At 46.1% G+C, this 108,657-nt stretch overlaps 17 protein-coding genes and 1 long non-coding RNA gene across 18 annotated transcripts; 12 read left to right on the top strand and 6 right to left on the bottom strand.

Annotated features, from left to right (window-relative positions):
• Window positions 1–12,889: 12,889 nt before the first annotated feature.
• Window positions 12,890–13,417, bottom strand: LOC135680392 (probable calcium-binding protein CML46). The gene has a single exon (XM_065194273.1). The coding sequence runs from the start codon at window positions 13,415–13,417 to the stop codon at window positions 12,890–12,892; it is 528 nt and encodes a 175-aa protein (XP_065050345.1).
• Window positions 13,418–13,631: 214 nt separating this feature from the next.
• LOC135680391 (granule-bound starch synthase 2, chloroplastic/amyloplastic-like) lies at window positions 13,632–18,455 on the bottom strand. Its single transcript, XM_065194272.1, has 7 exons — window positions 18,131–18,455; window positions 17,861–17,925; window positions 17,550–17,627; window positions 17,353–17,463; window positions 17,166–17,210; window positions 15,486–15,659; window positions 13,632–14,716 (listed from the first exon to the last, which is right to left on the bottom strand). The coding sequence occupies exons 1-7, from the start codon at window positions 18,453–18,455 to the stop codon at window positions 13,760–13,762; spliced, it is 1,755 nt and encodes a 584-aa protein (XP_065050344.1). The 3' UTR covers window positions 13,632–13,759.
• A 166-nt stretch (window positions 18,456–18,621) lies between these two features.
• On the top strand, window positions 18,622–19,622 carry LOC135588176 (granule-bound starch synthase 2, chloroplastic/amyloplastic-like). The gene has a single exon (XM_065080167.1). The coding sequence runs from the start codon at window positions 18,688–18,690 to the stop codon at window positions 19,591–19,593; it is 906 nt and encodes a 301-aa protein (XP_064936239.1). The 5' UTR covers window positions 18,622–18,687; the 3' UTR covers window positions 19,594–19,622.
• Window positions 19,623–19,951: 329 nt separating this feature from the next.
• LOC135680390 (probable calcium-binding protein CML46) lies at window positions 19,952–20,494 on the top strand. Its single transcript, XM_065194271.1, has one exon. It carries the CDS (start codon window positions 19,952–19,954, stop codon window positions 20,492–20,494), a length of 543 nt encoding a protein of 180 aa, XP_065050343.1.
• Window positions 20,495–28,587: 8,093 nt separating this feature from the next.
• LOC135588175 (soluble starch synthase 2-2, chloroplastic/amyloplastic-like) lies at window positions 28,588–34,629 on the top strand. The gene is made up of 8 exons (XM_065080166.1): window positions 28,588–29,294; window positions 29,646–30,126; window positions 30,332–30,396; window positions 30,630–30,707; window positions 30,794–30,904; window positions 31,047–31,091; window positions 32,662–32,835; window positions 33,605–34,629. Exons 1-8 carry the CDS (start codon window positions 28,923–28,925, stop codon window positions 34,559–34,561), a joined length of 2,283 nt encoding a protein of 760 aa, XP_064936238.1. The 5' UTR covers window positions 28,588–28,922; the 3' UTR covers window positions 34,562–34,629.
• An 8,997-nt stretch (window positions 34,630–43,626) lies between these two features.
• LOC135680389 (probable calcium-binding protein CML46) lies at window positions 43,627–44,151 on the bottom strand. The gene has a single exon (XM_065194270.1). The coding sequence runs from the start codon at window positions 44,149–44,151 to the stop codon at window positions 43,627–43,629; it is 525 nt and encodes a 174-aa protein (XP_065050342.1).
• Window positions 44,152–44,365: 214 nt separating this feature from the next.
• On the bottom strand, window positions 44,366–47,151 carry LOC135588173 (granule-bound starch synthase 2, chloroplastic/amyloplastic-like). The gene has a single exon (XM_065080164.1). It carries the CDS (start codon window positions 45,397–45,399, stop codon window positions 44,494–44,496), a length of 906 nt encoding a protein of 301 aa, XP_064936236.1. The 5' UTR covers window positions 45,400–47,151; the 3' UTR covers window positions 44,366–44,493.
• A 1,528-nt stretch (window positions 47,152–48,679) lies between these two features.
• On the top strand, window positions 48,680–50,520 carry LOC135588174 (granule-bound starch synthase 2, chloroplastic/amyloplastic-like). The gene has a single exon (XM_065080165.1). The coding sequence runs from the start codon at window positions 49,586–49,588 to the stop codon at window positions 50,489–50,491; it is 906 nt and encodes a 301-aa protein (XP_064936237.1). The 5' UTR covers window positions 48,680–49,585; the 3' UTR covers window positions 50,492–50,520.
• A 329-nt stretch (window positions 50,521–50,849) lies between these two features.
• Window positions 50,850–51,392, top strand: LOC135680388 (probable calcium-binding protein CML46). Its single transcript, XM_065194269.1, has one exon. The coding sequence runs from the start codon at window positions 50,850–50,852 to the stop codon at window positions 51,390–51,392; it is 543 nt and encodes a 180-aa protein (XP_065050341.1).
• A 9,100-nt stretch (window positions 51,393–60,492) lies between these two features.
• Window positions 60,493–60,892, top strand: LOC135588171 (uncharacterized). The gene is made up of 2 exons (XR_010476135.1): window positions 60,493–60,576; window positions 60,694–60,892. It is a non-coding gene; the product is annotated as an uncharacterized LOC135588171 (long non-coding RNA).
• A 34-nt stretch (window positions 60,893–60,926) lies between these two features.
• LOC135680387 (granule-bound starch synthase 2, chloroplastic/amyloplastic-like) lies at window positions 60,927–65,419 on the top strand. Its single transcript, XM_065194268.1, has 7 exons — window positions 60,927–60,975; window positions 61,181–61,245; window positions 61,479–61,556; window positions 61,643–61,753; window positions 61,896–61,940; window positions 63,449–63,622; window positions 64,392–65,419. Exons 1-7 carry the CDS (start codon window positions 60,927–60,929, stop codon window positions 65,346–65,348), a joined length of 1,479 nt encoding a protein of 492 aa, XP_065050340.1. The 3' UTR covers window positions 65,349–65,419.
• A 117-nt stretch (window positions 65,420–65,536) lies between these two features.
• LOC135589173 (probable calcium-binding protein CML46) lies at window positions 65,537–66,337 on the top strand. The gene has a single exon (XM_065081466.1). The coding sequence runs from the start codon at window positions 65,707–65,709 to the stop codon at window positions 66,247–66,249; it is 543 nt and encodes a 180-aa protein (XP_064937538.1). The 5' UTR covers window positions 65,537–65,706; the 3' UTR covers window positions 66,250–66,337.
• A 16,559-nt stretch (window positions 66,338–82,896) lies between these two features.
• Window positions 82,897–83,424, bottom strand: LOC135680386 (probable calcium-binding protein CML46). Its single transcript, XM_065194267.1, has one exon. The coding sequence runs from the start codon at window positions 83,422–83,424 to the stop codon at window positions 82,897–82,899; it is 528 nt and encodes a 175-aa protein (XP_065050339.1).
• A 214-nt stretch (window positions 83,425–83,638) lies between these two features.
• LOC135680385 (granule-bound starch synthase 2, chloroplastic/amyloplastic-like) lies at window positions 83,639–88,460 on the bottom strand. The gene is made up of 7 exons (XM_065194265.1): window positions 88,136–88,460; window positions 87,866–87,930; window positions 87,555–87,632; window positions 87,358–87,468; window positions 87,171–87,215; window positions 85,493–85,666; window positions 83,639–84,723 (listed from the first exon to the last, which is right to left on the bottom strand). The coding sequence occupies exons 1-7, from the start codon at window positions 88,458–88,460 to the stop codon at window positions 83,767–83,769; spliced, it is 1,755 nt and encodes a 584-aa protein (XP_065050337.1). The 3' UTR covers window positions 83,639–83,766.
• A 166-nt stretch (window positions 88,461–88,626) lies between these two features.
• On the top strand, window positions 88,627–89,627 carry LOC135588170 (granule-bound starch synthase 2, chloroplastic/amyloplastic-like). The gene has a single exon (XM_065080163.1). It carries the CDS (start codon window positions 88,693–88,695, stop codon window positions 89,596–89,598), a length of 906 nt encoding a protein of 301 aa, XP_064936235.1. The 5' UTR covers window positions 88,627–88,692; the 3' UTR covers window positions 89,599–89,627.
• Window positions 89,628–89,956: 329 nt separating this feature from the next.
• On the top strand, window positions 89,957–90,499 carry LOC135680384 (probable calcium-binding protein CML46). The gene has a single exon (XM_065194264.1). The coding sequence runs from the start codon at window positions 89,957–89,959 to the stop codon at window positions 90,497–90,499; it is 543 nt and encodes a 180-aa protein (XP_065050336.1).
• An 8,094-nt stretch (window positions 90,500–98,593) lies between these two features.
• LOC135588169 (soluble starch synthase 2-2, chloroplastic/amyloplastic-like) lies at window positions 98,594–104,641 on the top strand. Its single transcript, XM_065080162.1, has 8 exons — window positions 98,594–99,300; window positions 99,652–100,132; window positions 100,338–100,402; window positions 100,636–100,713; window positions 100,800–100,910; window positions 101,053–101,097; window positions 102,674–102,847; window positions 103,617–104,641. Exons 1-8 carry the CDS (start codon window positions 98,929–98,931, stop codon window positions 104,571–104,573), a joined length of 2,283 nt encoding a protein of 760 aa, XP_064936234.1. The 5' UTR covers window positions 98,594–98,928; the 3' UTR covers window positions 104,574–104,641.
• Window positions 104,642–104,761: 120 nt separating this feature from the next.
• On the top strand, window positions 104,762–105,505 carry LOC135589172 (probable calcium-binding protein CML46). Its single transcript, XM_065081465.1, has one exon. The coding sequence runs from the start codon at window positions 104,932–104,934 to the stop codon at window positions 105,472–105,474; it is 543 nt and encodes a 180-aa protein (XP_064937537.1). The 5' UTR covers window positions 104,762–104,931; the 3' UTR covers window positions 105,475–105,505.
• Window positions 105,506–108,657: the final 3,152 nt, after the last annotated feature.

Raw genomic sequence — 108,657 nt, 5'->3', positions numbered from 1 at the left:
GTCCCTCGAGGCCATGGTGATTCGGAGGCCGAACAGGACGGGAATCACAAGGAGTTGTGATCGGCAAGAGTTGTCTACCTTTTAGGCTTAGTGTGATTGGTCGAGTCCCTCGAGGTTACACTAAGACGCTGATTGGATCCTGATCCCCACTAGAAGTCTGCCGGAGACTTCCGTTTCACGTGCTGAGGGTGTCGCGTGACTCGTTAGTAAAATAGTGGGAGCATATTAAGATAGAAGTCCATATCTTGATAGTTTATTTCTTGCAAAATCTGCATGTTATTCATTTTTGCTACATCTTTATTTTCAGAAAATGTCGCTTTCAAATCCCTTACGTGGCATACTTGATGTCAACCGCCTCACTGGTCCAAATTATACGGATTGGCTCCGTAACTTGAGAATTGTTCTCACAGCGGAGAAAATCGTGTACGTCCTTGATACAGTGATGCCTACGCCCGAAGAAAGGGCAAGCGAGGATGAGATCGCTCGCTACGTGAAGTACATTGATGACTCCACTCTTGCTCAGTGCTATATGTTGGGCTCTATGACTCCAGAGTTACAGAGACAACATGAAAAGATGGATGCCAGATCCATTCTCCTACATGTCCGTAAATTGTTTGAGGAACAGGGAAGGACTCAACGATATGAGATATCCAAGAGCCTTTTCCGCGCTAGGATGACTGAGGGGACACCGGTTCAGAACCATGTCCTAAAGATGATTGAGTGGATAGAGAAACTCACAGGTCTAGGAATGGTCCTAGAGGATAACTTGTGTGTGGACATTGTGCTTCAGTCTCTACCAGATTCCTTTTCACAGTTCATAATGAACTTTAATATGAACAAGCTTGAGGTGACTCTTCCAGAGCTCCTCAATATGTTGAGGGAGGCAGAGAGTACTATTAAGAAAGAGAAGCCAGTTCTCTACACTGGTGAGACCAGAAAGAAAAGGAAAGCAGAAAGGTCCCTTAAGAAGGGAAAGGGCAAGGGCAAACAAGGTAAAGCAAAGGTTGCTAAGAAAGACCCAACAAAGGACAAAGGCCAGTGCTTCCACTATGGTAAAGATGGGCACTGGAAGAGGAACTACAAAGAGTACCTTGTAGAAAGGGCGAAATAGAAGCTTGGAGAAGCTTCAGGTATATTCATGATCAATCTCCAATTGGCAGATTTTTGTGATAATGCATTGGTATTGGATACCAATATTGCTTATCACATCTACAATTTATTGTAAATTCTAGCAAAGCCGAGGGGAGATTGATGAGAGGAATATTGCATAAAGGTTTGTTTATGCAAGATACTACTCCACATATCATGAATGTAAGTGTCTAAGAGGAAACGAGATGAGGTGAACAGTGCATACCTATGGCATTGTAGGCTAAGTCACATCCATGAAAGAAGGATTCAAAAGTTGCTAAATGATGGATATCTAGATCCATTCGACTATATGTCTTATGCAACTTGTGAGCCTTGCATTCGTGGAAAATTGACCAACTCTCCATTTAGCGGAACTAGAGAGAGAGCCACTGAGTTGTTGGAACTCATACATAGTGATGTATGTGGACCCATGTCAACTCATGCCATTGGAGGTTACTCCTACTTCATTACATTTACTGATGATTTCTCAAGGTATGGATATGTGTACTTAATGAAGTACAAGTCCGAGGCCTTTGAGAAATTCGGAGAGTATAAGAATGAGGTGGAGAACCAGACTGGAAAGAGTATCAAAACTCTTCGATCAGATCGAGGAGGTGAGTACTAAGTACAGAGTTTACTCAGTTCCTCAAGGACCATGGGATATTATCCCAATGGACACCTCCTTACACACCTCAGCTCAATGGTGTCTCTGAAAGGAGAAATCGTACATTATTAGATATGGTACGGTCCATGATGAGTTTCGCTGACCTACCCATCTCATTCTAGGGATATGCCCTAGAAACCGTAGCTTACCTTCTGAACAGAGTTCCAACTAAGTCGGTGGTGTCTACACCATATGAGATATGGAAAGGGAAGAAGCCTGATCTTAAGGTTGTTAAGATTTGAGGCTGCCCTACCCACATTAAAAGACACAACCCCGATAAGTTAGAATCAAGGACAGAGCGATGTAAATTTGTGGGATACCCCAAGGAAACTTGTGGGTATTACTTCTATCATCTCGAGGACCAAAAGGTCTTTGTAGCTAAGAGAGCAGTGTTCCTTGAGAAGGAACACATTCTTGACGGAGACAGTGGGAGAATGATAGAATTGAGCGAGGTTGGAGAACCAAGCTCAAGCACCACTCTACAGCCCGAGTCTGTTCAGGTATCTAATACACAAGTTTCAACTTTACGCAGGTCTGATAGAGTATCCCATCCTCCTGAGAGATATGTGGGACATATTAGAGCAGAGGATGTAGAGGATATTGATCCTCAGACCTACGAGGAGGCTATTATGAGTATAGACTCCGGGAAGTGGAAAGAAGCCATGAATTCTGAGATGGATTCTATGTACTCCAATAAGGTTTGGAACCTAGTTGATGCACCCGAAGGTATTGTACCCATCGGTTGCAAGTGGATCTTTAAGAAAAAGATCGGAGTAGATGGAAAGGTAGAGACCTATAAAGCAAGGCTAGTGGCTAAGGGGTATCGTCAAAGGCAAGGTGTTGACTACGACGAAACTTTCTCACCCGTAGCAATGCTAAAATCCATCAGAATTCTATTGGCTATTGCAGCACACTATGATTATGAGATCTGGCAGATGGATGTGAAAACCGCATTCCTCAACGGGAACCTGGAGGAGGAGGTGTATATGATGCAACCTGAGGGATTCGTGTCCAAGAACTGCCCAGATAAGGTGTGTAGGTTGCTTAGATCCATTTATGGACTAAAGCAAGCTTCCCGAAGTTGGAACATAAGATTTGATGAGGCAATCAAATCTTATGACTTCGTTAAGAACAAAGATGAGCCTTGTGTATACAGGAAGGTAAGTGGGAGCGCTATCACATTTTTTGTGTTATATGTGGATAACATCCTCATCATTGGGAATGACATAGGAATGCTATCCACAATAAAGGCTTGGTTATCTAGACACTTCTCCATGAAGGACTTAGGAGAAGCATCTTATATCTTGGGGATTAGAATCTATAGAGATAGATCCAAAAGGATGCTTGGCTTGTCCCAGTCCAGGTACATAGAAACTATTGTCAAAAGGTTTGGCATGGAAAATTCCAAAAGAGGTCTCATACCGATGAGACATGGGATATCGCTTTCTACGAGTATGTCCCCAAAGACTCCAGAAGAAAGGGCGAACATGGATATGATACCTTATGCCTCAGCAATAGGGTCTATCATGTATGCCATGCTATGTACTAGGCCTGATATAGCGCATGCTCTGAGTGTCACGAGCAGGTATCAGGCGGATCCAGGCTTGGAGCACTGGAAAGCAGTAAAGTGTATCCTTAAGTACTTGAGAAGGACTAAGGATCTTTTACTAGTATATGGAGGTAATAGCCTTAAGGTTGAAGGCTACACTGACTCAAGTTTTCAGTCTGATGTCGATGATAGCAAGTCGAATTCAGGGTATGTGTACACCTTGAATGGAGGAGCAGTGTGCTGGAAGAGTTCCAAGCAAGATACCACTGCTGACTCAACCACAGAGGCGGAGTACATTGCTGCATCAGATGCAGCAAAGGAGGGAGTCTGGTTGAAGAAGTTCATCACAGATTTGGGAGTCGTGCCGGATAGTGAGGAGCCGATTTCCCTATATTGCGACAACAACGGGGCAATTGCTCAAGCGAAGGAACCTAGGTCTCATCAGAAATCTAAGCATGTTCTGAGGAGGTTCCACCTTATCAGAGAGATCGTGACCCGAGGAGATGCAGCAGTGGAAAGACTTCCATCCGAAGATAACATTGCAGATCCACTAACAAAGCCATTGTCTCAGATTGTCTTTGAGCGTCACAGGGGTCTGATGGGGATCAGACACATAGGTGATTGGCTTTAGGTCAAGTGGGAGATTGCTAGTCATAAGTGCCCAGCAAGCCAATCACGTGAGTGATGGCACGTGTGACTTGATACAGAATCTTTTTGCTTATTATATTTTGGCGTATATCACTTTATAACTATTGCATAAATGCATATGTATTGTGATGTCCTTGGATTTGTGCAATGGGAATCGGATCGTGATGAGATCACGATAATGAGATCGATTCACCTTTAAACACATATCCTAAATAATCCCGGTCATAGGTTACTCGAGAGGGACATCGTGATAACCGGATAGACTGGTGTGCTGTATACCCGTCCATATGATGGATGCAGCTGGTCTCATAGCTGCTCGTGTAGGGACACTAGGGATACAGTACAGGTGCTCATTGGAGAATGAGTTCACTGATTGATCCGCTTACGGAATGCTGGATGGTTGATGATGCCTTATTGTCAGACAACGATTCCGTAGTCCTAGTGGTGTATCTGGTTCTTAGACTTGAGACACCAAGGATGTCCTGTATGAGTGCTCCACTCTTTGATACCAGACTTATAGGTTTGGCTGTTCCCAGATCTAGTACAGCTGGTCATTGGGAGTGGTAGTCGACCTTACGAGGGCTATTGAGTGTCGATAGAGGATCATCCACTCTTGGTATCATGAGAGGAATATCCCATGTGTTCTTGCTCAGACAAATCCCTGGCCAGGGTCATTCAGGTTGAGAGAGAAAGAGTTCTCCGGGAGAATCCGATTAGAGCGAGACTCGAGTAGAAACCGTATGGGTCTGACAGCACCATGCTCGATATACGGTCTCTGGGATATTAGATGGATGAGGGACTATAGGTACATGGTAACTGAGGACAGACAGGTCCAATGGATTGGATTCCCCTGTATCGTCTGGGGACTACGGCGTAGTGGCCTAGTACTTCCGTAGTCGATGAGTCGAGTGAATTATTACAGAGATAATAATTCACTTAGTTAGAAGGAGTTCTGACAGGTATGACTCACGGCCAGCTCGATATTGGGCCTAGAGGGTCACACACATATGGTAGGCATTGCGATGAGTAGAGGTTCGGATATGAGATATCCGACGGAGCCCTTGTCTTATTGGATGCAGATCCAATACCCACTAGGGAAAGGACCCATTAGGGTTTTGACACGGGATCTCTATAAATAGGAGGGATTCACAGCCTCATAGGCTAGAGTCTTTGCTTGCCCTTCCTATTCTCCTCTCCCTCTCCACCTCAGAGTAGGCCTGGAGTTTTGAGGAGCGTCGTCGCAACCCTGCTGTGTGGATCACCGCTAGAGAGGAGGACGCTTGACCTCCTTCACCCTCTCCTGAGGATCTGCAAGGAAACAGGGATATACGATCTCCCTAGGTAACACAATCTCTATACGCAGTTTTGTGTTTTTGCGGATTTTGCGCACCAATCTTCGCACGACGATGAACATCTTTTGGGAATCGGGGAATTTTGTTTTCTTGTTCTTCCGCTGCGCATATGATGTCGCCCCCCTTATGATTTCCCAACAGGCTTGGCCGCACAGGTGAGGTCTCGGGCATTATGCGGCCGAGGAGCACGGCGCAGGCGGGCTAGCCGCGCAGGTGTGTATCGAGAACATGAAGCCAAGGAGCATGACGCAGGCGGGCTGGCCGTGCCGGTGTGGTCTCGGGCATTATGCGGCCGAGGATCACGATGCAGGCGGACAGACCGCGTAGGCGTGGTCGCGATGGTCATGCGGCCGAGTAGCACGACGCAGGCGGGCAGACCGCGCAGGTGTGGTCTCGGGCATTATGCGGCCGAGGAGGTGGCTTCGGGCAGCCTGCAGCCAAGGAGCACGGCGCAGGCAGGCCGACCGCGCAAGTGTGTCTCGGGAACACGGGGCCAAGGAGCACGATGCAGGCGGGCGGGCCGCGCAGGTCTGTCTCGGGAACATGGGGCCAAGGAGCACGACGCAGGCGGGTTGGCCGCGCCGGTGTGTCTCGGGAACATGGATCCAAGGAGCACGACGCAGGTGGGCTGGCCACGCAGGCGTGGTCTCGGGCATTATGTGGCCAAGGAGCACGACGCAGGCAGACAGACCGCGCAGGCGTGGTCGCGAGGGTCATGCAGCCGAGTAGCACGACGCAAGCGTGGTCGCGAGGGTCATGTGGCCGAGTAGCACGACGCAGGCGGGCAGACCGCATGGGTATGGTCGCAAGGGCCATGCGGCTGAGTGGCACGACGAGGGCGGTCAGGCCACGTGAGGTGGAGTCAAGCAGTGCATGGCAAGGGAAGTGGCTTGGGTCGAGAGACACAATTCAAGCGGGCGGGCCGCGCTGAGGTGGACTCGGCAGTGTGTGACCGAGAAGCTCGGTGCAGGCTACGCCGAGGGACACCGCTCAGGCGGGCAGGCCGCTCTAGGGGGAGCTCGGCAGTGTATGGCCGAGGAGCTCGGCGCAGGAAGGCTGCGGCGCAGTATATAATTTTTTGGGTTAAGCGGAGCAATAAAACTTTTTGAAGTTTCAAAAATTGGCTGTCGAAAGAATTATATCTATCCATCAGGAAAAAGAAAATAAAATTGTGCGCACTTGAGGTCCTTCTGTTGTCTTTCTATTAGCACACTGGCTTAGACTTTCATCCTTTATGTGCATGGTTACTTACAGTCAATTATATGTATGTATGCTCTCTTTTAGGTGCATAATGAGAGAAGCAGAGACTACACTATTCAGGACACGGGTGTACCAATGATGTCCCAAGCTCCTGGTTTACCCACCACTTCTGGGTGGCAAGTTTATCCCCAGCCAACATCCACATACGTGGGCAGTGATTTTGGAGCTACAGGACAAGCAACAAATCCTCAGGGTCAAATGTTGACATGGAATTCTAGCACGTCAGGTGGAAGCTTTGTTTCAGAGCCTAACTTGTACCCAGGTCAAACCATTGCAACTGCTCCTGTTTCTCATTACCCAGTTTCAGCAAACACCTCCAGTGCTACTGCTGGGTCACTTCAAGCTTCACAGAACTCATCACCTTATGGTGTTATGTCGAATACAAGGCCTGCTTCTTCACCAACCACTCGACCTTTGTACTACAGTTCATAAGCTGCATCTTCTGACAATTCTCTAGGTCTGTTGCGTCTAGTATATTACTACTTGAATTTATATTTTAAAAGTGTCTAATTAAGAGTAAATGGTAGTTTTGTTTTGGTATCTTAGTAGTTTATCCTGAAATAAGCTATCGAGTTTGACGTGAACCAGTGTGCTTTAAACATTCTTAAATGTTTTATTTTTCATCCATTCTTTTTTTTCACCATGCAGTATTTTCGTCTTGGGCAATTAATCATATGTTATGTATTCCACATCAAGATAGTTTGACAAAATTGAGTTTCGAAGGTTTGTGGAGACATAATTTCTAGACATTTTTCCTTTCAAGTGGGTTCAGAGTTTTTTTTTTCTTTAAACAGTTGCCTTTTATGATAGAATTTTATGATATGCTTTGCATTAGTAATGTATTCCAAAGATCAAGCAGTAAATACAAGCATAAGGCACTTCCGCCTGAACTTTTACAATATCTTCTTTACTTCTGGTTATAAAGCCTTTTGAGTGCTATTGTTTACGGATATAAAATTCAAACATATCTGGAATTCCAGACATTGTTAGATAATGACCCCTTTTCATAATCTTTATAACTTTTTCTAGTGGCATACTAATAGATCATGAAGCAATGTTATTTTTAGTTGTGTGATGAGACATGCTCAGGGAAGTGACCAATTTCTTTAGAACAATATCCAACTGATAGTATGCAATAATTTCATCTCAGTGCTGGTTGAATAAACACTGGCCAAAACATGCCTTGCAGGTATCCAGACTCTCCCATCAGTGAAGTTGCCATGAGATTTATGATACTCTGCACCGGTCTGCTCTTTCTCGGCTTCACTCAAGCTATGGAACTTTGGAACTGCAGAAGATAGCCTACTGCTAGCTCTATAATTCAATTGTACAGGCTTTTGTGGTTTGATGTGGTGACTGGATCTACCTAGAAGAACATGTTATTTCTTGGGTTCTAAATGATTGAAGCCGCACTTCCAGCTTCAGAAAGATGTTTTCCCTTCATGTTCAAAGTCTATGGATGTGTCAATTGTCGATAACATTATCGATTTAAATCTGCGATCCAGATGAGTAGTTGCTTCTCGATTTGGCCTTTGATTCTTCTTGTAAGATTTCGAATAGTCGCAATCTTTTGATGATTTTAGATTTCGAGTCTCAATCATGCTCGAAATTAGGTTTGTTTTAATTGCTTGCGCATTGATAGATGTGACGATGATGACGACAAGAAGAAAAAGGAAGAATAATTAATCAAAGAAGCTGCCCTCCATGATAGAAATTAAGCGAAGAAGATAGAAAAATAGAAATTGTAGAAGAAACTATGAAATGTATAAGATATAATTGCCTAATACATTTTGATAGTGAGTTCTTGACAGCCATTTATACACACTCAGTAGGGAGGTTATACACATTCAGCATGGAGGATTTTTCTCAACTGCTGAGAGATTTTTCAACTGCCTTGAGGAAATCTTATCTGCTTCTCAACTGCTGAGAGATTTCCTCAACTGCTTTGAGGAAATCTTATCTGCTTATCATGCCCCCGCAAGATTGAGCTTCCATCAAGGATGCCGATCTTGGACCGATGAGATGAAAATAGTTTACGGGCGAGAGGCTTTGTGAGTGAGTCGGCTAGTTGATCTGCTGTATGTACATGAGAAACTCGGAGTTGATGTCTGGCAACTTGATCTCGCACAAAATGGAAGTCGATGGCTATGTGTTTCATGCGGGAATGGAACACTGGATTGGCACATAAATAAGTAGCTCCAACATTATCACAATATATTGTAGGAATAACCGTGGAGTTGACGTTAAGTTCCTTGAGCAAATTTGTGACCCAATTGAGTTCAGCAGCGGCGGTGGCGACGGCACGGTATTCAGCTTCAGTTGTAGATCATGCAACCGTCTTTTATTTTTTAGAACTCCAACTGATTGGAGTAGCTCCAAGGAAGATAATGTATCCGGACGTAGATGTTCTATCATCAAAGTTCCCTGCCCAATCAGCATCAGCAAAGGCATGGAGATGGAGTGAAGTATTTTTGCGAAGAAAAATGCCATGATTAAGAGTCCCTTTAAGATACCGCAAAATTCGTTTGACCGCAGACCAATGCGTAGTAGATGGTCGATGCATGAATTGCGATAACTTATTGACGGCAAATGAAATATCTGGACGGGTGAGAGCCAAGTACTGTAAGGAGCCAAGGACTTGTCGATACTGAGTCGAATCTGTAGTAGGACTTCCATCACATAATTTAAGTGATTCACTGGTAGAGAGAGGAGTTGTAACCTCTTTCGCATCCTGCATGTTTGCCTTTGATAATAAATCTTGAATATACTTTCTTTGTGATAGGAAGAGACCTGAAGATGTAAATGTTGCTTCCACTCCCAGAAAGTAGCTTAAAGTTCCTAGATCTTTGAGGGAGAATCGATCGGCCAAGTGCTTTAGAAATGCCTGAGTCTTCAAAGGATCATTTCCTGTGACAATAATATCATCCACATATACTAAAAGATATATTATGCTTCCATTATGCTGACAAATGAATAACGAGGTATCAGACTTTGAATTGATGAAGCCAATTGAGGTCAAAAACGAGCCAAGCTCGTTATACCAAGCCCTTGGAGCTTGACGAAGTCCATAAATAGCTTTTTGAAGTTTGCAGACATGCCTCGGATATTGAGGATGAACGAAACCAGGAGGTTGTTGCATAAAGACATCTTCAGTAAGTGACCCCTGTAAAAAGGCATTGTTAACATCCAATTGTCGTATGTGCCAGCCCTTTGAGATAGCCAAACTCAGGATAAGACGGATTGTTGTGGGTTTAACAACGGGACTAAATGTCTCTGTGAAGTCGACACCAGGTCGTTGATGAAACCCTTTGGCGACTAGACGTGCTTTGTATCTGGCAATGGATCCGTCTGGGTTCCGCTTAATTCGAAAGACCCATTTACACCCGATGATATTTTGTGTGTGATGAAAGGGTACTAAGGTCCATGTAGAGTTATGGAGGAGAGCATCATATTCGTCACACATGGCTTTACGCCAGTGAGAAGATTTTTGAGCTTGAGTGATTGTAGTGGGTTCACTGGCCTCAGTGGAGGAATTTGTTATAGCATGTAAGTCAAGGACTTGACGTGGTTTGAAAATACCACTTTTGGAGCGTGTTGTCATTGGATGTCTAGGGGGGGTGGAAGTGGTAGATTGTGTTGGTGGTATAGCCGAGGGCGAGTCACTGTCATGGACTAGGTCAACCGTCGGCACAACAATGTCACTAGATCTAGGAGAAGGTAAAGCCAGTGGCAATGTTGCCGAGGGTATGACTTCATTAATAGGGGAAACTTGTGAGGAAGGGAGTGGAGGAATGGAGGGAGTGAGAAGCTATTGAACTGGAGTAATAGTAGTATGTGAATCTTGAGAGTAAGGACTGGACGGTGTCATTGGAGGTTCGTGTGATGAGATCGGAGGGATATTCCAGTGATGTATGTTTATCGGAGTAGTTTGCATGGTAGGATTATTTTGAAAAGGAAAGATAGACTCCTCAAAGATAACATGACGTGATATAAAGACCTTTTTAGTTTGGGGTTCATAGCATCGAAAAGCATTATGTTCAAGAGAGTAGCCTATAAAAGTGCAAGGCTTAGATCGTGGTGTTAGCTTATGTGACGCATAGGGACGGAGCCATGGATAACATAAACAGCCAAAAACTCTGAGTTTATGAAGGTTTGGAAGTTTGTGGAATAATTTTTCAAATGGTGACTGGTATTGTAAGACTGGAGTGAGCATACGATTAATGAGATAAACTGCAGTTTGAAAAGCTACTGACCAAAAAGATGGTGGCATGGATGCTTGATGTAGAAGGGAGATACCAGTTTCAACGATATGCCGATGTTTGCGTTCGGCAGAACCAACCAATTGGGGAGTATGTGGGGGTGACTTGAGGTGTTGTATACCACAAGCAGAGAGACAGGATGTGAGGGCTTGATATTCGCCTCCACCATCAGAGTAAACTGTTTTAATGGAAGATTGAAAAAAAATTCTCGACCAACTTTCGAAAGTTAGTAAATACAGTAGAAACATCAGACTTATGATGGAGAGGATATAACCATGTGTACTTAGTAAAATAATCTACAAAAATGATATAAAAACGAAACTTGTCAAAAGAAGGAATTACTTAAATTAGGGAAATCCTTCCTCCTAATTTGTATAAATAGGAGAGGGAACATGTTAATAGATTCAAGCTAAAGCTATTTCATTTCTACAATAATGCTTCTTCAATTATTATTCTTATCTTCTATTATTTCTATCATGGTATCAGAGCAGTTTGCCTAGAGCAAGCCCTCTTCTCCGGAGTCCAACCATCCCTCTCGTGGCGACGCCTTCGCCCCTCAGCCGTAGCCATTCGCTGCAGCCTACTGCAGCACTTGTGGCTGCTAATATCAGATCCTAAAGGAAGCACAGTCACGGCCTTTGTTTCTACCGCCGGCTGCTACTCCCTTGCCAACCGAAGTCTTCCGCTGAAAACTCCGCTGCTCTTCCGGCCACCAAACTCCAATACTGCAAGCTGCAGAGATTTCTTCCACCTCGCTGCAACAATCTCTCCTGCACTCTGAATCGCTGCAGCCTACCAGTGCCTCTGGAAGAAGCAGCAGCCCTCTTCGGCGTTGCATACAGCTACTCTTCTACATCTGACGTCTTCATCATCTACCTCCCGCCATAGCCATCGCTGCCTTTCTTGCTGCAGATTGCTCGCCCATCACTGCAGTTCATCGCGCTGCAGCCTACTCTGTAGCGCATCGATCTGCTTTTCTCCTCCTCCCTTCCTCCTATATCTTTACATCTTCTATAAAGATCACTTGACCCGCCACAAAATATCTGGGATGTTTTCATTTTCGTCTTCCGATATTCCTGTCCCTATTTCTGCAAGGACTCTGAGCACTTCTCAAAGTCTTATCACCATCAATGCTGCAGCACTCATTCCCTTCAAATTATCCAAAGGCGGCAACTACGCATCTTGGCGGGCACAACTTTCTAATCTTTTATTTGGCTATGATCTCTTAGGTTACGTTGATGGCTCTCTCCAGTGTCCACCTGAAATGATCAACATCCCAGGCGAACCCAATCCAGTGCCAAATCCAGCCCACCAACTATGGTTACGTCAAGATCGCCTCATCCTCCAAGCTATTCAAGCTTCCGTTGCTGGATCCATTGCCCCGCTGATATCCTCATGTACGACTGCTGCAGAAGCATGGTGCAAATTACAAACAACTTTGGCAAATCGCTCGCGTACTCGCATGCTCGGACTTCTCTCCAATCTGATGAAAATGAAACAAGAGGGAAGTACTATTGCTGATTATCTACAAAATATCAAAGTTATCATCGATGATTTAGCTTTGATAGGTCATTCTCTCAGCGATAAAGAAGTCCTAATCCATACCCTCAATGGCTTAGGAGGCGAGTACAAAGAACTGACAGCAGCACTTCGGGCACGTGACTCACCAATATCATTCGAAGAACTTTATTATAAGTTGATCGACTATGAGACGTACTTGAAGCGTGATGATAAGTTGCCCGGACCACCTATTACAGCTCTGATACCATGATAGAAATTAAGCGAAGAAGATAGAAAGATAGAAATTGTAGAAGAAACTATGAAATGTATAAGATATAATTGCCTAATACATTTTGATAGTGAGTTCTTGACAGCCATTTATACACACTCAGTAGGGAGGTTATACACATTCAGCATGGAGGATTTTTCTCAACTCCTGAGAGATTTCTCAACTGCCTTGAGGAAATCTTATCTGCTTCTCAACTGCTGAGAGATTTCCTAACTGCTTTGACGAAATCTTATCTGCTTATCACTCCACAACTTTGATGAACTCCTTGAAATCGATCCTCCCGTCGTCGTTCTCGTCGTACGCCGCGATCATCCGTCGGCATGCCTCCAATGCCGCCCCCTCCGGGAAGCCCAGCTTGCAGAGAACACGATGCAGGTCCAGGGGCTCTATGACCCCGTCACCGTCATCATCGAAGACGGAGAACGCCTCCGCCACTTCCTCCAAGCTCGGCTCCTCCCCCTCGAACACGCCACGCAGCTCCTCGAGCTGCTCACCGTCCGCGCCGCAAGGCATGCCCGTAATGATCTCCATCACCGTCTCCACGTCTTCTCTGGTCAACTCGGGCGCCTCGCTACCGTCGGCCGAGTCGCCGGGTCTGACACGATCGACGACCCCCGATGCGCACGGCGCTGGGTGCCGGAAGAGGAACCCCATGGATATCTTATTCTTCAGGACGACCCCCATGGAGATGGTCTTGTTGAAGAGGAGCACGATGGGCTCTGTGAGTGCGAGGGAGTGGTACGGTGCAGTTGGCAATGGTTTCTCCATGGTTTCCAGCGCTGAGGAGGAAGAAGACGCTGCTTCTTGGTCCAACCAATAACATGCATGGCGAATCGATGTGTATTTATGCGTGCAGGTGCGACTGTTTTCCTCTGGCACGTACGCAGCAGAGGCTGTCGACGCGGTGGCTAATCACAGAATCCAACAAAACTGGGCTGTCCTCGACAGCGAGGAAGAGATAGAGAGAGAGAGACGTGTCAAAATGTTGATGCCATCAATCAAACGGACGCACACAATACTTAGACGAATCTTTGCAGGTTCGTTGAAGAGAGATCCGGATTGGATCATCAGATAGCTGAGATAGATACTGTTCGTTCATGTTCTCAAAGATCACCACTGATACTTAGCTGAGACGAGGACTTCCTCGTAATGTTTGGCGGCGTTGTCCCAGCTCAGGTCCTGTGCCATCCCTCGCGTCTGCAGGCCCTTCCAATTCTCCTTCTGGTTCCTGTAGGTGTTGAGGCAGTTCCCCAGCGCATTGATCAGCTTGTTGGCCTCCGCCCGGTCGAACGTCCACCCGAACCCGCTCTCCCTGAAGGGATCGAACGGGATCACCGTGTCGCGAAGCCCGCCGACGGCGTGCACCACCGGGACCGTGCCGTACTTCATGGCGTACAGCTGGTTCAGCCCGCAGGGCTCGAACCGCGATGGCATGAGCAGGACGTCCGCCCCTGCGGTGATCCTGTGCGCCATCTTCACCGAGAACCCCACCCACGCCCTCACCTTGTTGTGGTGCTCCCTGTCGAACTTGCGCAGCATCTCCTCCAGGTCGGCCCGCCCGGTGCCCAGCATCACCAGCTGCAAGTCCTGCCCGACGATCCAAGGTATCGCACCCGCAATGAGGTCGACGCCCTTCTGGTGATCCAGCCGGCCGATGAATCCGATGAGGGGGACGTCCTCGCGGACAGGGAGGCCGAGCTCCTTCTGCAGCGCCGCCTTGCACTGTGGTTTCCCGGCTTGCAGAGTCTCAATGGAATAGTTTCTGTAGCCATCGGATTGCAGGTGAAGATCCAGCTCAGGGTTCCAGTCCACTGTGTCGATCCCGTTGACGATGCCTTGGAACTTCCAGTTGTTCTCGTTTATGATCTCATGGAGTCCCCACCCACCTTCGGATGTTGTGAGCTCCCATGCGTAGCCACGGCTGACGGTGATCACGCGGTCAGCAGTCTTGAGGCCGGCCGCGAAGATGTTGAAGTGGTCACCTCCCATCGGCTCATACAGCTTGAAGAGGTCCATGTGTTGATCGGGCAAGTCGACATGGAAGAAGTCCTCAACTGGACCACGCCCCTGGACAAGACACACAGGTAGAATGCAGACGATAAGGATTCCGAGCTCGTAGTTTCCTAAGTTGTTTAGAATGATGCCATGAAACTTCTATATCAGGATCAGATTCAAGCATTCTTCTCGGTAGAAAAAGAGAAGAGAAGATGAATGATTTTATCTTCATTTTGAGCGAAATGATTTTTCTTTGGTGGTGGTAACTCAGAAATCTTTGCAAGTTTGAAATGAAGCAACTTCAACAAAAATGGGGGAGAAAAGAAATTAAAAGCGGAGATGTTTTGATTGCTCAAAAAGAGTTTAAGAAGACAAACATTCATTTGATGCAAAAGAGAAGGATGTAAAGAAGGTTTCTAATAAAACAGAGTGCTTCAAATGTCATGCAATTATAACAAGGTTTGGGAAAAACCATGATAGACTCATGAAAAATTAAGTACAACATATGATCAATATCTTCAGGTCACACAAAAACAATATGGCCAGGGGCATCATGCAACCTAAACTTCAAGAAATACAATGCAGCTGTAGGAATTCATGCAAGCATAATTGGATCATTGATTCAGTGACGAGAGAAATAGTCAGAAAGTGTTTGGTTTACTGATAAGGTAAGTGAGAGAACTGCAAACTTGCAGATATCGTCTTGGCAAATTTAACAGTCTTTGAGCAGTTCTGAGGATCTCACAGGCTACTGAACTCAGCAAATTGAACTTCTAAATGAAGAGAGAATTTAACAGAAGTTTAACCTAATAGATGCAGCATAAAATGCGAGAGAGCTAACCTGGTGAGATATGTTGTGGATCACCAAGATGGACCTGGCATACTTCATCAAGCCATTGTCGCGGTAGCATGCTTTCAGATACACAGGCAGAAGTGATGTGTGCCAATCGTTCGCAATGAAAATTAAATTTCCGTCTCCATAGCATAAGCCGCCACATGGAACATGCCACGGAACCTGCAATTGTATCAGTCTAAACTCGAAACAATGACATATGTTTAACAAGTTGTGAATGAAAAATACAAGGTATATCCACAGAAAAAGGATACTTACCATAAAACTAAATCTTATTGTTCGAATAGAATTAAGTGTTTGGTTATACACCGACTACAGACTTGCGAAGAAATATAACATGAGTGGTATGCAAATTTATCTGCTTCACAACAAAACTGGTTTGCTTATCATGAAAGCCAGAATACTGATAAATCCTAATAGATTATAATTCACAATAACTTTTGATTTTAGAAGAATTATAAGGCAAAAGAAAAAGAGAAACTAGCCAATGGTTAAAATTCAGGGAATTATATGAAACAACATATTTAGATAACAGAAACAATGATAAATTGGATGCAAAGGTAAGGCCGAGAAATCAGGGAGGATAGAGGCAGTAAGAACTAAGTATGCTAGAGTAGCCTTCAGTTATTTACATCAACCACTCGATTACTCCATCAATTTTCTAAACAACTTAGATGATTAAACAAAAGTATTATGATTTAATATCTGTTAATTGGCAGAGGACCAACATTGGAGAGTAACTACCATTGTGTGTTTAACGTAAGGTAAATCCTTGCACAAAGTTCCACTGACTCTATCATAATAGAAAAAAAACATAAGGTATCAAAGAAAACCATATATGTCAGTGGCCTTGTTCTTAATTTCCTAAGCCTAATAAATGGAAATGAGTTTAACAACTAGGCCTTTTTTCTAATATAAACTTGGCCTATTAAATAATTTCACCTGCACACAGAGATTTACATCTTTTAAAACATCGATCAAGAATCAGAAATGGTATGAAACTCCAAAATTTTTAAACAGTAAATTGTTTTGTTAAGGTTCGTTGATACCAAAGTCACAGTCAGTTCTCCATCGACAATTAGTATGCAGAACCATAGAATTAGATGTATGGTATACTGAGTGTAACATACCGATCTGACTGGATACCTCTATGCTAGTACTGCCCGGTTACATATCGTATTCAATCCAATTTTTAATATATATATATATATATATATATATATATATATATATATATATATATATATATATACACACTGAATGTTTTGATACTATGCTGACCGATACTTACCCCTCTGAACGGGTCCTGCTACTGGTTCTGTAATGAAATTTTAGACCTAAGACAACACTGTACGATGCTAATTTCAGTCATAAGACATCTGCATGAACTAGAAAACAAAGATACAGAACCAGAAAAAAGAAGTGGGAAAAAGGGTTGGGAATTGGCATTTGCAATTAAGTTAAGCACCTCAAGGACTATCAAGTACTAACTCAAAGCAGCACTGAAGCGGCCACCGACATGACTATATTTTTCACACTAGAAATCATGTTGGAAGTCCCTTCCTGCATTAATCTTAGACAAATGCTCACTACGAATTTCTAATACTAACATATTCTGTTATGTACATCATGGATAGTTGAATATGTTGTTTAGGACAAAGGAGATACCTCTACAGCTACCTTGCATAACAATACCATCCGTTTCAAGATTTCCTGCATTAATTAGCGAAAGACAATATAAATAACTTGTAGAGGGTCATTTCTGTATTTTCAGTGCACAAAAAAATGAAGTAACAAAAAGTGAATAAACTGGATTGACTAATTTACAGGTGTTAAAATTGCAAAAAACTTTTACCAGCCGGTCTCCCCCATAAATGTTGTTCTCTAGATGATGGAAAACTGGACTGTCGATAAATACAAAATCCACACAATCAATATAAGCATGAAAATAATTTACTTCCAGATCCTGCATCCCATAATATGACATCAACTGGATAAGTATGTATTTATAGCTAAATCTAAACACCATGACATGAAACAGCAGATACAGACCTGCCCATCAGCTTTGTAATATTTGCGAACACCTATATCTTTGGATTCAGGATAATTGGCATACCTCGGGGAAACAACCTATAATTTACAAAAGAAAGATTGAACTGGCTATGCAACAGCAATATTAAGGAAGCAACTTTTGGACTAACATTATTCTAGTTTGGTAAACCTGCACATTGTAATTGCAGTTTTATGATTTGAATTGCTATTCCAATTTACCTTTCTGTGGAATAGCTAGAGTCACCACCAACATTAACGTGAGATTTGAGGTTCAAACAGAAATTAATCGACAAAAGGGAAAGGAGAAATACCATAACCCGGTGCCCTCTCCTAGCCAAAGCTTTTGGCAGAGTCCCAGCTACATCTCCAAGCCCTCCTGTTGAAGTTAAAAATGATAAATGTCAGTGAATCTTATTTAAATATCATAATAACACTTTATAAACCCAAACAACAGTCATTCACTTCATTACCAATTGTGGAGCATAGACTTGATACAACAAATTTTCAGTACTTGAGAGGTAAGAGTAAAAATACAGCAAAAGATCAATCGGAAAATACGAAAATACTAAAAATATCAATACCTGTCTTTGACCAAGGAGCACATTCCGCGGAAACTACTATTACATTCATGGCATTCGCTCCAGCCAGAGGAGGGGAATCCACATTTTCTACCTCAATATCTGCTTCTGTATCTACACCATCAGATTTTGCTTCCGTATGGTTCTGAGCATTCTCATCTTCAGTACCCCTTTCAGATTCTTGTATAATAAGTGATGATTCGACTGAATCATAAGTAGAATCAAGATCTGCATCTTTTGCTAGTCCATCAGCTTGTAGGATATCACCTTGCTCTTCTGCTTCCTCTAAAGAATTTTCAGTTTTACCGATACATTGAGTCTTAGACATCTTAGATTCATTTCGCTCAAAATGAAGATAAAATCATTCATCTTCTCTTCTCTTTTTCTACCGAGAAGAATGCTTGAATCTGATCCTGACATAGAAGTTTCATGGCATCATTCTAAACAACTTAGGAAACTACGAGTTCGGAATCCTTATCGTCTGCATTCTACCTGTTTGTCTTGTCCAGGGTCGTGGTCCAGTTGAGGACTTCTTCCATGTCGACTTGCCCGATCAACACATGGACCTCTTCAAGCTGTATGAGCCGATGGGAGGTGACCACTTCAACATCTTCGCGGCCGGCCTCAAGACTGCTGACCGCGTGATCACCGTCAGCCGTGGCTACGCATGGGAGCTCACAACATCCGAAGGTGGGTGGGGACTCCATGAGATCATAAACGAGAACAACTGGAAGTTCCAAGGCATCGTCAACGGGATCGACACAGTGGACTGGAACCCTGAGCTGGATCTTCACCTGCAATCCGATGGCTACAGAAACTATTCCATTGAGACTCTGCAAGCCGGGAAACCACAGTGCAAGGCGGCGCTGCAGAAGGAGCTCGGCCTCCCTGTCCGCGAGGACGTCCCCCTCATCGGATTCATCGGCCGGCTGGATCACCAGAAGGGCGTCGACCTCATTGCGGGTGCGATGCCTTGGATCGTCGGGCAGGACGCGCAGCTGGTGATGCTGGGCACCGGACGGGCCGACCTGGAGGAGATGCTGCGCAAGTTCGACAGGGAGCACCACAACAAGGTGAGGGCGTGGGTGGGGTTTTCGGTGAAGATGGCGCACAGGATCACCGCAGGGGCGGACGTCCTGCTCATGCCATCGCGGTTCGAGCCCTGCGGGCTGAACCAGCTGTACGCCATGAAGTACGGCACGGTCCCGGTGGTGCACGCCATCGGCGGGCTTCGCGACACGGTGATCCCGTTCGATCCCTTCAGGGAGAGCGGGTTCGGGTGGACGTTCGACCGGGCGGAGGCCAACAAGCTGATCAATGCGCTGGGGAACTGCCTCAACACCTACAGGAACCAGAAGGAGAATTGGAAGGGCCTGCAGACGCGAGGGATGGCGCAGGACCTGAGCTGGGACAACGCCGCCAAACATTACGAGGAAGTCCTCGTCTCAGCAAAGTATCAGTGGTGATCTTTGAGAACATGAACGAACAGTATCTATCTCAGCTATCTGATGATCCAATCCGGATCTCTCTTCACCGAACCTGCAAAGATTCGCCGAACATGGAACGTCTATAAGTATTGTGTGCGTCCGTTTGATTGATGGCATCAACATTTTGACACGTCTCTCTCTCTCTATCTCTTCCTCGCTGTCGAGGACAGCCCAGTTTTGTTGGATTCTGTGATTAGCCACCGCGTCGACAGCCTCTGCTGCGTACGTGCCAGAGGAAAACAGTCGCACCTGCACGCATAAATACACATCGATTCGCCATGCATGTTATTGGTTGGACCAAGAAGCAGCGTCTTCTTCCTCCTCAGCGCTGGAAACCATGGAGAAACCATTGCCAACTGCACCGTACCACTCCCTCGCACTCACAGAGCCCATCGTGCTCCACTTCAACAAGACCATCTCCATGGGGGTCGTCCTGAAGAATAAGATATCCATGGGGTTCCTCTTCCGGCACCCAGCGCCGTGCGCATCGGGGGTCGTCGATCGTGTCAGACCCGGCGACTCGGCCGACGGTAGCGAGGCGCCCGAGTTGACCAGAGAAGACGTGGAGACGGTGATGGAGATCATTACGGGCATGCCTTGCGGCGCGGACGGTGAGCAGCTCGAGGAGATGCGTGGCGTGTTTGAGGGGGAGGAGCCGAGCTTGGAGGAAGTGGCGGAGGCGTTCTCCGTCTTCGATGATGACGGTGACGGGGTCATAGAGCCCCTGGACCTGCATCGTGTTCTCTGCAAGCTGGGCTTCCCGGAGGGGGCGGCATTGGAGGCATGCCGACGGATGATCGCGGCGTACGACGAGAACGACGACGGGAGGATCGATTTCAAGGAGTTCATCAAAGTTGTGGAGGGCAGCTTCTTTGATTAATTATTCTTCCTTTTTCTTCTTGTCGTCATCAGCGTCACATCTATCAATGCGCAAGCAATTAAAACAAACCAAATTTCGAGCAGGATTGAGACTCGAAATCTAAAATCATCAAAAGATTGCGACTATTCGAAATCTTACAAGAAGAATCAAAGGCCAAATCGAGAAGCAACTACTCATCTGGATCGCAGATTTAAATCGATAATGTTATCGACAATTGACACATCCATAGACTTTGAACATGAAGGGAAAACATCTTTCTGAAGCTGGAAGTGCGGCTTCAATCATTTAGAACCCAAGAAATAACATGTTCTTCTAGGTAGATCCAGTCACCACATCAAACCACAAAAGCCTGTACAATTGAATTATAGAGCTAGCAGTAGGCTATCTTCTGCAGTTCCAAAGTTCCATAGCTTGAGTGAAGCCGAGAAAGAGCAGACCGGTGCAGAGTATCATAAATCTCATGGCAACTTCACTGATGGGAGAGTCTGGATACCTGCAAGGCATGTTTTGGCCAGTGTTTATTCAACCAGCACTGAGATGAAATTATTGCATACTATCAGTTGGATATTGTTCTAAAGAAATTGGTCACTTCCCTGAGCATGTCTCATCACACAACTAAAAATAACATTGCTTCATGATCTATTAGTATGCCACTAGAAAAAGTTATAAAGATTATGAAAAGGGGTCATTATCTAACAATGTCTGGAATTCCAGATATGTTTGAATTTTATATCCGTAAACAATAGCACTCAAAAGGCTTTATAACCAGAAGTAAAGAAGATATTGTAAAAGTTCAGGCGGAAGTGCCTTATGCTTGTATTTACTGCTTGATCTTTGGAATACATTACTAATGCAAAGCATATCATAAAATTCTATCATAAAAGGCAACTGTTTAAAGAAAAAAAAAACTCTGAACCCACTTGAAAGGAAAAATGTCTAGAAATTATGTCTCCACAAACCTTCGAAACTCAATTTTGTCAAACTATCTTGATGTGGAATACATAACATATGATTAATTGCCCAAGACGAAAATACTGCATGGTGAAAAAAAAGAATGGATGAAAAATAAAACATTTAAGAATGTTTAAAGCACACTGGTTCACGTCAAACTCGATAGCTTATTTCAGGATAAACTACTAAGATACCAAAACAAAACTACCATTTACTCTTAATTAGACACTTTTAAAATATAAATTCAAGTAGTAATATACTAGACGCAACAGACCTAGAGAATTGTCAGAAGATGCAGCTTATGAACTGTAGTACAAAGGTCGAGTGGTTGGTGAAGAAGCAGGCCTTGTATTCGACATAACACCATAAGGTGATGAGTTCTGTGAAGCTTGAAGTGACCCAGCAGTAGCACTGGAGGTGTTTGCTGAAACTGGGTAATGAGAAACAGGAGCAGTTGCAATGGTTTGACCTGGGTACAAGTTAGGCTCTGAAACAAAGCTTCCACCTGACGTGCTAGAATTCCATGTCAACATTTGACCCTGAGGATTTGTTGCTTGTCCTGTAGCTCCAAAATCACTGCCCACGTATGTGGATGTTGGCTGGGGATAAACTTGCCACCCAGAAGTGGTGGGTAAACCAGGAGCTTAGGACATCATTGGTACACCCGTGTCCTGAATAGTGTAGTCTCTGCTTCTCTCATTATGCACCTAAAAGAGAGCATACATACATATAATTGACTGTAAGTAACCATGCACATAAAGGATGAAAGTCTAAGCCAGTGTGCTAATAGAAAGACAACAGAAGGACCTCAAGTGCGCCCAATTTTATTTTCTTTTTCCTGATGGATAGATATAATTCTTTCGACAGCCAATTTTTGAAACTTAAAAAAGTTTTATTGCTCCGCTTAACCCAAAAAATAAAAGGCTCGATGCTTAACATAAACAACTTAAAATAATCAAATATTTTCTAAATTAAATAAAAGTCATAAAAAATATCGATCCGAAACAAACAGCTATGTTGAACGACTATGGGACGTGGGACTCGAGACACCGAGTACGCTGTCACGACACAAACAGTTAGTAAATAAGCCTAATCCGAAGTCCAATGAGGTGGCTAACTAAATACGTAGTCCGCATAAAATGGTACGCTTACCGAACGTAGGTTCCGAAGGTGCAGTCAACCATGAGCCACCGTGGTTCAGGAACATCTGAAGTCTAACTACGCGGGTACCGGACTCGTCATTTCCCCAAAGAATGCAGGCTCAGTAGCAGAACAAAATGCACTGACTTTGGGAGATATTGGACGAGTACAAATATTTGTTTTGGTCAAGAAATAAAAAGAGATGAAAGAAAGGTTCTAATTTAAAGATAACTAGAAAATAATCACCGGAGGTCAACGAGCAAATTCGTTGGAGGAAAGTCTTTCACCGTCTTTTCGTGTCTTACATAGGATCATCTAATTTGGAAAATAAATATATATATAAATAAAAGATTAAGTGCAGGGATCCTAAGGAGAAATGATTTAGATTTTTAATAGATAAATCAAAAGAGATGGAAGAAAAATAATAATTTAAAGATAACATAAAATAATCACAGATAAAAGTCTCACCTTCTCAATATTATATTTGGACGATGAAATCTTATCATTAAAAATATTAAAATATATATAATAGAAAATATTATACTTGTACCAAATCAAATATATTATTTTTTCTAAAAATAAAAATATTTTATCCAAAAAGAAATACTATTGGACTTTTGCCCAATTACACTCTCCTAATTTATTTTTACTTGGGGTGCCCAATTTTAATCATTTTAACAAAAATTATCATTCGTCCTTCATCAGTTAGCTATCTATCTTTAGCAGCATCACTCATCGCATTTGCTCCTTGCTCTCACCATTAGTTATACTATGCGTCCTCTCCTCCCTTCCCCTTTCTCCTCTTATTCCTCTATTCTTTCTCTCTATATAATGTCGCTTGCCCCGTTGCCTCACACGCTCCATTCTCATTTTGAGTGGTGTCACTCGTTACCTCCTTTTCGAGAGACAAATAAGGTAAAGAGCATAATAGCAATATCCTTCTTCATATGTGATTTGTTGGATTGGAGAAATATCACAGAGGAACCGGATCGATTGATGGTGGCATAGAAAACGTTAAAGTAGATGAGCTAAATGAGGGTGCATGTAACATTTTCATGATCAACTATGGTACCAATGCAAAGGGCACAAACAAAGGGGGCACATCATGTTAATGACAATTATTATAATCTTATTTTTATCACAAAAAAGAGATTTAGTGTGACATCACCATTCGTGCTACTACAATGGACGATTTGGGTGGGAGAGTAGCACAATAAGAGGGTTGATTATGCCGGTGACAATAATACACAATTGGTTCTTTGGATTGTTCTTCGGGATGGAAGCATAGGGCTATGGGAGACGAGAAAAAGGTAAGGAGGATAAGAGAAATAAGGTAATTAGCGATATTACTTATATGGGAGCAAAGCGTGGAGGAGATAGAGGTGACCAATGATGTGGTTCGCGATAGATTACTAACAGAGAATTAAAAGATATTTTCATTAATGTGGCAAAAAAGAAAAAGGAGCGTGTAAGATAAAAATCAATTAGAAAAAAATATTCGATTAAAACCCAGCAGTAAGGGTTTTTTAGGTAAAATAATTTTTAAAAATAATATTCTTAATTTGAAGAATAATTTTTTAAATAAAAATATTTAATAATACTTTCATAAAAGAAAATTTTAGATTCTTAAACTAATCAACTTTATTTAAAATAAAAAACCACAGATCTAATTCCAAGCATGTTGTCCCGGTGGAAACACTCGCTGCAGCAAGATATGGTAAAAAGTGAGGAAACCTGCCGAAGAAAGGCTGTCATGGAAAGTGTTCGGATATGGCGTGCGGATGATGGTGACACGAATACTAGACGTCTGCGCAAGGGAAGCCGTCCTATCTAAATAATAAAATATCTCCGGCGCTGTATTGCATTCCATCGTTATTTTAATGTGTCCCGAGATCGAGTCGTGAGAGGAAGAGAGGAAGGGCAAAGACGAACAAACCTGGAGATGGATTCCGCTCCCCAACGCCGTCTCCGAGCCATTGCTGGCCATCTCCTCGCCTCCAGCGACCGCGATCCGAACGCTCGTCTCATCGCCAATCCAACCACCGGCGAGTTCGCGCTCGGTACTCGTCTTTTTCGGCTTTTCTTGCGTTCCTTGTTTGGGAAACCCATTGAATCCAAAATATTGAAAATCGAACATACCACCAGATGTTAGAATATTGTTTATGTTATTAAGTCCAACTAATAACCATTTCACAAGGATACAAGGTTTCAAATGTGAAAACGAGATTGTAACATATGTGGTAATTCTCCCAACAAAATAGTTGTATGTAAGTTTTCTCCCATCATTATTGATGCGGTGGGGCATCTGTTTAAGCCGTGGCCTCGGGGCTGTCGCGGCTCGGTTCGGGGGTTCGAATGTCGGGGATCTCGGGTGGCATCCTTCGTGGTCTCCCGTGGCCTGTCTCGACGGTCCGGTCGAGACGTCGAGTCGGGGGAGTGCGTCGTCGCAGCGTCGGGAAGAGTCGACCCCGTCTGGCACCTGCACAAAGGTCGGGCCGAGGCGCTCGGCCCGACCCCTCCGACGGCCAAGTTAGCGATGTGGAGAGGGTTTCAGATGAAGAAGTGTTTGGAGTCTCCTCTGTAGGGGTTGTCCCCCTTGTAGGGGTTGTGTGTGAGTTTGTCTCTAGTCCTCCTTCCCTCTTAGCATACGAGGGTATTTATAGGGAAGCTTATTGTGCCTGATGTGCCCCCTTGCAGGAGCAGGTAGCGTCTGACACTGGCGCTGGCGTGGCGTGCAAGACCGAGCCTGGGCAGAATGTTTAATGTGCCTCGGTCGACGTTCTGGTCCGTTTGACCAGGTACTGAGGCGTGATGCGTCATTTGGGACAGGTGACGTCAGCCCTAGTCTTGTCGCCATTATTTCCCTCATCATATTCCCCACCCCTGAAGGGAGCCACGCATCGGCTGTTGTTGTAAGAGGGGTCCGAGGTGTGGCTTCAGCTTTTAGTGCTCGTTCTCGTAGAGCAGCTGCTGGTTCGTTACCGGGGGCGGAGTCCGGATTTAGAAAATAAGGAAGGCTGGTCGTGCCGCGGTGAGCTCAGGCAGCAGGGGGTCGAGGAGCACGACGTAGGCGGGCAGGTTTGGCCGGCGAGTCGCAAGTCGGAGATCGAATTGGAGCGACTCGGGCCATGGTCTGAGCCGGTGAGTCGCAAGTCGGAGATCGAACTGGAGCGACTCGGGCTATGGTCTGAGCCGGCGAGTCACAAGTCGGAGATCGAACTGGGGCGACTCGGGCTATGGTCTGAGCCGGTGAGTCGCAAGTCAGAGATCGACCTGGAGCGACTCGGGCTATGGTCTGGGCCGGCGAGTTGCAAGTCGGAGATCGAACTGGAGCGACTCGGGCTATGGTCTGAGCCGGCGAGTCGCAAGTCGGAGATTGAATTGGGGCGACTCGGGCTATGGTCTGAGCCGGCGAGTCGCAAGTCGGAGATCGACATGGAGCGACTCGGGCTATGGTCTAGGCCGGCGAGTCGCAAGTCGGAGATCGACCTGGAGCGACTCGGGCTATGGTCTGGGCCGGTGAGTCGCAAGTCGGAGATCGACTTGGAGCGACTCGGGCTATGGTCTGAGCCGGCGAGTCGCAAGTCGGAGATCGAACTGGAGCGACTCGGGCTATGCGCCAAGGAGCACAACGCAGGCGGGCAGGCCGCGCGAGTGTCTTGGGTCCTGGGCAACGTGCGACCGATGAGCACATCTCAATCGGGAAGCCGAGCAGAGGTTGTGGTCTCAGACGACGTGCGGCCGAGGAGCACGACGCAAGCGGGCAGGCCGTGTTGGCGTGTCTCGGGTTATGGGCCGAGCCGGCGAGTCACAAGTCGGAGGTCGAACTGGAGCGACTCGAGCTATGAGCCAACCTGGCGAGTCGCAAGTCGGAGGTCGAACTGGAGCGACTCGGGCTATGAGCCAACCCAGCGAGTCGCAAGTCGGAGGTCAAACTGGAGCGACTCGGGCTATGAGCCGAGGAGCATGACATAGGCGGGTAGACCGCGTGGGCGTGTCTCGGTTGACACGCAGCCGAGGAGCACAACTCCGTCGGGCAAGCTGACCAGAGGTGGTCTCGGGCAACACGTTGCCGAGGAATATGACGCGGGCGAGCAGGCCGCGTAGGCGTGTCTCGAGTTATGGGCCGAGCCGGCGAGTCGCAAGTCGGAGATCGAACTGGAGTGACTCGGGCTATGAGCCAAGCTGGCGAGTCGCAAGTCGGAGGTCGAACTGGAGCGACTCGGGCTATGAGCCGAGGAGCACGACACAGGCGGGCAGGCCGCGTGGGGTGAACTCGGCGGTGTGGCCGAGGGACACCGCTCAGGCGGGCAGACCGCGCTGAGGTGAACTCGGCAGCGTATGGCCGAGAAGCTTGGCGTAGGCGGGCTACGGCCGAGGGACGTGACCCAGATGGGCAAGCCGCCCTGAGATGGACTCGGCAGTGTATGGCCGAGGAGCTCGACGCAAGCAGGCTGGCCGCGCAGGCGTGGTCACGAGGGTCATGCGGCTGAGGTGTTCGGCGCAGGCAGACTGTGGCCGCGCGAAAGCCGCTCAGGAGGGCAGGCCGCACTGAGGTGGGCTCGGCAGTGTGGCCGAGGGACGTGACCCAGGTGGGCAAGCCGCCCTGAGATGGACTCGGCAGTGCATGGCCGAGGAGCTCGGCGCAGGCAGGCATGAGCCAAGAGGCGGTCAGGTAAACATGGAGCCTTCGCTTGGAAGAGACTGAGGCAGGGCGGGCCCGAGCGGGCGGCTCTCGTTGCCGCGGTGGTCGGGTCGTAGGGGGGTTCACCGAGCGGGATAATGGTTCGCACTATACCCGTCAGCGCTCGGACTTGATGAGCGAGGTCCTGGAAGGCCTTGAGCGACACGTGCAAGGGGTCGCTGGGGGCGCACTCGGGTGGAAGCAGACCCGGGTCGTTGGACAGACACTAGTAGCATTCTGCGGTCACGACGGGGTGTTCGTCTCGAAGATCTCCATGCGGGGGACTTTCCCCCGGAGCTCCGATCAGGTGTGACCCCTCAACTGTGAGCTCGTCTAAGCCAGTTGGATGATCCCTCGACTTTCGGGGCCCTCCTTCTAGCACCAAAATGATGCGGCGGGGCATCTGTTTAAGCCGTGGCCTTGGGGTCGTCGCGGCTCGGTTCGGGGGTCCGAATGTCAGGGATCTCGGGTGGCGCTAGACCTTCAAGGGGCCTTCAAGGGGCTAGCCGCACATTACTTATAGACAAAATCCCGCCAAAAACAACGACCCTTCCTCTACTCAGGCATGTCGCATCGGGATGACACAACGTCATTCCGCCATAAATGCAACTTGGCAGGGTAGCCAACAGGCGCGCTACACGTGGCAACCAACGGGCTTGAAGCGCCGGTCTTCTCGAAAACTGGCGATTCACGAAAAGGTTCGTCCCCTGGACTTCCGAATAGACCAAAGGCTACTTGGCCACCCGCATCTCCCACAGCACAGCATAAAAGATCCAATCGAAGTAGCTCCTCGGTCGCAGCAGCCTACGTCATGCTCCTTGGCCTCATGTCGCCCGAGACCACGCCTGCGCGGCCTGCTCGCCCGAGTCCAGCTCCTCGGCCGCAGCCGCCTGCGTCGTGCTCCTCGGCCTCATGTCGCTCGAGACCATGCCCGCACGGCCTGCTCGCCCGAAGACCACGCCTGCGCGGCCTGCTCGCTCGAGTCCAGCTCCTCGGTCGCAGCCGCCTGTGTCGCGCTCCTTGGCCTCAGGTTGCCCGAGACCACGCCTGCGTGGTCTGCTCGCTCGAGTCCAGCTCCTCGACCACAGCCGCCTGCGTCGTGCTCCTCGGCCTCATACCGCCCGAGACCACACCTGTGCGGCCTGCTCGCCCGAGTCCAGCTCCTCGACTGCAGTCGCCTGCGTCGTGCTTCTCGGTCCCATCCCTCTCGTGGACCACACCCGCGCAGCCGGCTCTCATGTGCCCAAAGGCTCCCCTCGCGCGGCCCCGGAGAGATCCTCAATGTCCGGACCCGAACCGAGCCGCGTCGGCCCCGAGGCCACGGCTCTCAAAGTTGTTTCCCACAACATCAACGATATCTTTATATAATATTAATTATTAAAAAAATTAAATCTACTATCGTTAAGTTCTAGAATGACGATCGATATCAACGATTAAGAAGGGCTGATCGATGAAGAGAACTCCAAATAAAGGTCGTAATCACATCATTTCGTTCACAAGATGTCCTCTTGCTTCCGTCCGTCCCACGTGCCTGCCGAACGACATCTACCGCACACAACGTTCGCTCGGGCCCAACTGCACCCACGGGGGGCATGCACGCTTCCCTTGTAACTTCGCTTAAAATCCTCCCACTGCTACTCGCCGATTCCAAAGATGGCGTCTTTCAGCTCTCAGACCTTCCGTCTCGAGGCTTGCAGTGGCGGCGGCAACAGCCCTGTTCGCGTCCAGATTAAGCCGGACGATGGCCGCAGGGCGTCGGTTGTGGCGGCTGTTGTCAGGGAGAACGCTATTTTCCCCAGCGGAGGTGGGTGCCGGGTGAGGTTCGCGACGAGGGGCCGACGAAGTGAGATCTTGGTGGCGGTCGAGAAGGGGAGGGGCCTTCGGGCCACCGGAAAAGGCGGCGATTTTGAGCCGGAGAAGGGGAGGGCCGATGGTGATGATGCCGGTGTCAATGTCGGTGCAGCTCCGGCCACGATTGACAAGAACATGAAGGTTCTGGAGATGGAACACGACTCAATTAAGCAGGTGGCTCTCTGGTCTTTACTTTGTTTCTTCTCATTCTGTTCATCCTCCTCTCTTGGCTTTCAATCATGAGAGAGAGAGAGAGAGAGAGAGAGAGAGAGAGAGTGTACATGGAAATTATATAGAACAAAGATAGAGCAGAGAATATGAACATCAAGTTGTATGACTCTTAATGATCATAAGTAGTGCATAGATTTTGACTAGTTTATCTCATTTCGGAATCTAGTCTGTGTCCTAAATATCAGCTTCTTGACTTTCCTCATTTTGTGCATAAATTTTGACTAGTTTATCTCATTTTGGAATATAGTCTGTGTACTAAATATGCAGCTTCTTGACTTCCTCATTTTGGTTCAGGCTGTGGAAAAAAGGAACATAATCTCATCCTTGGGAAGTGAAGCTGCTGAAGCAGTTCAGAGTACTGATTCTTCTGCTAAAGGTGCTAAAACCATTAATTTGAACCTAAGTTCAACTAGTGTTTCTAACAGTTTGGTCCAGTCTTCTGAATCTAAGATGTCTAAGACTCAATGTATCGGTAAAACTGAAAATTCTTTAGAGGAAGCAGAAGAGCAAGGTGATATCCTACAAGCTGATGGACTAGCAAAAGATGCAGATCTTGATTCTACTTATGATTCAGTCGAATCATCACTTATTATACAAGAATCTGAAAGGGGTACTGAAGATGAGAATGCTCAGAACCATACGGAAGCAAAATCTGATGGTGTAGATACAGAAGCAGATATTGAGGTAGAAAATGTGGATTCCCCTCCTCTGGCTGGAGCGAATGCCATGAATGTAATAGTAGTTTCCGCGGAATGTGCTCCTTGGTCAAAGACAGGTATTGATATTTTTAGTATTTTCGTATTTTCCGATTGATCTTTTGCTGTATTTTTACTCTTACCTCTCAAGTACTGAAAATTTGTTGTATCAAGTCTATGCTCCACAATTGGTAATGAAGTGAATGACTGTTGTTTGGGTTTATAAAGTGTTATTATGATATTTAAATAAGATTCACTGACATTTATCATTTTTAACTTCAACAGGAGGGCTTGGAGATGTAGCTGGGACTCTGCCAAAAGCTTTGGCTAGGAGAGGGCACCGGGTTATGGTATTTCTCCTTTCCCTTTTGTCGATTAATTTCTGTTTGAACCTCAAATCTCACGTTAATGTTGGTGGTGACTCTAGCTATTCCACAGAAAGGTAAATTGGAATAGCAATTCAAATCATAAAACTGCAATTACAATGTGCAGGTTTACCAAACTAGAATAATGTTAGTCCAAAAGTTGCTTCCTTAATATTGCTGTTGCATAGCCAGTTCAATCTTTCTTTTGTAAATTATAGGTTGTTTCCCCAAGGTATGCCAATTATCCTGAATCCAAAGATATAGGTGTTCGCAAATATTACAAAGCTGATGGGCAGGTCTGTATCTGCTGTTTCATGTCATGGTGTTTAGATTTAGCTATAAATACATACTTATCCAGTTGATGTCATATTATGGGATGCAGGATCTGGAAGTAAATTATTTTCATGCTTATATTGATCGTGTGGATTTTGTATTTATCGACAGTCCAGTTTTCCGTCATCTAGAGAACAACATTTATGGGGGAGACCGGCTGGTAAAAGTTTTTTTCAATTTTAACACCTGTAAATTAGTCAATCCAGTTTATTCACTTTTTGTTACTTCATTTTTTTGTGCACTGAAAATACAGAAATGACCTTCTACAAGTTATTTATATTGTCTTTCGTTAATTAATGCAGGAAATCTTGAAACGGATGGTATTGTTATGCAAGGTAGCTGTAGAGGTATCTCCTTTGTCCTAAACAACATATTCAACTATCCATGATGTACATAACAGAATATGTCAGTATTAGAAATTCGTAGTGAGCATTTGTCTAAGATTAATGCAGGAAGGGACTTCCAACATGATTTCTAGTGTGAAAAATATAGTCATGTCGGTGGCCGCTTCAGTGCTGCTTTGAGTTAGTACTTGATAGTCCTTGAGGTGCTTAACTCAATTGCAAATGCCAATTCCCAACCCTTTTTCCCATTTCTTTTTTCTGGTTCTGTATCTTTGTTTCCTAGTTCATGCAGATGTCTTATAACTGAAATTAGCATTGTACAGTGTTGTCTTAGGTCTAAAATTTCATTACAGTACCAGTAGCAGGACCCGTTCAGAGGGGTAGGTATCGGTCAGCACAGTATCAAAACATTCAGTGTGTGTGTGTGTATATATATATATATATATATATATATATATATATATATATATATATATATATATATATATATATATATATATATATATATATATATATATATATATATATATATATATATATATTAAAAATTGGATTGAATACGATATGTAACCGGGCAGTACTAGCATAGAGGTATCCAGTCAGATCGGTATGTTACACTCAGTATATCATACATCTAATTCTATGGTTCTGCATACTAATTGTCGATGGAGAACTGACTGTGACTTTGGTATCAACAAACCTTAACAAAACAATTTACTGTTTAAAAATTTTGGAGTTTCATACAATTTCTGATTCTTGATCGATGTTTTAAAAGATGTAAATCTCTGTGCAGGTGAAATTATTTAATAGGCCAAGTTTATATTAGAAAAAAGGCCTAGTTGTTAAACTCATTTCCATTTATTAGGCTTAGGAAATTAAGAACAAGGCCACTGACATATATGGTTTTCTTTGATACCTTATGTTTTTTTTCTATTATGATAGAGTCAGTGGAACTTTGTGCAAGGATTTACCTTACGTTAAACACACAATGGTAGTTACTCTCCAATGTTAGTCCTCTGCCAATTAACAGATATTAAATCATAATACTTTTGTTTAATCATCTAAGTTGTTTAGAAAATTGATGGAGTAATCGAGTGGTTGATGTAAATAACTGAAGGCTACTCTAGCATACTTAGTTCTTACTGCCTCTATCCTCCCTGATTTCTCGGCCTTACCTTTGCATCCAATTTATCATTGTTTCTGTTATCTGCATATGTTGTTTCATATAATTCCCTGAATTTTAACCATTGGCTAGTTTCTCTTTTTCTTTTGCCTTATAATTCTTCTAAAATCAAAAGTTATTGTGAATTATAATCTATTAGGATTTATCAGTATTCTGGCTTTCATGATAAGCAAACCAGTTTTGTTGTGAAGCAGATAAATTTGCATACCACTCATGTTATATTTCTTCGCAAGTCTGTAGTCGGTGTATAACCAAACACTTAATTCTATTCGAACAATAAGATTTAGTTTTATGGTAAGTATCCTTTTTCTGTGGATATACCTTGTATTTTTCATTCACAACTTGTTAAACATATGTCATTGTTTCGAGTTTAGACTGATACAATTGCAGGTTCCGTGGCATGTTCCATGTGGCGGCTTATGCTATGGAGACGGAAATTTAATTTTCATTGCGAACGATTGGCACACATCACTTCTGCCTGTGTATCTGAAAGCATGCTACCGCGACAATGGCTTGATGAAGTATGCCAGGTCCATCTTGGTGATCCACAACATATCTCACCAGGTTAGCTCTCTCGCATTTTATGCTGCATCTATTAGGTTAAACTTCTGTTAAATTCTCTCTTCATTTAGAAGTTCAATTTGCTGAGTTCAGTAGCCTGTGAGATCCTCAGAACTGCTCAAAGACTGTTAAATTTGCCAAGACGATATCTGCAAGTTTGCAGTTCTCTCACTTACCTTATCAGTAAACCAAACACTTTCTGACTATTTCTCACGTCACTGAATCAATGATCCAATTATGCTTGCATGAATTCCTACAGCTGCATTGTATTTCTTGAAGTTTAGGTTGCATGATGCCCCTGGCCATATTGTTTTTGTGTGACCTGAAGATATTGATCATATGTTGTACTTAATTTTTCATGAGTCTATCATGGTTTTTCCCAAACCTTGTTATAATTGCATGACATTTGAAGCACTCTGTTTTATTAGAAACCTTCTTTACATCCTTCTCTTTTGCATCAAATGAATGTTTGTCTTCTTAAACTCTTTTTGAGCAATCAAAACATCTCCGCTTTTAATTTCTTTTCTCCCCCATTTTTGTTGAAGTTGCTTCATTTCAAACTTGCAAAGATTTCTGAGTTACCACCACCAAAGAAAAATCATTTCGCTCAAAATGAAGATAAAATCATTCATCTTCTCTTCTCTTTTTCTACCGAGAAGAATGCTTGAATCTGATCCTGATATAGAAGTTTCATGGCATCATTCTAAACAACTTAGGAAACTACGAGCTCGGAATCCTTATCGTCTGCATTCTACCTGTGTGTCTTGTCCAGGGGCGTGGTCCAGTTGAGGACTTCTTCCATGTCGACTTGCCCGATCAACACATGGACCTCTTCAAGCTGTATGAGCCGATGGGAGGTGACCACTTCAACATCTTCGCGGCCGGCCTCAAGACTGCTGACCGCGTGATCACCGTCAGCCGTGGCTACGCATGGGAGCTCACAACATCCGAAGGTGGGTGGGGACTCCATGAGATCATAAACGAGAACAACTGGAAGTTCCAAGGCATCGTCAACGGGATCGACACAGTGGACTGGAACCCTGAGCTGGATCTTCACCTGCAATCCGATGGCTACAGAAACTATTCCATTGAGACTCTGCAATCCGGGAAACCACAGTGCAAGGCGGCGCTGCAGAAGGAGCTCGGCCTCCCTGTCCGCGAGGACGTCCCCCTCATCGGATTCATCGGCCGGCTGGATCACCAGAAGGGCGTCGACCTCGTTGCGGGTGCGATGCCTTGGATCGTCGGGCAGGACGCGCAGCTGGTGATGCTGGGCACCGGACGGGCCGACCTGGAGGAGATGCTGCGCAAGTTCGACAGGGAGCACCACAACAAGGTGAGGGCGTGGGTGGGGTTCTCGGTGAAGATGGCGCACAGGATCACCGCAGGGGCGGACGTCCTGCTCATGCCATCGCGGTTCGAGCCCTGCGGGCTGAACCAGCTGTACGCCATGAAGTACGGCACGGTCCCGGTGGTGCACGCCGTTGGCGGGCTTCGTGACACGGTGATCCCGTTCGATCCCTTCAGGGAGAGCGGGTTCGGGTGGACGTTCGACCGGGCGGAGGCCAACAAGCTGATCAATGCGCTGGGGAACTGCCTCAACACCTACAGGAACCAGAAGGAGAATTGGAAGGGCCTGCAGACGCGAGGGATGGCACAGGACCTGAGCTGGGACAACGCCGCCAAACATTACGAGGAAGTCCTCGTCTCAGCAAAGTATCAGTGGTGATCTTTGAGAACATGAACGAACAGTATCTATCTCAGCTATCTGATGATCCAATCCGGATCTCTCTTCCCCGAACCTGCAAAGATTCGCCGAACATGGAACGTCTATAAGTATTGTGTGCGTCCGTTTGATTGATGACATCAACATTTTGACACGTCTCTCTCTCTATATCTCTTCCTCGCTGTCGAGGACAGCCCAGTTTTGTTGGATTCTGTGATTAGCCACCGCGTCGACAGCCTCTGCTGCGTACGTGCCAGAGGAAAACAGTCGCACCTGCACGCATAAATACACATCGATTCGCCATACATGTTATTGGTTGGACCAAGAAGCAGCGTCTTCTTCCTCCTCAGCGCTGGAAACCATGGAGAAACCATTGCCAACTGCACCCTACCACTCCCTCGCACTCACAGAGCCCGTCGTGCACCTCTTCAACAAGACCATCTCCATGGGGGTCGTCCTGAAGAATAAGATATCCATGGGGTTCCTCTTCCGGCACCCAGCGCCGTGCGCATCGGGGGTCGTCGATCGTGTCAGACCCGGCGACTCGGCCGACGCTAGCGAGGCGCCCGAGTTGACCAGAGAAGACGTGGAGACGGTGATGGAGATCATTACGGGCATGCCTTGCGGCGCGGACGGTGAGCGGCTCGAGGCGCTGCGTGGCGTGTTCGAGGGGGAGGAGCCGAGCTTGGAGGAAGTGGCGGAGGCGTTCTCCGTCTTCGACTATGACGGTGACGGGGTCATAGAGCCCCTGGACCTGCATCGTGTTCTCTGCAAGCTGGGCTTCCCGGAGGGGGCGGCATTGGAGGCATGCCGACGGATGATCGCGGCGTACGACGAGAACGACGACGGGAGGATCGATTTCAAGGAGTTCATCAAAGTTGTGGAGGGCAGCTTCTTTGATTAATTATTCTTCCTTTTCTTCTTGTCGTCATCATCGTCACATCTATCATTGCGCAAGCAATTAAAACAAACCTAATTTCAAGCATGATTGAGACTCGAACTCTAAAATCATCAAAAGTGTTATGGTAAATAACTTTTTTAGCCGTGGCCTCGGGTTTGACACAGCTCGTTCTGGGTCCGAATGGCGGGGATCTTGCGCGGCGTGCCTCGGGTCTTTTCGGTGGTCGATCGTGGTGATCTGGATGTCCCGTCAGGGGGAGAGCTCTGTCGTAGCGTCGGGGAAGAGGCAACCTCGCCTCGCACCAGCACACTGGTCAGGTCGGAGGCTCGGCTCGACCCCTCCGACGATCAAGTTAGCGACGTGGAGAGGGTGGTGGAAGAGGGAGTGCTTCTGTGTGAGTTGTCTTCCCCCCTTATTCGTTTAGAACTCTGGGGTATTTTATAGATGAGTTTGACGTTACCTGATGTGGCTGCCTGTAGGAGGCAGGCTGGTAGCGTCTAACATGGGGTTGGCGTGGCGTGAAGAACCAAGCCTGGGTTAGGTGTTAATGCCGACTTCCTCGGGTAGTGCGTTGACCAGGCATGGCTGACGTCATGGCGTGTCACATCGCCATTTTTGCCCTTATCATATTCCCCCCCCCCCCCCCCTCCGAAAAGAGCTATGCGTCGGTTATTGTATAAGAGGAGTCCGATGCATGGCTTCTGTCTTCAGATGGGCTGGCCGTGCGGACGAGGTCTCGGGGAACATGGAGCCGAAGGGCTGAGGAGCACGACGTAGGCAGGCTTGGCCGCATAGGTGAGGTCTCGGGCATTATGCGGCCGAGGAGCACGGCGCAGGCGGGCTAGCCGCGCAGGTGTGTATCGCGAACATGAAGCCAAGGAGCATGACGCAGGCGGGTTGGCCGCGCCGGTGTGGTCTCGGGCATTATGCGGCCGAGGATCACGATGTAGGCGGACAGACCGCGCAGGCGTGGTCGCGATGGTCATGCGGCCGAGTAGCACGACGCAGGCGGGCAGACCGCGCAGGTGTGGTCTCGGGCATTATGCGGCCGAGGAGGTGGCTTCGGGCAGCCTGCAGCCGAGGAGCACGGCGCAGGCGGGCCGACCGCGCAAGTGTGTCTCGGGAACACGGGGCCAAGGAGCACGATGCAGGCGGGCGGGCCGTGCAGGTCTGTCTCGGGAACATGGGGCCAAGGAGCACGACGCAGGCGGGTTGGCCGCGCCGGTGTGTCTCGGGAACATGGATCCAAGGAGCACGACGCAGGTGGGCTAGCCACGCAGGCGTGGTCTCGGGCATTATGTGGCCAAGGAGCACGACGCAGGTAGACAGACTGCGCAGGCGTGGTCGCGAGGGTCATGCAGCCGAGTAGCACGACGCAAGCGTGGTCGCGAGGGTCATGTGGCCGAGTAGCACGACGCAGGCGGGCAGACCGCATGGGTATGGTCGCAAGGGCCATGCGGCTGAGTGGCACGACGAGGGCGGTCAGGCCACGTGAGGTGGAGTCGAGCAGTGCATGGCAAGGGAAGTGGCTTGGGTCGAGAGACACAATTCAAGCGGGCGGGCCGCGCTGAGGTGGACTCGGCAGTGTGTGACCGAGAAGCTCGGTGCAGGCTACGCCGAGGGACACCGCTCAGGCGGGCAGGCCGCTCTAGGGGGAGCTCGGCAGTGTATGGCCGAGGAGCTCGGCGCAGGAAGGCTGCGGCGCAGTATATAATTTTTTGGGTTAAGCGGAGCAATAAAACTTTTTGAAGTTTCAAAAATTGGCTGTCGAAAGAATTATATCTATCCATCAGGAAAAAGAAAATAAAATTGTGCGCACTTGAGGTCCTTCTGTTGTCTTTCTATTAGCACACTGGCTTAGACTTTCATCCTTTATGTGCATGGTTACTTACAGTCAATTATATGTATGTATGCTCTCTTTTAGGTGCATAATGAGAGAAGCAGAGACTACACTATTCAGGACACGGGTGTACCAATGATGTCCCAAGCTCCTGGTTTACCCACCACTTCTGGGTGGCAAGTTTATCCCCAGCCAACATCCACATACGTGGGCAGTGATTTTGGAGCTACAGGACAAGCAACAAATCCTCAGGGTCAAATGTTGACATGGAATTCTAGCACGTCAGGTGGAAGCTTTGTTTCAGAGCCTAACTTGTACCCAGGTCAAACCATTGCAACTGCTCCTGTTTCTCATTACCCAGTTTCAGCAAACACCTCCAGTGCTACTGCTGGGTCACTTCAAGCTTCACAGAACTCATCACCTTATGGTGTTATGTCGAATACAAGGCCTGCTTCTTCACCAACCACTCGACCTTTGTACTACAGTTCATAAGCTGCATCTTCTGACAATTCTCTAGGTCTGTTGCGTCTAGTATATTACTACTTGAATTTATATTTTAAAAGTGTCTAATTAAGAGTAAATGGTAGTTTTGTTTTGGTATCTTAGTAGTTTATCCTGAAATAAGCTATCGAGTTTGACGTGAACCAGTGTGCTTTAAACATTCTTAAATGTTTTATTTTTCATCCATTCTTTTTTTTCACCATGCAGTATTTTCGTCTTGGGCAATTAATCATATGTTATGTATTCCACATCAAGATAGTTTGACAAAATTGAGTTTCGAAGGTTTGTGGAGACATAATTTCTAGACATTTTTCCTTTCAAGTGGGTTCAGAGTTTTTTTTTTCTTTAAACAGTTGCCTTTTATGATAGAATTTTATGATATGCTTTGCATTAGTAATGTATTCCAAAGATCAAGCAGTAAATACAAGCATAAGGCACTTCCGCCTGAACTTTTACAATATCTTCTTTACTTCTGGTTATAAAGCCTTTTGAGTGCTATTGTTTACGGATATAAAATTCAAACATATCTGGAATTCCAGACATTGTTAGATAATGACCCCTTTTCATAATCTTTATAACTTTTTCTAGTGGCATACTAATAGATCATGAAGCAATGTTATTTTTAGTTGTGTGATGAGACATGCTCAGGGAAGTGACCAATTTCTTTAGAACAATATCCAACTGATAGTATGCAATAATTTCATCTCAGTGCTGGTTGAATAAACACTGGCCAAAACATGCCTTGCAGGTATCCAGACTCTCCCATCAGTGAAGTTGCCATGAGATTTATGATACTCTGCACCGGTCTGCTCTTTCTCGGCTTCACTCAAGCTATGGAACTTTGGAACTGCAGAAGATAGCCTACTGCTAGCTCTATAATTCAATTGGGCTTTTGTGGTTTGATGTGGTGACTGGATCTACCTAGAAGAACATGTTATTTCTTGGGTTCTAAATGATTGAAGCCGCACTTCCAGCTTCAGAAAGATGTTTTCCCTTCATGTTCAAAGTCTATGGATGTGTCAATTGTCGATAACATTATCGATTTAAATCTGCGATCCAGATGAGTAGTTGCTTCTCGATTTGGCCTTTGATTCTTCTTGTAAGATTTCGAATAGTCGCAATCTTTTGATGATTTTAGATTTCGAGTCTCAATCATGCTCGAAATTAGGTTTGTTTTAATTGCTTGCGCATTGATAGATGTGACGATGATGACGACAAGAAGAAAAAGGAAGAATAATTAATCAAAGAAGCTGCCCTCCATGATAGAAATTAAGCGAAGAAGATAGAAAAATAGAAATTGTAGAAGAAACTATGAAATGTATAAGATATAATTGCCTAATACATTTTGATAGTGAGTTCTTGACAGCCATTTATACACACTCAGTAGGGAGGTTATACACATTCAGCATGGAGGATTTTTCTCAACTGCTGAGAGATTTCTCAACTGCCTTGAGGAAATCTTATCTGCTTCTCAATTGCTGAGAGATTTCCTCAACTGCTTTGAGGAAATCTTATCTGCTTATCATGCCCCCGCAAGATTGAGCTTCCATCAAGGATGCCGATCTTGGACCGATGAGATGAAAATAGTTTACGGGCGAGAGGCTTTGTGAGTGAGTCGGCTAGTTGATCTGCTGTATGTACATGAGAAACTCGGAGTTGATGTCTGGCAACTTGATCTCGCACAAAATGGAAGTCGATGGCTATGTGTTTCATGCGGGAATGGAACACTGGATTGGCACATAAATAAGTAGCTCCAATATTATCACAATATATTGTAGGAATAACCGTGGAGTTGACGTTAAGTTCCTTGAGCAAATTTGTGACCCAATTGAGTTCAGCAGCGGCGGTGGCGACGGCACGGTATTCAGCTTCAGTTGTAGATCGTGCAACCGTCTTATGTTTTTTAGAACTCCAACTGATTGGAGTAGCTCCAAGGAAGATAATGTATCCGGACGTAGATGTTCTATCATCAAAGTTCCCTGCCCAATCAGCATCAGCAAAGGCATGGAGATGGAGTGAAGTATTTTTGCGAAGAAAAATGCCATGATTAAGAGTCCCTTTAAGATACCGCAAAATTCGTTTGACCGCAGACCAATGCGTAGTAGATGGTCGATGCATGAATTGCGATAACTTATTGACGGCAAATGAAATATCTGGACGGGTGAGAGCCAAGTACTGTAAGGAGCCAAGGACTTGTCGATACTGAGTCGAATCTGTAGTAGGACTTCCATCACATAATTTAAGTGATTCACTGGTAGAGAGAGGAGTTGTAACCTCTTTCGCATCCTGCATGTTTGCCTTTGATAATAAATCTTGAATATACTTTCTTTGTGACAGGAAGAGACCTGAAGATGTAAATGTTGCTTCCACTCCCAGAAAGTAGCTTAAAGTTCCTAGATCTTTGAGGGAGAATCGATCGGCCAAGTGCTTTAGAAATGCCTGAGTCTTCAAAGGATCATTTCCTGTGACAATAATATCATCCACATATACTAAAAGATATATTATGCTTCCATTATGCTGACAAATGAATAACGAGGTATCAGACTTTGAATTGATGAAGCCAATTGAGGTCAAAAACGAGCCAAGCTCGTTATACCAAGCCCTTGGAGCTTGACGAAGTCCGTTTGCAGACATGCCTCGGATATTGAGGATGAACGAAACCAGGAGGTTGTTGCATAAAGACATCTTCAGTAAGTGACCCCTGTAAAAAGGCATTGTTAACATCCAATTGTCGTATGTGCCAGCCCTTTGAGATAGCCAAACTCAGGATAAGACGGATTGTTGTGGGTTTAACAACGGGACTAAATGTCTTTGTGAAGTCGACACCAGGTCGTTGATGAAACCCTTTGGCGACTAGACGTGCTTTGTATCTGGCAATGGATCCGTCTGGGTTCCGCTTAATTCGAAAGACCCATTTACACCCGATGATATTTTGTGTGTGATGAAAGGGTACTAAGGTCCATGTAGAGTTATGGAGGAGAGCATCATATTCGTCACACATGGCTTTACGCCAGTGAGAAGATTTTTGAGCTTGAGTGATTGTAGTGGGTTCACTGGCCTCAGTGGAGGAATTTGTTATAGCATGTAAGTCAAGGACTTGACGTGGTTTGAAAATACCACTTTTGGAGCGTGTTGTCATTGGATGTCTAGGGGGGGTGGAAGTGGTAGATTGTGTTGGTGGTATAGCCGAGGGCGAGTCACTGTCATGGACCAGGTCAACCGTCGGCACAACAATGTCACTAGATCTAGGAGAAGGTAAAGCCAGTGGCAATGTTGCCGAGGGTATGACTTCATTAATAGGGGAAACTTGTGAGGAAGGGAGTGGAGGAATAGAGGGAGTGAGAAGCTGTTGAACTGGAGTAATAGTAGTATGTGAATCTTGAGAGTAAGGACTGGACGGTGTCATTGGAGGTTCGTGTGATGAGATCGGAGGGATATTCCAGTGATGTATGTTTATCGGAGTAGTTTGCATGGTAGGATTATTTTGAAAAGGAAAGATAGACTCCTCAAAGATAACATGACGTGATATAAAGACCTTTTTAGTTTGGGGTTCATAGCATCGAAAAGCATTATGTTCAAGAGAGTAGCCTATAAAAGTGCAAGGCTTAGATCGTGGTGTTAGCTTATGTGACGCATAGGGACGGAGCCATGGATAACATAAACAGCCAAAAACTCTGAGTTTATGAAGGTTTGGAAGTTTGTGGAATAATTTTTCAAATGGTGACTGGTATTGTAAGACTGGAGTGAGCATACGATTAATGAGATAAACTACAGTTTGAAAAGCTACTGACCAAAAAGATGGTGGCATGGATGCTTGATGTAGAAGGGAGAGACCAGTTTCAACGATATGCCGATGTTTGCGTTCGGTAGAACCAACCAATTGGGGAGTATGTGGGGGTGACTTGAGGTGTTGTATACCACAAGCAGAGAGACAGGATGTGAGGGCTTGATATTCGCCTCCACCATCAGAGTAAACTGTTTTAATGGAAGATTGAAAAAAAATTCTCGACCAACTTTCGAAAGTTAGTAAATACAGTAGAAACATCAGACTTATGATGGAGAGGATATAACCATGTGTACTTAGTAAAATAATCTACAAAAATGATATAAAAACGAAACTTGTCAAAAGAAGGAATTACTTAAATTAGGGAAATCCTTCCTCCTAATTTGTATAAATAGGAGAGGGAACATGTTAATAGATTCAAGCTAAAGCTATTTCATTTCTACAATAAAGCTTCTTCAATTATTATTCTTATCTTCTATTATTTCTATCATGGTATCAGAGCAGTTTGCCTAGAGCAAGCCCTCTTCTCCGGAGTCCAACCATCCCTCTCGTGGCGACGCCTTCGCCCCTCAGCCGTAGCCATTCGCTGCAGCCTACTGCAGCACTTGTGGCTGCTAATATCAGATCCTAAAGGAAGCACAGTCACGGCCTTTGTTTCTACCGTCGGCTGCTACTCCCTTGCCAACCGAAGTCTTCCGCTGAAAACTCCGCTGCTCTTCCGGCCACCAAACTCCAATACTGCAAGCTGCAGAGATTTCTTCCACCTCGCGGCAACAATCTCTCCTGCACTCTGAATCGCTGCAGCCTACCAGTGCCTCTGGAAGAAGCAGCAGCCCTCTTCGGCGTTGCATACAGCTACTCTTCTACATCTGACGTCTTCATCATCTACCTCCCGCCACAGCCATCGCTGCCTTTCTTGCTGCAGATTGCTCGCCCATCACTGCAGTTCATCGCGCTGCAGCCTACTCTGCAGCGCATCGATCTGCTTTTCTCCTCCTCCCTTCCTCCTATATCTTTACATCTTCTATAAAGATCACTTGACCCGCCACAAAATATCTGGGATGTCTTCATTTTCCTCTTCCGATATTCCTGTCCCTATTTCTGCAAGGACTCTGAGCACTTCTCAAAGTCTTATCACCATCAATGCTGCAGCACTCATTCCCTTCAAATTATCCAAAGGCGGCAACTACGCATCTTGGCGGGCACAACTTTCTAATCTTTTATTTGGCTATGATCTCTTAGGTTACGTTGATGGCTCTTTCCAGTGTCCACCAGAAATGATCAACATCCCAGGCGAACCCAATCCAGTGCCAAATCCAGCCCACCAACTATGGTTACGTCAAGATCGCCTCATCCTCCAAGCTATTCAAGCTTCCGTTGCTGGATCCATTGCCCCGCTGATATCCTCATGTACGACTGCTGCAGAAGCATGGTGCAAATTACAAACAACTTTGGCAAATCGCTCGCGTACTCGCATGCTCGGACTTCTCTCCAATCTGATGAAAATGAAACAAGAGGGAAGTACTATTGCTGATTATCTACAAAATATCAAAGTTATCATCGATGATTTAGCTTTAATAGGTCATTCTCTCAGCGATGAAGAAGTCCTAATCCATACCCTCAATGGCTTAGGAGGCGAGTACAAAGAACTGACAGCAGCACTTCGGGCACGTGACTCACCAATATCATTCGAAGAACTTTATTATAAGTTGATCGACTATGAGACGTACTTGAAGCGTGATGATAAGTTGCCCGGACCACCTATTACAGCTCTGATACCATGATAGAAATTAAGCGAAAAAGATAGAAAGATAGAAATTGTAGAAGAAACTATGAAATGTATAAGATATAATTGCCTAATACATTTTGATAGTGAGTTCTTGACAGCCATTTATACACACTCAGTAGGGAGGTTATACACATTCAGTATGGAGGATTTTTCTCAACTCCTGAGAGATTTCTCAACTGCCTTGAGGAAATCTTATCTGCTTCTCAACTGCTGAGAGATTTCCTAACTGCTTTGAGGAAATCTTATCTGCTTATCACTCAACTTTGATGAACTCCTTGAAATCGATCCTCCCGTCGTCGTTCTCGTCGTACGCCGCGATCATCCGTCGGCATGCCTCCAATGCCGCCCCCTCCGGGAAGCCCAGCTTGCAGAGAACACGATGCAGGTCCAGGGGCTCTATGACCCCGTCACCGTCATCATCGAAGACGGAGAACGCCTCCGCCACTTCCTCCAAGCTCGGCTCCTCCCCCTCGAACACGCCACGCAGCTCCTCGAGCTGCTCACCGTCCGCGCCGCAAGGCATGCCCATAATGATCTCCATCACCGTCTCCACGTCTTCTCTGGTCAACTCGGGCGCCTCGCTACCGTCGGCCGAGTCGCCGGGTCTGACACGATCGACGACCCCCGATGCGCACGGCGCTGGGTGCCGGAAGAGGAACCCCATGGATATCTTATTCTTCAGGACGACCCCCATGGAGATGGTCTTGTTGAAGAGGAGCACGATGGGCTCTGTGAGTGCGAGGGAGTGGTACGGTGCAGTTGGCAATGGTTTCTCCATGGTTTCCAGCGCTGAGGAGGAAGAAGACGCTGCTTCTTGGTCCAACCAATAACATGCATGGCGAATCGATGTGTATTTATGCGTGCAGGTGCGACTGTTTTCCTCTGGCACGTACGCAGCAGAGGCTGTCGACGCGGTGGCTAATCACAGAATCCAACAAAACTGGGCTGTCCTCGACAGCGAGGAAGAGATAGAGAGAGAGAGACGTGTCAAAATGTTGATGCCATCAATCAAACGGACGCACACAATACTTAGACGAATCTTTGCAGGTTCGTTGAAGAGAGATCCGGATTGGATCATCAGATAGCTGAGATAGATACTGTTCGTTCATGTTCTCAAAGATCACCACTGATACTTAGCTGAGACGAGGACTTCCTCGTAATGTTTGGCGGCGTTGTCCCAGCTCAGGTCCTGTGCCATCCCTCGCGTCTGCAGGCCCTTCCAATTCTCCTTCTGGTTCCTGTAGGTGTTGAGGCAGTTCCCCAGCGCATTGATCAGCTTGTTGGCCTCCGCCCGGTCGAACGTCCACCCGAACCCGCTCTCCCTGAAGGGATCGAACGGGATCACCGTGTCGCGAAGCCCGCCGACGGCGTGCACCACCGGGACCGTGCCGTACTTCATGGCGTACAGCTGGTTCAGCCCGCAGGGCTCGAACCGCGATGGCATGAGCAGGACGTCCGCCCCTGCGGTGATCCTGTGCGCCATCTTCACCGAGAACCCCACCCACGCCCTCACCTTGTTGTGGTGCTCCCTGTCGAACTTGCGCAGCATCTCCTCCAGGTCGGCCCGCCCGGTGCCCAGCATCACCAGCTGCAAGTCCTGCCCGACGATCCAAGGCATCGCACCCGCAATGAGGTCGACGCCCTTCTGGTGATCCAGCCGGCCGATGAATCCGATGAGGGGGACGTCCTCGCGGACAGGGAGGCCGAGCTCCTTCTGCAGCGCCGCCTTGCACTGTGGTTTCCCGGCTTGCAGAGTCTCAATGGAATAGTTTCTGTAGCCATCGGATTGCAGGTGAAGATCCAGCTCAGGGTTCCAGTCCACTGTGTCGATCCCGTTGACGATGCCTTGGAACTTCCAGTTGTTCTCGTTTATGATCTCATGGAGTCCCCACCCACCTTCGGATGTTGTGAGCTCCCATGCGTAGCCACGGCTGACGGTGATCACGCGGTCAGCAGTCTTGAGGCCGGCCGCGAAGATGTTGAAGTGGTCACCTCCCATCGGCTCATACAGCTTGAAGAGGTCCATGTGTTGATCGGGCAAGTCGACATGGAAGAAGTCCTCAACTGGACCACGCCCCTGGACAAGACACACAGGTAGAATGCAGACGATAAGGATTCCGAGCTCGTAGTTTCCTAAGTTGTTTAGAATGATGCCATGAAACTTCTATATCAGGATCAGATTCAAGCATTCTTCTCGGTAGAAAAAGAGAAGAGAAGATGAATGATTTTATCTTCATTTTGAGCGAAATGATTTTTCTTTGGTGGTGGTAACTCAGAAATCTTTGCAAGTTTGAAATGAAGCAACTTCAACAAAAATGGGGGAGAAAAGAAATTAAAAGCGGAGATGTTTTGATTGCTCAAAAAGAGTTTAAGAAGACAAACATTCATTTGATGCAAAAGAGAAGGATGTAAAGAAGGTTTCTAATAAAACAGAGTGCTTCAAATGTCATGCAATTATAACAAGGTTTGGGAAAAACCATGATAGACTCATGAAAAATTAAGTACAACATATGATCAATATCTTCAGGTCACACAAAAACAATATGGCCAGGGGCATCATGCAACCTAAACTTCAAGAAATACAATGCAGCTGTAGGAATTCATGCAAGCATAATTGGATCATTGATTCAGTGACGTGAGAAATAGTCAGAAAGTGTTTGGTTTACTGATAAGGTAAGTGAGAGAACTGCAAACTTGCAGATATCGTCTTGGCAAATTTAACAGTCTTTGAGCAGTTCTGAGGATCTCACAGGCTACTGAACTCAGCAAATTGAACTTCTAAATGAAGAGAGAATTTAACAGAAGTTTAACCTAATAGATGCAGCATAAAATGCGAGAGAGCTAACCTGGTGAGATATGTTGTGGATCACCAAGATGGACCTGGCATACTTCATCAAGCCATTGTCGCGGTAGCATGCTTTCAGATACACAGGCAGAAGTGATGTGTGCCAATCGTTCGCAATGAAAATTAAATTTCCGTCTCCATAGCATAAGCCGCCACATGGAACATGCCACGGAACCTGCAATTGTATCAGTCTAAACTCGAAACAATGACATATGTTTAACAAGTTGTGAATGAAAAATACAAGGTATATCCACAGAAAAAGGATACTTACCATAAAACTAAATCTTATTGTTCGAATAGAATTAAGTGTTTGGTTATACACCGACTACAGACTTGCGAAGAAATATAACATGAGTGGTATGCAAATTTATCTGCTTCACAACAAAACTGGTTTGCTTATCATGAAAGCCAGAATACTGATAAATCCTAATAGATTATAATTCACAATAACTTTTGATTTTAGAAGAATTATAAGGCAAAAGAAAAAGAGAAACTAGCCAATGGTTAAAATTCAGGGAATTATATGAAACAACATATGCAGATAACAGAAACAATGATAAATTGGATGCAAAGGTAAGGCCGAGAAATCAGGGAGGATAGAGGCAGTAAGAACTAAGTATGCTAGAGTAGCCTTCAGTTATTTACATCAACCACTCGATTACTCCATCAATTTTCTAAAAAACTTAGATGATTAAACAAAAGTATTATGATTTAATATCTGTTAATTGGCAGAGCACCAACATTGGAGAGTAACTACCATTGTGTGTTTAACGTAAGGTAAATCCTTGCACAAAGTTCCACTGACTCTATCATAATAGAAAAAAAACATAAGGTATCAAAGAAAACCATATATGTCAGTGGCCTTGTTCTTAATTTCCTAAGCCTAATAAATGGAAATGAGTTTAACAACTAGGCCTTTTTTCTAATATAAACTTGGCCTATTAAATAATTTCACCTGCACAGAGATTTACATCTTTTAAAACATCGATCAAGAATCAGAAATTGTATGAAACTCCAAAATTTTTAAACAGTAAATTGTTTTGTTAAGGTTTGTTGATACCAAAGTCACAGTCAGTTCTCCATCGACAATTAGTATGCAGAACCATAGAATTAGATGTATGGTATACTGAGTGTAACATACCGATCTGACTGGATACCTCTATGCTAGTACTGCCCGGTTACATATCGTATTCAATCCAATTTTTAATATATATATATATATATATATATATATATATATATATATATATATATATATATATATATATATATATATATATATATATATATATATATATATATATATATATATATATATATATATATATATATATATATATATATATATATATATATATATATATATATATATATATATATATATATATATATATATATATATATATATATATATATATATATATATATATACACTGAATGTTTTGATACTGTGCTGACCGATACTTACCCCTCTGAACGGGTCCTGCTACTGGTACTGTAATGAAATTTTAGACCTAAGACAACACTGTACGATGCTAATTTCAGTCATAAGACATCTGCATGAACTAGAAAACAAAGATACAGAACCAGAAAAAAGAAGTGGGAAAAAGGGTTGGGAATTGGCATTTGCAATTAAGTTAAGCACCTCAAGGACTATCAAGTACTAACTCAAAGCAGCACTGAAGCGGCCACCGACATGACTATATTTTTCACACTAAAAATCATGTTGGAAGTCCCTTCCTGCATTAATCTTAGACAAATGCTCACTACGAATTTCTAATACTAACATATTCTGTTATGTACATCATGGATAGTTGAATATGTTGTTTAGGACAAAAGAGATACCTCTACAGCTACCTTGCATAACAATACCATCCGTTTCAAGATTTCCTGCATTAATTAGCGAAAGACAATATAAATAACTTGTAGAAGGTCATTTCTGTATTTTCAGTGCACAAAAAAATGAAGTAACAAAAAGTGAATAAACTGGATTGACTAATTTACAGGTGTTAAAATTGCAAAAAACTTTTACCAGCCGGTCTCCCCCATAAATGTTGTTCTCTAGATGACGGAAAACTGGACTGTCGATAAATACAAAATCCACACGATCAATATAAGCATGAAAATAATTTACTTCCAGATCCTGCATCCCATAATATGACATCAACTGGATAAGTATGTATTTATAGCTAAATCTAAACACCATGACATGAAACAGCAGATACAGACCTGCCCATCAGCTTTGTAATATTTGCGAACACCTATATCTTTGGATTCAGGATAATTGGCATACCTTGGGGAAACAACCTATAATTTACAAAAGAAAGATTGAACTGGCTATGCAACAGCAATATTAAGGAAGCAACTTTTGGACTAACATTATTCTAGTTTGGTAAACCTGCACATTGTAATTGCAGTTTTATGATTTGAATTGCTATTCCAATTTACCTTTCTGTGGAATAGCTAGAGTCACCACCAACATTAACGTGAGATTTGAGGTTCAAACAGAAATTAATCGACAAAAGGGAAAGGAGAAATACCATAACCCGGTGCCCTCTCCTAGCCAAAGCTTTTGGCAGAGTCCCAGCTACATCTCCAAGCCCTCCTGTTGAAGTTAAAAATGATAAATGTCAGTGAATCTTATTTAAATATCATAATAACACTTTATAAACCCAAACAACAGTCATTCACTTCATTACCAATTGTGGAGCATAGACTTGATACAACAAATTTTCAGTACTTGAGAGGTAAGAGTAAAAATACAGCAAAAGATCAATCGGAAAATACGAAAATACTAAAAATATCAATACCTGTCTTTGACCAAGGAGCACATTCCGCGGAAACTACTATTACATTCATGGCATTCGCTCCAGCCAGAGGAGGGGAATCCACATTTTCTACCTCAATATCTGCTTCTGTATCTACACCATCAGATTTTGCTTCCGTATGGTTCTGAGCATTCTCATCTTCAGTACCCCTTTCAGATTCTTGTATAATAAGTGATGATTCGACTGAATCATAAGTAGAATCAAGATCTGCATCTTTTGCTAGTCCATCAGCTTGTAGGATATCACCTTGCTCTTCTGCTTTCTCTAAAGAATTTTCAGTTTTACCGATACATTGAGTCTTAGACATCTTAGATTCATTTCGCTCAAAATGAAGATAAAATCATTCATCTTCTCTTCTCTTTTTCTACCGAGAAGAATGCTTGAATCTGATCCTGACATAGAAGTTTCATGGCATCATTCTAAACAACTTAGGAAACTACGAGTTCGGAATCCTTATCGTCTGCATTCTACCTGTTTGTCTTGTCCAGGGTCGTGGTCCAGTTGAGGACTTCTTCCATGTCGACTTGCCCGATCAACACATGGACCTCTTCAAGCTGTATGAGCCGATGGGAGGTGACCACTTCAACATCTTCGCGGCCGGCCTCAAGACTGCTGACCGCGTGATCACCGTCAGCCGTGGCTACGCATGGGAGCTCACAACATCCGAAGGTGGGTGGGGACTCCATGAGATCATAAACGAGAATAACTGGAAGTTCCAAGGCATCGTCAACGGGATCGACACAGTGGACTGGAACCCTGAGCTGGATCTTCACCTGCAATCCGATGGCTACAGAAACTATTCCATTGAGACTCTGCAAGCCGGGAAACCACAGTGCAAGGCGGCGCTGCAGAAGGAGCTCGGCCTCCCTGTCCGCGAGGACGTCCCCCTCATCGGATTCATCGGCCGGCTGGATCACCAGAAGGGCGTCGACCTCATTGCGGGTGCGATGCCTTGGATCGTCGGGCAGGACTTGCAGCTGGTGATGCTGGGCACCGGGCGGGCCGACCTGGAGGAGATGCTGCGCAAGTTCGACAGGGAGCACCACAACAAGGTGAGGGCGTGGGTGGGGTTCTCGGTGAAGATGGCGCACAGGATCACCGCAGGGGCGGACGTCCTGCTCATGCCATCGCGGTTCGAGCCCTGCGGGCTGAACCAGCTGTACGCCATGAAGTACGGCACGGTCCCGGTGGTGCACGCCATCGGCGGGCTTCGCGACACGGTGATCCCGTTCGATCCCTTCAGGGAGAGCGGGTTCGGGTGGACGTTCGACCGGGCGGAGGCCAACAAGCTGATCAATGCGCTGGGGAACTGCCTCAACACCTACAGGAACCAGAAGGAGAATTGGAAGGGCCTGCAGACGCGAGGGATGGCGCAGGACCTGAGCTGGGACAACGCCGCCAAACATTACGAGGAAGTCCTCGTCTCAGCAAAGTATCAGTGGTGATCTTTGAGAACATGAACGAACAGTATCTATCTCAGCTATCTGATGATCCAATCCGGATCTCTCTTCACCGAACCTGCAAAGATTCGCCGAACATGGAACGTCTATAAGTATTGTGTGCGTCCGTTTGATTGATGGCATCAACATTTTGACACGTCTCTCTCTCTCTATCTCTTCCTCGCTGTCGAGGACAGCCCAGTTTTGTTGGATTCTGTGATTAGCCACCGCGTCGACAGCCTCTGCTGCGTACGTGCCAGAGGAAAACAGTCGCACCTGCACGCATAAATACACATCGATTCGCCATGCATGTTATTGGTTGGACCAAGAAGCAGCGTCTTCTTCCTCCTCAGCGCTGGAAACCATGGAGAAACCATTGCCAACTGCACCGTACCACTCCCTCGCACTCACAGAGCCCATCGTGCTCCACTTCAACAAGACCATCTCCATGGGGGTCGTCCTGAAGAATAAGATATCCATGGGGTTCCTCTTCCGGCACCCAGCGCCGTGCGCATCGGGGGTCGTCGATCGTGTCAGACCCGGCGACTCGGCCGACGGTAGCGAGGCGCCCGAGTTGACCAGAGAAGACGTGGAGACGGTGATGGAGATCATTACGGGCATGCCTTGCGGCGCGGACGGTGAGCAGCTCGAGGAGATGCGTGGCGTGTTTGAGGGGGAGGAGCCGAGCTTGGAGGAAGTGGCGGAGGCGTTCTCCGTCTTCGATGATGACGGTGACGGGGTCATAGAGCCCCTGGACCTGCATCGTGTTCTCTGCAAGCTGGGCTTCCCGGAGGGGGCGGCATTGGAGGCATGCCGACGGATGATCGCGGCGTACGACGAGAACGACGACGGGAGGATCGATTTCAAGGAGTTCATCAAAGTTGTGGAGGGCAGCTTCTTTGATTAATTATTCTTCCTTTTTCTTCTTGTCGTCATCAGCGTCACATCTATCAATGCGCAAGCAATTAAAACAAACCAAATTTCGAGCAGGATTGAGACTCGAAATCTAAAATCATCAAAAGATTGCGACTATTCGAAATCTTACAAGAAGAATCAAAGGCCAAATCGAGAAGCAACTACTCATCTGGATCGCAGATTTAAATCGATAATGTTATCGACAATTGACACATCCATAGACTTTGAACATGAAGGGAAAACATCTTTCTGAAGCTGGAAGTGCGGCTTCAATCATTTAGAACCCAAGAAATAACATGTTCTTCTAGGTAGATCCAGTCACCACATCAAACCACAAAAGCCTGTACAATTGAATTATAGAGCTAGCAGTAGGCTATCTTCTGCAGTTCCAAAGTTCCATAGCTTGAGTGAAGCCGAGAAAGAGCAGACCGGTGCAGAGTATCATAAATCTCATGGCAACTTCACTGATGGGAGAGTCTGGATACCTGCAAGGCATGTTTTGGCCAGTGTTTATTCAACCAGCACTGAGATGAAATTATTGCATACTATCAGTTGGATATTGTTCTAAAGAAATTGGTCACTTCCCTGAGCATGTCTCATCACACAACTAAAAATAACATTGCTTCATGATCTATTAGTATGCCACTAGAAAAAGTTATAAAGATTATGAAAAGGGGTCATTATCTAACAATGTCTGGAATTCCAGATATGTTTGAATTTTATATCCGTAAACAATAGCACTCAAAAGGCTTTATAACCAGAAGTAAAGAAGATATTGTAAAAGTTCAGGCGGAAGTGCCTTATGCTTGTATTTACTGCTTGATCTTTGGAATACATTACTAATGCAAAGCATATCATAAAATTCTATCATAAAAGGCAACTGTTTAAAGAAAAAAAAAACTCTGAACCCACTTGAAAGGAAAAATGTCTAGAAATTATGTCTCCACAAACCTTCGAAACTCAATTTTGTCAAACTATCTTGATGTGGAATACATAACATATGATTAATTGCCCAAGACGAAAATACTGCATGGTGAAAAAAAAGAATGGATGAAAAATAAAACATTTAAGAATGTTTAAAGCACACTGGTTCACGTCAAACTCGATAGCTTATTTCAGGATAAACTACTAAGATACCAAAACAAAACTACCATTTACTCTTAATTAGACGCTTTTAAAATATAAATTCAAGTAGTAATATACTAGACGCAACAGACCTAGAGAATTGTCAGAAGATGCAGCTTATGAACTGTAGTACAAAGGTCGAGTGGTTGGTGAAGAAGCAGGCCTTGTATTCGACATAACACCATAAGGTGATGAGTTCTGTGAAGCTTGAAGTGACCCAGCAGTAGCACTGGAGGTGTTTGCTGAAACTGGGTAATGAGAAACAGGAGCAGTTGCAATGGTTTGACCTGGGTACAAGTTAGGCTCTGAAACAAAGCTTCCACCTGACGTGCTAGAATTCCATGTCAACATTTGACCCTGAGGATTTGTTGCTTGTCCTGTAGCTCCAAAATCACTGCCCACGTATGTGGATGTTGGCTGGGGATAAACTTGCCACCCAGAAGTGGTGGGTAAACCAGGAGCTTGGGACATCATTGGTACACCCGTGTCCTGAATAGTGTAGTCTCTGCTTCTCTCATTATGCACCTAAAAGAGAGCATACATACATATAATTGACTGTAAGTAACCATGCACATAAAGGATGAAAGTCTAAGCCAGTGTGCTAATAGAAAGACAACAGAAGGACCTCAAGTGCGCACAATTTTATTTTCTTTTTCCTGATGGATAGATATAATTCTTTCGACAGCCAATTTTTGAAACTTCAAAAAGTTTTATTGCTCCGCTTAACCCAAAAAATAAAAGGCTCGATGCTTAACATAAACAACTTAAAATAATCAAATATTTTCTAAATTAAATAAAAGTCATAAAAAATATCGATCCGAAACAAACAGCTATGTTGAACGACTATGGGACGTGGGACTCGAGACACCGAGTACGTTGTCACGACACAAACAGCTAGTAAATAAGCCTAATCCGAAGTCCAATGAGGTGGCTAACTAAATACGTGGTCCGCATAAAATGGTACGCTTACCGAACGTAGGTTCCGAAGGTACAGTCAACCATGAGCCACCGTGGTTCAGGAACATCTGAAGTCTAACTACGCGGGTACCGGACTCGTCATTTCCCCAAAGAATGCAGGCTCAGTAGCAGAACAAAATGCGTTGACTTTGGGAGATATTGGATGAGTACAAATATTTGTTTTGGTCAAGAAATAAAAAGAGATGAAAGAAAGGTTCTAATTTAAAGATAACTAGAAAATAATCACCGGAGGTCAACGAGCAAATTCGTTGGAGGAAAGTCTTTCACCGTCTTTTCGTGTCTTACATAGGATCATCTAATTTGGAAAATAAATATATATATAAATAAAAGATTAAGTGCAGGGATCCTACGGAGAAATGATTTAGATTTTTAATAGATAAATCAAAAAAGATGGAAGAAAAATAATAATTTAAAGATAACATAAAATAATCACAGATAAAAGTCTCACCTTCTCAATATTATATTTGGACGATGAAATCTTATCATTAAAAATATTAAAATATATATAATAGAAAATATTATACTTGTACCAAATCAAATATATTATTTTTTTCTAAAAATAAAAATATTTTATCCAAAAAGAAATACTATTGGACTTTTGCCCAATTACACTCTCCTAATTTATTTTTACTTGGGGTGCCCAATTTTAATCATTTTAACAAAAATTATCATTCGTCCTTCATCAGTTAGCTATCTATCTTTAGCGGCATCACTCATCGCATTTGCTTCTTGCTCTCACCATTAGTTATACTATGCGTCCTCTCCTCCCTTCTCCTTTCTCCTCTTATTCCTCTATTCTTTCTCTCTATATAATGTCGCTTGCCCCGTTGCCTCACACGCTCCATTCTCATTTTGAGTGGTGTCACTCGTTACCTCCTTTTCGAGAGACAAATAAGGTAAAGAGCATAATAGCAATATCCTTCTTCATATGTGATTTGTTGGATTGGAGAAATATCACAGAGGAACCGGATCGATTGATGGTGGCATAGAAAACGTTAAAGTAGATGAGCTAAATGAGGGTGCATGTAACATTTTCATGATCAACTATGGTACCAATGCAAAGGGCACAAACAAAGGGGGCACATCATGTTAATGACAATTATTATAATCTTATTTTTATCACAAAAAAGAGATTTAGTGTGACATCACCATTCGTGCTACTACAATGGACGATTTGGGTGGGAGAGTAGCACAATAAGAGGGTTGATTATGCCGGTGACAATAATACACAATTGGTTCTTTGGATTGTTCTTCGGGATGGAAGCATAGGGCTATGGGAGACGAGAAAAAGGTAAGGAGGATAAGAGAAATAAGGTAATTAGCGATATTACTTATATGGGAGCAAAGCGTGGAGGAGATAGAGGTGACCAATGATGTGGTTCGGGATAGATTACTAACAGAGAATTAAAAGATATTTTCATTAATGTGGCAAAAAAGAAAAAGGAGCGTGTAAGATAAAAATCAATTAGAAAAAAATATTCGATTAAAACCCAGCAGTAAGGGTTTTTTAGGTAAAATAATTTTTAAAAATAATATTCTTAATTTGAAGAATAATTTTTTAAATAAAAATATTTAATAATACTTTCATAAAAGAAAATTTTAGATTCTTAAACTAATCAACTTTATTTAAAATAAAAAACCACAGATCTAATTCCAAGCATGTTGTCCCGGTGGAAACACTCGCTGCAGCAAGATATGGTAAAAAGTGAGGAAACCTGCCGAAGAAAGGCTGTCATGGAAAGTGTTCGGATATGGCGTGCGGATGATGGTGACACGAATACTAGACGTCTGCGCAAGGGAAGCCGTCCTATCTAAATAATAAAATATCTCCGGCGCTGTATTGCATTCCATCGTTATTTTAATGTGTCCCGAGATCGAGTCGTGAGAGGAAGAGAGGAAGGGCAAAGACGAACAAACCTGGAGATGGATTCCGCTCCCCAACGCCGTCTCCGAGCCATCGCTGGCCATCTCCTCGCCTCCAGCGACCGCGATCCGAACGCTCGTCTCATCGCCAATCCAACCACCGGCGAGTTCGCGCTCGGTACTCGTCTTTTTCGGCTTTTCTTGCGTTCCTTGTTTGGGAAACCCATTGAATCCAAAATATTGAAAATCGAACATACCACCAGATGTTAGAATATTGTTTATGTTATTAAGTCCAACTAATAACCATTTCACAAGGATACAAGGTTTCAAATGTGAAAACGAGATTGTAACATATGTGGTAATTCTCCCAACAAAATAGTTGTATGTAAGTTTTCTCCCATCATTATTGATGCGGTGGGGCATCTGTTTAAGCCGTGGCCTCGGGGCTGTCGCGGCTCGGTTCGGGGGTTCAAATGTCGGGGATCTCGGGTGGCATCCTTCGTGGTCTCCCGTGGCCTGTCTCGACGGTCCGGTCGGGACGTCGAGTCGGGTGAGTGCGTCGTCGCAGCGTCGGGAAGAGTCGACCCCGTCTGGCACCTGCACAAAGGTCGGGCCGAGGCGCTCGGCCCGACCCCTCCGACGGCCAAGTTAGCGATGTGGAGAGGGTTTCAGATGAAGAAGTGTTTGGAGTCTCCTCTGTAGGGGTTGTCCCCCCTGTAGGGGTTGTGTGTGAGTTTGTCTCTAGTCCTCCTTCCCTCTTAGCATACGAGGGTATTTATAGGGAAGCTTATTGTGCCTGATGTGCCCCCTTGCAGGAGCAGGTAGCGTCTGACACTGGCGCTGGCGTGGCGTGCGAGACCAAGCCTGGGCAGAATGTTTAATGTGCCTCGGTCGACATTCTGGTCCGTTTGACCAGGTACTGAGGCGTGATGCGTCATTTGGGACAGGTGACGTCAGCCCCAGTCTTGTCGCCATTATTTCCCTCATCATATTCCCCACCCCTGAAGGGAGCCACGCATCGGCTGTTGTTGTAAGAGGGGTTCGAGGTGTGGCTTCAGCTTTTAGTGCTCGTTCTCGTAGAGCAGCTGCTGGTTCGTTACCGGGGGCGGAGTCCGGATTTAGAAAATAAGGAAGGCTGGTCGTGCTGCGGTGAGCTCAGGCAGCAGGGGGTCGAGGAGCACGACGCAGGCGGGCAGGTTGGGCCGGCGAGTCGCAAGTCGGAGATCGAACTGGAGCGACTCGGGCTATGGTCTGAGCCGGCGAGTCACAAGTCGGAGATCGAACTGGGGCGACTCGGGCTATGGTCTGAGTCGGTGAGTCGCAAGTCAGAGATCGACCTGGAGCGACTCGGGCTATGGTCTGGGCCGGCGAGTCGCAAGTCGGAGATCGAACTGGAGCGACTCGGGCTATGGTCTGAGCCGGCGAGTCGCAAGTCGGAGATCGAATTGGGGCGACTCGGGCTATGGTCTGAGCCGGCGAGTCGCAAGTCGGAGATCGACCTGGAGCGACTCGGGCTATGGTCTAGGCCGGCGAGTCGCAAGTCAGAGATCGACCTGGAGCGACTCGGGCTATGGTCTGGGCCGGTGAGTCGCAAGTCGGAGATCGACTTGGAGCGACTCGGGCTATGGTCTGAGCCGGCGAGTCGCAAGTCGGAGATCGAACTGGAGCGACTCGGGCTATGCGCCAAGGAGCACAACGCAGGCGGGCAGGCCGCGCGAGTGTCTTGGGTCCTGGGCAACGTGCGACCGATGAGCACATCTCAATCGGGAAGCCGAGCAGAGGTCGTGGTCTCAGACGACGTGCGGCCGAGGAGCATGACGCAAGCGGGCAGGCCGTGTTGGCGTGTCTCGGGTTATGGGCCGAGCCGGCGAGTCACAAGTCGGAGGTCGAACTGGAGCGACTCGGGCTATGAGCCAACCCGGCGAGTCGCAAGTCGGAGGTCGAACTGGAGCGACTCGGGCTATGAGCCGAGGAGCATGACACAGGCGGGTAGACCGCGTGGGCGTGTCTCGGTTGACACGCAGCCGAGGAGCACAACTCCGTCGGGCAAGCTGACCAGAGGTGGTCTCGGGCAACACGTTGCCGAGGAATATGACGCGGGCGGGCAGGCTGCGTAGGCGTGTCTCGAGTTATGGGCCGAGCCGGCGAGTCGCAAGTCGGAGATCGAACTGGAGCGACTCGGGCTATGAGCCAAGCTGGCGAGTCGCAAGTCGGAGGTCGAACTGGAGCGACTCGGGCTATGAGCCGAGGAGCACGACACAGGCGGGCAGGCCCGTGGGGTGAACTCGGCGGTGTGGCCGAGGGACACCGCTCAGGCAGGCAGACCGCGCTGAGGTGAACTCGGCAGCGTATGGCCGAGAAGCTTGGCGTAGGCGGGCTACGGCCGAGGGACGTGACCCAGATGGGCAAGCCGCCCTGAGATGGACTCGGCAGTGTATGGCCGAGGAGCTCGACGCAAGCAGGCTGGCCGCGCAGGCGTGGTCACGAGGGTCATGCAGCTGAGGTGTTCGGCGCAGGCAGACTGTGGCCGCGCGGAAGCCGCTCAGGAGGGCAAGCCGCGCTGAGGTGGGCTCGGCAGTGTGGCCGAGGGACGTGACCCAGGTGGGCAAGCCGCCCTGAGATGGACTCGGCAGTGCATGGCCGAGGAGCTCGGCGCAGGCAGGCATGAGCCAAGAGGCGGTCAGGTAAACATGGAGCCTTCGCTTGGAAGAGACTGAGGCAGGGCGGGCCCGAGCGGGCGGCTCTCGTTGCCGCGGTGGTCGGGTCGTAGGGGGGTTCACCGAGCGGGATAATGGTTCGCACTATACCCGTCAGCGCTCGGACTTGATGAGCGAGGTCCTGGAAGGCCTTGAGCGACATGTGCAAGGGGTCGCTGGGGGCGCACTCGGGTGGAAGCAGACCCGGGTCGTTGGACAGACACTAGTAGCATTCTGCGGTCACGACGGGGTGTTCGTCTCGAAGATCTCCATGCGGGGGACTTTCCCCCGGAGCTCCGATCAGGTGTGACCCCTCAACTGTGAGCTCGTCTAAGCCAGTTGGATGATCCCTCGACTTTCGGGGCCCTCCTTCTAGCACCAAAATGATGCGGCGGGGCATTTGTTTAAGCCATGGCCTTGGGGTCGTCGCGGCTCGGTTCGGGGGTCCGAATGTCAGGGATCTCGGGTGGCGCTAGACCTTCAAGGAGCCTTCAAGGGGCTAGCCGCACATTACTTATAGACAAAATCCCGCCAAAAACAACGACCCTTCCTCTACTCAGGCATGTCGCATCGGGATGACACAACGTCATTCCGCCATAAATGCAACTTGGCAGGGTAGCCAACAGGCGCGCTACACGTGGCAACCAACGGGCTTGAAGCGCCGGTCTTCTCGAAAACTGGCGATTCACGAAAAGGTTCGTCCCCTGGACTTCCGAATAGACCAAAGGCTACTTGGCCACCCGCATCTCCCACAGCACAACGTAAAAGATCCAATCGAAGTAGCTCCTCGGTCGCAGCAGCCTACGTCGTGCTCCTTGGCCTCATGTCGCCCGAGACCACGCCTGCGCGGCCTGCTCGCCCGAGTCCAGCTCCTCGGCCGCAGCCGCCTGCGTCGTGCTCCTCGGCCTCATGTCGCTCGAGACCATGCCCGCACGGCCTGCTCGCCCGAAGACCACGCCTGCGCGGCCTGCTCGCTCGAGTCCAGCTCCTCGGTCGCAGCCGCCTGTGTCGCGCTCCTTGGCCTCAGGTTGCCCGAGACCACGCCTGCGTGGTCTGCTCGATCGAGTCCAGCTCCTCGGCCACAGTCGCCTGCGTCGTGCTCCTCGGCCTCATACCGCCCGAGACCACACCTGTGCGGCCTGCTCGCCCGAGTCCAGCTCCTCGACTACAGTCGCCTGCATCGTGCTTCTCGGTCCCATCCCTCTAGTGGACCACACCCGCGCAGCCGGCTCTCATGTGCCCAAAGGCTCCCCTCGCGCGGCCCCGGAGAGATCCTCGATGTCCGGACCCGAACCGAGCCGCGTCGGCCCCGAGGCCACGGCTCTCAAAGTTGTTTCCCACAACATCAACGATATCTTTATATAATATTAATTATTAAAAAAATTAAATCTACTATCGTTAAGTTCTAGAATGACGATCGATATCAACGATTAAGAAGGGCTGATCGATGAAGAGAACTCCAAATAAAGGTCGTAATCACATCATTTCGTTCACAAGATGTCCTCTTGCTTCCGTCCGTCCCACGTGCCTGCCGAACGACATCTACCGCACACAACGTTCGCTCGGGCCCAACTGCACCCACGGGGGGCATGCACGCTTCCAACGTTCGCTCGGGCCCAACTGCACCCACGGGGGGCATGCACGCTTCCCTTGTAACTTCGCTTAAAATCCTCCCACTGCTACTCGCCGATTCCAAAGATGGCGTCTTTCAGCTCTCAGACCTTCCGTCTCGAGGCTTGCAGTGGCGGCGGCAACAGCCCTGTTCGCGTCCAGATTAAGCCGGACGATGGCCGCAGGGCGTCGGTTGTGGCGGCTGTTGTCAGGGAGAACGCTATTTTCCCCAGCGGAGGTGGGTGCCGGGTGAGGTTCGCGACGAGGGGCCGACGAAGTGAGATCTTGGTGGCGGTCGAGAAGGGGAGGGGCCTTCGGGCCACCGGAAAAGGCGGCGATTTTGAGCCGGAGAAGGGGAGGGCCGATGGTGATGATGCCGGTGTCAATGTCGGTGCAGCTCCGGCCACGATTGACAAGAACATGAAGGTTCTGGAGATGGAACACGACTCAATTAAGCAGGTGGCTCTCTGGTCTTTACTTTGTTTCTTCTCATTCTGTTCATCCTCCTCTCTTGGCTTTCAATCATGAGAGAGAGAGAGAGAGAGAGAGAGAGAGAGAGAGAGTGTACATGGAAATTATATAGAACAAAGATAGAGCAGAGAATATGAACATCAAGTTGTATGACTCTTAATGATCATAAGTAGTGCATAGATTTTGACTAGTTTATCTCATTTCGGAATCTAGTCTGTGTCCTAAATATCAGCTTCTTGACTTTCCTCATTTTGTGCATAAATTTTGACTAGTTTATCTCATTTTGGAATATAGTCTGTGTACTAAATATGCAGCTTCTTGACTTCCTCATTTTGGTTCAGGCTGTGGAAAAAAGGAACATAATCTCATCCTTGGGAAGTGAAGCTGCTGAAGCTGCTGAAGCAGTTCAGAGTACTGATTCTTCTGCTAAAGGTGCTAAAACCATTAATTTGAACCTAAGTTCAACTAGTGTTTCTAACAGTTTGGTCCAGTCTTCTGAATCTAAGATGTCTAAGACTCAATGTATCGGTAAAACTGAAAATTCTTTAGAGGAAGCAGAAGAGCAAGGTGATATCCTACAAGCTGATGGACTAGCAAAAGATGCAGATCTTGATTCTACTTATGATTCAGTCGAATCATCACTTATTATACAAGAATCTGAAAGGGGTACTGAAGATGAGAATGCTCAGAACCATACGGAAGCAAAATCTGATGGTGTAGATACAGAAGCAGATATTGAGGTAGAAAATGTGGATTCCCCTCCTCTGGCTGGAGCGAATGCCATGAATGTAATAGTAGTTTCCGCGGAATGTGCTCCTTGGTCAAAGACAGGTATTGATATTTTTAGTATTTTCGTATTTTCCGATTGATCTTTTGCTGTATTTTTACTCTTACCTCTCAAGTACTGAAAATTTGTTGTATCAAGTCTATGCTCCACAATTGGTAATGAAGTGAATGACTGTTGTTTGGGTTTATAAAGTGTTATTATGATATTTAAATAAGATTCACTGACATTTATCATTTTTAACTTCAACAGGAGGGCTTGGAGATGTAGCTGGGACTCTGCCAAAAGCTTTGGCTAGGAGAGGGCACCGGGTTATGGTATTTCTCCTTTCCCTTTTGTCGATTAATTTCTGTTTGAACCTCAAATCTCACGTTAATGTTGGTGGTGACTCTAGCTATTCCACAGAAAGGTAAATTGGAATAGCAATTCAAATCATAAAACTGCAATTACAATGTGCAGGTTTACCAAACTAGAATAATGTTAGTCCAAAAGTTGCTTCCTTAATATTGCTGTTGCATAGCCAGTTCAATCTTTCTTTTGTAAATTATAGGTTGTTTCCCCGAGGTATGCCAATTATCCTGAATCCAAAGATATAGGTGTTCGCAAATATTACAAAGCTGATGGGCAGGTCTGTATCTGCTGTTTCATGTCATGGTGTTTAGATTTAGCTATAAATACATACTTATCCAGTTGATGTCATATTATGGGATGCAGGATCTGGAAGTAAATTATTTTCATGCTTATATTGATCGTGTGGATTTTGTATTTATCGACAGTCCAGTTTTCCATCATCTAGAGAACAACATTTATGGGGGAGACCGGCTGGTAAAAGTTTTTTGCAATTTTAACACCTGTAAATTAGTCAATCCAGTTTATTCACTTTTTGTTACTTCATTTTTTTGTGCACTGAAAATACAGAAATGACCCTCTACAAGTTATTTATATTGTCTTTCGCTAATTAATGCAGGAAATCTTGAAACGGATGGTATTGTTATGCAAGGTAGCTGTAGAGGTATCTCCTTTGTCCTAAACAACATATTCAACTATCCATGATGTACATAACAGAATATGTTAGTATTAGAAATTCGTAGTGAGCATTTGTCTAAGATTAATGCAGGAAGGGACTTCCAACATGATTTCTAGTGTGAAAAATATAGTCATGTCGGTGGCCGCTTCAGTGCTGCTTTGAGTTAGTACTTGATAGTCCTTGAGGTGCTTAACTTAATTGCAAATGCCAATTCCCAACCCTTTTTCCCATTTCTTTTTTCTGGTTCTGTATCTTTGTTTTCTAGTTCATGCAGATGTCTTATGACTGAAATTAGCATCGTACAGTGTTGTCTTAGGTCTAAAATTTCATTACAGAACCAGTAGCAGGACCCGTTCAGAGGGGTAAGTATCGATCAGCATAGTATCAAAACATTCAGTGTGTATATATATATATATATATATATATATATATATATATATATATATATATATATATATATTAAAAATTGGATTGAATACGATATGTAACCGGGCAGTACTAGCATAGAGGTATCCAGTCAGATCGGTATATTACACTCAGTATACCATACATCTAATTCTATGGTTCTGCATACTAATTGTCGATGGAGAACTGACTATGACTTTGGTATCAACGAACCTTAACAAAACAATTTACTGTTTAAAAATTTTGGAGTTTCATACAATTTCTGATTCTTGATCGATGTTTTAAAAGATGTAAATCTCTGTGTGCAGGTGAAATTATTTAATAGGCCAAGTTTATATTAGAAAAAAGGCCTAGTTGTTAAACTCATTTCCATTTATTAGGCTTAGGAAATTAAGAACAAGGCCACTGACATATATGGTTTTCTTTGATACCTTATGTTTTTTTTCTATTATGATAGAGTCAGTGGAACTTTGTGCAAGGATTTACCTTACGTTAAACACACAATGGTAGTTACTCTCCAATGTTGGTCCTCTGCCAATTAACAGATATTAAATCATAATACTTTTGTTTAATCATCTAAGTTTTTTAGAAAATTGATGGAGTAATCGAGTGGTTGATGTAAATAACTGAAGGCTACTCTAGCATACTTAGTTCTTACTGCCTCTATCCTCCCTGATTTCTCGGCCTTACCTTTGCATCCAATTTATCATTGTTTCTGTTATCTGCATATGTTGTTTCATATAATTCCCTGAATTTTAACCATTGGCTAGTTTCTCTTTTTCTTTTGCCTTATAATTCTTCTAAAATCAAAAGTTATTGTGAATTATAATCTATTAGGATTTATCAGTATTCTGGCTTTCATGATAAGCAAACCAGTTTTGTTGTGAAGCAGATAAATTTGCATACCACTCATGTTATATTTCTTCGCAAGTCTGTAGTCGGTGTATAACCAAACACTTAATTCTATTCGAACAATAAGATTTAGTTTTATGGTAAGTATCCTTTTTCTGTGGATATACCTTGTATTTTTCATTCACAACTTGTTAAACATATGTCATTGTTTCGAGTTTAGACTGATACAATTGCAGGTTCCGTGGCATGTTCCATGTGGCGGCTTATGCTATGGAGACGGAAATTTAATTTTCATTGCGAACGATTGGCACACATCACTTCTGCCTGTGTATCTGAAAGCATGCTACCGCGACAATGGCTTGATGAAGTATGCCAGGTCCATCTTGGTGATCCACAACATATCTCACCAGGTTAGCTCTCTCGCATTTTATGCTGCATCTATTAGGTTAAACTTCTGTTAAATTCTCTCTTCATTTAGAAGTTCAATTTGCTGAGTTCAGTAGCCTGTGAGATCCTCAGAACTGCTCAAAGACTGTTAAATTTGCCAAGACGATATCTGCAAGTTTGCAGTTCTCTCACTTACCTTATCAGTAAACCAAACACTTTCTGACTATTTCTCACGTCACTGAATCAATGATCCAATTATGCTTGCATGAATTCCTACAGCTGCATTGTATTTCTTGAAGTTTAGGTTGCATGATGCCCCTGGCCATATTGTTTTTGTGTGACCTGAAGATATTGATCATATGTTGTACTTAATTTTTCATGAGTCTATCATGGTTTTTCCCAAACCTTGTTATAATTGCATGACATTTGAAGCACTCTGTTTTATTAGAAACCTTCTTTACATCCTTCTCTTTTGCATCAAATGAATGTTTGTCTTCTTAAACTCTTTTTGAGCAATCAAAACATCTCCGCTTTTAATTTCTTTTCTCCCCCATTTTTGTTGAAGTTGCTTCATTTCAAACTTGCAAAGATTTCTGAGTTACCACCACCAAAGAAAAATCATTTCGCTCAAAATGAAGATAAAATCATTCATCTTCTCTTCTCTTTTTCTACCGAGAAGAATGCTTGAATCTGATCCTGATATAGAAGTTTCATGGCATCATTCTAAACAACTTAGGAAACTACGAGCTCGGAATCCTTATCGTCTGCATTCTACCTGTGTGTCTTGTCCAGGGGCGTGGTCCAGTTGAGGACTTCTTCCATGTCGACTTGCCCGATCAACACATGGACCTCTTCAAGCTGTATGAGCCGATGGGAGGTGACCACTTCAACATCTTCGCGGCCGGCCTCAAGACTGCTGACCGCGTGATCACCGTCAGCCGTGGCTACGCATGGGAGCTCACAACATCCGAAGGTGGGTGGGGACTCCATGAGATCATAAACGAGAACAACTGGAAGTTCCAAGGCATCGTCAACGGGATCGACACAGTGGACTGGAACCCTGAGCTGGATCTTCACCTGCAATCCGATGGCTACAGAAACTATTCCATTGAGACTCTGCAATCCGGGAAACCACAGTGCAAGGCGGCGCTGCAGAAGGAGCTCGGCCTCCCTGTCCGCGAGGACGTCCCCCTCATCGGATTCATCGGCCGGCTGGATCACCAGAAGGGCGTCGACCTCGTTGCGGGTGCGATGCCTTGGATCGTCGGGCAGGACGCGCAGCTGGTGATGCTGGGCACCGGACGGGCCGACCTGGAGGAGATGCTGCGCAAGTTCGACAGGGAGCACCACAACAAGGTGAGGGCGTGGGTGGGGTTCTCGGTGAAGATGGCGCACAGGATCACCGCAGGGGCGGACGTCCTGCTCATGCCATCGCGGTTCGAGCCCTGCGGGCTGAACCAGCTGTACGCCATGAAGTACGGCACGGTCCCGGTGGTGCACGCCGTTGGCGGGCTTCGTGACACGGTGATCCCGTTCGATCCCTTCAGGGAGAGCGGGTTCGGGTGGACGTTCGACCGGGCGGAGGCCAACAAGCTGATCAATGCGCTGGGGAACTGCCTCAACACCTACAGGAACCAGAAGGAGAATTGGAAGGGCCTGCAGACGCGAGGGATGGCACAGGACCTGAGCTGGGACAACGCCGCCAAACATTACGAGGAAGTCCTCGTCTCAGCAAAGTATCAGTGGTGATCTTTGAGAACATGAACGAACAGTATCTATCTCAGCTATCTGATGATCCAATCCGGATCTCTCTTCCCCGAACCTGCAAAGATTCGCCGAACATGGAACGTCTATAAGTATTGTGTGCGTCCGTTTGATTGATGACATCAACATTTTGACACGTCTCTCTCTCTATATCTCTTCCTCGCTGTCGAGGACAGCCCAGTTTTGTTGGATTCTGTGATTAGCCACCGCGTCGACAGCCTCTGCTGCGTACGTGCCAGAGGAAAACAGTCGCACCTGCACGCATAAATACACATCGATTCGCCATACATGTTATTGGTTGGACCAAGAAGCAGCGTCTTCTTCCTCCTCAGCGCTGGAAACCATGGAGAAACCATTGCCAACTGCACCCTACCACTCCCTCGCACTCACAGAGCCCGTCGTGCACCTCTTCAACAAGACCATCTCCATGGGGGTCGTCCTGAAGAATAAGATATCCATGGGGTTCCTCTTCCGGCACCCAGCGCCGTGCGCATCGGGGGTCGTCGATCGTGTCAGACCCGGCGAATCGGCCGACGCTAGCGAGGCGCCCGAGTTGACCAGAGAAGACGTGGAGACGGTGATGGAGATCATTACGGGCATGCCTTGCGGCGCGGACGGTGAGCAGCTCGAGGAGATGCGTGGCGTGTTTGAGGGGGAGGAGCCGAGCTTGGAGGAAGTGGCGGAGGCGTTCTCCGTCTTCGATGATGACGGTGACGGGGTCATAGAGCCCCTGGACCTGCATCGTGTTCTCTGCAAGCTGGGCTTCCCGGAGGGGGCGGCATTGGAGGCATGCCGACGGATGATCGCGGCGTACGACGAGAACGACGACGGGAGGATCGATTTCAAGGAGTTCATCAAAGTTGTGGAGGGCAGCTTCTTTGATTAATTATTCTTCCTTTTCTTCTTGTCGTCATCATCGTCACATCTATCATTGCGCAAGCAATTAAAACAAACCTAATTTCGAGCATGATTGAGACTCGAACTCTAAAATCATCAAAAGTGTTATGGTAAATAACTTTTTTAGCCGTGGCCTCGGGTTCGACACAGCTTGCGCGGCGTGCCTCGGGTCCTTTCGGTGGTCGATCGTGGTGATCTGGATGTCCCGTCAGGGGGAGAGCTCTGTCGTAGCGTCGGGGAAGAGGCAACCTCGCCTCGCACCTGCACACTGGTCAGGTCGGAGGCTCGGCCCGACCCCTCCGACGATCAAGTTAGCGACGTGGAGAGGGTGGTGGAAGAGGGAGTGCTTCTGTGTGAGTTGTCTTCCCCCCTTATTCGTTTAGAACTCTGGGGTATTTTATAGATGAGTTTGACGTTACCTGATGTGGCTGCCTGTAGGAGGCAGGCTGGTAGCGTCTAACATGGGGTTGGCGTGGCGTGAAGAACCAGGCCTGGGTTAGGTGTTAATACCGACTTCCTCGGGCAGTGCGTTGACCAGGCATGGCTGACGTCATGGCGTGTCACATCGCCAATTTTGCCCTTATCATATTCCCCCCCCCCCCCCCCCTCCGAAAAGAGCTATGCGTCGGTTATCGTATAAGAGGAGTCCGATGCATGGCTTCTGTCTTCAGATGGGCTGGCCGTGCGGACGAGGTCTCGGGGAACATGGAGCCGAAGGGCTGAGGAGCACGACGCAGGCAGGCTTTGCTAGTCATAAGTGCCCAGCAAGCCAATCACGTGAGTGATGGCACGTGTGACTTGATACAGAATCTTTTTGCTTATTATATTTTGGCGTATATCACTTTATAACTATTGCATAAATGCATATGTATTGTGATGTCCTTGGATTTGTGCAATGGGAATCGGATCGTGATGAGATCACGATAATGAGATCGATTCACCTTTAAACACATATCCTAAATAATCCCGGTCATAGGTTACTCGAGAGGGACATCGTGATAACCGGATAGACTGGTGTGCTGTATACCCGTCCATATGATGGATGCAGCTGGTCTCATAGCTGCTCGTGTAGGGACACTAGGGATACAGTACAGGTGCTCATTGGAGAATGAGTTCACTGATTGATCCGCTTACGGAATGCTGGATGGTTGATGATGCCTTATTGTCAGACAACGATTCCGTAGTCCTAGTGGTGTATCTGGTTCTTAGACTTGAGACACCAAGGATGTCCTGTATGAGTGCTCCACTCTTTGATACCAGACTTATAGGTTTGGCTGTTCCCAGATCTAGTACAGCTGGTCATTGGGAGTGGTAGTCGACCTTACGAGGGCTATTGAGTGTCGATAGAGGATCATCCACTCTCGGTATCATGAGAGGAATATCCCATGTGTTCTTGCTCAGACAAATCCCTGGCCAGGGTCATTCGGGTTGAGAGAGAAAGAGTTCTCCGGGAGAATCCGATTAGAGCGAGACTCGAGTAGAAACCGTATGGGTCTGACAGCACCATGCTCGATATACGGTCTCTGGGATATTAGATGGATGAGGGACTATAGGTACATGGTAACTAAGGACAGACAGGTCCAATGGATTGGATTCCCCTGTATCGTCTGGGGACTACGGCGTAGTGGCCTAGTACTTCCGTAGTCGATGAGTCGAGTGAATTATTACAGAGATAATAATTCACTTAGTTAGAAGGAGTTCTGACAGGTATGACTCACGGCCAGCTCGATATTGGGCCTAGAGGGTCACACACATATGGTAGGCATTGCGATGAGTAGAGGTTCGGATATGAGATATCCGACGGAGCCCTTGTCTTATTGGATGCAGATCCAATACCCACTAGGGAAAGGACCCATTAGGGTTTTGACACGGGATCTCTATAAATAGGAGGGATTCACAGCCTCATAGGCTAGAGCCTGGAGTTTTGAGGAGCGTCGTCGCAACCCTGCTGTGTGGATCACCGCTAGAGAGGAGGACGCTTGACCTCCTTCACCCTCTCCTGAGGATCTGCAAGGAAACAGGGATATACGATCTCCCTAGGTAACACAATCTCTATACGCAGTTTTGTGTTTTTGCGGATTTTGCGCACCAATCTTCGCACGACGATGAACATCTTTTGGGAATCGGGGAATTTTGTTTTCTTGTTCTTCCGCTGCGCATATGATGTCGCCCCCCCTTATGATTTCCCAACAGTGGTATCAGAGCCAGGTTGTTCGTGCGAATGATTGGTTTTTTGAACTGCGTGTGTTGTGTTTAGGAAGAATGTTGACGCAAAAGCAAGGAAGGGCAGCAATAGTTGCTGCCCTCGATCTGCATGCCTGCAGCCAGCCGCAGCCGCAGCCAGGCAGCACAGCGCCGGCGCATGCGCAAGCGCTGTGCCTGCAGCAGCCGGCCGGCGGTCTGCTTGCAGCAGGCTTGCGGCCGGCGGGGCTGGGAGCCCGCTCGGTAGAAGCGCCTGCGGCCACTGAGCCCGCGGGCAGAGGCGCCGCGGGGCAGCAGCGCGGGCTGAGGCACCGCAGGGCAGTGGCGCCTGTGGCCGCTGCTCCCACGGGCAAAAACCCCGCAGGGGCGGCCGCCAGCGAGACAGCACCACCTGCGGGCGCTGACTCGCGGGCAGAACCGCCCGCGAAGGCGGCGGCGCCCGCGGGGGCGCCCACCTGCAGCGGCAGCGACCCCAGCGGGCGTGCCACCTGCAGGCGAGGGCAGTGCCCTCGCCCTCGCCGCACAGGCCGCCGCCAGCAGGGTGGCGGCGGCGGCGGCGCAGCAGCGAAAAGGGGAAAGGGTATTAGGGTTTTCTGCGCAAAAGACAGTTTTGCCCCTCGGAATTTGAGAAATTCCAGTTTCTGTCTTTTGTCCAAATTACGAAAATACCCTTAGGAATTGAGAAATTTCCTATATATCCCTGATTTCAGAAAATATTAATTAATTAAAAGGTTTAGTTGATTATTATTTTTATTATTATCTAGTAGTCCTACATGATGACGATTATTTATACATGTGATGTATGATGAGTGGACGGATGATCATGGACCGTGTGATGTGTGTACTTGTGATTATTATTATTGAGGTCTGCGAACCTCCATTATATTTCTCGTTTATTGTCGGGCCTGCGTGCCTATGATTAAGTTGTAATCACATGAGGAGGCGCAGCGGGAGCGTGGAAGCCATAGCGGGACCCACGAGACGGACGATCGTGATGCATGAAGATGCATCAAGATGTCGACGGAACCAACGAGGACGAGATGGACGATCACAAGGCATGGAGATGCACCGTTGCACACATAGATCTTGATGTGAGTGATTAGGCCTACTGGCTCGGGCCTAATCATATTAGGTTGTGGTCCATGATCATCTAGTGTGATTGCTTATACACATACTAGATATGTATATATATTTGCATGCGATGTAGATATATATTAAATATGTACATGTGTGACATGTCATAATAGGAGACCAAATCATAGAAACATCTCTCGATAATATTAAGTCGGTAAACGTGAGGCAATTAGATTGACCCACGTGGCCTTCCATCGTTATGAGTAGGAACCGAATCCCGGTGTAGGTTGAGTTGGTCGAGTCCCTCGAGACTCACCTATATCGCGATTCGCTATCTTGCTTACGACATAGAGATGTCACCGGTGACCTGAGGGCATGATATGCTTGGTCGAGTCCCTCGAGGGTATATCATCAAATCAGACTCATCTTGTAACGAAGGTGTTGACTTAACCGAGCATCATGGTTGGTCGAGTCCCTCGAGGCCATGGTGATTCGGAGGCCGAACAGGACGGGAATCACAAGGAGTTGTGATCGGCAAGAGTTGTCTACCTTTTAGGCTTAGTGTGATTGGTCGAGTCCCTCGAGGTTACACTAAGACGCTGATTGGATCCTGATCCCCACTAGAAGTCTGCCGGAGACTTCCGTTTCACGTGCTGAGGGTGTCGCGTGACTCGTTAGTAAAATAGTGGGAGCATATTAAGATAGAAGTCCATATCTTGATAGTTTATTTCTTGCAAAATCTGCATGTTATTCATTTTTGCTACATCTTTATTTTCAGAAAATGTCGCTTTCAAATCCCTTACGTGGCATACTTGATGTCAACCGCCTCACTGGTCCAAATTATACGGATTGGCTCCGTAACTTGAGAATTGTTCTCACAGCGGAGAAAATCGTGTACGTCCTTGATACAGTGATGCCTACGCCCGAAGAAAGGGCAAGCGAGGATGAGATCGCTCGCTACGTGAAGTACATTGATGACTCCACTCTTGCTCAGTGCTATATGTTGGGCTCTATGACTCCAGAGTTACAGAGACAACATGAAAAGATGGATGCCAGATCCATTCTCCTACATGTCCGTAAATTGTTTGAGGAACAGGGAAGGACTCAACGATATGAGATATCCAAGAGCCTTTTCCGCGCTAGGATGACTGAGGGGACACCGGTTCAGAACCATGTCCTAAAGATGATTGAGTGGATAGAGAAACTCACAGGTCTAGGAATGGTCCTAGAGGATAACTTGTGTGTGGACATTGTGCTTCAGTCTCTACCAGATTCCTTTTCACAGTTCATAATGAACTTTAATATGAACAAGCTTGAGGTGACTCTTCCAGAGCTCCTCAATATGTTGAGGGAGGCAGAGAGTACTATTAAGAAAGAGAAGCCAGTTCTCTACACTGGTGAGACCAGAAAGAAAAGGAAAGCAGAAAGGTCCCTTAAGAAGGGAAAGGGCAAGGGCAAACAAGGTAAAGCAAAGGTTGCTAAGAAAGACCCAACAAAGGACAAAGGCCAGTGCTTCCACTATGGTAAAGATGGGCACTGGAAGAGGAACTACAAAGAGTACCTTGTAGAAAGGGCGAAATAGAAGCTTGGAGAAGCTTCAGGTATATTCATGATCAATCTCCAATTGGCAGATTTTTGTGATAATGCATTGGTATTGGATACCAATATTGCTTATCACATCTACAATTTATTGTAAATTCTAGCAAAGCCGAGGGGAGATTGACGAGAGGAATATTGCATAAAGGTTTGTTTATGCAAGATACTACTCCACATATCATGAATGTAAGTGTCTAAGAGGAAACGAGATGAGGTGAACAGTGCATACCTATGGCATTGTAGGCTAGGTCACATCCATGAAAGAAGGATTCAAAAGTTGCTAAATGATGGATATCTAGATCCATTCGACTATATGTCTTATGCAACTTGTGAGCCTTGCATTCGTGGAAAATTGACCAACTCTCCATTTAGCGGAACTAGAGAGAGAGCCACTGAGTTGTTGGAACTCATACATAGTGATGTATGTGGACCCATGTCAACTCATGCCATTGGAGGTTACTCCTACTTCATTACATTTACTGATGATTTCTCAAGGTATGGATATGTGTACTTAATGAAGTACAAGTCCGAGGCCTTTGAGAAATTCGGAGAGTATAAGAATGAGGTGGAGAACCAGACTGGAAAGAGTATCAAAACTCTTCGATCAGATCGAGGAGGTGAGTACTAAGTACAGAGTTTACTCAGTTCCTCAAGGACCATGGGATATTATCCCAATGGACACCTCCTTACACACCTCAGCTCAATGGTGTCTCTGAAAGGAGAAATCGTACATTATTAGATATGGTACGGTCCATGATGAGTTTCGCTGACCTACCCATCTCATTCTAGGGATATGCCCTAGAAACCGTAGCTTACCTTCTGAACAGAGTTCCAACTAAGTCGGTGGTGTCTACACCATATGAGATATGGAAAGGGAAGAAGCCTGATCTTAAGGTTGTTAAGATTTGAGGCTGCCCTACCCACATTAAAAGACACAACCCCGATAAGTTAGAATCAAGGACAGAGCGATGTAAATTTGTGGGATACCCCAAGGAAACTTGTGGGTATTACTTCTATCATCTCGAGGACCAAAAGGTCTTTGTAGCTAAGAGAGCAGTGTTCCTTGAGAAGGAACACATTCTTGACGGAGACAGTGGGAGAATGATAGAATTGAGCGAGGTTGGAGAACCAAGCTCAAGCACCACTCTACAGCCCGAGTCTGTTCAGGTATCTAATACACAAGTTTCAACTTTACGCAGGTCTGATAGAGTATCCCATCCTCCTGAGAGATATGTGGGACATATTAGAGCAGAGGATGTAGAGGATATTGATCCTCAGACCTACGAGGAGGCTATTATGAGTATAGACTCCGGGAAGTGGAAAGAAGCCATGAATTCTGAGATGGATTATATGTACTCCAATAAGGTTTGGAACCTAGTTGATGCACCCGAAGGTATTGTACCCATCGGTTGCAAGTGGATCTTTAAGAAAAAGATCGGAGTAGATGGAAAGGTAGAGACCTATAAAGCAAGGCTAGTGGCTAAGGGGTATCGTCAAAGGCAAGGTGTTGACTACGACGAAACTTTCTCACCCGTAGCAATGCTAAAATCCATCAGAATTCTATTGGCTATTGCAGCACACTATGATTATGAGATCTGGCAGATGGATGTGAAAACCGCATTCCTCAACGGGAACCTGGAGGAGGAGGTGTATATGATGCAACCTGAGGGATTCGTGTCCAAGAACTGCCCAGATAAGGTGTGTAGGTTGCTTAGATCCATTTATGGACTAAAGCAAGCTTCCCGAAGTTGGAACATAAGATTTGATGAGGCAATCAAATCTTATGACTTCGTTAAGAACAAAGATGAGCCTTGTGTATACAGGAAGGTAAGTGGGAGCGCTATCACATTTTTTGTGTTATATGTGGATAACATCCTCATCATTGGGAATGACATAGGAATGCTATCCACAATAAAGGCTTGGTTATCTAGACACTTCTCCATGAAGGACTTAGGAGAAGCATCTTATATCTTGGGGATTAGAATCTATAGAGATAGATCCAAAAGGATGCTTGGCTTGTCCCAGTCCAGGTACATAGAAACTATTGTCAAAAGGTTTGGCATGGAAAATTCCAAAAGAGGTCTCATACCGATGAGACATGGGATATCGCTTTCTACGAGTATGTCCCCAAAGACTCCAGAAGAAAGGGCGAACATGGATATGATACCTTATGCCTCAGCAATAGGGTCTATCATGTATGCCATGCTATGTACTAGGCCTGATATAGCGCATGCTCTGAGTGTCACGAGCAGGTATCAGGCGGATCCAGGCTTGGAGCACTGGAAAGCAGTAAAGTGTATCCTTAAGTACTTGAGAAGGACTAAGGATCTTTTACTAGTATATGGAGGTAATAGCCTTAAGGTTGAAGGCTACACTGACTCAAGTTTTCAGTCTGATGTCGATGATAGCAAGTCGAATTCAGGGTATGTGTACACCTTGAATGGAGGAGCAGTGTGCTGGAAGAGTTCCAAGCAAGATACCACTGCTGACTCAACCACAGAGGCGGAGTACATTGCTGCATCAGATGCAGCAAAGGAGGGAGTCTGGTTGAAGAAGTTCATCACAGATTTGGGAGTCGTGCCGGATAGTGAGGAGCCGATTTCCCTATATTGCGACAACAACGGGGCAATTGCTCAAGCGAAGGAACCTAGGTCTCATCAGAAATCTAAGCATGTTCTGAGGAGGTTCCACCTTATCAGAGAGATCGTGACCCGAGGAGATGCAGCAGTGGAAAGAGTTCCATCCGAAGATAACATTGCAGATCCACTAACAAAGCCATTGTCTCAGATTGTCTTTGAGCGTCACAGGGGTCTGATGGGGATCAGACACATAGGTGATTGGCTTTAGGTCAAGTGGGAGATTGCTAGTCATAAGTGCCCAGCAAGCCAATCACGTGAGTGATGGCACGTGTGACTTGATACAGAATCTTTTTGCTTATTATATTTTGGCGTATATCACTTTATAACTATTGCATAAATGCATATGTATTGTGATGTCCTTGGATTTGTGCAATGGGAATCGGATCGTGATGAGATCACGATAATGAGATCGATTCACCTTTAAACACATATCCTAAATAATCCCGGTCATAGGTTACTCGAGAGGGACATCGTGATAACCGGATAGACTGGTGTGCTGTATACCCGTCCATATGATGGATGCAGCTGGTCTCATAGCTGCTCGTGTAGGGACACTAGGGATACAGTACAGGTGCTCATTGGAGAATGAGTTCACTGATTGATCCGCTTACGGAATGCTGGATGGTTGATGATGCCTTATTGTCAGACAACGATTCCGTAGTCCTAGTGGTGTATCTGGTTCTTAGACTTGAGACACCAAGGATGTCCTGTATGAGTGCTCCACTCTTTGATACCAGACTTATAGGTTTGGCTGTTCCCAGATCTAGTACAGCTGGTCATTGGGAGTGGTAGTCGACCTTACGAGGGCTATTGAGTGTCGATAGAGGATCATCCACTCTTGGTATCATGAGAGGAATATCCCATGTGTTCTTGCTCAGACAAATCCCTGGCCAGGGTCATTCAGGTTGAGAGAGAAAGAGTTCTCCGGGAGAATCCGATTAGAGCGAGACTCGAGTAGAAACCGTATGGGTCTGACAGCACCATGCTCGATATACGGTCTCTGGGATATTAGATGGATGAGGGACTATAGGTACATGGTAACTGAGGACAGACAGGTCCAATGGATTGGATTCCCCTGTATCGTCTGGGGACTACGGCGTAGTGGCCTAGTACTTCCGTAGTCGATGAGTCGAGTGAATTATTACAGAGATAATAATTCACTTAGTTAGAAGGAGTTCTGACAGGTATGACTCACGGCCAGCTCGATATTGGGCCTAGAGGGTCACACACATATGGTAGGCATTGCGATGAGTAGAGGTTCGGATATGAGATATCCGACGGAGCCCTTGTCTTATTGGATGCAGATCCAATACCCACTAGGGAAAGGACCCATTAGGGTTTTGACACGGGATCTCTATAAATAGGAGGGATTCACAGCCTCATAGGCTAGAGTCTTTGCTTGCCCTTCCTATTCTCCTCTCCCTCTCCACCTCAGAGTAGGCCTGGAGTTTTGAGGAGCGTCGTCGCAACCCTACTGTGTGGATCACCGCTAGAGAGGAGGACGCTTGACCTCCTTCACCCTCTCCTGAGGATCTGCAAGGAAACAGGGATATACGATCTCCCTAGGTAACACAATCTCTATACGCAGTTTTGTGTTTTTGCGGATTTTGCGCACCAATCTTCGCACGACGATGAACATCTTTTGGGAATCGGGGAATTTTGTTTTCTTGTTCTTCCGCTGCGCATATGATGTCGCCCCCCTTATGATTTCCCAACAGGCTTGGCCGCACAGGTGAGGTCTCGGGCATTATGCGGCCGAGGAGCACGGCGCAGGCGGGCTAGCCGCGCAGGTGTGTATCGAGAACATGAAGCCAAGGAGCATGACGCAGGCGGGCTGGCCGTGCCGGTGTGGTCTCGGGCATTATGCGGCCGAGGATCACGATGCAGGCGGACAGACCGCGTAGGCGTGGTCGCGATGGTCATGCGGCCGAGTAGCACGACGCAGGCGGGCAGACCGCGCAGGTGTGGTCTCGGGCATTATGCGGCCGAGGAGGTGGCTTCGGGCAGCCTGCAGCCAAGGAGCACGGCGCAGGCAGGCCGACCGCGCAAGTGTGTCTCGGGAACACGGGGCCAAGGAGCACGATGCAGGCGGGCGGGCCGCGCAGGTCTGTCTCGGGAACATGGGGCCAAGGAGCACGACGCAGGCGGGTTGGCCGCGCCGGTGTGTCTCGGGAACATGGATCCAAGGAGCACGACGCAGGTGGGCTGGCCACGCAGGCGTGGTCTCGGGCATTATGTGGCCAAGGAGCACGACGCAGGCAGACAGACCGCGCAGGCGTGGTCGCGAGGGTCATGCAGCCGAGTAGCACGACGCAAGCGTGGTCGCGAGGGTCATGTGGCCGAGTAGCACGACGCAGGCGGGCAGACCGCATGGGTATGGTCGCAAGGGCCATGCGGCTGAGTGGCACGACGAGGGCGGTCAGGCCACGTGAGGTGGAGTCGAGCAGTGCATGGCAAGGGAAGTGGCTTGGGTCGAGAGACACAATTCAAGCGGGCGGGCCGCGCTGAGGTGGACTCGGCAGTGTGTGACCGAGAAGCTCGGTGCAGGCTACGCCGAGGGACACCGCTCAGGCGGGCAGGCCGCTCTAGGGGGAGCTCGGCAGTGTATGGCCGAGGAGCTCGGCGCAGGAAAGCTGCGGCGCAGTATATAATTTTTTGGGTTAAGCGGAGCAATAAAACTTTTTGAAGTTTCAAAAATTGGCTGTCGAAAGAATTATATCTATCCATCAGGAAAAAGAAAATAAAATTGTGCGCACTTGAGGTCCTTCTGTTGTCTTTCTATTAGCACACTGGCTTAGACTTTCATCCTTTATGTGCATGGTTACTTACAGTCAATTATATGTATGTATGCTCTCTTTTAGGTGCATAATGAGAGAAGCAGAGACTACACTATTCAGGACACGGGTGTACCAATGATGTCCCAAGCTCCTGGTTTACCCACCACTTCTGGGTGGCAAGTTTATCCCCAGCCAACATCCACATACGTGGGCAGTGATTTTGGAGCTACAGGACAAGCAACAAATCCTCAGGGTCAAATGTTGACATGGAATTCTAGCACGTCAGGTGGAAGCTTTGTTTCAGAGCCTAACTTGTACCCAGGTCAAACCATTGCAACTGCTCCTGTTTCTCATTACCCAGTTTCAGCAAACACCTCCAGTGCTACTGCTGGGTCACTTCAAGCTTCACAGAACTCATCACCTTATGGTGTTATGTCGAATACAAGGCCTGCTTCTTCACCAACCACTCGACCTTTGTACTACAGTTCATAAGCTGCATCTTCTGACAATTCTCTAGGTCTGTTGCGTCTAGTATATTACTACTTGAATTTATATTTTAAAAGTGTCTAATTAAGAGTAAATGGTAGTTTTGTTTTGGTATCTTAGTAGTTTATCCTGAAATAAGCTATCGAGTTTGACGTGAACCAGTGTGCTTTAAACATTCTTAAATGTTTTATTTTTCATCCATTCTTTTTTTTCACCATGCAGTATTTTCGTCTTGGGCAATTAATCATATGTTATGTATTCCACATCAAGATAGTTTGACAAAATTGAGTTTCGAAGGTTTGTGGAGACATAATTTCTAGACATTTTTCCTTTCAAGTGGGTTCAGAGTTTTTTTTTTCTTTAAACAGTTGCCTTTTATGATAGAATTTTATGATATGCTTTGCATTAGTAATGTATTCCAAAGATCAAGCAGTAAATACAAGCATAAGGCACTTCCGCCTGAACTTTTACAATATCTTCTTTACTTCTGGTTATAAAGCCTTTTGAGTGCTATTGTTTACGGATATAAAATTCAAACATATCTGGAATTCCAGACATTGTTAGATAATGACCCCTTTTCATAATCTTTATAACTTTTTCTAGTGGCATACTAATAGATCATGAAGCAATGTTATTTTTAGTTGTGTGATGAGACATGCTCAGGGAAGTGACCAATTTCTTTAGAACAATATCCAACTGATAGTATGCAATAATTTCATCTCAGTGCTGGTTGAATAAACACTGGCCAAAACATGCCTTGCAGGTATCCAGACTCTCCCATCAGTGAAGTTGCCATGAGATTTATGATACTCTGCACCGGTCTGCTCTTTCTCGGCTTCACTCAAGCTATGGAACTTTGGAACTGCAGAAGATAGCCTACTGCTAGCTCTATAATTCAATTGTACAGGCTTTTGTGGTTTGATGTGGTGACTGGATCTACCTAGAAGAACATGTTATTTCTTGGGTTCTAAATGATTGAAGCCGCACTTCCAGCTTCAGAAAGATGTTTTCCCTTCATGTTCAAAGTCTATGGATGTGTCAATTGTCGATAACATTATCGATTTAAATCTGCGATCCAGATGAGTAGTTGCTTCTCGATTTGGCCTTTGATTCTTCTTGTAAGATTTCGAATAGTCGCAATCTTTTGATGATTTTAGATTTCGAGTCTCAATCATGCTCGAAATTAGGTTTGTTTTAATTGCTTGCGCATTGATAGATGTGACGATGATGACGACAAGAAGAAAAAGGAAGAATAATTAATCAAAGAAGCTGCCCTCCATGATAGAAATTAAGCGAAGAAGATAGAAAAATAGAAATTGTAGAAGAAACTATGAAATGTATAAGATATAATTGCCTAATACATTTTGATAGTGAGTTCTTGACAGCCATTTATACACACTCAGTAGGGAGGTTATACACATTCAGCATGGAGGATTTTTCTCAACTGCTGAGAGATTTTTCAACTGCCTTGAGGAAATCTTATCTGCTTCTCAACTGCTGAGAGATTTCCTCAACTGCTTTGAGGAAATCTTATCTGCTTATCATGCCCCCGCAAGATTGAGCTTCCATCAAGGATGCCGATCTTGGACCGATGAGATGAAAATAGTTTACGGGCGAGAGGCTTTGTGAGTGAGTCGGCTAGTTGATCTGCTGTATGTACATGAGAAACTCGGAGTTGATGTCTGGCAACTTGATCTCGCACAAAATGGAAGTCGATGGCTATGTGTTTCATGCGGGAATGGAACACTGGATTGGCACATAAATAAGTAGCTCCAACATTATCACAATATATTGTAGGAATAACCGTGGAGTTGACGTTAAGTTCCTTGAGCAAATTTGTGACCCAATTGAGTTCAGCAGCGGCGGTGGCGACGGCACGGTATTCAGCTTCAGTTGTAGATCATGCAACCGTCTTTTGTTTTTTAGAACTCCAACTGATTGGAGTAGCTCCAAGGAAGATAATGTATCCGGACGTAGATGTTCTATCATCAAAGTTCCCTGCCCAATCAGCATCAGCAAAGGCATGGAGATGGAGTGAAGTATTTTTGCGAAGAAAAATGCCATGATTAAGAGTCCCTTTAAGATACCGCAAAATTCGTTTGACCGCAGACCAATGCGTAGTAGATGGTCGATGCATGAATTGCGATAACTTATTGACGGCAAATGAAATATCTGGACGGGTGAGAGCCAAGTACTGTAAGGAGCCAAGGACTTGTCGATACTGAGTCGAATCTGTAGTAGGACTTCCATCACATAATTTAAGTGATTCACTGGTAGAGAGAGGAGTTGTAACCTCTTTCGCATCCTGCATGTTTGCCTTTGATAATAAATCTTGAATATACTTTCTTTGTGATAGGAAGAGACCTGAAGATGTAAATGTTGCTTCCACTCCCAGAAAGTAGCTTAAAGTTCCTAGATCTTTGAGGGAGAATCGATCGGCCAAGTGCTTTAGAAATGCCTGAGTCTTCAAAGGATCATTTCCTGTGACAATAATATCATCCACATATACTAAAAGATATATTATGCTTCCATTATGCTGACAAATGAATAACGAGGTATCAGACTTTGAATTGATGAAGCCAATTGAGGTCAAAAACGAGCCAAGCTCGTTATACCAAGCCCTTGGAGCTTGACGAAGTCCATAAATAGCTTTTTGAAGTTTGCAGACATGCCTCGGATATTGAGGATGAACGAAACCAGGAGGTTGTTGCATAAAGACATCTTCAGTAAGTGACCCCTGTAAAAAGGCATTGTTAACATCCAATTGTCGTATGTGCCAGCCCTTTGAGATAGCCAAACTCAGGATAAGACGGATTGTTGTGGGTTTAACAACGGGACTAAATGTCTCTGTGAAGTCGACACCAGGTCGTTGATGAAACCCTTTGGCGACTAGACGTGCTTTGTATCTGGCAATGGATCCGTCTGGGTTCCGCTTAATTCGAAAGACCCATTTACACCCGATGATATTTTGTGTGTGATGAAAGGGTACTAAGGTCCATGTAGAGTTATGGAGGAGAGCATCATATTCGTCACACATGGCTTTACGCCAGTGAGAAGATTTTTGAGCTTGAGTGATTGTAGTGGGTTCACTGGCCTCAGTGGAGGAATTTGTTATAGCATGTAAGTCAAGGACTTGACGTGGTTTGAAAATACCACTTTTGGAGCGTGTTGTCATTGGATGTCTAGGGGGGGTGGAAGTGGTAGATTGTGTTGGTGGTATAGCCGAGGGCGAGTCACTGTCATGGACTAGGTCAACCGTCGGCACAACAATGTCACTAGATCTAGGAGAAGGTAAAGCCAGTGGCAATGTTGCCGAGGGTATGACTTCATTAATAGGGGAAACTTGTGAGGAAGGGAGTGGAGGAATGGAGGGAGTGAGAAGCTATTGAACTGGAGTAATAGTAGTATGTGAATCTTGAGAGTAAGGACTGGACGGTGTCATTGGAGGTTCGTGTGATGAGATCGGAGGGATATTCCAGTGATGTATGTTTATCGGAGTAGTTTGCATGGTAGGATTATTTTGAAAAGGAAAGATAGACTCCTCAAAGATAACATGACGTGATATAAAGACCTTTTTAGTTTGGGGTTCATAGCATCGAAAAGCATTATGTTCAAGAGAGTAGCCTATAAAAGTGCAAGGCTTAGATCGTGGTGTTAGCTTATGTGACGCATAGGGACGGAGCCATGGATAACATAAACAGCCAAAAACTCTGAGTTTATGAAGGTTTGGAAGTTTGTGGAATAATTTTTCAAATGGTGACTGGTATTGTAAGACTGGAGTGAGCATACGATTAATGAGATAAACTGCAGTTTGAAAAGCTACTGACCAAAAAGATGGTGGCATGGATGCTTGATGTAGAAGGGAGAGACCAGTTTCAACGATATGCCGATGTTTGCGTTCGGCAGAACCAACCAATTGGGGAGTATGTGGGGGTGACTTGAGGTGTTGTATACCACAAGCAGAGAGACAGGATGTGAGGGCTTGATATTCGCCTCCACCATCAGAGTAAACTGTTTTAATGGAAGATTGAAAAAAAATTCTCGACCAACTTTCGAAAGTTAGTAAATACAGTAGAAACATCAGACTTATGATGGAGAGGATATAACCATGTGTACTTAGTAAAATAATCTACAAAAATGATATAAAAACGAAACTTGTCAAAAGAAGGAATTACTTAAATTAGGGAAATCCTTCCTCCTAATTTGTATAAATAGGAGAGGGAACATGTTAATAGATTCAAGCTAAAGCTATTTCATTTCTACAATAATGCTTCTTCAATTATTATTCTTATCTTCTATTATTTCTATCATGGTATCAGAGCAGTTTGCCTAGAGCAAGCCCTCTTCTCCGGAGTCCAACCATCCCTCTCGTGGCGACGCCTTCGCCCCTCAGCCGTAGCCATTCGCTGCAGCCTACTGCAGCACTTGTGGCTGCTAATATCAGATCCTAAAGGAAGCACAGTCACGGCCTTTGTTTCTACCGCCGGCTGCTACTCCCTTGCCAACCGAAGTCTTCCGCTGAAAACTCCGCTGCTCTTCCGGCCACCAAACTCCAATACTGCAAGCTGCAGAGATTTCTTCCACCTCGCTGCAACAATCTCTCCTGCACTCTGAATCGCTGCAGCCTACCAGTGCCTCTGGAAGAAGCAGCAGCCCTCTTCGGCGTTGCATACAGCTACTCTTCTACATCTGACGTCTTCATCATCTACCTCCCGCCATAGCCATCGCTGCCTTTCTTGCTGCAGATTGCTCGCCCATCACTGCAGTTCATCGCGCTGCAGCCTACTCTGCAGCGCATCGATCTGCTTTTCTCCTCCTCCCTTCCTCCTATATCTTTACATCTTCTATAAAGATCACTTGACCCGCCACAAAATATCTGGGATGTTTTCATTTTCGTCTTCCGATATTCCTGTCCCTATTTCTGCAAGGACTCTGAGCACTTCTCAAAGTCTTATCACCATCAATGCTGCAGCACTCATTCCCTTCAAATTATCCAAAGGCGGCAACTACGCATCTTGGCGGGCACAACTTTCTAATCTTTTATTTGGCTATGATCTCTTAGGTTACGTTGATGGCTCTCTCCAGTGTCCACCTGAAATGATCAACATCCCAGGCGAACCCAATCCAGTGCCAAATCCAGCCCACCAACTATGGTTACGTCAAGATCGCCTCATCCTCCAAGCTATTCAAGCTTCCGTTGCTGGATCCATTGCCCCGCTGATATCCTCATGTACGACTGCTGCAGAAGCATGGTGCAAATTACAAACAACTTTGGCAAATCGCTCGCGTACTCGCATGCTCGGACTTCTCTCCAATCTGATGAAAATGAAACAAGAGGGAAGTACTATTGCTGATTATCTACAAAATATCAAAGTTATCATCGATGATTTAGCTTTGATAGGTCATTCTCTCAGCGATGAAGAAGTCCTAATCCATACCCTCAATGGCTTAGGAGGCGAGTACAAAGAACTGACAGCAGCACTTCGGGCACGTGACTCACCAATATCATTCGAAGAACTTTATTATAAGTTGATCGACTATGAGACGTACTTGAAGCGTGATGATAAGTTGCCCGGACCACCTATTACAGCTCTGATACCATGATAGAAATTAAGCGAAGAAGATAGAAAGATAGAAATTGTAGAAGAAACTATGAAATGTATAAGATATAATTGCCTAATACATTTTGATAGTGAGTTCTTGACAGCCATTTATACACACTCAGTAGGGAGGTTATACACATTCAGCATGGAGGATTTTTCTCAACTCCTGAGAGATTTCTCAACTGCCTTGAGGAAATCTTATCTGCTTCTCAACTGCTGAGAGATTTCCTAACTGCTTTGACGAAATCTTATCTGCTTATCACTCCACAACTTTGATGAACTCCTTGAAATCGATCCTCCCGTCGTCGTTCTCGTCGTACGCCGCGATCATCCGTCGGCATGCCTCCAATGCCGCCCCCTCCGGGAAGCCCAGCTTGCAGAGAACACGATGCAGGTCCAGGGGCTCTATGACCCCGTCACCGTCATCATCGAAGACGGAGAACGCCTCCGCCACTTCCTCCAAGCTCGGCTCCTCCCCCTCGAACACGCCACGCAGCTCCTCGAGCTGCTCACCGTCCGCGCCGCAAGGCATGCCCGTAATGATCTCCATCACCGTCTCCACGTCTTCTCTGGTCAACTCGGGCGCCTCGCTACCGTCGGCCGAGTCGCCGGGTCTGACACGATCGACGACCCCCGATGCGCACGGCGCTGGGTGCCGGAAGAGGAACCCCATGGATATCTTATTCTTCAGGACGACCCCCATGGAGATGGTCTTGTTGAAGAGGAGCACGATGGGCTCTGTGAGTGCGAGGGAGTGGTACGGTGCAGTTGGCAATGGTTTCTCCATGGTTTCCAGCGCTGAGGAGGAAGAAGACGCTGCTTCTTGGTCCAACCAATAACATGCATGGCGAATCGATGTGTATTTATGCGTGCAGGTGCGACTGTTTTCCTCTGGCACGTACGCAGCAGAGGCTGTCGACGCGGTGGCTAATCACAGAATCCAACAAAACTGGGCTGTCCTCGACAGCGAGGAAGAGATAGAGAGAGAGAGACGTGTCAAAATGTTGATGCCATCAATCAAACGGACGCACACAATACTTAGACGAATCTTTGCAGGTTCGTTGAAGAGAGATCCGGATTGGATCATCAGATAGCTGAGATAGATACTGTTCGTTCATGTTCTCAAAGATCACCACTGATACTTAGCTGAGACGAGGACTTCCTCGTAATGTTTGGCGGCGTTGTCCCAGCTCAGGTCCTGTGCCATCCCTCGCGTCTGCAGGCCCTTCCAATTCTCCTTCTGGTTCCTGTAGGTGTTGAGGCAGTTCCCCAGCGCATTGATCAGCTTGTTGGCCTCCGCCCGGTCGAACGTCCACCCGAACCCGCTCTCCCTGAAGGGATCGAACGGGATCACCGTGTCGCGAAGCCCGCCGACGGCGTGCACCACCGGGACCGTGCCGTACTTCATGGCGTACAGCTGGTTCAGCCCGCAGGGCTCGAACCGCGATGGCATGAGCAGGACGTCCGCCCCTGCGGTGATCCTGTGCGCCATCTTCACCGAGAACCCCACCCACGCCCTCACCTTGTTGTGGTGCTCCCTGTCGAACTTGCGCAGCATCTCCTCCAGGTCGGCCCGCCCGGTGCCCAGCATCACCAGCTGCAAGTCCTGCCCGACGATCCAAGGTATCGCACCCGCAATGAGGTCGACGCCCTTCTGGTGATCCAGCCGGCCGATGAATCCGATGAGGGGGACGTCCTCGCGGACAGGGAGGCCGAGCTCCTTCTGCAGCGCCGCCTTGCACTGTGGTTTCCCGGCTTGCAGAGTCTCAATGGAATAGTTTCTGTAGCCATCGGATTGCAGGTGAAGATCCAGCTCAGGGTTCCAGTCCACTGTGTCGATCCCGTTGACGATGCCTTGGAACTTCCAGTTGTTCTCGTTTATGATCTCATGGAGTCCCCACCCACCTTCGGATGTTGTGAGCTCCCATGCGTAGCCACGGCTGACGGTGATCACGCGGTCAGCAGTCTTGAGGCCGGCCGCGAAGATGTTGAAGTGGTCACCTCCCATCGGCTCATACAGCTTGAAGAGGTCCATGTGTTGATCGGGCAAGTCGACATGGAAGAAGTCCTCAACTGGACCACGCCCCTGGACAAGACACACAGGTAGAATGCAGACGATAAGGATTCCGAGCTCGTAGTTTCCTAAGTTGTTTAGAATGATGCCATGAAACTTCTATATCAGGATCAGATTCAAGCATTCTTCTCGGTAGAAAAAGAGAAGAGAAGATGAATGATTTTATCTTCATTTTGAGCGAAATGATTTTTCTTTGGTGGTGGTAACTCAGAAATCTTTGCAAGTTTGAAATGAAGCAACTTCAACAAAAATGGGGGAGAAAAGAAATTAAAAGCGGAGATGTTTTGATTGCTCAAAAAGAGTTTAAGAAGACAAACATTCATTTGATGCAAAAGAGAAGGATGTAAAGAAGGTTTCTAATAAAACAGAGTGCTTCAAATGTCATGCAATTATAACAAGGTTTGGGAAAAACCATGATAGACTCATGAAAAATTAAGTACAACATATGATCAATATCTTCAGGTCACACAAAAACAATATGGCCAGGGGCATCATGCAACCTAAACTTCAAGAAATACAATGCAGCTGTAGGAATTCATGCAAGCATAATTGGATCATTGATTCAGTGACGTGAGAAATAGTCAGAAAGTGTTTGGTTTACTGATAAGGTAAGTGAGAGAACTGCAAACTTGCAGATATCGTCTTGGCAAATTTAACAGTCTTTGAGCAGTTCTGAGGATCTCACAGGCTACTGAACTCAGCAAATTGAACTTCTAAATGAAGAGAGAATTTAACAGAAGTTTAACCTAATAGATGCAGCATAAAATGCGAGAGAGCTAACCTGGTGAGATATGTTGTGGATCACCAAGATGGACCTGGCATACTTCATCAAGCCATTGTCGCGGTAGCATGCTTTCAGATACACAGGCAGAAGTGATGTGTGCCAATCGTTCGCAATGAAAATTAAATTTCCGTCTCCATAGCATAAGCCGCCACATGGAACATGCCACGGAACCTGCAATTGTATCAGTCTAAACTCGAAACAATGACATATGTTTAACAAGTTGTGAATGAAAAATACAAGGTATATCCACAGAAAAAGGATACTTACCATAAAACTAAATCTTATTGTTCGAATAGAATTAAGTGTTTGGTTATACACCGACTACAGACTTGCGAAGAAATATAACATGAGTGGTATGCAAATTTATCTGCTTCACAACAAAACTGGTTTGCTTATCATGAAAGCCAGAATACTGATAAATCCTAATAGATTATAATTCACAATAACTTTTGATTTTAGAAGAATTATAAGGCAAAAGAAAAAGAGAAACTAGCCAATGGTTAAAATTCAGGGAATTATATGAAACAACATATTTAGATAACAGAAACAATGATAAATTGGATGCAAAGGTAAGGCCGAGAAATCAGGGAGGATAGAGGCAGTAAGAACTAAGTATGCTAGAGTAGCCTTCAGTTATTTACATCAACCACTCGATTACTCCATCAATTTTCTAAACAACTTAGATGATTAAACAAAAGTATTATGATTTAATATCTGTTAATTGGCAGAGGACCAACATTGGAGAGTAACTACCATTGTGTGTTTAACGTAAGGTAAATCCTTGCACAAAGTTCCACTGACTCTATCATAATAGAAAAAAAACATAAGGTATCAAAGAAAACCATATATGTCAGTGGCCTTGTTCTTAATTTCCTAAGCCTAATAAATGGAAATGAGTTTAACAACTAGGCCTTTTTTCTAATATAAACTTGGCCTATTAAATAATTTCACCTGCACACAGAGATTTACATCTTTTAAAACATCGATCAAGAATCAGAAATGGTATGAAACTCCAAAATTTTTAAACAGTAAATTGTTTTGTTAAGGTTCGTTGATACCAAAGTCACAGTCAGTTCTCCATCGACAATTAGTATGCAGAACCATAGAATTAGATGTATGGTATACTGAGTGTAACATACCGATCTGACTGGATACCTCTATGCTAGTACTGCCCGGTTACATATCGTATTCAATCCAATTTTTAATATATATATATATATATATATATATATATATATATATATATATATATATATATACACACTGAATGTTTTGATACTATGCTGACCGATACTTACCCCTCTGAACGGGTCCTGCTACTGGTTCTGTAATGAAATTTTAGACCTAAGACAACACTGTACGATGCTAATTTCAGTCATAAGACATCTGCATGAACTAGAAAACAAAGATACAGAACCAGAAAAAAGAAGTGGGAAAAAGGGTTGGGAATTGGCATTTGCAATTAAGTTAAGCACCTCAAGGACTATCAAGTACTAACTCAAAGCAGCACTGAAGCGGCCACCGACATGACTATATTTTTCACACTAGAAATCATGTTGGAAGTCCCTTCCTGCATTAATCTTAGACAAATGCTCACTACGAATTTCTAATACTAACATATTCTGTTATGTACATCATGGATAGTTGAATATGTTGTTTAGGACAAAGGAGATACCTCTACAGCTACCTTGCATAACAATACCATCCGTTTCAAGATTTCCTGCATTAATTAGCGAAAGACAATATAAATAACTTGTAGAGGGTCATTTCTGTATTTTCAGTGCACAAAAAAATGAAGTAACAAAAAGTGAATAAACTGGATTGACTAATTTACAGGTGTTAAAATTGCAAAAAACTTTTACCAGCCGGTCTCCCCCATAAATGTTGTTCTCTAGATGATGGAAAACTGGACTGTCGATAAATACAAAATCCACACAATCAATATAAGCATGAAAATAATTTACTTCCAGATCCTGCATCCCATAATATGACATCAACAGGATAAGTATGTATTTATAGCTAAATCTAAACACCATGACATGAAACAGCAGATACAGACCTGCCCATCAGCTTTGTAATATTTGCGAACACCTATATCTTTGGATTCAGGATAATTGGCATACCTCGGGGAAACAACCTATAATTTACAAAAGAAAGATTGAACTGGCTATGCAACAGCAATATTAAGGAAGCAACTTTTGGACTAACATTATTCTAGTTTGGTAAACCTGCACATTGTAATTGCAGTTTTATGATTTGAATTGCTATTCCAATTTACCTTTCTGTGGAATAGCTAGAGTCACCACCAACATTAACGTGAGATTTGAGGTTCAAACAGAAATTAATCGACAAAAGGGAAAGGAGAAATACCATAACCCGGTGCCCTCTCCTAGCCAAAGCTTTTGGCAGAGTCCCAGCTACATCTCCAAGCCCTCCTGTTGAAGTTAAAAATGATAAATGTCAGTGAATCTTATTTAAATATCATAATAACACTTTATAAACCCAAACAACAGTCATTCACTTCATTACCAATTGTGGAGCATAGACTTGATACAACAAATTTTCAGTACTTGAGAGGTAAGAGTAAAAATACAGCAAAAGATCAATCGGAAAATACGAAAATACTAAAAATATCAATACCTGTCTTTGACCAAGGAGCACATTCCGCGGAAACTACTATTACATTCATGGCATTCGCTCCAGCCAGAGGAGGGGAATCCACATTTTCTACCTCAATATCTGCTTCTGTATCTACACCATCAGATTTTGCTTCCGTATGGTTCTGAGCATTCTCATCTTCAGTACCCCTTTCAGATTCTTGTATAATAAGTGATGATTCGACTGAATCATAAGTAGAATCAAGATCTGCATCTTTTGCTAGTCCATCAGCTTGTAGGATATCACCTTGCTCTTCTGCTTCCTCTAAAGAATTTTCAGTTTTACCGATACATTGAGTCTTAGACATCTTAGATTCATTTCGCTCAAAATGAAGATAAAATCATTCATCTTCTCTTCTCTTTTTCTACCGAGAAGAATGCTTGAATCTGATCCTGACATAGAAGTTTCATGGCATCATTCTAAACAACTTAGGAAACTACGAGTTCGGAATCCTTATCGTCTGCATTCTACCTGTTTGTCTTGTCCAGGGTCGTGGTCCAGTTGAGGACTTCTTCCATGTCGACTTGCCCGATCAACACATGGACCTCTTCAAGCTGTATGAGCCGATGGGAGGTGACCACTTCAACATCTTCGCGGCCGGCCTCAAGACTGCTGACCGCGTGATCACCGTCAGCCGTGGCTACGCATGGGAGCTCACAACATCCGAAGGTGGGTGGGGACTCCATGAGATCATAAACGAGAACAACTGGAAGTTCCAAGGCATCGTCAACGGGATCGACACAGTGGACTGGAACCCTGAGCTGGATCTTCACCTGCAATCCGATGGCTACAGAAACTATTCCATTGAGACTCTGCAAGCCGGGAAACCACAGTGCAAGGCGGCGCTGCAGAAGGAGCTCGGCCTCCCTGTCCGCGAGGACGTCCCCCTCATCGGATTCATCGGCCGGCTGGATCACCAGAAGGGCGTCGACCTCATTGCGGGTGCGATGCCTTGGATCGTCGGGCAGGACGCGCAGCTGGTGATGCTGGGCACCGGACGGGCCGACCTGGAGGAGATGCTGCGCAAGTTCGACAGGGAGCACCACAACAAGGTGAGGGCGTGGGTGGGGTTTTCGGTGAAGATGGCGCACAGGATCACCGCAGGGGCGGACGTCCTGCTCATGCCATCGCGGTTCGAGCCCTGCGGGCTGAACCAGCTGTACGCCATGAAGTACGGCACGGTCCCGGTGGTGCACGCCATCGGCGGGCTTCGCGACACGGTGATCCCGTTCGATCCCTTCAGGGAGAGCGGGTTCGGGTGGACGTTCGACCGGGCGGAGGCCAACAAGCTGATCAATGCGCTGGGGAACTGCCTCAACACCTACAGGAACCAGAAGGAGAATTGGAAGGGCCTGCAGACGCGAGGGATGGCGCAGGACCTGAGCTGGGACAACGCCGCCAAACATTACGAGGAAGTCCTCGTCTCAGCAAAGTATCAGTGGTGATCTTTGAGAACATGAACGAACAGTATCTATCTCAGCTATCTGATGATCCAATCCGGATCTCTCTTCACCGAACCTGCAAAGATTCGCCGAACATGGAACGTCTATAAGTATTGTGTGCGTCCGTTTGATTGATGGCATCAACATTTTGACACGTCTCTCTCTCTCTATCTCTTCCTCGCTGTCGAGGACAGCCCAGTTTTGTTGGATTCTGTGATTAGCCACCGCGTCGACAGCCTCTGCTGCGTACGTGCCAGAGGAAAACAGTCGCACCTGCACGCATAAATACACATCGATTCGCCATGCATGTTATTGGTTGGACCAAGAAGCAGCGTCTTCTTCCTCCTCAGCGCTGGAAACCATGGAGAAACCATTGCCAACTGCACCGTACCACTCCCTCGCACTCACAGAGCCCATCGTGCTCCACTTCAACAAGACCATCTCCATGGGGGTCGTCCTGAAGAATAAGATATCCATGGGGTTCCTCTTCCGGCACCCAGCGCCGTGCGCATCGGGGGTCGTCGATCGTGTCAGACCCGGCGACTCGGCCGACGGTAGCGAGGCGCCCGAGTTGACCAGAGAAGACGTGGAGACGGTGATGGAGATCATTACGGGCATGCCTTGCGGCGCGGACGGTGAGCAGCTCGAGGAGATGCGTGGCGTGTTTGAGGGGGAGGAGCCGAGCTTGGAGGAAGTGGCGGAGGCGTTCTCCGTCTTCGATGATGACGGTGACGGGGTCATAGAGCCCCTGGACCTGCATCGTGTTCTCTGCAAGCTGGGCTTCCCGGAGGGGGCGGCATTGGAGGCATGCCGACGGATGATCGCGGCGTACGACGAGAACGACGACGGGAGGATCGATTTCAAGGAGTTCATCAAAGTTGTGGAGGGCAGCTTCTTTGATTAATTATTCTTCCTTTTTCTTCTTGTCGTCATCAGCGTCACATCTATCAATGCGCAAGCAATTAAAACAAACCAAATTTCGAGCAGGATTGAGACTCGAAATCTAAAATCATCAAAAGATTGCGACTATTCGAAATCTTACAAGAAGAATCAAAGGCCAAATCGAGAAGCAACTACTCATCTGGATCGCAGATTTAAATCGATAATGTTATCGACAATTGACACATCCATAGACTTTGAACATGAAGGGAAAACATCTTTCTGAAGCTGGAAGTGCGGCTTCAATCATTTAGAACCCAAGAAATAACATGTTCTTCTAGGTAGATCCAGTCACCACATCAAACCACAAAAGCCTGTACAATTGAATTATAGAGCTAGCAGTAGGCTATCTTCTGCAGTTCCAAAGTTCCATAGCTTGAGTGAAGCCGAGAAAGAGCAGACCGGTGCAGAGTATCATAAATCTCATGGCAACTTCACTGATGGGAGAGTCTGGATACCTGCAAGGCATGTTTTGGCCAGTGTTTATTCAACCAGCACTGAGATGAAATTATTGCATACTATCAGTTGGATATTGTTCTAAAGAAATTGGTCACTTCCCTGAGCATGTCTCATCACACAACTAAAAATAACATTGCTTCATGATCTATTAGTATGCCACTAGAAAAAGTTATAAAGATTATGAAAAGGGGTCATTATCTAACAATGTCTGGAATTCCAGATATGTTTGAATTTTATATCCGTAAACAATAGCACTCAAAAGGCTTTATAACCAGAAGTAAAGAAGATATTGTAAAAGTTCAGGCGGAAGTGCCTTATGCTTGTATTTACTGCTTGATCTTTGGAATACATTACTAATGCAAAGCATATCATAAAATTCTATCATAAAAGGCAACTGTTTAAAGAAAAAAAAAACTCTGAACCCACTTGAAAGGAAAAATGTCTAGAAATTATGTCTCCACAAACCTTCGAAACTCAATTTTGTCAAACTATCTTGATGTGGAATACATAACATATGATTAATTGCCCAAGACGAAAATACTGCATGGTGAAAAAAAAGAATGGATGAAAAATAAAACATTTAAGAATGTTTAAAGCACACTGGTTCACGTCAAACTCGATAGCTTATTTCAGGATAAACTACTAAGATACCAAAACAAAACTACCATTTACTCTTAATTAGACACTTTTAAAATATAAATTCAAGTAGTAATATACTAGACGCAACAGACCTAGAGAATTGTCAGAAGATGCAGCTTATGAACTGTAGTACAAAGGTCGAGTGGTTGGTGAAGAAGCAGGCCTTGTATTCGACATAACACCATAAGGTGATGAGTTCTGTGAAGCTTGAAGTGACCCAGCAGTAGCACTGGAGGTGTTTGCTGAAACTGGGTAATGAGAAACAGGAGCAGTTGCAATGGTTTGACCTGGGTACAAGTTAGGCTCTGAAACAAAGCTTCCACCTGACGTGCTAGAATTCCATGTCAACATTTGACCCTGAGGATTTGTTGCTTGTCCTGTAGCTCCAAAATCACTGCCCACGTATGTGGATGTTGGCTGGGGATAAACTTGCCACCCAGAAGTGGTGGGTAAACCAGGAGCTTAGGACATCATTGGTACACCCGTGTCCTGAATAGTGTAGTCTCTGCTTCTCTCATTATGCACCTAAAAGAGAGCATACATACATATAATTGACTGTAAGTAACCATGCACATAAAGGATGAAAGTCTAAGCCAGTGTGCTAATAGAAAGACAACAGAAGGACCTCAAGTGCGCCCAATTTTATTTTCTTTTTCCTGATGGATAGATATAATTCTTTCGACAGCCAATTTTTGAAACTTAAAAAAGTTTTATTGCTCCGCTTAACCCAAAAAATAAAAGGCTCGATGCTTAACATAAACAACTTAAAATAATCAAATATTTTCTAAATTAAATAAAAGTCATAAAAAATATCGATCCGAAACAAACAGCTATGTTGAACGACTATGGGACGTGGGACTCGAGACACCGAGTACGCTGTCACGACACAAACAGTTAGTAAATAAGCCTAATCCGAAGTCCAATGAGGTGGCTAACTAAATACGTAGTCCGCATAAAATGGTACGCTTACCGAACGTAGGTTCCGAAGGTGCAGTCAACCATGAGCCACCGTGGTTCAGGAACATCTGAAGTCTAACTACGCGGGTACCGGACTCGTCATTTCCCCAAAGAATGCAGGCTCAGTAGCAGAACAAAATGCACTGACTTTGGGAGATATTGGACGAGTACAAATATTTGTTTTGGTCAAGAAATAAAAAGAGATGAAAGAAAGGTTCTAATTTAAAGATAACTAGAAAATAATCACCGGAGGTCAACGAGCAAATTCGTTGGAGGAAAGTCTTTCACCGTCTTTTCGTGTCTTACATAGGATCATCTAATTTGGAAAATAAATATATATATAAATAAAAGATTAAGTGCAGGGATCCTAAGGAGAAATGATTTAGATTTTTAATAGATAAATCAAAAGAGATGGAAGAAAAATAATAATTTAAAGATAACATAAAATAATCACAGATAAAAGTCTCACCTTCTCAATATTATATTTGGACGATGAAATCTTATCATTAAAAATATTAAAATATATATAATAGAAAATATTATACTTGTACCAAATCAAATATATTATTTTTTTCTAAAAATAAAAATATTTTATCCAAAAAGAAATACTATTGGACTTTTGCCCAATTACACTCTCCTAATTTATTTTTACTTGGGGTGCCCAATTTTAATCATTTTAACAAAAATTATCATTCGTCCTTCATCAGTTAGCTATCTATCTTTAGCAGCATCACTCATCGCATTTGCTCCTTGCTCTCACCATTAGTTATACTATGCGTCCTCTCCTCCCTTCCCCTTTCTCCTCTTATTCCTCTATTCTTTCTCTCTATATAATGTCGCTTGCCCCGTTGCCTCACACGCTCCATTCTCATTTTGAGTGGTGTCACTCGTTACCTCCTTTTCGAGAGACAAATAAGGTAAAGAGCATAATAGCAATATCCTTCTTCATATGTGATTTGTTGGATTGGAGAAATATCACAGAGGAACCGGATCGATTGATGGTGGCATAGAAAACGTTAAAGTAGATGAGCTAAATGAGGGTGCATGTAACATTTTCATGATCAACTATGGTACCAATGCAAAGGGCACAAACAAAGGGGGCACATCATGTTAATGACAATTATTATAATCTTATTTTTATCACAAAAAAGAGATTTAGTGTGACATCACCATTCGTGCTACTACAATGGACGATTTGGGTGGGAGAGTAGCACAATAAGAGGGTTGATTATGCCGGTGACAATAATACACAATTGGTTCTTTGGATTGTTCTTCGGGATGGAAGCATAGGGCTATGGGAGACGAGAAAAAGGTAAGGAGGATAAGAGAAATAAGGTAATTAGCGATATTACTTATATGGGAGCAAAGCGTGGAGGAGATAGAGGTGACCAATGATGTGGTTCGCGATAGATTACTAACAGAGAATTAAAAGATATTTTCATTAATGTGGCAAAAAAGAAAAAGGAGCGTGTAAGATAAAAATCAATTAGAAAAAAATATTCGATTAAAACCCAGCAGTAAGGGTTTTTTAGGTAAAATAATTTTTAAAAATAATATTCTTAATTTGAAGAATAATTTTTTAAATAAAAATATTTAATAATACTTTCATAAAAGAAAATTTTAGATTCTTAAACTAATCAACTTTATTTAAAATAAAAAACCACAGATCTAATTCCAAGCATGTTGTCCCGGTGGAAACACTCGCTGCAGCAAGATATGGTAAAAAGTGAGGAAACCTGCCGAAGAAAGGCTGTCATGGAAAGTGTTCGGATATGGCGTGCGGATGATGGTGACACGAATACTAGACGTCTGCGCAAGGGAAGCCGTCCTATCTAAATAATAAAATATCTCCGGCGCTGTATTGCATTCCATCGTTATTTTAATGTGTCCCGAGATCGAGTCGTGAGAGGAAGAGAGGAAGGGCAAAGACGAACAAACCTGGAGATGGATTCCGCTCCCCAACGCCGTCTCCGAGCCATTGCTGGCCATCTCCTCGCCTCCAGCGACCGCGATCCGAACGCTCGTCTCATCGCCAATCCAACCACCGGCGAGTTCGCGCTCGGTACTCGTCTTTTTCGGCTTTTCTTGCGTTCCTTGTTTGGGAAACCCATTGAATCCAAAATATTGAAAATCGAACATACCACCAGATGTTAGAATATTGTTTATGTTATTAAGTCCAACTAATAACCATTTCACAAGGATACAAGGTTTCAAATGTGAAAACGAGATTGTAACATATGTGGTAATTCTCCCAACAAAATAGTTGTATGTAAGTTTTCTCCCATCATTATTGATGCGGTGGGGCATCTGTTTAAGCCGTGGCCTCGGGGCTGTCGCGGCTCGGTTCGGGGGTTCGAATGTCGGGGATCTCGGGTGGCATCCTTCGTGGTCTCCCGTGGCCTGTCTCGACGGTCCGGTCGAGACGTCGAGTCGGGGGAGTGCGTCGTCGCAGCGTCGGGAAGAGTCGACCCCGTCTGGCACCTGCACAAAGGTCGGGCCGAGGCGCTCGGCCCGACCCCTCCGACGGCCAAGTTAGCGATGTGGAGAGGGTTTCAGATGAAGAAGTGTTTGGAGTCTCCTCTGTAGGGGTTGTCCCCCTTGTAGGGGTTGTGTGTGAGTTTGTCTCTAGTCCTCCTTCCCTCTTAGCATACGAGGGTATTTATAGGGAAGCTTATTGTGCCTGATGTGCCCCCTTGCAGGAGCAGGTAGCGTCTGACACTGGCGCTGGCGTGGCGTGCGAGACCGAGCCTGGGCAGAATGTTTAATGTGCCTCGGTCGACGTTCTGGTCCGTTTGACCAGGTACTGAGGCGTGATGCGTCATTTGGGACAGGTGACGTCAGCCCTAGTCTTGTCGCCATTATTTCCCTCATCATATTCCCCACCCCTGAAGGGAGCCACGCATCGGCTGTTGTTGTAAGAGGGGTCCGAGGTGTGGCTTCAGCTTTTAGTGCTCGTTCTCGTAGAGCAGCTGCTGGTTCGTTACCGGGGGCGGAGTCCGGATTTAGAAAATAAGGAAGGCTGGTCGTGCCGCGGTGAGCTCAGGCAGCAGGGGGTCGAGGAGCACGACGTAGGCGGGCAGGTTTGGCCGGCGAGTCGCAAGTCGGAGATCGAATTGGAGCGACTCGGGCCATGGTCTGAGCCGGTGAGTCGCAAGTCGGAGATCGAACTGGAGCGACTCGGGCTATGGTCTGAGCCGGCGAGTCACAAGTCGGAGATCGAACTGGGGCGACTCGGGCTATGGTCTGAGCCGGTGAGTCGCAAGTCAGAGATCGACCTGGAGCGACTCGGGCTATGGTCTGGGCCGGCGAGTTGCAAGTCGGAGATCGAACTGGAGCGACTCGGGCTATGGTCTGAGCCGGCGAGTCGCAAGTCGGAGATTGAATTGGGGCGACTCGGGCTATGGTCTGAGCCGGCGAGTCGCAAGTCGGAGATCGACATGGAGCGACTCGGGCTATGGTCTAGGCCGGCGAGTCGCAAGTCGGAGATCGACCTGGAGCGACTCGGGCTATGGTCTGGGCCGGTGAGTCGCAAGTCGGAGATCGACTTGGAGCGACTCGGGCTATGGTCTGAGCCGGCGAGTCGCAAGTCGGAGATCGAACTGGAGCGACTCGGGCTATGCGCCAAGGAGCACAACGCAGGCGGGCAGGCCGCGCGAGTGTCTTGGGTCCTGGGCAACGTGCGACCGATGAGCACATCTCAATCGGGAAGCCGAGCAGAGGTTGTGGTCTCAGACGACGTGCGGCCGAGGAGCACGACGCAAGCGGGCAGGCCGTGTTGGCGTGTCTCGGGTTATGGGCCGAGCCGGCGAGTCACAAGTCGGAGGTCGAACTGGAGCGACTCGAGCTATGAGCCAACCCGGCGAGTCGCAAGTCGGAGGTCGAACTGGAGCGACTCGGGCTATGAGCCAACCCAGCGAGTCGCAAGTCGGAGGTCAAACTGGAGCGACTCGGGCTATGAGCCGAGGAGCATGACATAGGCGGGTAGACCGCGTGGGCGTGTCTCGGTTGACACGCAGCCGAGGAGCACAACTCCGTCGGGCAAGCTGACCAGAGGTGGTCTCGGGCAACACGTTGCCGAGGAATATGACGCGGGCGAGCAGGCCGCGTAGGCGTGTCTCGAGTTATGGGCCGAGCCGGCGAGTCGCAAGTCGGAGATCGAACTGGAGTGACTCGGGCTATGAGCCAAGCTGGCGAGTCGCAAGTCGGAGGTCGAACTGGAGCGACTCGGGCTATGAGCCGAGGAGCACGACACAGGCGGGCAGGCCGCGTGGGGTGAACTCGGCGGTGTGGCCGAGGGACACCGCTCAGGCGGGCAGACCGCGCTGAGGTGAACTCGGCAGCGTATGGCCGAGAAGCTTGGCGTAGGCGGGCTACGGCCGAGGGACGTGACCCAGATGGGCAAGCCGCCCTGAGATGGACTCGGCAGTGTATGGCCGAGGAGCTCGACGCAAGCAGGCTGGCCGCGCAGGCGTGGTCACGAGGGTCATGCGGCTGAGGTGTTCGGCGCAGGCAGACTGTGGCCGCGCGAAAGCCGCTCAGGAGGGCAGGCCGCACTGAGGTGGGCTCGGCAGTGTGGCCGAGGGACATGACCCAGGTGGGCAAGCCGCCCTGAGATGGACTCGGCAGTGCATGGCCGAGGAGCTCGGCGCAGGCAGGCATGAGCCAAGAGGCGGTCAGGTAAACATGGAGCCTTCGCTTGGAAGAGACTGAGGCAGGGCGGGCCCGAGCGGGCGGCTCTCGTTGCCGCGGTGGTCGGGTCGTAGGGGGGTTCACCGAGCGGGATAATGGTTCGCACTATACCCGTCAGCGCTCGGACTTGATGAGCGAGGTCCTGGAAGGCCTTGAGCGACACGTGCAAGGGGTCGCTGGGGGCGCACTCGGGTGGAAGCAGACCCGGGTCGTTGGACAGACACTAGTAGCATTCTGCGGTCACGACGGGGTGTTCGTCTCGAAGATCTCCATGCGGGGGACTTTCCCCCGGAGCTCCGATCAGGTGTGACCCCTCAACTGTGAGCTCGTCTAAGCCAGTTGGATGATCCCTCGACTTTCGGGGCCCTCCTTCTAGCACCAAAATGATGCGGCGGGGCATCTGTTTAAGCCGTGGCCTTGGGGTCGTCGCGGCTCGGTTCGGGGGTCCGAATGTCAGGGATCTCGGGTGGCGCTAGACCTTCAAGGGGCCTTCAAGGGGCTAGCCGCACATTACTTATAGACAAAATCCCGCCAAAAACAACGACCCTTCCTCTACTCAGGCATGTCGCATCGGGATGACACAACGTCATTCCGCCATAAATGCAACTTGGCAGGGTAGCCAACAGGCGCGCTACACGTGGCAACCAACGGGCTTGAAGCGCCGGTCTTCTCGAAAACTGGCGATTCACGAAAAGGTTCGTCCCCTGGACTTCCGAATAGACCAAAGGCTACTTGGCCACCCGCATCTCCCACAGCACAGCATAAAAGATCCAATCGAAGTAGCTCCTCGGTCGCAGCAGCCTACGTCATGCTCCTTGGCCTCATGTCGCCCGAGACCACGCCTGCGCGGCCTGCTCGCCCGAGTCCAGCTCCTCGGCCGCAGCCGCCTGCGTCATGCTCCTCGGCCTCATGTCGCTCGAGACCATGCCCGCACGGCCTGCTCGCCCGAAGACCACGCCTGCGCGGCCTGCTCGCTCGAGTCCAGCTCCTCGGTCGCAGCCGCCTGTGTCGCGCTCCTTGGCCTCAGGTTGCCCGAGACCACGCCTGCGTGGTCTGCTCGCTCGAGTCCAGCTCCTCGACCACAGCCGCCTGCGTCGTGCTCCTCGGCCTCATACCGCCCGAGACCACACCTGTGCGGCCTGCTCGCCCGAGTCCAGCTCCTCGACTGCAGTCGCCTGCGTCGTGCTTCTCGGTCCCATCCCTCTCGTGGACCACACCCGCGCAGCCGGCTCTCATGTGCCCAAAGGCTCCCCTCGCGCGGCCCCGGAGAGATCCTCAATGTCCGGACCCGAACCGAGCCGCGTCGGCCCCGAGGCCACGGCTCTCAAAGTTGTTTCCCACAACATCAACGATATCTTTATATAATATTAATTATTAAAAAAATTAAATCTACTATCGTTAAGTTCTAGAATGACGATCGATATCAACGATTAAGAAGGGCTGATCGATGAAGAGAACTCCAAATAAAGGTCGTAATCACATCATTTCGTTCACAAGATGTCCTCTTGCTTCCGTCCGTCCCACGTGCCTGCCGAACGACATCTACCGCACACAACGTTCGCTCGGGCCCAACTGCACCCACGGGGGGCATGCACGCTTCCCTTGTAACTTCGCTTAAAATCCTCCCACTGCTACTCGCCGATTCCAAAGATGGCGTCTTTCAGCTCTCAGACCTTCCGTCTCGAGGCTTGCAGTGGCGGCGGCAACAGCCCTGTTCGCGTCCAGATTAAGCCGGACGATGGCCGCAGGGCGTCGGTTGTGGCGGCTGTTGTCAGGGAGAACGCTATTTTCCCCAGCGGAGGTGGGTGCCGGGTGAGGTTCGCGACGAGGGGCCGACGAAGTGAGATCTTGGTGGCGGTCGAGAAGGGGAGGGGCCTTCGGGCCACCGGAAAAGGCGGCGATTTTGAGCCGGAGAAGGGGAGGGCCGATGGTGATGATGCCGGTGTCAATGTCGGTGCAGCTCCGGCCACGATTGACAAGAACATGAAGGTTCTGGAGATGGAACACGACTCAATTAAGCAGGTGGCTCTCTGGTCTTTACTTTGTTTCTTCTCATTCTGTTCATCCTCCTCTCTTGGCTTTCAATCATGAGAGAGAGAGAGAGAGAGAGAGAGAGAGAGAGAGTGTACATGGAAATTATATAGAACAAAGATAGAGCAGAGAATATGAACATCAAGTTGTATGACTCTTAATGATCATAAGTAGTGCATAGATTTTGACTAGTTTATCTCATTTCGGAATCTAGTCTGTGTCCTAAATATCAGCTTCTTGACTTTCCTCATTTTGTGCATAAATTTTGACTAGTTTATCTCATTTTGGAATATAGTCTGTGTACTAAATATGCAGCTTCTTGACTTCCTCATTTTGGTTCAGGCTGTGGAAAAAAGGAACATAATCTCATCCTTGGGAAGTGAAGCTGCTGAAGCAGTTCAGAGTACTGATTCTTCTGCTAAAGGTGCTAAAACCATTAATTTGAACCTAAGTTCAACTAGTGTTTCTAACAGTTTGGTCCAGTCTTCTGAATCTAAGATGTCTAAGACTCAATGTATCGGTAAAACTGAAAATTCTTTAGAGGAAGCAGAAGAGCAAGGTGATATCCTACAAGCTGATGGACTAGCAAAAGATGCAGATCTTGATTCTACTTATGATTCAGTCGAATCATCACTTATTATACAAGAATCTGAAAGGGGTACTGAAGATGAGAATGCTCAGAACCATACGGAAGCAAAATCTGATGGTGTAGATACAGAAGCAGATATTGAGGTAGAAAATGTGGATTCCCCTCCTCTGGCTGGAGCGAATGCCATGAATGTAATAGTAGTTTCCGCGGAATGTGCTCCTTGGTCAAAGACAGGTATTGATATTTTTAGTATTTTCGTATTTTCCGATTGATCTTTTGCTGTATTTTTACTCTTACCTCTCAAGTACTGAAAATTTGTTGTATCAAGTCTATGCTCCACAATTGGTAATGAAGTGAATGACTGTTGTTTGGGTTTATAAAGTGTTATTATGATATTTAAATAAGATTCACTGACATTTATCATTTTTAACTTCAACAGGAGGGCTTGGAGATGTAGCTGGGACTCTGCCAAAAGCTTTGGCTAGGAGAGGGCACCGGGTTATGGTATTTCTCCTTTCCCTTTTGTCGATTAATTTCTGTTTGAACCTCAAATCTCACGTTAATGTTGGTGGTGACTCTAGCTATTCCACAGAAAGGTAAATTGGAATAGCAATTCAAATCATAAAACTGCAATTACAATGTGCAGGTTTACCAAACTAGAATAATGTTAGTCCAAAAGTTGCTTCCTTAATATTGCTGTTGCATAGCCAGTTCAATCTTTCTTTTGTAAATTATAGGTTGTTTCCCCAAGGTATGCCAATTATCCTGAATCCAAAGATATAGGTGTTCGCAAATATTACAAAGCTGATGGGCAGGTCTGTATCTGCTGTTTCATGTCATGGTGTTTAGATTTAGCTATAAATACATACTTATCCAGTTGATGTCATATTATGGGATGCAGGATCTGGAAGTAAATTATTTTCATGCTTATATTGATCGTGTGGATTTTGTATTTATCGACAGTCCAGTTTTCCGTCATCTAGAGAACAACATTTATGGGGGAGACCGGCTGGTAAAAGTTTTTTTCAATTTTAACACCTGTAAATTAGTCAATCCAGTTTATTCACTTTTTGTTACTTCATTTTTTTGTGCACTGAAAATACAGAAATGACCTTCTACAAGTTATTTATATTGTCTTTCGTTAATTAATGCAGGAAATCTTGAAACGGATGGTATTGTTATGCAAGGTAGCTGTAGAGGTATCTCCTTTGTCCTAAACAACATATTCAACTATCCATGATGTACATAACAGAATATGTCAGTATTAGAAATTCGTAGTGAGCATTTGTCTAAGATTAATGCAGGAAGGGACTTCCAACATGATTTCTAGTGTGAAAAATATAGTCATGTCGGTGGCCGCTTCAGTGCTGCTTTGAGTTAGTACTTGATAGTCCTTGAGGTGCTTAACTCAATTGCAAATGCCAATTCCCAACCCTTTTTCCCATTTCTTTTTTCTGGTTCTGTATCTTTGTTTCCTAGTTCATGCAGATGTCTTATAACTGAAATTAGCATTGTACAGTGTTGTCTTAGGTCTAAAATTTCATTACAGTACCAGTAGCAGGACCCGTTCAGAGGGGTAGGTATCGGTCAGCACAGTATCAAAACATTCAGTGTGTGTGTGTATATATATATATATATATATATATATATATATATATATATATATATATATATATATATATATATATATATATATATATATATATATATATATATATATATATATATATATATATATATATATTAAAAATTGGATTGAATACGATATGTAACCGGGCAGTACTAGCATAGAGGTATCCAGTCAGATCGGTATGTTACACTCAGTATATCATACATCTAATTCTATGGTTCTGCATACTAATTGTCGATGGAGAACTGACTGTGACTTTGGTATCAACAAACCTTAACAAAACAATTTACTGTTTAAAAATTTTGGAGTTTCATACAATTTCTGATTCTTGATCGATGTTTTAAAAGATGTAAATCTCTGTGCAGGTGAAATTATTTAATAGGCCAAGTTTATATTAGAAAAAAGGCCTAGTTGTTAAACTCATTTCCATTTATTAGGCTTAGGAAATTAAGAACAAGGCCACTGACATATATGGTTTTCTTTGATACCTTATGTTTTTTTTCTATTATGATAGAGTCAGTGGAACTTTGTGCAAGGATTTACCTTACGTTAAACACACAATGGTAGTTACTCTCCAATGTTAGTCCTCTGCCAATTAACAGATATTAAATCATAATACTTTTGTTTAATCATCTAAGTTGTTTAGAAAATTGATGGAGTAATCGAGTGGTTGATGTAAATAACTGAAGGCTACTCTAGCATACTTAGTTCTTACTGCCTCTATCCTCCCTGATTTCTTGGCCTTACCTTTGCATCCAATTTATCATTGTTTCTGTTATCTGCATATGTTGTTTCATATAATTCCCTGAATTTTAACCATTGGCTAGTTTCTCTTTTTCTTTTGCCTTATAATTCTTCTAAAATCAAAAGTTATTGTGAATTATAATCTATTAGGATTTATCAGTATTCTGGCTTTCATGATAAGCAAACCAGTTTTGTTGTGAAGCAGATAAATTTGCATACCACTCATGTTATATTTCTTCGCAAGTCTGTAGTCGGTGTATAACCAAACACTTAATTCTATTCGAACAATAAGATTTAGTTTTATGGTAAGTATCCTTTTTCTGTGGATATACCTTGTATTTTTCATTCACAACTTGTTAAACATATGTCATTGTTTCGAGTTTAGACTGATACAATTGCAGGTTCCGTGGCATGTTCCATGTGGCGGCTTATGCTATGGAGACGGAAATTTAATTTTCATTGCGAACGATTGGCACACATCACTTCTGCCTGTGTATCTGAAAGCATGCTACCGCGACAATGGCTTGATGAAGTATGCCAGGTCCATCTTGGTGATCCACAACATATCTCACCAGGTTAGCTCTCTCGCATTTTATGCTGCATCTATTAGGTTAAACTTCTGTTAAATTCTCTCTTCATTTAGAAGTTCAATTTGCTGAGTTCAGTAGCCTGTGAGATCCTCAGAACTGCTCAAAGACTGTTAAATTTGCCAAGACGATATCTGCAAGTTTGCAGTTCTCTCACTTACCTTATCAGTAAACCAAACACTTTCTGACTATTTCTCACGTCACTGAATCAATGATCCAATTATGCTTGCATGAATTCCTACAGCTGCATTGTATTTCTTGAAGTTTAGGTTGCATGATGCCCCTGGCCATATTGTTTTTGTGTGACCTGAAGATATTGATCATATGTTGTACTTAATTTTTCATGAGTCTATCATGGTTTTTCCCAAACCTTGTTATAATTGCATGACATTTGAAGCACTCTGTTTTATTAGAAACCTTCTTTACATCCTTCTCTTTTGCATCAAATGAATGTTTGTCTTCTTAAACTCTTTTTGAGCAATCAAAACATCTCCGCTTTTAATTTCTTTTCTCCCCCATTTTTGTTGAAGTTGCTTCATTTCAAACTTGCAAAGATTTCTGAGTTACCACCACCAAAGAAAAATCATTTCGCTCAAAATGAAGATAAAATCATTCATCTTCTCTTCTCTTTTTCTACCGAGAAGAATGCTTGAATCTGATCCTGATATAGAAGTTTCATGGCATCATTCTAAACAACTTAGGAAACTACGAGCTCGGAATCCTTATCGTCTGCATTCTACCTGTGTGTCTTGTCCAGGGGCGTGGTCCAGTTGAGGACTTCTTCCATGTCGACTTGCCCGATCAACACATGGACCTCTTCAAGCTGTATGAGCCGATGGGAGGTGACCACTTCAACATCTTCGCGGCCGGCCTCAAGACTGCTGACCGCGTGATCACCGTCAGCCGTGGCTACGCATGGGAGCTCACAACATCCGAAGGTGGGTGGGGACTCCATGAGATCATAAACGAGAACAACTGGAAGTTCCAAGGCATCGTCAACGGGATCGACACAGTGGACTGGAACCCTGAGCTGGATCTTCACCTGCAATCCGATGGCTACAGAAACTATTCCATTGAGACTCTGCAATCCGGGAAACCACAGTGCAAGGCGGCGCTGCAGAAGGAGCTCGGCCTCCCTGTCCGCGAGGACGTCCCCCTCATCGGATTCATCGGCCGGCTGGATCACCAGAAGGGCGTCGACCTCGTTGCGGGTGCGATGCCTTGGATCGTCGGGCAGGACGCGCAGCTGGTGATGCTGGGCACCGGACGGGCCGACCTGGAGGAGATGCTGCGCAAGTTCGACAGGGAGCACCACAACAAGGTGAGGGCGTGGGTGGGGTTCTCGGTGAAGATGGCGCACAGGATCACCGCAGGGGCGGACGTCCTGCTCATGCCATCGCGGTTCGAGCCCTGCGGGCTGAACCAGCTGTACGCCATGAAGTACGGCACGGTCCCGGTGGTGCACGCCGTTGGCGGGCTTCGTGACACGGTGATCCCGTTCGATCCCTTCAGGGAGAGCGGGTTCGGGTGGACGTTCGACCGGGCGGAGGCCAACAAGCTGATCAATGCGCTGGGGAACTGCCTCAACACCTACAGGAACCAGAAGGAGAATTGGAAGGGCCTGCAGACGCGAGGGATGGCACAGGACCTGAGCTGGGACAACGCCGCCAAACATTACGAGGAAGTCCTCGTCTCAGCAAAGTATCAGTGGTGATCTTTGAGAACATGAACGAACAGTATCTATCTCAGCTATCTGATGATCCAATCCGGATCTCTCTTCCCCGAACCTGCAAAGATTCGCCGAACATGGAACGTCTATAAGTATTGTGTGCGTCCGTTTGATTGATGACATCAACATTTTGACACGTCTCTCTCTCTATATCTCTTCCTCGCTGTCGAGGACAGCCCAGTTTTGTTGGATTCTGTGATTAGCCACCGCGTCGACAGCCTCTGCTGCGTACGTGCCAGAGGAAAACAGTCGCACCTGCACGCATAAATACACATCGATTCGCCATACATGTTATTGGTTGGACCAAGAAGCAGCGTCTTCTTCCTCCTCAGCGCTGGAAACCATGGAGAAACCATTGCCAACTGCACCCTACCACTCCCTCGCACTCACAGAGCCCGTCGTGCACCTCTTCAACAAGACCATCTCCATGGGGGTCGTCCTGAAGAATAAGATATCCATGGGGTTCCTCTTCCGGCACCCAGCGCCGTGCGCATCGGGGGTCGTCGATCGTGTCAGACCCGGCGACTCGGCCGACGCTAGCGAGGCGCCCGAGTTGACCAGAGAAGACGTGGAGACGGTGATGGAGATCATTACGGGCATGCCTTGCGGCGCGGACGGTGAGCGGCTCGAGGCGCTGCGTGGCGTGTTCGAGGGGGAGGAGCCGAGCTTGGAGGAAGTGGCGGAGGCGTTCTCCGTCTTCGACTATGACGGTGACGGGGTCATAGAGCCCCTGGACCTGCATCGTGTTCTCTGCAAGCTGGGCTTCCCGGAGGGGGCGGCATTGGAGGCATGCCGACGGATGATCGCGGCGTACGACGAGAACGACGACGGGAGGATCGATTTCAAGGAGTTCATCAAAGTTGTGGAGGGCAGCTTCTTTGATTAATTATTCTTCCTTTTCTTCTTGTCGTCATCATCGTCACATCTATCATTGCGCAAGCAATTAAAACAAACCTAATTTCAAGCATGATTGAGACTCGAACTCTAAAATCATCAAAAGTGTTATGGTAAATAACTTTTTTAGCCGTGGCCTCGGGTTTGACACAGCTCGTTCTGGGTCCGAATGGCGGGGATCTTGCGCGGCGTGCCTCGGGTCTTTTCGGTGGTCGATCGTGGTGATCTGGATGTCCCGTCAGGGGGAGAGCTCTGTCGTAGCGTCGGGGAAGAGGCAACCTCGCCTCGCACCAGCACACTGGTCAGGTCGGAGGCTCGGCTCGACCCCTCCGACGATCAAGTTAGCGACGTGGAGAGGGTGGTGGAAGAGGGAGTGCTTCTGTGTGAGTTGTCTTCCCCCCTTATTCGTTTAGAACTCTGGGGTATTTTATAGATGAGTTTGACGTTACCTGATGTGGCTGCCTGTAGGAGGCAGGCTGGTAGCGTCTAACATGGGGTTGGCGTGGCGTGAAGAACCAGGCCTGGGTTAGGTGTTAATGCCGACTTCCTCGGGCAGTGCGTTGACCAGGCATGGCTGACGTCATGGCGTGTCACATCGCCATTTTTGCCCTTATCATATTCCCCCCCCCCCCCCCCTCCGAAAAGAGCTATGCGTCGGTTATTGTATAAGAGGAGTCCGATGCATGGCTTCTGTCTTCAGATGGGCTGGCCGTGCGGACGAGGTCTCGGGGAACATGGAGCCGAAGGGCTGAGGAGCACGACGTAGGCAGGCTTGGCCGCATAGGTGAGGTCTCGGGCATTATGCGGCCGAGGAGCACGGCGCAGGCGGGCTAGCCGCGCAGGTGTGTATCGCGAACATGAAGCCAAGGAGCATGACGCAGGCGGGTTGGCCGCGCCGGTGTGGTCTCGGGCATTATGCGGCCGAGGATCACGATGTAGGCGGACAGACCGCGCAGGCGTGGTCGCGATGGTCATGCGGCCGAGTAGCACGACGCAGGCGGGCAGACCGCGCAGGTGTGGTCTCGGGCATTATGCGGCCGAGGAGGTGGCTTCGGGCAGCCTGCAGCCGAGGAGCACGGCGCAGGCGGGCCGACCGCGCAAGTGTGTCTCGGGAACACGGGGCCAAGGAGCACGATGCAGGCGGGCGGGCCGTGCAGGTCTGTCTCGGGAACATGGGGCCAAGGAGCACGACGCAGGCGGGTTGGCCGCGCCGGTGTGTCTCGGGAACATGGATCCAAGGAGCACGACGCAGGTGGGCTAGCCACGCAGGCGTGGTCTCGGGCATTATGTGGCCAAGGAGCACGACGCAGGTAGACAGACTGCGCAGGCGTGGTCGCGAGGGTCATGCAGCCGAGTAGCACGACGCAAGCGTGGTCGCGAGGGTCATGTGGCCGAGTAGCACGACGCAGGCGGGCAGACCGCATGGGTATGGTCGCAAGGGCCATGCGGCTGAGTGGCACGACGAGGGCGGTCAGGCCACGTGAGGTGGAGTCGAGCAGTGCATGGCAAGGGAAGTGGCTTGGGTCGAGAGACACAATTCAAGCGGGCGGGCCGCGCTGAGGTGGACTCGGCAGTGTGTGACCGAGAAGCTCGGTGCAGGCTACGCCGAGGGACACCGCTCAGGCGGGCAGGCCGCTCTAGGGGGAGCTCGGCAGTGTATGGCCGAGGAGCTCGGCGCAGGAAGGCTGCGGCGCAGTATATAATTTTTTGGGTTAAGCGGAGCAATAAAACTTTTTGAAGTTTCAAAAATTGGCTGTCGAAAGAATTATATCTATCCATCAGGAAAAAGAAAATAAAATTGTGCGCACTTGAGGTCCTTCTGTTGTCTTTCTATTAGCACACTGGCTTAGACTTTCATCCTTTATGTGCATGGTTACTTACAGTCAATTATATGTATGTATGCTCTCTTTTAGGTGCATAATGAGAGAAGCAGAGACTACACTATTCAGGACACGGGTGTACCAATGATGTCCCAAGCTCCTGGTTTACCCACCACTTCTGGGTGGCAAGTTTATCCCCAGCCAACATCCACATACGTGGGCAGTGATTTTGGAGCTACAGGACAAGCAACAAATCCTCAGGGTCAAATGTTGACATGGAATTCTAGCACGTCAGGTGGAAGCTTTGTTTCAGAGCCTAACTTGTACCCAGGTCAAACCATTGCAACTGCTCCTGTTTCTCATTACCCAGTTTCAGCAAACACCTCCAGTGCTACTGCTGGGTCACTTCAAGCTTCACAGAACTCATCACCTTATGGTGTTATGTCGAATACAAGGCCTGCTTCTTCACCAACCACTCGACCTTTGTACTACAGTTCATAAGCTGCATCTTCTGACAATTCTCTAGGTCTGTTGCGTCTAGTATATTACTACTTGAATTTATATTTTAAAAGTGTCTAATTAAGAGTAAATGGTTGTTTTGTTTTGGTATCTTAGTAGTTTATCCTGAAATAAGCTATCGAGTTTGACGTGAACCAGTGTGCTTTAAACATTCTTAAATGTTTTATTTTTCATCCATTCTTTTTTTTCACCATGCAGTATTTTCGTCTTGGGCAATTAATCATATGTTATGTATTCCACATCAAGATAGTTTGACAAAATTGAGTTTCGAAGGTTTGTGGAGACATAATTTCTAGACATTTTTCCTTTCAAGTGGGTTCAGAGTTTTTTTTTTCTTTAAACAGTTGCCTTTTATGATAGAATTTTATGATATGCTTTGCATTAGTAATGTATTCCAAAGATCAAGCAGTAAATACAAGCATAAGGCACTTCCGCCTGAACTTTTACAATATCTTCTTTACTTCTGGTTATAAAGCCTTTTGAGTGCTATTGTTTACGGATATAAAATTCAAACATATCTGGAATTCCAGACATTGTTAGATAATGACCCCTTTTCATAATCTTTATAACTTTTTCTAGTGGCATACTAATAGATCATGAAGCAATGTTATTTTTAGTTGTGTGATGAGACATGCTCAGGGAAGTGACCAATTTCTTTAGAACAATATCCAACTGATAGTATGCAATAATTTCATCTCAGTGCTGGTTGAATAAACACTGGCCAAAACATGCCTTGCAGGTATCCAGACTCTCCCATCAGTGAAGTTGCCATGAGATTTATGATACTCTGCACCGGTCTGCTCTTTCTCGGCTTCACTCAAGCTATGGAACTTTGG

This window comes from Musa acuminata, chromosome BXJ1-8 (genome assembly GCF_036884655.1).
Source record: "Musa acuminata AAA Group cultivar baxijiao chromosome BXJ1-8, Cavendish_Baxijiao_AAA, whole genome shotgun sequence".
NCBI classification, from domain to species: domain Eukaryota; kingdom Viridiplantae; phylum Streptophyta; class Magnoliopsida; order Zingiberales; family Musaceae; genus Musa; species Musa acuminata.
The sequence above is the reverse complement of the archived record's forward strand: the minus strand, read 5'-3'. Positions and strand labels throughout refer to the sequence as shown.

Coding starts and splice junctions, on each gene's coding strand:
- LOC135680392 (XM_065194273.1), bottom strand. CDS start 13,417: ATGGAGAAACCATTGCCAACTGCACCGTACCACTCCCTCGCACTCACA.
- LOC135680391 (XM_065194272.1), bottom strand. CDS start 18,455: ATGTCTAAGACTCAATGTATCGGTAAAACTGAAAATTCTTTAGAGGAA. Junction 17,464..17,549: donor ATTACAAAGCTGATGGGCAG/GTCTGTATCTGC, acceptor TATGGGATGCAG/GATCTGGAAGTAAATTATTT. Junction 14,717..15,485: donor TCCACAACATATCTCACCAG/GTTAGCTCTCTC, acceptor TGTCTTGTCCAG/GGGCGTGGTCCAGTTGAGGA.
- LOC135588176 (XM_065080167.1), top strand. CDS start 18,688: ATGGACCTCTTCAAGCTGTATGAGCCGATGGGAGGTGACCACTTCAAC.
- LOC135680390 (XM_065194271.1), top strand. CDS start 19,952: ATGGAGAAACCATTGCCAACTGCACCGTACCACTCCCTCGCACTCACA.
- LOC135588175 (XM_065080166.1), top strand. CDS start 28,923: ATGGCGTCTTTCAGCTCTCAGACCTTCCGTCTCGAGGCTTGCAGTGGC. Junction 30,397..30,629: donor GGAGAGGGCACCGGGTTATG/GTATTTCTCCTT, acceptor TGTAAATTATAG/GTTGTTTCCCCAAGGTATGC. Junction 31,092..32,661: donor TATGCAAGGTAGCTGTAGAG/GTATCTCCTTTG, acceptor ATACAATTGCAG/GTTCCGTGGCATGTTCCATG.
- LOC135680389 (XM_065194270.1), bottom strand. CDS start 44,151: ATGGAGAAACCATTGCCAACTGCACCGTACCACTCCCTCGCACTCACA.
- LOC135588173 (XM_065080164.1), bottom strand. CDS start 45,399: ATGGACCTCTTCAAGCTGTATGAGCCGATGGGAGGTGACCACTTCAAC.
- LOC135588174 (XM_065080165.1), top strand. CDS start 49,586: ATGGACCTCTTCAAGCTGTATGAGCCGATGGGAGGTGACCACTTCAAC.
- LOC135680388 (XM_065194269.1), top strand. CDS start 50,850: ATGGAGAAACCATTGCCAACTGCACCGTACCACTCCCTCGCACTCACA.
- LOC135680387 (XM_065194268.1), top strand. CDS start 60,927: ATGAATGTAATAGTAGTTTCCGCGGAATGTGCTCCTTGGTCAAAGACA. Junction 61,557..61,642: donor ATTACAAAGCTGATGGGCAG/GTCTGTATCTGC, acceptor TATGGGATGCAG/GATCTGGAAGTAAATTATTT. Junction 63,623..64,391: donor TCCACAACATATCTCACCAG/GTTAGCTCTCTC, acceptor TGTCTTGTCCAG/GGGCGTGGTCCAGTTGAGGA.
- LOC135589173 (XM_065081466.1), top strand. CDS start 65,707: ATGGAGAAACCATTGCCAACTGCACCCTACCACTCCCTCGCACTCACA.
- LOC135680386 (XM_065194267.1), bottom strand. CDS start 83,424: ATGGAGAAACCATTGCCAACTGCACCGTACCACTCCCTCGCACTCACA.
- LOC135680385 (XM_065194265.1), bottom strand. CDS start 88,460: ATGTCTAAGACTCAATGTATCGGTAAAACTGAAAATTCTTTAGAGGAA. Junction 87,216..87,357: donor TTTATGGGGGAGACCGGCTG/GTAAAAGTTTTT, acceptor TAATTAATGCAG/GAAATCTTGAAACGGATGGT. Junction 85,667..87,170: donor TATGCAAGGTAGCTGTAGAG/GTATCTCCTTTG, acceptor ATACAATTGCAG/GTTCCGTGGCATGTTCCATG.
- LOC135588170 (XM_065080163.1), top strand. CDS start 88,693: ATGGACCTCTTCAAGCTGTATGAGCCGATGGGAGGTGACCACTTCAAC.
- LOC135680384 (XM_065194264.1), top strand. CDS start 89,957: ATGGAGAAACCATTGCCAACTGCACCGTACCACTCCCTCGCACTCACA.
- LOC135588169 (XM_065080162.1), top strand. CDS start 98,929: ATGGCGTCTTTCAGCTCTCAGACCTTCCGTCTCGAGGCTTGCAGTGGC. Junction 100,714..100,799: donor ATTACAAAGCTGATGGGCAG/GTCTGTATCTGC, acceptor TATGGGATGCAG/GATCTGGAAGTAAATTATTT. Junction 101,098..102,673: donor TATGCAAGGTAGCTGTAGAG/GTATCTCCTTTG, acceptor ATACAATTGCAG/GTTCCGTGGCATGTTCCATG.
- LOC135589172 (XM_065081465.1), top strand. CDS start 104,932: ATGGAGAAACCATTGCCAACTGCACCCTACCACTCCCTCGCACTCACA.